General features: G+C 47.0%; 2 protein-coding genes across 2 annotated transcripts; one reads left to right on the forward strand and one right to left on the reverse strand.

Annotated features, from left to right (window-relative positions):
- The first annotated feature begins 1,325 nt into the window (after window positions 1-1,325).
- Window positions 1,326-84,376, forward strand: ACBD6 (acyl-CoA binding domain containing 6). Its single transcript, XM_032696157.1, is given in 10 exon segments — window positions 1,326-1,365; window positions 1,368-1,510; window positions 8,631-8,695; window positions 9,195-9,205; window positions 9,208-9,286; window positions 27,320-27,406; window positions 37,018-37,123; window positions 43,608-43,697; window positions 79,645-79,675; window positions 83,775-84,376. Coding segments are annotated over 10 exon segments (807 nt in total). The 3' UTR covers window positions 83,930-84,376.
- A 2,550-nt stretch (window positions 84,377-86,926) lies between these two features.
- On the reverse strand, window positions 86,927-99,745 carry LHX4 (LIM homeobox 4). Its single transcript, XM_032696572.1, has 6 exons — window positions 99,657-99,745; window positions 93,081-93,252; window positions 89,827-90,029; window positions 89,494-89,648; window positions 88,723-88,894; window positions 86,927-88,632 (listed from the first exon to the last, which is right to left on the reverse strand). Exons 1-6 carry the CDS (start codon window positions 99,730-99,732, stop codon window positions 88,235-88,237), a joined length of 1,176 nt encoding a protein of 391 aa, XP_032552463.1. The 5' UTR covers window positions 99,733-99,745; the 3' UTR covers window positions 86,927-88,234.
- Between the last annotated feature and the right edge of the window lie 2,464 nt (window positions 99,746-102,209).

Consider the following 102,209-nt stretch of genomic DNA (forward strand, 5'->3'; position numbering starts at 1 on the left):
GTGCCCCCAGCGGCCCCGGGAGGAGGAAGAGGAGGAAAAAGAGGAAGAGGAGGAGGAAAAGGAGGAGAAGGAGAAATGCTCTGCTCTGGTGAGACCCCACCTGAAATGCTGCGCCCAGCTCTGGTGTCCCCAAGATAAAAGGACATAGAACTGCTGGAGAGAGTCCAGAGAAGGGCCATGAAGTTGATAAGGACTGGAGCACCTTCCCTATGGAGACAGGCTGGGAGAGCTGGGGGTTCAGCCTGGAGAGAATTGCGTGGAAACCTCACAGCACCTTCCAGTGTCTGAAGCGGCTACAGGGAAGCTGGGGAGGGAATCTTCGTCAGGAACTGTAGCGATGGGACAAGGGGAATGAGTGCGAATGGAAAGAGGGGGAAATTAATTTAGATATTAGAAAGTTATTTACTGTGAAGGTAGTGAGACACTGGCACAGGTTGCCCAGGGAGGCTGTGGATGCCCCAACCCCGGCAGTGTTCAAAGCCGGGTTGGATAAAGCCTTGAGCAACCCGGTGTGGTGGGAGGTGTCCCTGCCCATGGAAGGGGGTTTTGGGACTAGATGAGCTTTAAGGTCCATTCCAACCCCTTACCATTCTGTGATTTTAGGATTTGGCTTGTACCGCCGTGGTGTGGCCAGCAGGACCAGGGCAGTGACTGTCCCTCTGTGCTGGGCACTACTGGGGTCGGGTTTGGGCTCCTCAATCGGGAAGACACGGAGATGCTGGAGTGGATCCAGAGAAGGGAACGGAGCTGGAGAAGGGTCTGGAGCACAAGTCCGATGAGAAGCGGCTGAGGGAGCTGGGGGGCTCAGCCTGGAGAAAAGGAGGCTCGGGGGCGACCTTCTCGCTCCCTGGAACTCCCTGACAGGAGGTTGTAGTGAACTGAGTATCAGCCTGTTCTCCCAGGTAACAAGCCACAGGATGAGAGGAAACAGCCTTAAGTTACGCCAGGGAGGTTTAGATTGGATATTAGGAAATTATTATTTTTTTTAAGGAAAGAGTTGTCAGTCATCGGAACAGGCTGCCCAGGGCAGCGGTGGAGTCAGCATCCCTGTAAGCGTTCAAAAACGCCTGGGGACACGGTTTAGTGGTGAACACGGTTGCGCCGCTGGCGAACGATTAGACTCGATGTTCTTAGAGATCTCTTCCAACCCAAGCGGTTCCGCGATCCTGTGATTGATGACATAGCCGCTCGCCGACACGCCGACCCGCTCCCGCCCCCGAACTCTGGGTGCGCGGGCGCGTGTTTCCCGCGGTCGGCGCGGCGGCGCGTACCGAGGCGGGCTGGGGGGCTATTTAGCGGGCGGACCGGCGCGGGCGCGGGCCGCCATGGCGTCGCCCCCGCTGTCGGCGGCGGGCGGGAGCGGCGGGCCGAGCACACTCGGGCTCCGGGCCCACCGCCGCCCGGCCGCGACCTGCCCGCGCTCTTCGAGCAGGCGGCAGAGCGGCTCCCCGCGCTGCTGCCCGCCGCCAGCAAGGAGCAGCTGCTCTACCTGTACGCCCGCTACAAGCAGGTGAGGCGGGACCGGCCCGCCCGCGGCATGAGCGGGGCTGCCGGGCTGCGGCGGGGGGCGAGGTCGGTGCGGGGCCCGCGGGGCTGGGCGTGGGGCTTTCTCGGGGCCACGGGGCTGCCGACCGAAAGGCGGCGGTGTCAAGGGGAAAGTTGTGTCCCGCGTCTCTTCCCCCCCGGTGCCGCCGGCTGCACGTGCGGTGGGAGGGCGATGGAGTCCGGTGGGACACAGCCCCGCGGGATTTAGGGGGAGTGGTTGGGAAGTGTCCTAGCGGGAAAGGACCTGCGGGTGCTGGTCGTGCCCCGGTGGCCCAGAAGGCCAAGGGCATCCCGGCCTATGTCAGCGATGGTGTGGCCACCAGGGCAGTGACTGCCTCCCTGTGCTGGGCGCTGGTGAGGTTGCACCTCGAATCCTGGCATCACCTTTGGGCTCCTCGATTCAGGAAGGACATTGAGGTGCTGCAGCAAGTCCAGAGAAGGGAACGGACCTGGGAGTGCATGTCCTGTGAGGAACAACCGAGGGAGTTGGGGGAGCTCAGCCTGGAGAAGAGGAGGCTCAGGGAGACCTTCTCATTCTCTACAACTCCCTGAGAGGAGACTGGAGCCAGGTGGGGGGGCTCTTCTTCCAGGTAACAAGTTACAGGACAAGAGAAAACGGCCTTCAGCTGTGCTGGGGAGGTTCAGGTTGGGCATTGGGGAGAATTTCATCACTGAAAGGGTGGTCAGGCATTGGAATGGGCTGCCCAGAGAGGTGGTGTAGTCCCCATCCCTAGAGGTGTTTAAGGAAAGACTGGACGTGGCATTCAGTGCCATGGTCTAGTTCCCAAGGTGGTGATAAGTCAAAGGTTGGACTCAAGGATCTCAGAGGTCTTTTCCAACCTAAATGATTCTTTAAATCCATCACCCTGGCTCTTGTTCCCAACCTCTCACCCTCGTGCAGTGTGGATGGCCCTAATGCTGTCCTTTGGACTTTAAGTGGTGCCAGGGGACATTCAGGTTGGATGTTAGGAAAAATTTCTGTATTGGAAGAGTGGTCAAGCACTGGAATGGGCTGCCCAGGGAAGCAGTGGAGTCACCATCCCTGGAAGTGTTAAAAAAATGAGTAGGCATTGCACTTCACCATACCATTTAGTGGGAATGGTGGTGTTTGGTCAAAGGCTTGACTTGATCTTGGAGGTCTTTTCCAACCTTTATGACATTGTATTGCCTTTGGCCTTTGGCAGACTCCATAGTGGGTTGAAGTCGGGTGTTGGTGTGGAGGATTTGGCCTTTGTCCTTGGTAGGGACATGTCACAGGTGGATTGACGGCCTGTCAGTGTGTCCCTGAGGCTTTGGGGAGAAACTTGACTGGTAAATCCCGCTGCCTCACCTGTGTTTTCCCATCTGCTGGGAGATGAGGTGCTGGGATGGGATGGAGAAGTGCAGAGTGCCCACCTCCCTATCAGAGACAGTGGGGACCTGCACTGGTGACCCAGGGTGGACACTGCAGCTTTGGGGCTCTGCTGTGACCACACAAAGAATATGCCTGGGAAGATCTGTCAGTGAAGGGCTTTAGAGAGGACTGGGAAACTGAACTGCTTGGTTCTGGTTGTAACCTTGAACAGGACTCCTTTACACGTTCAGTCTCTGTGAACTGAGGGAGCTGTAGGAGGCATCCTGTGGGAATATACACAATGTGACTCCTTCCTGCTCCCTCCGGAGGCGTTACATAAAACAAACAACAAACAAAGCACCGATTGCAAAGCACTGTAATAATCACTTAACTTGGAGAAAGAGAAAAACTGTACACATTGTTACACCTGGAAGATTAAAAAGTATAGGCTGGATGGGGATTGGAGCAACGTGGTCTAGTGGAAGGTGTCCCTGCCCATGGCAGGGGACTGGAACTGGATGATCTTTAAGGTTGCTTCCAACCCAAACCATCCTGTGATTCTGTGGCTCCAGTGTGTGGCAAGAGGTGCTGCTGCCTGGACCTGAGAACTGAATCCCACTCGTTTGGATTAATAGTCAAAGCTGAGAATGCACATCTTCCCCATATGTTCCTCCCATATGGATTACCTGTGTCCTACTACTGCCATGTCTAAGTGCTTTCATTTTTTAGGGCAATATTTAATTATCCTCTAAGCTGGCGGCTCCCAGGCTGTGGGTTGTGTACTAGTAATTATATTAAAAGCAGGCTGGTCATGTGAGGTTTTGTTTTCAGATTGTGCCAGTGCTTAAACAGGTCTCCAGGCTTCTCTTTCCCTTGTAAGAAAAGGAGGGTAGAGAAAAAATACTAGGAGAACTTTTAAGAATAATAAGACCGTGCCCAGGATGAGATGAAAAGAGTGGTTTTTTTCTCTTCTGTAATTTTTTTTGTCTCTATTTTCAGGAGGTTTGTTGTAAATAACCTCATCTTTTTTGCTCTGTTGCAAGTGCTTTGTGACTGTCCTGGGTGGAAATGGGAAGGGATTGTTTGTGCTTGTCCACAGACTCCAGAGGGTTTCCTGGTGTTAGACTGATAAGGTGTTCAGTGTTAAGAATTACTTAAATCAGAAGATATTTCACAATAGTTTCGATACTAGTCAGAAAAAAGCTGATAATTAACACTGTGTCAGCAGAGATTTCCAGTTGCCTTCCACTGAGGGGAGCAGGGCACTTCTGTGTCCATCTCCTCTGTCCCTGGCCAGGCAGGATGCAGCAGCAAGTGCCTTTGTGCTGCTTGGTTTCAGGCTGTGCTTGGCTCCTGGATTTCCATGCCTTTGGCTTCCCGGTCCAGAAAGGTGCCATGTCTGTTGGAGTGCCAGGAGCGTAGTGCTGGCACTGGGAGAAGTTTGCTAGCATAGCTACTGTAGGATTAAGCCCTGCTAACTTTTGAGTTTTGCAGCATTTTGTGCTTTAAATCAAAATGAGGGCGCTTAATGCAAGTTTTCTGTATTTAATTACAGCAGCCATATCAGGATGCATAATGAGCTGCTGATATATTGCCCCTGTGGACGGTGGAATTGCTGGCACACAAAAGGTGCTGACTCAGATCTGTCCACTGCCCTTGATTTGGCATCCTTGTCTTTCCTCAGTTTAGTGTTTTGTGACACTAAAGGCTTTGATTTAAGATACAGCACCGTCATAAAAGAGGTGACAGTAACAGCTGAGCTCTCTGTTAAAATACTGTATATTATTTATTTCAAACTGTTTGGGTATATAGGCATTTTCCTGCAGTTTTATTACCTTTTATTGGAGGCCATTTCAGGGTTTTATTACTTTTCTCTCTGATTTTGTTTATGTGTCAGAGACTTGAAAATAAGGGGATTGCTTAGTTGTCATCTCCAGTGAGGTTTTTAGAAGATGTTGCTGAGTTTACGACTCTGCCCCAGAACAGGAGGGAGAACAGATTAGTCTGTAGGGCTCTGAACTGGGACTGATTTTCTTTTTCTTCCTGTACTTTCTGTGTGTCTTTGGGCAAATCACTTGTCTGTGCCATGAGTCTGTAGTGGTGAAATGAAGGGAGGACTTTACTCTGGTGTTGAGGATATAAAAACCTGAGATTCAGAGGGTGCAGTAATGGAGACCAGTGTAGTGGTCGTGATTTGGAGAGGGAAAGGAATCCAGAACTTGCTGGAAGTGATCAGAGTGAGAAAACTGCCCTGCCAGGAGGAGGATGTACCAGTGCCTACATAAATGCTGAGAGGTGCTGGCAAGCTGCAAAGACAGTGCCACTGGCCAAATGGGGCTTACACTGGCTCCCAAGTGTAGGCTCAAGAATATAATCCCATTTTTGCATGGCTTCCTTCAAATATTGTGGAACATGATGCCCCAAACTTGCCCTGAACATGGGAATTTCTGCCTGCAGCTCCCTCTTGCACAGAACCGTGTGATGGCACTGACTCAGTTGTCACTCTCTGTCATCAGGACCCCTTACCTTCTGTGGTTGGTGTTTGCTTGTCCTTCCTTACACCCCATTTTTAGTCAGGGCTTTCCTGTGGGTTTGGGCAGGAATGGGCAGGAATTGCTGTCTTGCCAAAGAAATTCAGCTTATTTGGCTTGTGTACAGCTAGACCTTAGTGCTGCTGTCCACAGAGGTTCTGTTCCTGTTACTGCTCCGTAGGGAGGCTGCAGATATGATTCACCTTACTAGATTTACAACCAGGTAAGAATATTTGGCTGGGATTCCCTGCTGTATGAATATTTAGTTGAAAAATTAGCAAAGAGCCTTTTTACCACCACCAGGGAGGGGGAACCAGTCGTGGAGTAATGAGAATCTCAAGGTTTCTGGTAGTCTGGACCAGCAGCTGGAGTTGTATGGGGATGGTATACAGCACTAACACATCCCTGAGCATCTCTCTCACTCTGATTGTTGTGACCTTCAGCTCTCAGGTGAAGGCCTCATCCAAGGTTTCCAAATTTCCATTTTGGCCACAAATGGAGGTGACTGCAGACACTGCCCATTTGGGGCTGCCTGGGTCATCTTTGTACAACCCATGAGAGTAATGCCTGCAGAAAGAATACTAGGGAAGTTTTAAATGCATTTTGGCTGTCATATTCTTTTAATGCAGCTGATGAAATGAGCTGTGAATGAGGAGAGCTGAGCATCAAGTGACCAGTCAGCATCCCAGAGACCTTCAGTAATTATTTCGTGGGCACAGAATGAGAAACTCTCAACTTAAAATACTAATATGGGCTCTTGTCTTTCTGCTGGTTATGGAGAAAAACAGCTTTTGAGGGCCTCCAGGGAAGTAGCAGGAGGACAGAGTCCTCCACAAAATTATTCCAGTTTGTCATCATGACCTGTTTAGCTAAAAGTCCCCTTCCTCAGCTGTCAGTCTCAGGTCCCCTGATATGTTAAATTCCTGGTTGGTTTCTCATGCGTTGTGGAGTCTTGTGGCAAAAAGAGGGAAGCCAAAAATCTTTATTTTATTCTTTCCAACAAAACCACTCCAAGCCTTTTTAATACATCTTAAAATAGCAAACAGGGCAAAAGTGCACTTTTTTCCCCTCCTCTTCTTGATGGATGAAATTTAACTACTGTTCCTTGATTTGTATTACTATCGATGTTACTAACAGTCTTCCCTGACGCTGGAACAGCCTTTGAATGCCAAATCTCAGGAGAGGAAACTGCTGTCATGTTCTGATGATGGCAGTGGAAAATTAATATTAAAACAGATTTATTTTTTTTTATCCATCTTGGCCAATTTTTGCAGGTTGGCTGTTGAACTAAAGAATTGCCAAGCAGGCATTTTCCATATAGACAATGAATTTGCATTTTATTCCCCTGTTTGTTTTGCTCTTTTAAAACAAGTGGTCCAATCCACCTCTGAGCACAGAAGAAAACATTTAGACTACCTGAATTGTGACTGTTTTATAGGAGTTAACTGTTGCTAGCCTGTTCTGCTATTTCTCCATGAAATGCGATATGTTGTTTGAAGGGCCAGCTAAGATGTTCTAATTTGGATGAATTGCTCACTGGGAGACAGTCAGATGTACAGAAAATTAATTTCAGTTACAGTCACTCATATCCTGTAACACTTTAAATGAAAACATAGTGTAACTAATAAATATCTCTCAGCACGGGCATGCTCTCTTTAAAGCCTGATTAATGATTCCATCCTAGCATAAAATCCCCACCCTGTTAAGGCGAAGAATCATTAGTTGATTTAAGCACTTCACCTGCCTGAACACTTGAGCATATTTCATAAAATATTTGCTGAATGCAGTTTGGTTTTGCTTGGCTGACAAAATGTCCATCCAGCAGCCTTTACCCACCTCTGGGATGTACCTGTGTTCCCTCCCTGGGGTCCCCAGCTATGCTGGGCTTTCTTGGCACGGGGCTGTGCTCTGTCTTACAAGGGACTTGGGTGTGATAACTGTTGCATTTGGAGCCATAGTTGTGCTTTGCCTTCATCCATCATCCATGTGGGATATACAGCGCTTTCATTAAAAATTTTACAAAAAACCCCAACCAACAACAAAAAAAAACCCCAAACAAACAAACAAACCAGCAAAGGAACCAAGAACCAACCCATGTTTTGTGCAAATTCATTCCCTATCACAACGAAATTTTAATTTCAGGGAGATTCATTTGCCTCTGACAGCTGTGTGCAAGGGCATTTATTTTCTGTGAGGAAGTGGCACTGATAACAGGGAGATTTTGGTGAGTCCTGCCCCATGTTCCCTGGCTTTTCCAAGCAGGGACAGACACACATTCACTTACATGTTTTCCTGAGCTGACCTCAAGAAATATCTGTTACCCGAATCTCAGCTTGCTAATTGCTCTGTTCTTGAGGCAGTTGTCAGGGCAGGAACCTGGTTGTGCTTTGGAGCCCTGGGCAGGTGTATCCTCTGTCAGACCCCCTGTGATCCCCTTTGTGGGGAAGCTTACAGAGGACATGGGGCTGCTGGACTTCCCTGCAGCGACTCTATGGAAAACTTCTGGTTCCCACTGGCACCAAGTCCACTTTACACTGGCCATAACATTTTTTTCCATGTATCTATCCACCAGTTCTGTCTCGTTCCCTTGCTTCCTTGTGTTTCTTATTTCCCCCCACACATTTTAATTTCTGCCTTGTTTCTGACAGAACTGGTTCATCTCTGGCACTCAGGCCTTGACTTGTCTCTCACACAGTGCTTCCATGCATCCAGGTGCCTCGGAGCAAATTCAGAAGCTGCCTGGCATTCCTTTACTCTGAGTTTGTCCCCTTGCCTTCCAGAGGACTTTGAAAATAATTAAGCAGAGTCTGTTTACTTGAGCTTTGTGCAGAAGCAGGTGAATTTCAGCCTTAATGAATAATCATCTCTGTAGAAACCCTAATCAACAGAATTTTTCCTGATACTGGGGGGGGATGAGCATTTGGCAGGGTAATAAACATAACATTAGTGAGAAATCACTTGCTGGTTATCCCTGTTGGGTAATGCATGCAAAATAAATGAGCTGCATAACAGAATTGCTTCCCTTCCATCACACAAGGGAAACACAGGGATGCAAGGGTGCTAAAATGGGGGTAAGATGGGTTGAGTTGTGTCACTTGTTTCCCCCACAAAACCTTCTTCTGGCCTAATAACAAAATTATCCTGAAACATGAGAACCCAGAATTTTCCTTGAGCAAGTCCCCATTGCTTTGTTCTAACAGAAGAAAATTTTTTTTCTTTAGGTGAAACTTGGAACCTGTAACACCCCCAAGCCCAGCTTCTTTGATTTTGAGGGAAAGCAGAAATGGTAAGAGGAAGTCCTTGTAATTCCTAGCAATTTCTGGCTCTACTTTTGTTTATCAACTATCTGTTGAGGGATTATGGACCCAGAGGATGTCAACTAGGAGAGTCTGCCACTGAACTGGATTTAAAATCCTTTGTTTAACAGGCAAATGTTTGCTGCTGTGCCTGATGCAGATGTGAAATACAAGACTCCCCTGTTTTAACCTTGTTCAGCCAGAACGAGCCTGCACACAACAAAAATGTTGTGAAAATAGCTATGGCTTTGTGAACACAAACTGGTTCCAGCCTGGATCAGGATCCCTGAAAGATCCTTTCATAGCCAAGTGCTGCAGTGACAGTGGCCCATTCATGGCTTCAGAGAAAAGTTGACCATTCCAAACTGAGGGAAAGACAGCTTTGCATCCCCTGAGAAGAGTTAGACAAATCCGATCACTGATGACACTATGGAACACTCTGTGCTGCTTCTCTGAGGGAATCAACTGATGTTTTTCTGTCTCTCCTAGGGAGGCCTGGAAAGCCTGGGAGATACCAGCCCTCACCAAGCTATGCAGGAGTATGTTGCTGCAGTGAAGAAGCTCGACCCCAGTTGGAATCCCAGGTAGGAAACGTGAAAACGCCGCTCGGAAAACAAACCAGCGTTTGTCTTTGTAAAGCTGGCAATGGTTCAGCTTCACAGATTTTTTAATTGCTGCATGGCAAACTTCATTTGAGCAGATTAAAGTCTGAATTCACTTTAAAAAACTCTCCTTTTGTTACGACTGGAACATGAAAAACCATCTCTTTCATTCATAATGATCTTCATTGCGGCGAGCGCATGCACAGGGTTGGTTTGGGCTGTAGTGATCTAATTTATTTGCTCTTATTGGTTCATGCTGTATTTAGCATGTAAAGATACTTTTTATCCTTTTTTCATCTTTTCCCTTTTCAACTACTAGCTAAATGTTGATCAATAGAAAGCAATCTCCATGAAAGGACATGAACTGAATGATCAATTCTAAAATGTTCCTTTTTGTTCGATGCAGCAAATTACCAAATCTGATTATGATTAGGTACTCCAACATAACAAGGCCCTGTGTCTGTGTTATAGGGAGGCTGTGCTGTCATTTTAATTAATCTCTCTTTCATCTACCAGGTTATTACTTGATTAAATCCTTAAGGAGTATCTCCTGTTTATAGACTGACTTTTACACAATTTTAAAGAGGATTACTCTTTAGAAAAGTATTGCCTTTGGAAATAGAGATATTTCACTAATAGCAAAATGCTGAAGGCATGGTAATTTCTTTTCACGGTAGGAAATTGATTCTTTTTTTGGTCCTGTGCTTTGGAAGCAAAATCTGTGTGAGCACAAACTATGAATCAAGAATTTGATTCTCATTTGTCTTCTGATGCTGTTCTGGAGGCTTAAGAGTATTGTTTTTCCTTCACTAGTTCATGTTTTGTGCCATTGATACTGTTTTTTGCAGGAAAGAAATTGTCATTTAGAAAAAACCCTTTTAAATGCCCTTGGGGAAAATAGTTTTATAAGCTGTACAGTTAGCAAAAGCTTGCTGCTTGCTGTGTAAGTTCTTTTCTGATCTAAAATTCTCATACAAAGCTGAATAATTTGTAAAAATCTATGTACAATTCTGAATGAAGCAAGTACCAAATGAAACATACAAATATTAATAAAAAAATAGTAAAAAACCCAAAACAAACAAACAAAACAAACCAAACAAAACACTCAGTGCTTTCCTGAACAGATTCCTCAGCACAGTGACATGCTTAGCTTTGGTTATTCCCCGCACTTTCTTGCCTCAGAGAAATACTTATTGTCACAGGTGTGAGCCTCAGGTTACAGCTCTGTCAGCTAGAAAAAGTGGAATGTTAGTTTTGTGCAAAACAGTATTTAAAGAAGGCATGCAGCAAACAAAGAATGGTTAGCAGCAGTGCTCCTCCCTTATTCCCCTGAGGTGAGGAGGTCACCTTAGCAGAAAATGTAACTTAAAAGTTAGCATTACAGTACTGGTGGCAGCGCTTTCTTTACGTAAGTCACCTGTCCTTCCTACTACAACTTCCTTTTAATTCCACTTTTACAGGACCAAAATGCTGTCAGGAGTCCTCTCACTCTGTCTCATTGCTGCTCTGCTCTTGTTTTCTTTCCTTCCCCCACTAAATTCACGTTCTGGAGCCACGAGAGGGAGCTCTGTTCTTTAAAATGATGGAGGTGCATGTGTCAGGGGATGGAGATAAAATAGCTATTTTAGTCTTCAAATTTCAAATTGGATTTATAGAAAGATCTGTGGGTACATTACAAGGTGCTTCATCACTGTCATTTGTGTCCCCTTTATGTGCTCGTCTGCGGGGTGCCTTTGGATTTTTCTTACATTCAGTCGATCATGAATGAAATTACTCCCAGTATTTGGTTAAAAGCAGCATAAAAGTGCCTGGTACAAATTTGAAAAAGTTCATCTTTCAGATCGTTATGAATCATAAATAGTAATTACAGTACAAAGGTGTTGAATTTCTGATTGTGGAGCTTCATGAATTTTGCTGTTGTAAAGCTTCTCTCAATATTACCTACTTATTTTCTCTTCGACAGTTCATTCTCATCCATTAAAGTTGTTCTTTTGTGTTATCTCAAATCCTCCTCAGGCTCCTGTTTCATATATTTCCAACAGGGCTTTAATGTCCTTGATCCTTTAGTACTAAATATGCAAAGTTTTAAACTTAAACTTTTTTCCCCAGCACATTTGCTGCTGTTCTGGAGCTTTCAGGGCTTCGGTATTTTGTTAATAATAGAATGGAACTAAGTGCAGTATTTCTTATGCAGTCCAAATGGATCCACTTCTTCATTCCTTGTTCTTGATTCTCCATTGATTCATTCTTTCATATTGATCTTGCAGTTTCTATATTAATACATTTTCTGCAGCAGGCTGTAACTGCTATAATTTAGTATCTTGTTTTGGATGGTGGAAAAAAACCAAAGTAAAAGGATTCTGATGCAGCTGGAGTGACCCTGAATTTGTGTTCAGAAGCAATGAAACACCAGTAGCAGCCAAAATCTGATCTGTTGCTTCTACTGCCTGCATGGAGTCTGGAGTTAACTGCACTTTATTAGAAGACAACTGAATGTGAAGAGGCAACAGCACAGCAGTTCTCTGCTCTTTGAAGCTGGTATTTCATTTTTGACAGTGGAGGCACATCTGTTGGCTCATGTCTATGGCTATTTCCAATGTGTTTTAGTTCCTTCTTCACCCTGCAGGTTGTCTGATAGTCCTGCCAAGTCTCTTCTTTCAGAGCTTAGTCTAAAACCTGGAAAGAAATGGTCATACTGCATTTATTTTCAGCAATTTATTTGCAGGGAAATCTTTAAAGTAGCACGATAACTGAAAGGATTATTGAGGTGAGATCTGTTGCTTTGCATCCGTGAAGCCACAGGAATCTCCTTGCTGTGTTTGTCTTGAACCCAGAAGGTGTAGAACCAATATCTCAATTGGCTTTTTGGGATGCTTAGGCCCTCCTGTGTTGGCATAGTCCTTACTGTGTGTTGTTTTGTTCATTTTCCCAGGAACAACTGTTAGCAGGAGGCCGGGAACATTCTTTTCCATGCAGTCTCCTTTCTCCTCTTGATGCAGTCCTTCCTTCGTCATCTTCTACCTTTAGTACATCTTTTGTTTCTTGTTCTTGCTTGTGAGTCATTCCTTTCAGTCTGAAGTTCCAGGCAGTGGAAAGGTAATTGCTTGGACCAGCTCAGCTCTATTTGCATATTTCAGAGACATCACCTGTCCTTCAAGTCTATTCACTCTTCCTCCAGAGCAGAGAATAATTTATGAAGCCATTCTTTTGCATTCTCTAGCCTTAAACAGAAACGTTTCATGTCAACACCTCCCACTGGTTTGGGTCCTTTGGAAAGGAATATGTGTCCCAACAGATTCTGGTATGTTCACCTGTCATCTTCCTGCTTTACTGGCAGCAAGTGACACGTTGCTTTTGGTGGCTTTTGCTGCTGTGTGCGGGTTAGGTGATGACAGTCACCTGCCCTCCCTGCCAGGCACTGCGTGCCCATCCCTCTGACCCACCACAGTGGTGCTGTCCTGCAGCCATAGCAATGGGCTCAGGGGTTTTGGGAATATCACCTTCACAAGCTCATGTCTTCCATCTTCATGCAGTGACTGTGTTTTCGTGTACATCACTGTATAATCGGATACTTTAGTGCTAGTGGCTGTTATTTCCATTCCCTGACACGCTCCAAAATTCTAATCTCTGTCGTGTATTTCATATCACAAATCCCCACTGGCTTCAATCCAGATTTTTTAAACCTCAGGCAGCCATGGGAGAAGCAGAAGCAGGCCAGCACCTTTCCTCAGCAGCACCTGAACACATCCCTTCCACCGAAATCCCATCTCCAGGGCTATGGGAGGGAGGGGGTGTGACACGATACTGCAGTGGGGTGGTCGGGAGCTGCTATGATCCGTTCTTGTTGCATGGCACAGCTCGAACAATAAAATATATAATAAAAAAGCATCCAGATTTGCTCATCTGTTTTAGCCTTCCATTTGCTGATTGCAGTTTTGGCATCACTCGATTCTAAATAGTTCCTTTTCCTATTTCTTATACTGCGCATTTACCAGTTCCAATCTCAACAGCTTGTCACTACCAACTTCAGTGGCATCCTTTCCCAAACACTTAGAGGCCTCTTCTCCTATTTGCTTTGACTGCTGAAACTCGCAGGAGGACTTAATGATTTTCTATTTATATATTAAAATTCTAAAAAGTGCACTTTAACTTGTTTGACTTGACTTCACCAATAAAGCACTTAGCAAGATTCTGCTGCGTAACGAGGAAAGTTGGATATTAGGAATCTGAAGAGCAGAGACTTGTCTCGAAGGCCAAGTTGGAAGAGAGCTTGAGCTCATAGAACATAGACATTCACCAAACATCTTTTTAAGCTCTTAAAGGTATGAAATTCCGTTGCTGATGTTTGCAGGGGAGAAAGCTGCCTGTAGTTTTTTTTTTTTCAAGTACTATTCCATGCCTGTTTGGGTAGAGGATTTCATTTCTCTGTACTCTGGCCAGGTAATGAATGGGAGTAAAATCCCCCCATTGCTCTATTGGTGTGGGAGCACCGAGTTGTGCCAGGAGAGGACCCTTGGGGAATAGACAATATCATGAAAAAGAAAACAAACTTCAGAAGTGAATAAAATAGCAAATGCACTGTTGCTGCAGGCTTGGAGCAATCCAGTAAGCTGGAAAACCTGTGGGAATAAACAAATGGATTTGTCCAGTGGGTGTTTTTGCAGGAAGTACTGCAGGGTGCAATATTTGATAAGATGGTTGGCCAGGTACCCTGCACCCAGGGCTGGGCTCTGTCCCCCCTTTCTCCTGGTGAAATAATCTTTCTCTGTCACGTTTAAATGCAACAAGGAAGTTGAAACTAAAATGGGGAAAAGAGAATTTGCAATCTGAGGATACAGTGAAAAGCAGAATAAACAATTCCCAGATTGGCAGCACAGCTGAGTTATATGTCTGCTTTTGTTGGGGTTGCAACCATGGTGTTACTGAGATATTTAACAATTGATTTAAATTAATGAGCCTCTGTATTTAAGTAGGATCTCTAAAGTCAGTTCTTAGAATTTTCTGTCATGTAGATCTCCAAGGGAACTTAAAAATTTCTGTACTGACTCAAACCTGCATTTCCAATGCATTAAAACAGCATTTGGAAACCAATCCTCATTTTTCTTAAATTGGACTCATGTGCTCAGGTCCTGTCCTCTTCGTATCTGGAACAAGAATCTTTGATCTTTGGCAGCTTACAGGTTTTATGTGTCTGGTCACTCTTCTAGGAATTAGATTAGTGGCTGGTAAATCACACCTGTAGGTTTCAGCGTGGGTTTCTTGGTTAGTACTGCAGGCCGATGGAATTTCTTTGGAAATTAAGAAATGTGTTAGAAAAGCTATTGTCTGCAAACAAAATGAGTGCACCCATGGTGTTTTCCTGTTTTGGTCTGTCAGTCAAACAGATGTCTCCTGTGATAATCTGTCCCAGCAGCCACGGTTTGCTGTTGGGGAAGAGCAGCAGAGTGGTGTGGGCAGGATTACAAGGGGGATGGAAGAACAGGAAGGGAAAAGACCTGTTTGGGTCTCTCCCTGCTGTCACCAGCAGCAGTGTGCTCACATACCTGCTTCGTTTGGGTAAATATCTCAATTTATGGCTTTCTGGGCTGCGAGGTCAAAAACTGGAAAAACAGCGACTTTATTTCTTTGTAGTATAAAAGCAATTTAATTGCATCGTGTAAAGTGGGCACTAATCAAATTATGCTGTGCTCCTTAAAGCTTGCTGTCCTGTGCTGTGCTAATGCAGCACCCTGGGAAGAGGAGCAGTGCTGGCAAGGTCTTTGCTTTCTGGGTTGTACAGGGAACTCCTTGTGTGGCATTTCACCCTGAGGGAATTTCATGTTTGACTTTGTTGGGTTTTTTTAACCCAAATGTTAATAAACAAAATGTAGAAAAGAAACAGCACTGTTCACTATACATATTTTGACAGCTCTTATTTCAGCAAGTGGCCACATTGGAAGATACAAATCACTGAGATAATTCATAAACTCTAATCAGGCTCTTTCCCTTTTGAGGAAAAAAAAAACCCAACCAAAACCAACCAAATCATCAAGTCGGGGTTTTTTTGGTGTTTGTTTTTGTTGTTGTTGTTGTTTGGTTTGTTGTTGGTTTTGTTTGGTTTTTTTTTATACTTCTAACAGAAAATGAAGCACTAGAAATTGAGGAAAACCAGAAAACTGATCCACCCCAGGCTTCTGGCTTTAGGGCATGTAAGACTGTAATGTCCTCTGGGTTTAGCACTGGGATGTGTAATAGTTTCGAGGGTTTTTATGTCCTGAGAAGGGTTAGATCTCAACCCACAGAGGGATTCTTCTGCCCTGCTGCCTTTTGCCAGCTGTATGAGGGACAACCTCTAGCATGCAACTGGTTAGTGGAGGATGCAGCCTTCCTGTGGGAGGGAGTAATTTACTGTGCGTGGCTAAGAAAACCTTGTAGTTTCACCTCCCTCCTACCTGTGAGACTACAGGTGGAGTGACCTACCTTATTTTATCCAAGGTGGAAAATATTCAGTTTATTAACTGCACAAATTAGATCTTGAGTGCTTTGCTTTTCAAGCATGCCTTCAGAACCAATTCTTTTATTAACAAGGGGATGTTTTCTTGTTTCTGTTGCGTAAGAAGCTAAAATATCAAATCTGAACAGATATCAATTAAATTTTCCCGTTCTTCTGCAATAAAAGTGGGTAGTGTTCCATCCTTTGCTTCTCTGTACCTCCTCATGAGGAAAGTGTGCTGATGCTCTAAGTCTTTGATGTAGGTCCTACTCATAAACAAAGCTGTCCATAGGTGATTTGCTGCCCTTCTGTCCCTGTCTTTGCTCATGTAACTCCAGCAAGTAACATGTTCTAGCAAGTAAACTCACTTGCCAGGCACTGGGGTGTTGTGCTGGTGGAGCCATCAGCCACAGTGGGCTGGGATTTTTGCCTATGGACAAGCTTGATAAATCACAGGGCTTTTTCTCTCCTGCAGTTACATTTTACTGTAGAGCACAAAACAAAATGCCAGACGCAGGGTGAGATTTTCCATCATTTGGACTCGTGGCTCTGGAAAGCTGTGCAGAACTGAAGAAGTTAAAATGAACAAGCATCTCGTAGTAGAAACATAAACAGCTGGAATATGTGCCAGCCTCCCATCCCCTGGGAGCCTGTTGGATTGTTCTCTTTGATTTTACATCTCTGCAGAAATTTATGGTCTCGGCTCCTTTTATTTATGACACTGCGATCCTCGGTGAGGCGATTGATTGAAATGCAGGAGTGCCAAGCTGCAAGCCTGTGTTTTAGGGAGGATTAGAAAGCAAACCAGCAATGCAGTCATGTATTGCAAGCTGCACTGGAATCCTCTACAGAGGTTGCCCATGTTTCTGTGTCCCTAAACTTCTTCGAAGTAAAGAATTCTCATGACAAGGGTTCACACCTCTTTTCTTACCCTCCTTTAAGGTGCCTGTTCTGGCTGAAAAACATACTGTGTGTTAAATGTGCAATCTTACTAGCCCTACAAAGGGTAACTTCTGCTTGTAGAGATGTTAGCTCCTATTTTTCCAGCTCAGATCCAGCATTGCTGATGCACCATGTTGTGAGTGTGCTGTTGGAAGCATAATATGTTCTCTTGCAGCTGTTTGAATGTAACAGTAGTTGTTTCTGGAATTGCAAGCAAGAAATTGGGGGGCTCACCATTTTTTGGCTACCAGTATAGTGATTTTGGCTAAATATTTAAGCAAGGATGAATATTTTTCCTTTTGAATATGTCAGTGAATTAATTTTCATCATCTTGCGCTAATTAAAAAAGTATATATTGTACTATTTGGAATGCATTCAGAAAGAAAAAAGAATAATGAGAGGCATAGCTCAGCCTTGCTGAGTGTGCTGCTGCAGCACAGTGATGTGTGGCATCCCAGCATCACGATTCCTGGCTTACAGGGGGATGAAGACACTGCATGAAAGCCAGATACAGCAGGAGCAACTGAAAAAAGATCAAATAAATTTAAATGGATATATCAAACTATTGGCATTCAATGATGACAAGATGTAACAGAATGAGGCAAAGTACTGTGTGACTTTCTGTGCAGTAGGGATTTAGTTGCTTTTTTCTTTTCCCCTTAATCACGTACCAGAAGTGACAGGTTGTGCTGTGTGGCTGCAGTGCACAGGTAGCAGTCCCACAGCACTGGTTACTCTGTGATCCCACGGCTCTGGGATTGGAACCACAAGACACAGCTGAGCTCTGGGACCTTAAAACTTCACTTGAGTGAGTGCTTTCCTAGCTCAGAGCGCATCTCAATATCAGGGAAGGTGTAAGTTGCTGCTGATCCTCTGCTGAAGGTTATTGCTTCTGTGGCTGAGTTGACAGAATATGGTTAGAGATGCTGATAGTTCCAGGGAGAGTCCAAGATCTTGGCTTAAACTGAGAAGGCAAGGTTGGGTTTGTGTCAGACCACAAGCTGAAATGACTGAGATGCAACCAGAGGTGCCCTCTGTCATTTCTGCCTTGGGGTGGCAATTTCTGGCAAGGCAAGGAAGGGGTTCAAATGCCATGTGCAGTTTGCTTTTGCTGCAGATTTTATCAGCAGTGCTGCTGCTCCTCAGCAACAAAAACGTGTATAAGGAAAGTATTGAAAAGCTTGTTTTTATGAAGCAGCTGTGTGAGGCTGGAAGCAGGAAAGAGCAGTGTTGTGACAGGAGAAGTGATTCTACCAGCAATGAAAACTTTCCTGTGTAGGTGCATTTCTGTACTGAACTCCTCTGGCTAAAACAAATTGGTAAATGAGGCTTTTGATAGCGCTGGGCAGTGTGACAAAACTGGGGTCTGGGAAAGCTGCAGGGTGGGCTGGCAGAGGAGAGGTGTTGAACCAAGCAGGATGCTGCCATGGGCTGTAGGGACAGGGCAGGTGAGCAGGCAGTGGGGGGCAGAGAGCAGAGCAGGCTGAACCTCAGGCTGATGTAACAGGAGGAAAAATAAATAGCGACTTGCAAGGGAAGGTGGGGAGGACCAGGAGGGTAAGAGATGCTTTCTCTGCTCAGTCCTTAGCTGGAGTTGCAACTAGATGACCTTTAAGGTCCCTTCCAACCCAACCATTCTATGATGATTCCTGCTGGCCAAGCAGCAGACAGCCTTCCTGACATCTGTGACCCCAGTATTGTCCTGGAGTGCCCAGAAACATGGAAAAGCCTGATTCAGTGCACCCAAGTCCTGTTACTGGGGATAGCCCAGTGGGGTTGGGTGGAGCAGACACAATCTCCTCTGCTTGTGGCATATGGTGGGCATTCAGGAGGGGGGCTTGGACTTGCTCTGCAGCTTGCTTGGGAAATTGTGGTCTCCTCTCCTCAAACTCCTCTTTTGGCCAGCAACCCACCAGGCTGGGTTAGCAGCCTGACTGCCTTAAATGGGGGAAGGTGCAACTTCTAATAAAAGAATCTAATTTTTCAAAGTCATTGAAGCTGTTGCAGAACTCTCAACTTGATGTGTCAGAGGTTGTTAAAGAAATTCAGAAACTTGGGAAGAAATTGTAAGTTTATCTTACTGTGGAGTATGTAATGCCTTGATTTTTAGGTATGGAGCTGTAGACATTTTCTTGATGATATTCAGACACAGGAAGGGTCTGTGTACCCTGCTGCTTCACATAGTGATGTAAAGGCTGGTTTAAAAGAGAGAATGTGTTAAATAAAAACAGCACATGCTTTTGGTAAGGAGGGAATAGCTGCAATTGTTTTGTGTATAAGATAAGCTGTAGCATAATTAAGCTGTTTCTTTAGTGAAAATCCAGCTTTTTGTGTTGGAAAAAGGGTAAGTGGTTATGTTTAGCTTGCTCTTCACAGGAAGTATCAAGGAGGTATTGAATGTAATTACTGGAGATCAAGATTTTGTTTGGATGTTAACTAACACATCGGTTAATGTCTTGTAAATGTTATTTGTCTCTTGGAGTGGAAAAGGAGTTATCCCTTAAAAGAGCAGGATTGTTACTAGTTAGATTCTTGGGCACTCTTGTACCAAATTAGTCCTATTGGAAGGGAAGGTGGCACTCCTTAAGTGCCTCTGGAGCATCCTGTAAGTATTTTGAGCTGAACTAACCAACATAAAGGCACGTAAAGGCTCAGGCACAGCACTAAAGTTACCTGCAGATCCTGCTGCATCCTTCTGGCTGAGTCTGCCAAGGGTTACACCCTCGCTTCAGAAACCTTCTGTTCCTGCTGGGGTGCTCAGATCCTTCCCTTGCCCGAGTCTGTGGGGATGGGGACCAGCAAAAAGATCTCTTCATTTTTCCATTTCTCTGCCTGCAGAGCTCATAAATCCATCCTCTGCCTTCACAGCCAGATCTGTTGGAGGAAACAAATGTCCATGGCGCTGGTCAAGTTGCCAGTGGGGACATTGGCCACTGCGGCGCTGTCTGGCCCAGTGTCACTCCAGAAAGTAAAGGATGAATATGTCAACAGACAGGCTGGGAGTCCTTTATTTATCAAAAGTAGTTAGAGTTGCCTTCAGCTTTCAAGCTTCAGGGCACCTGTTTCATCCCAAGCTGTGTAGTCCTTCAGTATTTCCAGTTTGGCTCAGAATATGTTTCTTGCTCATACAAAGGTCTGTGTAAATCTATATAAATATCTGCATTAGATTGACAAAAAAAGCAGCAATTACAGTCCAGGCTGTGTTTGTACCTATAGCTTGGTCCCCTCAGCTTGGGCATTTGTGGATTTTCGTAGGGGTGATGATACAGAAACCAAAAGCTGTGGGAAGCCACTGCATTGGGTTTTTTGACTGAGCATATTATTTCCTTCTGTGCTAAAATGTATAGAGTGAGTGATGAAATCACAGCTGCTAGCAGCAAGCATAAAATTTGTGCAGAATTATGTTAAGCATTTTACATTTCTTTCCCTTCCCCTGACTGTCTTTACTACTAATTTCCAGCTATGATTATGGCGCAGTTATTAATTAAGTCGTTATAGTTAAATGAGTAATCTGCAAGGCTTTGCTTTAGATCACAGCTCTGTTTAACTATGGCATTAATTATAGTATGTTTGTTTTTATTTTTTTGAATAATCTGGAAAATATTTTCCCTGTCTTGGATTGTGTTTTTTAAGAGGAAATTCTATGGTGATACTTAGAAGAACCAGAAAACTATTTTTTTATTTTTTTTTTTTACGTAGCCGTGAATGGAATATTAACTAAACTCCTCCTGCAATATTGAAAACCAAAAAAAAAACCCCAACCCCGCGTTACTCTGCGGAGTGTTCTGCCTTTTTTTTTTTTTTTTTTTTTTTTTTTTTTTTTAATAGGGCAGTTTGCTCAGATGGTTCAGATCCTCAGTGGTCTCTTGAAAAGGCTCCAGGTGCTGAGTCATGTGCACGCTCCGGCCGAGCTGCTGCTGGGAGCCAAGGAGGATTGTTGAGAGAGGAATATTAAAATAGTCTGTTTATGACAGCCATTAATACGGCTGGTGCGGAGGGGATGGCAGCGGCTCCTGAAAGGTGGCTTTGCAGCAGAGCAAGAGGGAGGCTCAGCCAGGGGGGGATTCGTGTCTTATTTGGGTGTAACTGGCTTCCACGGAGCGGTGAGAAATGCTGAGCTCATATTTGAGTCAGGAAGGAAGGATTTTGTGAATTTAAACAATGTAAAACACTGCCTAATTTTACGAATGGTTAAAAATAGTAGCGTCACCACTGAAGGGTTAAGATTTACCTTCCCTCTCGCTGCAGGTAGTGTGAAGTTCAGCTGAGCTGTAAAGACAGAAGGATATAGGTGGAAAATACCTTTGGAAGAGAACATTGTTTGTCCTCATTTCACGCCTCATTAGCCGCGCTGCTGGAGGACCCTCCCGCATTGTTATGGGGTCAGGAGCCTCCTGCGCTGCTGGGGGAGAAGGGACATCTCCTCCCTGTCCAAGGGCTCTCATTTTCGGACCACCTGCGTTTGGGGTGGAGAGCACCCTCCTCCCCTTGGCTCTCCTGGCACTGGCCTTAACTAGTAAAGGAAAAGACGGCAGCAATTATGGCACACACAATTAACGAGCTTCTAATCTCCAGCCTTGTGTGTAATTGCTGCTGTCAAATACAATTAGTGTCTGCCCAAGTTCCATTCCCAGAGGGACGGGCCAGGCTGTGGCACAGAGGGAGAGGAGGGGGGCAAGTCTCTGAAACTTTAGGGTAGAGTTTACATTTTCTTGTTGCCTCCCTAATAATCCTCACTCCTCAAATAGAGAAATGTTAATCCAGAGCATTAAGGGGACATGGTGACCAGCGGAGAAAGCCTTAAGGTTTGCTCTTGGATTAGCTCTGAAGTATCTTCTCAAAAATTTCTCACCTGCAGCTTAATTACAATTCAACCAGCACTCGTCAGGGATTTACTGGTACCTTCCTGTGAGCCTGATGGGGTTCCAGGACATCACCTGTCCTGTTGTAACAACACACTGGAGTTGCTACACCTCCCAGGTGTAGTTTGAGGAGCTGGGACACGGGCCAGGGTTTCTCCTACCCGTGCCAAACAGATCCCTGTGAGCACTCAGCACTTGCAGCTCCTCCAGGCTCGATGGCTCAGGACCCTTGGTTGCACCCCAAAGCCCTGCAGCACCTTGTGAGGCCAAGATAGATTTTGGTGGCTTCTTTGGTGGCTGCTGGAGGCTGCCACGTTCCTGTCAAGGAGGCTGTTTCGCTGCTCTGCTGCTGTGTGTGCACCTTGCTGCAGCCTGGGATGGAGTAAGGAAGTGTGTCCCTGTCCCCAGTGTGGAGTGCTGCTCTGGGCAATGCAGGAAAGCCAGGGAACGTGCCAGGCTGACACCTGTGCTGGGGGAACAGGTGAGCTGGAGGGAGGTGAATTATGCAGAACAAATGCAGATTGGAATCTGCACTATGTGTTTGCTGCTGCGGAAACGCTTGGGAAGTTTCGACTGTAGTCATTTTGCTGGGAGTATTTCTTGTCCCCCATCCCATGGAGCCGGATACAGCTGCTACTCTGACTCAAGCTGCATCAGGCTCAGAGGAAGAGAAAAATAATACCATAAGTAGCACAAACTTCTCCTGTGCAGCGTGGTAGCTCAGCTGTGAGGTCCTGATAACACAGCTCTCGTTTAAGTTGTCTCTCTTTTCTGTTTCCAAGGTGCACAATGATGAAAAACCCAAGTCTTGACCGTTTTAAGGCACTAGCCAGGATAACTTTGGAGATAAGCAGTTGGATGAGATTAACCTTTTTTGCTGATGGCTTTCTCTTTTTTCTTAAATATGTATTTATGAGAAGTTATTTAAAGGGTTTGGGTATGGAGAAAAGCCAGAGTGAGATGTGAGGGAACTAGGGGGATGATAGATGTGCTATGCAACACAGCCACGTGCCTTGCCAAACAGCTATTGCTGTGTGTGCTGGGTGTCTAGGCGTGCAGAACCAGCCAGGCAGAGTTCCCCTTTTGCTCTGGGATAAAACTGGGATGCCCTACATTTAACCCATGCCTGGGATCTTCTGTTAACTCTTCTGTTAACTCCAAGTTATGGCATTTTATTTTTTTAAAAGCCATACTGAAACCTGTGCCATTCCTGCTGTTTTGTAGTACCTCTGTAGGATTTCTCTCTGCCTTTCCTTCTATGAGATTCAAGAGTCCCTTGTCCTACATATAAATATCTGTGTACCATTTGGTCCCAGCTAATCACTGATGGTAACTTTATTTGCATCCCTATGGTAAGTTCTGGCTCTTGAGTTTGAAGTGGGTCACTGGAAGGACCCATGAATGTGCCATCTTGTTAAATCTGTTGTAGCCTGGTTTGTGTAGATGGGAACAAAGCTTGGGCTTGGAGATGAAAAATAAAACTATCCTGTCTTTAGGGATGTAGCAAAAGACTGACCCACTAAGCCAACCCCCATCAGGAAACTACTGCTCCTTCTGTTAGATGATAATTTTCATCCCACTCCCCAAAAATGCAAAAGGAGAAATGGGTCATGTTGTGATCATGGGCAAGTTTTTAAGACCAAAATAGAAGGTGAACTCAAAACCCTACAAAGAAAGTGGTTTTGTCTAATTGTTTTGCATTTCCATAATGCTTAGTAGGATAAAACAGTCTTCTCTTTCTCTTTTATTTTTCAATCATGATTAGACTTTAATGTTGTTAAAGCTTATAAGTGAGTTTGAGGCACTGTCTTGTTGAAGAGAAGATGGAGCTGAAGTTTTCAGTGAGGCATTGGACAGGGTTTTTAATGTGTCTGTCATTATATGTTAACCTCTGAACTGGGACACGACGTCTGTTTTATGGCTGACAACAATTTAAAAATATACATCTTGACATGGTGGATAAAGGAAGAAGGGGGAGTGGAGAAGAAAAAAAGAATTAATGATGTTAGCAAATATTAGTCCCTGTATTTCCATTTTGCTCCGAAAGTGGTTGTCAGGCTTTGAGGCCGCCTGGAGCAGCATTGCCAGTGACAGGCAGCCGGGATGGGATTGTCCCTTGAATCGAGCCGGGCTTTTATTGACACACACGGTGCTCCGAGGCAGGGACGGGGACGCTCTGCTGCCTGTTCCGGGATGAGTGCGGCTTTTCTCCTGGCGTTCCTGGTGACATTTGAGAAGGATAGTTCTGGGCTTAGTGGAGTTCCCTGCGCTGATCCGTGAGCACATCGGGAGTCAGGGGAGTTGAAAGTGTCTCTGAATGAGTACAGATGCTGCATCCAGAGACACGGATCTGTCCGTGATTTATGCTGGCTCTGGTCAGCCAGACCCGCCCACCAAAGTTAACTGTCAGGAGTAACAGTGACTTTGACATCAGCCTTAATTGTACACGAACCACAAAGCATCAGCGGGCAAGAATTAGGGGAGGACGTGAGAAATTCCATGTACCATTCCATATACCTGTTTAAGGCATCTCTCACACTTCATCATCTCTTCCTGAATCTTTTATGTGCCCCTGCCTGTGCTTTGGCACGCAAGCGCAATTCTCCAAGGTTTCTTCATGTGCTGTCACAAATTCCTCTTTATTCCCACAATTTTTAAGTGGCAGTTCAAGAGCAACCCCCTCATGCTCATGGAACCCACAACAGTTTTACCTTTGCAACATCATTTCTCTTGCGTGGTCTAACTGTGGATAATACTGCTGTCTTCTCTGTCAGATTCAGCTTGGAAATTATGGGAGCCTGGGATCATGTTATTCCTTAACTATCATTAGTTACATGTGTATCTGCAGTGCTTCTGGACAGCACTGCCAGCAGTGAAAGAAATGGAGCTGGCTTAATTGAGAACCACATACTTAATTATTAGTGCCTTTTTAGCAGAGGAGAGAGGAAATTTGCAGTGTCAGTTTTTAATTTCATTGTGGTATGCAGGGTAATGTGACTTAAAACTCACCAGTCATTGTCTGTGTCTAGGTAGCATTGAGTTTATCCTCCCAGCCCTAAAAGTCTTTTTTTTTGCTGTAGAAGTGTCGGGAGATTTAAGAAGGAAAAGGGCATCTCTGTGTTACTGTTCTTTTCAGCCAGGGTGGGCAATGATTAAAAACAGGGGTTGCTGTCAGTACAGTGGCTGTGACGTGGTTTGGAAGGAGCAACTGCTGCTGTCCCACCTTTTGTGTCACTGAGTTTAGTTCATTGTGCTTGGGTGTTGCTGGGTAGCACAGATTTTGGAATGAGCTCTTGGATAGGCAGGTTGTCAAGGGCAGCTGGAAAGAAACAGGTTTTTATCCGTGTGGCAGCACAATTAACATTTCTGGGAAGAAGTGTTCCTCGTAGCCTGGGCAGATTCCCCTTGGGAAGCGCAGTGGGGATGAGTGGTGGAGCCACGATGGTTCATTCATGGCTTTGCAGAGTAGGGGCACACATTAAATCCTGGGAGAACAGCTGAATCTTTTCCTGGACATCCTTCATGAACTTGTTCTAGGTATCAAGCACCCTGATGGAATAAGCTTGGTTCAACATTCATAAATTGCATATTGAGTTACTTGTTTCTGTGTGAAAGAGATGAGATAAAAGCTACTTGGACAAAGTAACTTATATATGGATTAAAAGCCGAAGAAGTTTTTGCCTGAGCATTTTTGGTAAAGTCTTTATTGCTGAGTTTCCCGATGACCTTATGTGTGATTAATCTTTGGTAGAAATGCATTCGTTGTGCAAAGAAGGTGAACTTAATCCCAGAAACCCTTTTTTTTTTCCCCTAACAATTTCTCTAGAAAGATGAAATGTATTTTTTCAAATGTTTTTTTCTGACTCGGGGAAAAAAAACACAACCAAAAACCAGAGTAGGAAGAGGTAAAAGAATATAGATTAAAAAATTTTTGCAATTTCTGGTGCTGGTTGAATGCCCACCATCCCTCAGAATCAAACAGGGTAGTTGTGAGCATGGCATTACTGTATAGGAATAACTCTTGCATGCACTTGCAGATGATCTGAAATTAATTTCCTTTATAAGTGGTGTGGAAATAATTGATGGACAGTAAGGTTCTCTGCTAAATAATTTTTTAAGAGGGGCACTGCACTGTAAAGACTCTGAAGCCCTTTCTCTTCAGGAACTTCATGTCACCTTCTACTCTAAATTAGAAAAAGCCTGAATGCAATAGAATGGTTTTCAAAGCCAATTTCCTTTCCATTTTTTCTTCTAAACAAGTATGTCTGTGATATCTGCAAACCTAAAGCAGTAAACGGATTTAAAACAAAAGCAACCTAGGGAGCAGGAAGAAAGATATATAAGCATGGGGGTTTTGAAAACAAAACAAAACAAACAAACAAAAAAACCCCACCATATTTCTAGGTAGAATTCTGATGAGGCAATAACATTTTTTGGTGTAATCAAGTTGATTAGAGGGATGGAGCACCTCCCCTGTAAAGAGAGAACTGGGATTGTTCAGCCTGGACAAGAGAATGCTTCGGGGTGACCTAATTGCAGCCTTCCAATACCTGAAGGAAGCCTACAAGAGAGATGGAGAGAGACTATTCAAAAGAGCATGGAGTGACAGGACGAGGAGGAATGGCTTAAACTGACATGTTTAGATTAGGTATTAGATATTAGGAAGAAATTCTTTAATGTGAGGGTGGGGAGGCCCTGGCACAGGTTGCCCAGAGAAGCTGTGGCTGCCCCATCCCTGGAAGTGTCCAAGGCCAAGTTGGATGGGGCTCTGAGCAACCTGGGCTAGTGGAAGGTGTCCCTGCCTGTGGCAGGGGGTTGGAACACGGTCAGCTTTAAGGTCCTTTGCAACCCAAACCATTCCAGGATTCTGTGATTCTCTGATTCGATGTATTGCAGCTACAGAGAGGCTGCTAGAGGCTGCAGCTTTGCTCCTGATTTTATTCACCATAACTGTGACAGTCTCTCACCACAGAATGCCACAGACCTGTCCACTGACAACAGCAAGTTGCAATTAATGGGCTGGTTTTATAAGGAATGACTGTTGCAAACTGCAAACCAGTTTGGACTGCTTACCTGAAAACCAAAATACTAAATGTTGTAGAAGAGTTGGGGTTTCTGATGCCCTGCACCCCCTAATTGGGTCAGGCTTTCAGACAGCAGGCACTGAAAGTCTGGCATCAGTGTAAAGTCAGGCAATTGAAGAGCCCAAGCTGCAGGATGGTTTTTTGAAAAGGTAGGCCTGGGGCTCCGTATCGATCAATCATTATTCTAATTGTTCATTTCTATTATGGTGGGAATCATTCAGAATCCTAGAGTTCCTGGGAGTAAATCATTTGGAAATGCTGCCCATTATAAAATTTAATTTTAAATCTATATTAAATAGATTTATAAAGGCAAGCTTTGCAATCTAGTAACAGAACATTATGCTGCCTCACAGAGGCTCGGATTTGGGGTCCTAAGGGGCTGGGAATGCTGCAGAGGAAACGCTGTGGCTTGTGATGAGTGGGATGGTGAGGCTGCCAAGCCTCTGGGCCACCTTCACAGGAGCATCGATCCCATTTGCTGAGAGATCCATCCAGATGTTCCAGAGGGAGTGGAGTCACAGGGCACTGTCTGCTGTGAAATGAGGCTTCCGGAGGGCTGATCCCATCTCTGGGGCAGGGAAAAGGGTGGGAAGGGACAGAAAGTTGGGAATGGGGTGGGAGCCAGAATGCTGGACCAATCTTTCTTTTTCTTTCAGACAACAGAGAAGAGGGCAAAGGAAAGCAAAACTGTATTTGGAGGACCAGTCGTCAGCTCATTATATCAAGAAGAAACAATCAGGTGATTATCTATGCTGGAATTCAGTTGAAAACAGTATTTTTCTAATGTCATTTTGCTAAGCTTTTTTTTTTTAATATTGCACAAGTGTGGTGGCAACTACAACAGGATAATAAATGACAGGAAAGAACTTTTCAGGTCCATAATCATTTAAATCAATATCTGCTTGTATCATTGCCAGGTAGTAACCTTTCCCTAGCACAAGATGTGGGGGAAGGGCAAGGCTTCCCATTTTTCAGTTATATGGCTAAAAAAAGGTAATATTGGATATTTTTAATAGAAAGCTATTCAGACACTACCTTTTTCAAATAGTTATTTCTTTACCAATACATTCATTAGGGATTGTTCAGTGAAGGTTTTAGTGTTGGACAATGTTTGCCTTCAGGGAGAGTTTGTACCTTATATCAAATTAATTTTTTTTTTCTGACCTCTGCAGCTAGCAAAGCAGAAATGCATTTACTGAACTAGAGTGGCTGCTATTTAAAACTGTCAAGGTGCAAGTAGCAAGTGACATAACCTACTGAATAAGGACAACTGGATGTTTTTGGTTTGGTTTAGTTTTTTACTGTTCCAGTCAGAGAAGAATGAACTCTTGAGCAGTGTTTGCTGTCATGTTGCAGTCACCCATTTATGTGTATGTGACCCCATTTTTTACTGAATGTCTTGCATCATTTCAGTCCCAGGAAATTAAAAGTTAAACCCTGATTTCTCTGTACATAGCCTCCCAAGCTTGATGAGAACTTTCCCAAAGGGTTAAAACTCAACACAGCATTTCTTTGACTTGTTGTCACAAACTAGTCTTGAGCAGGTGGTTCCAAACCCTTTGCAAGGAGCTCAGGTAGGAATTGATACAGCTGTTGTAAGCAAATAGGGTGGCATTTTTGTGCTTGGCAGTAACACAGGTATTTCCCTCGGGATTGCAGTCCACTTTATAGTGAAGTGGAGCAGCTGGCCAGGAATAGCCTCCTTCCCTCACATGGGGAGCCAGCACATCTTTAACTTACCCCTGGACCTTGACCAGAGGTGGTCAGATGTGACCTTGGTTTAACACAGTGTTTGAGGAATGGCACTTCTGGCAGGCACAAGCTCTTTTTTCTTCCCTGCTCTGTCAGTGCAGGTCTCAGCCACCTCCTTGATCTCGTAGTTTGACCCTGTAGTTTAAATCCTGTTCCGGCTCTCCTTTTGGGAATGGAACATACCCCTACAGTGCTGTCAGTCTTGGCTATCCCAAATAGTACCTGTGTCCTTTCTTGGGTATGAAATGCAGCACTCTGGTTGGCTTGACCAGCCTAAATCTTGCCAAATATTTGGTTTTATTTCCATAAGAACATGACTGGTGCAGGACTTGAAGATAAGTACAGTTCCAAATACTCTTTTTTTCCAAACATGCCATGAGGAATATATGTGCTGTGTGTTTAGCAAAGCACAGCTGTGGTCCATACAAATGAGGCAGATGTTGTCTCTGACACAATGAAGCGTCCTGACTCTGCTGGCAGAGTGGAAACTCATGTGGTGCATTAACACAGCTTGGCTTGCAGGCATCCATGTCTTCCTTGCAAGATAGGAATGAGCAAGTGTCACCACCATCTCACCCACACAGAACTGTACAGCTTCAAATTTCTCAGTACTTCTGTCTACTGTTCATTCCCTTGCTGGAACAAGAAGTAAACATGTGGAAGTATAGGCACATCCCTGAAGTGATAATTATAATAAGAAAAGCATAACCCTAAACAAAATTGCCCTGATACCAAACCTGCAAGCAGATGAACCAAAGAAGAATGGCTCTAGACATTCAGCTTGGTGGCCAAATTTGTCTAGAGCATGAATTAGTTTGGTGGTTGTAGCACTCACCTGAGAAAGGTGACTTTTGTGAGCCTGTGAGTGGTTACTTACAAGAACATAAGGTTAGCATTCAGTAATACTTCATAAAACAGAATGTAGTCTTAGAAAACAAGGCATCTTCTGTGGAGGAAAAACATGCAGATGTTTAAAGAGAAATAAAACTGAATAGCTTGAGCCAGCATAAACTTTAACACTTTATTACAGGTGAGTCCCGTGCTGTAAGTTCAGTGTGTACATTTGTGCTGCCTCAAAACCTACTACCTGAGAAAAGAGACTTTGATGCAGATTGTTTATTGACTGGGTTTTCTGTGGTGGGTTGACTGAAGTTTTAAAACGAGCTTGCAAAAACTGGGATATAAATCAAACCACTTTAGTCTCTGTTTCGCGGGGCTGTTGATAGGATAAATATTTTCTTGTTACAGGATCATATTGAGGAAGATCAGAATAAGCAAAAAAACCCCTTTTTTGTGTACTAAAAAGTAAAACTTGAGTCCTCATCAGCCCTGAGCTCTGACAGACTTCTGAAAGCAATTTCTCAGCAGGCATTACTCTGCCAAACACAGCCTACCATATGCCCTTTAGGATTCTGCTGATGCAAAGGCAGGAAAAGGCTGCTAATTTATCTGGAGCATCGTCACAACCTCACCTTGCACCAGGAGATAGACAAGGATGCAAGTGCAGAGTTTTGCAGGTTCACCTAAGCAGGATCACTTGTTTTATTCTTGCCAGAAGCTTTTGAACAGTTCATCAAAAAGTTAACATCCTCCAAGCTGCTACTGCATAATAAATAGGAAGAGGCTTTTGTTTAAATAGAACAAACCACCAGTTTGCCATCAGCAGTAGTTACCAACAAAGCAGCAGTGGCATTGCTTTCAAACTGTGTGTCTAAAATTATGCATAAGTAGTGCTTACCTTCCTCTCGTGGAATGAAATGCTTGGATTTTAGGATGCAGAGCTATAAATGCTGGACAAAGTGGAGTTACCATATCCTGCCCGAAAGTGGATCAGCAGTAGGAGGAACTCAGTGCCAGGCCTGATTTTTACCTTATCACTAATTATCTCAAATGTTTCTGATTGAGAGCGAGATAGAAAAGTGGTCAGTCTGGCTCGCAGAAGTACATTGCACTGATTCCAAATAAATTCGAGAGCATCCATAGAAGCAGGTTACACCGATCTAATTAAATCAATTTAGAAAGAGATTCGGTTAAATCAGTGCAATTTGTGTGTTCATAGATCAATCCTCAAATCAGGAGAAGGTCTCTTGAGCTAATGAGGCGTAGCAGTTATTTACTTTGGGGTGCTGGGCACTGGTCATCAATTAGGAGTCATTAATAAACCCTGGCAATAAAGAACTCGAGTACCCCCAGTGAGTAATGGGGAGCAGTTGCAGGATGTATTAGCATAGTGCTCTGCCTCTGGGCTTCTCTGCAAATCACTTATCTCCCCTCGGGCATTACACAAAAACCCTGTGTGCTGGTGACTGATGATGGGACTTGGAGGTTCCCCTTGGAAGGAAAGATTTAGAAATTGTCTGTGATTTCAGGATGCGTATAGTGGTGGTTTGTTTCTTTCTTCTTTTTTTTTTTTTTTTTTCACTGCTACATAAAGCTTTATATCTCTTTTCTGGTGCTATTACCAGAACAAAGCCATTGTAGTGGAGCTCTTTCATGATCAAATTGCTATAATTAGAGTTTCACAAATGTAGGAAATGAGCAGGGAGCTGAGGTTGACTGATGTGTTACCAGTATAAATCTCATCCAAGACACAAACTGAAGGAGATGCCAAAAATACCATAGCCTTGGAAATTCAGCTTTGAAGTTATTTTTCAGTATTTTTTTTTTTTAAATACTGAAAGGGGAAGGAGAAGCAGTTTATAGGTGTTTTCAGCAAACTAAAGCTTTGACTTGGCAGGTGAAGAATGAGAAATAATTTTGCCAAATGTCTGTGTCTCTTTGCACTGCCACTGGAGGAGCCTTCCTGCACTCTGCCATGAGCTGCTTCCATGCAGTCTTGGCATGCTGGCATGGGAATGACATCTACCAGTCGGCAGAGAGGTCTTCCTGAGCTATGCTTTATTCTTCTGCCATCCAGAGGGGTGCTGAAGAAGCCCTTTTCTGGTAGAAACTTCCACCCTTCCCCCTAATGTTTGGGAGCAACCCCGGTCACGAGTGGGGCTCCGTTTAGGATCGGGACGCGGGGCGGGCACCCCTTGGGTTTGGGACCTGCCTGATGCCGTGTAATCTATCAGAATTGTATTAATCCCACTAACGCAGCCGCCATCTGGCCCCGCTGCCGGGCCGGCTCGCACGAGCCCCGGTGATGGATGGCCCTGGGAATTGATTAGTTGTTGTGCGAGACAAATGAACTGTTTTGGCAGAAAATACCAGAGGTCGCTGCATGTGGTCAGGCACAAAGGCTGCTGAATTTTAAAGAGCTGCTTCCAGCATCCATTGCAAGGATGGTGCTTCGGAACAGTTTTGAGACGAGCCCAGTGCTCCGGAGCACGGTTGGGGTTTTGTTGTCTCCCTCCGGGCTCGCTTTCGGGAACGCCAGCACTGGAAATAAGCACCAAGCTGCAGGGATGTGGGAGCCGGCATCCCTGCTGTGTTGGGAATTACGGGCTCGTGGTGGTATTGTGTGTGTGGGTGGCTGTGCCACAGATGTCTGCCGCTCGGGTAAATGCCGGGCTGTGCAATCCCTGTGGAAGAGCTTTCCCGGTTGTGCGGAGCCCGGGCGGCCTGGCGTGCTCAGCCGTGGCGCCTCACACAAAACACCTGCGGGTACAGGCAGCTGGGGTTTGGGTTTTTTTCAGGTCAGTGTTATTTAGAAATGGATGCTCTCCTGGTGACGTTCAGCAGGCAAATCTCTTGGCTTCAAGACGATTGCCAAGTTTATTGCTCCCTCCCTTTTTGTTGTCCCCGGAGCGGTGACCCTTGGGGCTTTTGCTTTGTTGTGCAAAGGGGGCCTGGGCTCAGGCCTACCGTCTCTCTGGGAGAGCTCATCCTTCAGTGGAGGCTCCTATTTGGGGTTTTCAGGGCCACCTCCTCTCCGGTGCTGCCGCTGATGTGCCGAAGTGTGCGTGGCGGGTGGGGAATTGGATGACACATGTCTCGCTATGTCCCGGCGGCTCTCGGAGGACGGCACACAAGTGTGCCGGCAAGTGGGCAACCCTTCCCTCGGGACGGCCTGCCGGCTCAAAATAAACTTGAGTTATGGATTTATTCAGCTTGTAAAACCTCAGCTGGCATAAATAATTGAGAAAGCAAAGGTTTGTCTGTGGTGCGTACCTCAGGGACCCGCTCCTGCCTTCCTCCCTCCCACCACCCTTTCTTATGAAAATGATCCCAGTTGCACTGATAGATAATAACAACACCAAGCAATTAAAAGCTATGGGTGGCTGGAGAGAGGAGAAAAGGTTCAGTTAATGAGCTTTTCCTCTTCCTGTGCCCAGGAGAGCCTCAGAAGTGACGAGGCGATTAAAGCGAAGAGATAATTATAGATTATGTGAAAATGGGTCCCTTGGGGGCCGAGGGCCTTGACATAAACAGTGAGTGTTGCGAGTGTCTCTGGGCTCCCCGCACGCGTCCTGCCCCGCTCCGCCACGCTCCTGCTCTCTCAGCAGCGCTGTGCCAACCAGACGGGCAAAGCCACCTGTTAACGGCGCTCCGTGGTGAGTCCACTGGGACACAGCTTGGACCAGCCCTGGGAAAAGGGGTGAGGACGCCCCAAGTAGAACCTGATCTCAGCCCTCTGCCCTGAGCTTTGCGCTGGAGGTAACCTGCGAGGGGGGAGGAAGGGCACGGGGCAAACCTGGAGGATGTTCTCTGCGCGAGGGTAAAATGTCTGCATGTCAAGTCTCTTCTGTGCCCTTTTCAGTGGCAGCCTTGGTGGCAAGGAGATTTATAACACTCCAGGTAAGAAGGAGGTGAAGCCTGATCAACCAGCACCAGATCTTTTCCATGAGCTGTTTAAAAACTGTTGGCTCGATACGTGTGTTTTGGACAACTTGTGAGGAAGGCTTGCGAAGCCTTTTAAGCTTGGGGAAAGATGGGCTTGGTGTAAGTTCTTCCACATCCTTTTATTCAAGGATGGAAAAAGCTGCCCATGTGTTACTTGCAGGCAACAGGTACACTTCAACTCATTGTTAAATCAGAATTAGCATCTCTTACTGGGGATGGGGGAGAGCAGGAGAAAACAACTTTGGGGGCTGAACATGTGTCGGCAAGGGAGAAGAGAAACCCTCTGACCATCCTCAGGAAATAGGTGTAAACACAGTAACTGCCTTTACTGACTGTCAAGTGGTCACTGACTTGAAGGCTCCTTTCTGGCTCAACAATCTGACACAGAAAGAAAATTGCATCCAAGTCTTCCTTTAGCTACAGGTTTTAAATAACTGTGCACATCTCCGTTAGGTTGAGTTTCGTGGTCTTTCCCATCCATTCAGATATAGTGAATACTCTGGTTTTTACATGAATTGAGATTTTTCTGAAAATACTGATGGAAATGCTATGGGTTCTTTCCCTCATAGCATTATCTGAGCAATGTTTTTGCACTGTCACTTACTTCTGTATTTCCGACGTGCTTCTGTCTGGTTTTATACTGTTTTAACCAGTTTCTGGGCCTTCCTGTCAACTCTTACCAGTTTTATGAGGAGTGCAAATTCCTGCTGGGAACAGGTCTGATAAAAACATTACATCCTTTTTGTTTTCTTGTAGCTACTACAGTGGAGGGATCATTAAGTGTGAGCACATGCACACATGTGAAATAAAGGGAGAGAAAAAACTGAGTTGCCAAGTTTTCAAGCTCTGTTTCTTATTTGTCCTGTATGGTTTTAAATGCAAAGTCAACAAATAACAGTAACTTGTCTTTATTCCATTCACACCATTCAAGGGGAATGTTTTTGCTAGTATTGATCCCTCCAAAAATCTGGTTTTAACTCCTCTGAGCCCTTTTCTCAGTGTCCCCTCCTGGTTTTGGCCTGTGTCTAGATCGCATGGTTTTAATTGTCTGGAGTGTAGCTTCATGTGACTGTTTTATTTGTAGGTAAAATGTCTTCATTGTGACTGTGTGGACTTCCCTCAAATGTATTCAGGAAAGGGCTTGTTTCTCTTTGTTAATATTTATAGAAAAGTTGGATATGATATATGTTTAATTTTTTGAAAGAGGGCATCAGGAGCAGGGGAGTGGTTTAAAGCTTGAGAAATAAATGTGGAGTAGAAGGACGAAATTTCCCGAAACCTTATCTTCAGGTGGGGAAATTGGTATTCTGGATTAATTCCATTGTGGAGACTTCTGAAAGAAAAGTGGTTTTTTGGAAGGGGGATATATAGAGCATTTGCAGAGTTGGTTATTCCAGAAAGCTAAATCATATCCAAATAGCTGTGTCAGGTCATTTTCCCCTTGCAGACAATAATATCCTTGGAAAAAGGCTGTAAAAGTCTGGAGGCTGTGGTGGAAAGATGGGCTGGATTTGGTACATCAGGGTTGCAGTGCCCTCTCTGCTGGCACAGGCCCTGCACACACTCCCCCTGGAGCACAGTCAGGTGCTTTATTGCTGCCAGGTACTTGCTGGTACCTCTGGTGCTGCCGTGTGAGGTCTGTCAGGGCTCTGCAGCTTGTGGGATGGAGGGTACGGCCCGAGCTCATGATTGTGACATGGAAAATCACCCAGGAATAACTGAGGACTGTTGTGGACTTCTCTAGCAAGGAGACACTGGGGTTTGCTTTGGTGTTATGGAAAAAAGAGTGATCTGCTATAAATGAGAGGCGTGTGGCTGTGCAGTGGGGAGCCAAGTTACTGTACAGCGTTGTCTGAAAAGCAGCTTCTCCCAAAAGGCTGCTGTCAGCAGCCAAGGGTGTGTTGGAGAGGTTGGACTGACAAGGTAGGACTGGAGGGACTTCCCAGCATATCAAATCAGCCCTTGTTAGTAGGGGCAGGCATGTCTCATGACCTCCATCATGAGTCTGTCAAGCTCCATCTCGAGCAGTACAAGCTTTTGCCTTTTCTAATCCCGCCATGAGGTTCTTTTTTCCCCGGAATTCAAGGTAATTAATTACATCTAAAGCATGCAGTGACCTGTTTCCCAGGAGCTTGTATGTAGTGAGTGGACAAGACTTCTACCAACAAATGAGTTCTTGACAGACTGGTTAAGAAACTGGGAGACTTCTGTAGTGTCCCTATGCCTGAACACAGAGTGTGAAATCTTGTGTGGCTCCCAGCTCTTCACTAGAAAGGTGCAGCTCAGTTGTCTGCAAGGAAAAATAGGGGTGATGTGCTAGAGAATAGTGCTACTAAGAGAGCAAGGTGAGAGGGAGGTCAGAGGAAGTGACTTCTTTGGAGAAAGCAGTGATCTGCTGCTGGAGATGAGTGTCAGCACTTTTCCCCACCTTTTTCTGGCACCAAGGAAGGAAGGTCTGAGGAATTAGATGCATAACAATCAAAGACAAAGTCAAAACCATGTCGTGGAGCTCTGCCTTCCCTGATGGGAGCAGGGGACATGGTCTTGGTGGCATTGGTATTTACTTTTTTTGGGGATTGCAGGTGAAAGAGCAACCCTTTTGTTTGTAATCCATTGCTCAGAAATACAAATATTATTTAGATTTTACTTTCCCTTCTCCTGACATTATTCAGCCTGTGAGGTTCAAGAGCAGTGCAGATGAATAGGAGGAGTGTTACCTTTTAGCACCAGTGCATCAGTTCTCAAACTGCACTGTTGGATTTCTCCTGCCCAAAAGGCCCACAGCAGAACGACCTTCTTACTGGGTCTGACCAGCTCCAGCAACCTCCCATTTTTACAAGTAGCTGAGGCTGTCAGTCTGAGTTCTGCTGAACATCCAGATGGTCTTAAGTTAAGGTGATTGAAAACTGGGGATGTCATGTGAGGCAGCGACTCTGTGTTTAACTCTCACGAAGCTGCCAAGTCCCTTAGCAACACTGATGGGTTCATCTGAACCACAGTTTTCATCTGGAAGCTAGCAAGAGAGGGGAATGTGTGGGCTTTTGGCTTATTTTGGTAAAACCAGTGACCTCTTTTCTTTATTCCCTGTTAGCAACACAGTGGGATCAGTGTATTTAAACTTAAAGGTATTATTCTTTTAAGAATCTGGGAAAGTTCTTAACTTCATTGGAGGTTCTGTTTGTTTTGGCTGGTGAGGAGGGAAGCTTTAAGTGTGTCTGAAGCCAGGGTATTGCTTTTATCTCTAGAAGAAGCTATAGGTGTGACTCAGGCTCTCGTGACACCACAATTGGATCTTCCTGCCTGCAAGCAGTCCTAAGTGAGCACCTGCTGGTGTTATGTCCAGGATCCAATGTGTAATCAGCCAGGGACAGATTGCTTTGCATGTGTCCTGCTTGTTCTGCTGTTTTGTCCAGGCCACTGTCCGAGATGGATGGGCATCAGGCAGGGCTTTTGTGGGACCCAGAGTGGCTCTTACAGGAAGAGCAGCTTTAACCCTTTCTCTTCTGTGGGATTGCAGTGATTTATACCAGAACTCAAACATGGATTTTTCTGGCTAACTTCATACATTTCTTGTGCCATTTCACAGGAGTAAGCTGACTTTTGTCTGGACATAATACTGCTAAAAACCTTTGTTTTTCTAGGAAGCAGGATCTTCTGTCTCCTAACTTGGGAGAAAAAAACCACGTTATTTTGCATGTGCCTGTTTCAGTCTGGTGACAGCATTGAAATGTCATTGAAATGAGCATGTGATGTGTATGTGGCCTTTGTGTTGTGCAGTAACAGGGTGCTTCTTTGCTTTTGTTTCCTGAATAGGGAAGAGGACAAGAACATTTTTGATTACTGCAGAGAAAACAACATTGACTATGTAACCAAAGCCATTCAATCAAAAAAAGTGGATGTGAACGTCACAGATGAGGAGGTATGGAGAAAAAGGAACCATTAATCTTTTAACTGTGTTGTGTATTAATTCAGTGCTACTTCTTTTTAAAATTCCCTAGTTGGGTTTGTTATAACAAAGTACTGTAACAGTTGGACAAACACTTGGTCATTCAGACAGGGATAATCTATTGGAAAACAGTTTTCCACTGGATTTCTAGTAGTGTGTGGATGTAGTAACTGTGATGCTTTAGCATATCAGACACTTATTTTCTATGTTATTTTCAGCAGCCACTTGCAGAATAAGATCTCCTGAATACTTCAGTTTTCTCACTTTGTATACTAAATATGATCAGAGTTAGGAAGTGACGGAAATGTGGGGGTTTTTTTGGCTGATGACCTCTGTTCAGGCTTGAAGTAGGATTTCTGTCATGCCACCAGCTTTTCATCATTCATGTGGAGGGCAAATGAGTGACACTGGCTTTCCAGCTTCACAAAAATAATGACATCATCAGGTCTTTCCTCATCAAACTCAAAACACCATTTCTCCACAGGGAGATACTACAGGTGTTGCCAGAAACTCCCAAGAAAAAGCTTGTCTAAAAGTGTGGATTGTCTTGATCTTTTTCTTGGTAAGAGCAACTGTCCCGGTGTGGACAGTTTCATGTTAATCCTTCAGGAACTGTGGCTGTACCAGGTTTGTCACCTTGGTTTCTGTGCTTGCACACTGCCACCTATCCCTGCTCCTGGTCCAGCCTGTGCACAGCTCTTTTTGCCCACTGCCTTCCAGCACGTTGTGTTGTGGTGAACAGATGAAGTGCTTAGACATTCATAGACTGAGACGCCACAAATTCAGTTGGGTTCTCCTGTAGCTCTAAGCAGATTTCTGCCCTCTGAGCCATGACAGCCCCGGCTGGGGCTCTGAATGCTGATGGCAGGGCCTTTTATTATTAATCAGGAATTCATGTGAATTAATTTTCAGAGGAGAGGAGGGAGGGTGTTCACGATCAGGGCTGGAATTTCACATCATAAATTCAATGAACTGAAACTGTCGTGTGCCACACAGTCCCTGCTACAGCACCGGTCCTGAGCTCCATCCCTCCTCCTGCTGATCACAGGCTACAGAGGGGAATGTCCAGGGCAGTCCCACAGAATACAGCTGCAGTCCTTTCATTAAAAAAGAGCTCATTTTTGGGATCAAACGCTTGCAATAAGTGTATAATAATGTCATGTTAACATTGCTTTGTTCCCACTGGCAAGGTGCTCTTTTGTGGTGAGCAGCGTTCAGAAGCTGGTACCTTCCTTGCTGTTCAAGCAACAAATGGGCTTGTTTTCAACCAAAGAAAGTTTGATTTTTAAAAACCAAAATATTTTGTGAAAGATAGCTGAAATAGCTAAACTATGTAAATGTTTTAAGCCAGATCTGAAAACTGCCAGGTGACACATCCTTCTTGGGAATTATCCATGAGTCCTGATGTAAGAGAAGTCCTATTTCTAATGGATAATCCTGTTGCTAATGGATACTAGCACATGACTATTGCAGAGTAGGGAATTGCTTCAGCAAAGGCAGGAGCCAAAAGCACCTGCCTACTGGTGAAGGGCTCGTGGGATGTGACACTAGTGCAGAATTCCTCCATATATGAAATTCTCACAGCTTCAACAGTTTTGGTTTACTCCAGCAAATGTGCAAATAGGGAAGTGACAACTTTTTTTTTGGCAAGTGCTGGCTTCTTTAGGCTAACCCTAACTGATCCAGAAAACCAAAAAATAGCATACCAGAAACAAAAATCTGAAAAGAATATTTATTTCCTGATATGTTAAGGAGCTGAAACCGTTACCAGTGTTGTTTGGTATCCAAACATGTTCTTCCCAATCTGGAGGGTAGCTTATTTTCTAATATCATGCAGGTTGATTGAAGTTTTAGAACCCCTTTTAGACTAGAGATATCCCAGACCGATCCTTTCGTAGAGTGAAGTGTGTGCAAGCATAATCTTGTCATTTTTATTAACTATTTTAGTGTTACTGTGTAAATACATCGTGCTGTATCTAAAAGCTGCCTCACCTGGCCTCTGAACATAACTCACGGTGTCAATCCTTTGATTTAAATACCTATAAATTTAAAATGACACAGGGATACATACGAAGAGTTAACTTGTAATGAAACAAAATCTACTGAAGCACCAAATAGGCTCGTGCTAAGCTGCAAAGACACTCGGCTCAGCCTTGCCTTGAACAATAAAGACCTGGCTGAGGTTGTAGGGTGTTTAGATTTTATTTTTATGTGATATGTTAGTATTGCATCTACTGGTACCCCCCCATTTTGTGCAAACCTGAAATAAGTCAGCGAAAGGAGAAAAGAAATCAAGAATTAAAATGTAAAGTGAGGGATGAGCCAACTGACTCGAAGCAAAAGGATTTCAGAAAGGGGTTTAGAGAGATGCACTTGGAAACTTCCAAAGCATCAGTGGTCTTCTCCCCACAAGACATAAAGCTCTTCATGTACAGCGTTCAGGCCAGCATACCTGCTAACAGTTCGGATATAATAAACTTCAATTCGGAATTAAACAAAGAATCTAATGACAGTAATCATGTACGAGCTTCCATTTACTGTGTCTAAATTGCCCAGAGTTCAACAGAATAGCTTGCACTCACTTATAAGTAGCACAGACTAAAGCAACCTGTTTCCCTTGCATATGTCAGCAGGACTAATGGCATAAGAAATGTCCTGTGGCTGTGAAGTCGCCCCAGGCACGTCCTGGGAGTGTGGCTCACTTGCTGCCTTGTGGAGAACAGTGTTTCTTCAACTTCTGACAAACCAGGAGCTGCTCAAAGGCAGAGAGGAATTGCTCGTGTAATTTGTGCCAAGGACTGTGGAGGTTGTAGCTAGATAACTTTTTTTTAATTGTTGGATAAATCCCAGTAAACAAACATGTTACCTGTGTGCAGTGTTTTAAGTCGTTGCCAAAACTTTAATGAGAGGCATCTGACAAGTTGCTCGCTTAGTCCCCAGTCCCCGTGCTTTTGAGACAGCAAGTGCCAAATTGGTGCCAGCTTGCCAAGGAAAGGACAGGGGAAAAAATGAATTTGAAGAAGGATCACATACTTCTGGATTTACAGGCTTGCCCCCATTAGAAAAACTTCACCAGACGTTTGAGAGCTCTGAAAGGGATTCACTTCCAAATCAGGTTTACCTGTATAATTGCAACAACAGCCCTTCCATTCACTGTTTCTGCTGTCACAGAGGGATGCAGTCATTCTATCTAGATAGATATCTATCTCTTCTTAATTACTGCTAATAAAACACTTGCCACAAGTTAGAGTGGCTCACTGCTATACAGCCATTACCGCTGCAAACATCGTGCCTAGAAGTATAGCTTAATACTGTAGCACATCCATTCGGTTTGGCTTTGTTCTCCCCTTTCTGTGCTCCGGCTAATTGATGTGAAAATCATTCCCATCCATTTGTCTGCCGAGACTCGGTATATCGGAGACAAATCCCTGTCCTGTGCTTTGTTTGTGAACACCCTGTGACTTGGAGCTGAGCAAAATTGATGTGCTGTTGGCTTGAGGAGCTGCTGCAGAAGCTGGCCAAGCTGGCAGCGGTTAGCCAGGCAAAGCACAGAAGATTTAAGAGGCAGGGTTAGTGCAGTGGGGCTATTTTTATGCTTTTTTTTTTTATTAAATACTTCAAAGGCTGGGGAAAATGCATCCTCTCAAGTAACTTCTGCAACAACTGTCGTGTTTGAATTGCAAGGAGGGAGTACCTTGGTGTTTGATTGTATCTAGTCGAGACCTCACTGCTGCAGTTCTTCCCTACGTGAAATTATTCGTGTTGCTCTGAATCTCTCACTGCTTAATGAAACAGCCGTGTGGGAATTGTTTTGGGAAAGCTCAATCTGTGGCTCTTAAGATTTCTGCCATGTTATTTAAACACACAAGCACATGTTATGTGCTGATCCAAAGCAGCAGCTGTGTGGACTAAAGAATTTTGCAGCATTCAGAGGTGATATCCATGCTATACAAAAGGCTGGACTGTAAATTCAGTTTAAGTTTGTCTTATCCCTAAGGCTTATTTTAAGGAAGACATGAGAAACAAATAGACTTTGTGGCTGTATAGCTGCCTAAGTACATTAGCTAGAACTGTTGATTGTTGTTAATTTGCCTGATGCTATGCAAACAGTAGTGAATATTATCTAGTTTTCATGGAATCATTAAGGTTGAAGAAGACCTCTAAGATCATAGAGTCCAACTGTTTTAAATACAAATGCTTTTTGTTACGCAGTAAGTAGGTTGAGATTCTTCTGCAGGTGTCTTGACTCCCACATCTCATGGTGTGCTCTTGCACAGGAGGTCTCCAAAGTCCCTTACACCCTGTGTCGAGGGCGTGGCTGCGAGGATGCAGACATTTCTTGGGTGGAACATGTCAGCTATTTAATAGTGCACAATTACAATGCAGAGCCATTTAAGGCACTAATTAGAAAATACTGTATCCATTTAGAATTGCAGAGAAAATATATAGGTAAGCAGAGTGTAATTACCCAAAGTGGAATTGGCCCAAGGCTTGAAATCCATACTCCTGCAAATAGCACAAGGAGATTTTTAATGACTGTAGATGATCAGGCTTCGGGTTTTTGTCTTGTTCAAAAGGCAGCATGTGCAGCAGAACCAACCTTCCAGTGTCATGGGCAAGACCAGCTACACAGTGCTGTGGTACCTCTGAGCTGTCAGAATTAACTGTTGGTTTTCCTTTGTTGGTCTCAGCCAAGTTCAGCACCAATAAAATGAGATTCTGCTTGTCCAGAGACCAAAGCAAACCAACATATAATAGCCACTAATCTGTAATGTTAATTTTGATTAAAAATATAGAAATGCCTTTATTATATCATGTAATTGCACAGTAATGACACTTGTGTAATAACTGTATGTGTAATTATGGTATTATTCCTCTACACATATATAAAGAAACTGAAATCATCTGTTGAAGTATTTATTGCTATTATGCCTGTTGCAGATCGTGCTTCTTTCTTTCGACATAAACATCTGTAGCACGAAAAATGTTGGTATTTGTCCAACTGAAATCCTAAGTCTTAAGTAATTACCAGTCCAGAGATGAGTTAAGGATGCTAAACATGAATTAAGGATCTTTCCATGTTTACCAGTTGTTTTAAATTGTACTCTTTCCCCCTTGTAGACTGCAATAGTGGCATTGAGTGCAAGAACATTAATCATTAAATGGGCCATGGATGTCATCAGTGCTTCCATAGAAAGTCACTGTCAGAAAATTCATTGTAATTCAAGGTTAATTAGCGTAACATTAAAATTATGTGTTACAAAAATTAATTACTTACTGGGTCAAAACGTGTGCATTTCCTGACTCAAAATCATGTTCTACCTCTGCTGCCCTGCCCAAGAACATCCAGCAGATGCAGCGTGAGCTTTGATCACAGGTGTCTTCTGCCCCTCCTGCTTTCTGGCACCGTGGTCAGGAAATTTGGCTCACAGTCCCCATTAGCAGATAAATGAGTTGCTCACCTTGTTCCTCACTGCTCTGTCAAGAGATTTATAACCAGGCGTGGGCTAATTTAACTGATTTCATCTGTGAGGGTCTGTGACTGTTTTCTGTGGCCTACTGGAAAACACGGGTCAGTCTGATGGTGTCACAGCTTGTGGGGTGTGATTCCTGGTTATCTGCAGGGTGATTTCCAAGTTTTCCCCTGCAAACCAGGAGAGCCTAATAGGAACAGTAAGTATGATTTACCATGTGTGTGTAGTAAACAAAGAAGAAAATCTATCTCAGACTACTTTGATCTCCCTTTCTCAGGGATCCTAAGCTTCTTCCCATATCTTTAGCAGGCAGGGTGATCTGTACTTCCATTGTATCCCTTCCCATGGTGGCAGACAACTGTAGAAAGCAGATGGGAAGAAAACTGCAAAGGTCTGGGAGGGGGCAGAGGCATGGATGCAATAACCCCCATGTTGTTGCATATGTTGCAGAGCTGAGAGGGGACAATTGTGGGTGATGCCTGCCCAGACGCCCAGTTTTAATCTTCTCTTGCAGCAAAGACAGGACCTGTGGGTTAAGTGCTTTGGACCTGCCAGAGGAATGAGCTTTTGGGAACTTGGCATCCAGGTGACTTAGGCAGCATTGAAAATCCTATCCTTATTGTGTAAGTCGTTGCTCCCAGAAAAGTCAGAGGTGCCAAAATCCCAAATCTGTACAGGAAAAAAAATCATGTCATGGCTCCTGTGTTTCATGCTTTCCTGCTTTTCCCCTCTAAGTTTTTTGCTGGCTTGTGGGCTTAGTGCTAAATTAATGAAAAATTGAACTGTGTGTCACTTTTCACTTTTCTAGCATTATTTTTAAGTTCAAATCACAAGGAATAATAAGCTGCATACTAATATTATTTTTTTTACTTTTTCTTTTAACTCTGTGTTAATTTGGTTATCGGTGCTCAATACTTATTAGCAAGACTGATTCTCCGTGGGGTTTTTTTGCCTGGCTTTAATTCTTCTCCTGGATGTTGCAGGGCCGGGCTCTGCTCCACTGGGCATGTGACAGAGGACACAAGGAGCTGGTTTCAGCACTGTTACAGCACTCTGCTGACGTCAACATCCAGGTAAGAAAGGAATACAAAGTTGAATTTGATCCATGTGTTACAGAGCCTCCTGACCAAATGTTTTGCATGAAACTGAATTCTTCCAAAACTCCATAGCAAGTTTTCTCAGGGTACTTATCACAGAAAAGCTGCTCAGCTCTGGTGAGACCCCACGTGCGGTGCTGCCTCCAGCTCTGGGTCCAGTTGGAGCCAGTCCAGGGGAGGCCACCAAGATGATCACAGGGATGGAGCACCTCTGCTATGAGGAAAGGCTGAGTGTTGGGATTGCTCAGCCTGGAGTAGAGAAGGCTTTGGAGTGACCTAATTGGAGCCTCCCAGTACCTGAAGGGAGCCTGCAAGGAAGGTGGAGAGAGACTATTTACAAGAGCCTGGAGTGACAGGACAAGGGGGAATGACTTCACACTGACAGAAAGTAGGGTTAGATTAGATATCAGGAAAAAATTCCTCCCTGTGAGGGTGGTGAGGCCCTGGCCCAGGTTGCCAGAGAAGCTGTGGCTGCCCCATCCCTGGAAGTGTTCAAGACCAAGTTGGACAGGGCTTGGAGCAACCTGGGCTAATGGAAGGTGTTCCTGCTCATGGCAGGGGTGTTGGAACAAGATGATCTTTAATGTCCTTTCCAACCCAAACTATTTTATGATTCTATTATCAGAACATCCAAAAAGGTAGCCTGGGAAAAATACAGAATTTTTAACCACCATAGTTTTCCCCCACACGTCTGAGCTTAGCTAGCAGCAGTTTTAGGGTCCCTGAATAGCCCAGGTTTTGTCCTACACTGGTTCAGCAACTGCTTTGCAAGTGGTTCCTTCCAGCCAGCCAGCTTGGGTCTGTCTATACCCATGAGTCAGTGCTCCCAGTTTTGTCAACTTGGTGCAATTAAGGGCTGACTTGTGTAGATTTGGTTGTGTTCAGAAATAATTATCTAATGTATTTCTGTGAAATTATGATTGACTGCTCTTTACCTGCGTGGCTCTTATTGGCTCTGCTCTCCTGCCCACAAATAGCAGTGTTGGTACTTAGACTCACATGAAACTGTTGTAAAAAAAGGTCTGGTTTGCCCTTTCCTGGGCAGAATTGGTGCTGGGATGGTATGAGGAAGGACAGCTCTGTGGCAGCTGGTGACAAACATATGTTCATGCTTAGATCTCCGGGGTTTCGGTTTTAATGGATTTTACAGGAGTTTTTCCTTACATAGAAGAGGGGCAGTGAAGCCAGTACGAAGGGGGGCTTTGCATACCCTGTCCATCACCCTTCAGTCAGATCTCGTGAGCGATGTGTTGGATACATACAGGAACAGCTTTGCACTGAAACTGCAGAGAAGTTGGATCAACCTGTTCCCTCACCCTGGCATCCTGGAGATGGTTTTGGGCTCTGTCTGAAACATCTCTTCTCTTTGACACCTGTCTCGTTCCTTTGGAGGTAAAGTCTGACTCTTAGAAGAAAAGACAGAAGGGAGAATCATCATAATTTTTTCCCCCGAACATTCATTTTTCTCTTAAATTCTTCTCTTTTTTCTTTTTGATGCATTGCACATGTTCTAACCAGATTATTTTTGGCCAGTAACAAAAGGTTAATAATAGCCATAAAAAGAAAATCAATCTTTGATATTTTTTTCCCCCATCGAGGTAATAAAGGAGAACTTTTTTTAAAGGTCTCTGTTTGCAAGTGGGTGTGTTCCCAGAGAAAGCAGACACGTTTTTATTCTCAACCATATATAAATTGCAATAACATTTCAAGACTTTGTGACTTAATGTTTATTTCTTTTTTTTATTATTATTATTTTTATTTTAACCTTTACCCTGTAAGAATTCCCATCCAAAGCAAGAGCAGGAGGAATTTTAAGATCAACCAGAAGAAAAAGGGTGAGGGAGAAACTCTGGCTTCCTAACAGGCCATAAACACTGCAGTACCTGCTGTTACACATTACCAAATCAGTTAATGTGTAGGCTGTAAAGAACAGTGGGTTAAGTGTGAGGGAATCTCTGGTGACTCGAATCTATTATTTCAGAGCAATGCACTCTCAGCAGAGGTTCCCTTCACACCTCTGTCCCAGCAATGTCCACAATTCCCATCCACCCCTCCAGGTCTTTGGGTGTTCTTCTGTCTTGTTCAGTTTTGCAGCAGCACCTATGTGCAGGCAGCGTAAGAGATCAAGAATAAATTAGGGATTAGGAGGGTTATGAGCAGGTAGCGAAGGAGAGAAATGTTATAGACCAATTTTTTTTTTAATTGCCTGTGTTTTAGTATGCTTCTAAAAAGTTAGTCAAACAGCGTGACAGATTTATGCTCTCTTCCATTACCTTTTTAATAAATGTTCTTCCATCTTGGCTCTCTTGGAGTGTGCTAAAGGATTTAGCTGCCCTAAGCAAACAATGACAGTAGTGCTCTGATAGGTGACCTGGAGCAAGTCAGACCAGTTCACTGTGCCTGTAGATTTGCCTTAATACCTTTTTGCTGCCTTATTTTAGTTACCTTTGTGTTATCTATTGTCAAAGTACTGCAGTCTCTGGATCAAGAGGGTCTGCAAGTGTCAACTTATTACTCTTTACTGATAAACAGACAGGTTGGGAGCAGGAGGAGAGGTCTCCTCATTCCTGCTCATTCCTGTAGTGTGCTCAAAACCACTTTAATTCTGGAAATAACCCCACGGCCCAAGACTGCAGTGGTCCAGCCCCTGTGCTTTTTGTTTTTCAGCAGTGCTGCTGCAGTTCCCAAAGGGTGATTCACTAATGTCACTGAAAAGCTGCAGCCATTGAATTCTCTGGTTGTTCATAATTAGCTCTAATAGCACGTTTGAAAAGAGGTGGTAAAGCGATTGCCATGGGCGAGGGGATACAGAAAGGCAACAGGCTGCTCTGCTTTGTTGAAAAGGGGCATTTGTGTAATTGAATTACCTAAATCTTCAGAGCCAGAGGCCGTGTCAAAGTGGGTGGTGGGATGGTATTTTGGAGCCGAGTCTGAGAACAGCCTTCTTCCACTGGAAATGTTTGCCTTAAATGGAATATGTTCATAACGTAACAGTTATGAAGGAGCTCAGCAACGTGATTATAATTTTCATTTCTAGCTTTAAAACACACGAAGAGGCAAGTTTTCCTTGCAGAGGATGAGCAAAATTGGAACATCTTTTTCCCCTAAAGAGAGAGTTTTTCCTTGCAGTGTTTTCTCTGGCCTTGGGAAGGAGACTTTCTGGGATCAAGGGAGGCACTGAATGCGAGCTGTGCAGAGCTGCACCCCAGCAGGTGTGCCATGGCATCCTCAGCATTCCCTGTGCCTGGAGCAGCAAGCTGGCCTGGTCAGAGTCTTTATTTTATACCATCATGGAATGGTTTGGGTTGCAAGAGACCTTAAAGATCATCTGTTTGTCCTCAGTTTTCTCTGGTGCTGCAGTGGGAGTGCAGAGGAGACAGCAGAAGTCTCTTGGGTGTGAGGTGCTGCTCAACCAGCTTCAGAGAAACTCCTTTTGTGTGTTTGGGGGGACATTTAAGCACAGTGTGCTGCTTCAATGCTCTTAGGTGGAAAGGTCCTCTTGGGGCAGGGTCTGGACACCTCTTCCTGCAACAGCAAGGCAGGTAAGGGGGCTCAAAAAGTAGAGTTCTGTGCCCTGGTGCCAAGGCCCCACGTGATTGCTCATCCTACTCAGGGTATAGGGGGTGGGTGTGTGTGTATATATATATATATATATATATATATATATATATATCTACTGCAGGTATACAAATTGCTAGTACAGGTCTAAGAAAGATGAAGAACATCACGATACAATAATTGTCCAATGAGAGAGAGAAGGACAAATAGCATCTCCCACTTGTAATGTCAAAACAGTAGACCACAGACTCTCATCCTGGACTTGCTGTGGCTGCACTTTGTTCCATTTGTGGGCTCTCCTTACTCCAAAATAGTAATGCATGTGTTCAAGGCGTGCCTTTGGGAATGCACAGGAAACTCTCCTGGAGTGGTTGCCCCAGCTGAGCTTGCTTTGATAAAGCTTTTCAAGCCTATCTGGCCATGCAAGCAAGTCTTAAATACTGTTCATTGTCAGTGGAACTGTACCACTTGACACACAGGATAATTAAGGGCTGTGTACATATCTATGTGCTAGAGCAGCTGAGTCAAAATCGTATCTAAATATTTTATGATTTTTAAACTGCATCATTGTGCAGTTATCAATGTTATGGTAATAATTTTCTATGCTTTCAGTTTTTTTCTGAAAGGGAGAAAAAGGCTATAACTGATGTTGAGTTTTTATTTGCTGACTTTTCACTTTCCTCGTAAAGGTGCAAAGCACTGCACTGAGACTTTAAACCTCTTGCCAGCAAGTTCCCAGTGGTCATCCATGGACCCTCAGAGGTTTGAGAGGGAAACTTGAGACCAAAGCTGAAAATCATCAGGTTAGGAAATCTCTTGCTAGTGTATGTGGATTTTATTTTTTATTCATACATATACAGCAGTAATTTTGGTGAAAAGCATCTAGTGTCTGTGCTGTCTGCAGAGAGCATTGGTGGATTTTTGGTGACAGTGTTGGATTTTTGTCTTGTACCAGTTCATGCAAAACTACCCAGTCATATTTATTGACTGAAGTGATGCTTGTCAACATGATATTTTGAGTTAGATGGATTTTTTCCTTTGTTGTTGTTGTTGTTGTTTTCTAAAAGACAAAAAAAAGCAGAAGGAGCGTGGTTGTCTCCCCAGGTTGTCTTTTTTTCCCATTTCCCTGCCACACACGTCTAGGAAGACAGCAGCTTCCCTCTTCTGTTTGCAGCTAAGACACTGTTGAGTCAGAGGGCTCCTGGAGACAGGAACATGTAGCAGCCATCCCTTGTAATACCTTCACTCACGTCCTCATTGGGGATAAAAAAAAAGAAAAAACCTTTTCAAATGAAGACAATACAAACATAATAAGTGGCAGGGAAGGTTCATCTCCCTCATGACTCAATCCCTCTCAAACAACATTATTATTGACTGGCCTATTGGTTGCCAAAAAGGAAAATCAATTGTACCAGAAGTAGTTGCTGGGCCACAGATCACGGTACTAACCCGGCGGAGACAGGTTGATTTTTATCAACTATCCAAAGACTAATTTCCACCATTAGCTAGAAATGAAGTAGAAATTATGGATATGTCGAAGATTGCTAAGATTGGTGTTCTGTTGGTTTTGTTTTATTTGTGTGTTTTTACTGTTTTCCTGCCTGACTCTTAAAGGGATTGCATCTGAATAGGATGAAAAAGAGCAAGGAATAGTCAGGCTTGCCTGCCTGTTTTTTGTTCTTTTCAGCCTTGTTCATTTGGATTTCACAGTAAAAATACAAACTGCTTCAGTCTTTGCACTGGGAGTTGGGTTTTGGAGGCATTGCATAGACATTTAAAAATTATGCTGCTCTCAGTAAATGTGTGTCCCTTCCCTGCCTCCTGCACTGAATATGCATCATGCCCTCATGCTTCTGTGTGTCTGTAGGGAGATGAGGAATTTGATGTGGGCATGTCCACTGTTCTGACCGAGGACCAAAGGCCACAGGCTGTATCTACACATCTTTGCCCCTCCCCAGTGACGTGGGAGTGTGTCCATGCAGCCCACCACCCTTGCTGCGAGCTGGTGGGTGCAAACACCTTGGGGGTAGGATGCCAGCTGCCAAAGGTCTCTGCTGTTGGGACCATTCTCTGAGTCTCAACCTGGCTGAGATTAAATAGGAAAATGTCTGAGCCTTTTGCCCTTGCATTTAGTGTCCCTAGTATCAGTTTCCCCCTAAATATACTAAAAGCCTGGCTCAGAAAGCCAGGAGGGACCCAGTCCTGTGTCTGATATTGCTGCAGAGGGTTTGACTCTTCAGCAAGCAAAGGATATCGCAGGTGCTGCTGAACTGACCACTGTGTGCTAGGGAGGTACTGTGGCAAATGGATGAAAACACTAAACAAAGATGAAAAGCAAAGCAATAAGAGCAGATTTATTAACCACAGTAGTGTCCTTCTTCCCTTAACCATCCCTTGTCCTGATCCCTGTCTCCATGTTTCCGTGTCAGCTTTGTCAAGCAGATCTCCAAAGACTCTGCAGGCTGTACCCCTTCAGTCTTGACACTGTTGCCAATGGGTGTGAAAGCCATTAGCCAAAAGAAAGGAGAGATCTGCTTAGTGACAGAGGGTAGCATTCTACATTAAAGCATTGACATGGTGCCAGTCACACAGTTATTACAAGTGGCACAGCTCCATGTCTCTCCTGCGGGTCTCTCTGTGGAATGTAGATTGGCAGCAGGTTGAATGTTAAATGGTCACCACTCAGCAGATGCTGATTTTACCTACTGGGAGAAAAGTCCCTTTCAGCAGAAACATTTGGAAAATATTTTCAGCTCTAAATATATGCCGGGAAAGGCAGAGATTTATCCCTGGTTTGCTCCTCAGCTTCTGAAGACACCTTAAGCCTCGTCAACACAAACTGTAGGTTGTACAGATGTTCCCTTCAGCTTGTGCAGGCTGGGCTTTTTTGCATTGTTTCTTCCAATCTTCCAGCTTGATGTGTCCAGTCTTTGTTTCTTCTGCTCCCTGTAGACATATGAATCACTGCTTCGTGGCTGGTGCAGCAGAGCAGTTGGCACCCTTGCTCAGGCAGCACACGTTCAGTGTTGCCTGCAAAGCAGGCTTACCAGCCAGGAATGCTGCTGCAGGCTCCTGTGTTGTGCAAAACCAGGGCTGGAAAAGTGAAATCCAAGAGCTGGTCCTGAAAAACTTAGCAGTGGTCTTTGCTGCTTTACCCTCAAAATCCAAAGCTGCTTTCAGGGTAATGAAAATGCAGGGTTTAAAGGCAGGACTGAGGACAGCAGCATGTTTTAGTGGCTTACTGTGGGACTGTGTGGCTTGTGGGCATCACCTTGTACCGAGGGCTGTGCTGTGCAGAGGAAGGCACATCCCATGGCCAGTGCTGGTGCAGGAATGCAGTCTGGCAGAAGGCACATAGTTTTAGCTCAGAGAGCATGAACCACCCTCTGCATCAGGGGGCCTTGTGCCTGATTCCATTCCTGAGCAGCACAGCTCTTCTGTGGTACAATCTCTGCTAATGCTCAGAGTAGACAGAAGCCAGCAGCAGCAGTAGTGAGCTTTGGGGTCAGTGCAGGTGGCACCATGGTGCTCTTGTGTGTTCTGCTTCAGAGGAGAAACTCCCTGTTGTCTTCATATGTCCTTGCAGAGGCAGGAAAGAGCCTTACCTTGAATGCCTCCCTGCGAGGGCAGGGGATGATCCCAATGCCCCTTGGTCTCGGGGTCATCTTTGAAATAAGCACGTGTTAAAACACCTGTAATTCCTAAAGTCATTGTTGGAAATGCTTTAATCCCTCATTAAGGTGTTTGGTTAACTGCGCAAACAGGATACCACTGGCAACCAAGCTGGTTCTTCAGGTGAGCACATCACCCTAGGAATGGTCTCTAATCACCCTAGGAATGCTCTCTAGCCTTGCTTCATTTCCTATGGCCTTGATGTCACCTCTCCCTGCCAGAGGAACCACCTCTGCCAATCAGCTCCTTTTCATTCAGGAGAGAAGGTTCCTAGAACATCATCTTTTTAGTTCAGCCCCTTGGAAAAACTTTCCCTGTTTTGAAGAGGTTAAATTCTGCTGCTCATCTTCTCCCTGAGGATGTTTCAATTTGAGAAATCTTGACTTTGCTTTCCAAATGGAATTTCGTATTCATCTGTTGTCAGCAATTGTCTCTTCCAGTTTCCTCTAAAAAAAACTAAACAAACCTCCCTACACAACAAAAACCTACAAAAACCCAGTTCCAGTTGCATCACTGGGGCATCTGGAATTTACAGTCTTTGGTGTAAAGTACTTTTTTTTAGTTTTCCTAAGATTTTTCTAATGATTTAGATGTTGGGGCAGTAACTCTTTATACTTACTTTCGTTAGATTTTGAGTAAGATTTTTAATGATTGTAGCTGTCTCTTGGTTCCATGGATCGTAAGCGACAGAATGGCATTGAAAATGCAAAGCTGATTTAGGATGCTTCTGTCTCTCAGCTTGTACATGTTAATTCAGCATCCATGAGAACAGTGTCAGTACACAAGACTTCCTAGCTTGGCATCGTGTCTCCAGTGGCAGGGAAGAGTGAATGCTTAGGAGACAGAGTAAGGTAAGGATACAGTGATAATTTCATATATTTTCCCAGAGTCTGTGGCTTGGAGGCTTCCCGAACCATTGGTATTATCTTTGCGCTCCTGGATTTTATTTTGATACATTTCTCTCATCCTTCTTTGGATTCCCAACCTTTTATGCCAGTGGGAGTTGTGTAGTTTAACTGTGCATTTGCTTCGCACTTGCCACAATCTTTCCACATGAGAGCCCATCGTTCTTGTGTAATGAGAAATAGTAATTGTTCCCCCAGTTACCTCTTCTGTCCTGCTTTTGACTTTATGGGTCTCCTTCATTCCCCTTGATCACTTCTTTTTCAGACTGAGGAGTTTCATCTATTTAATCCTACCCCATTTGGGAGCTGCTCAGTAACTTTACTCCTTGTCAATTCTTTGAGTCATTCCCAGTTCTTCCTTATTTCCATTCAGATGAAGGGAGCAGCACTTCTCCCAGTGCCCAAGCTGTAAGTGCAATATGAGCTTTAATGAAGCAATATAATGATGTTTTCTTATTTCCTCTTCTTTTTTCCCTCCCAAATGTCTCCTTGTTGTTTTACCTTTTATTAACTACCACTGAGTATTGTGCTGGTGTTAAAGAGCTGTCTGTAGTAACTCATAATCTGTTTCCACAGAGGGAATAGCTAGTTCAGAGCCCATTGCTCTGGATTTAGACTGAAGATTGTTTTTTCACGTGTGCATTACTTGGTGTTTATCAGCACTGAATTTCACCTGCAGGTTTTTCACCCTGTCACCCTGAGATCCTTTTGCAGCATCTTACAGCCAGGTTCTGGTTTAACACACTTGGATGCTTCACACTCAGCCTGCTTCCCCCGTTCACTTGTGTGGTTGAACAACCCAAGCCGTTGCAACAGGTCCCTCAAAGGCTCCAGTGATCACCAATAATTGTGCAAGCTGGTGGTTTATTCCTGTTCAATCTCTACTTTTGTGATCAGTTCTCAAGAAGAGCAAAGACCTTCCCTCTTGTTCTGACAGCATCATTTAATAGCCTTTGGTGAGATGGAGTGTCCAAAGGCTTTTGGAGTTCCATGTGGACAGACATCCCCATAGCAGAAGTCTTGGTGGTGCTTGCCTGCTTCAGGAAGCAAAGGCTGGTACCATCCTCCCTCTGCTTGTCACAGAAAAACTACTGAGTTGCTCCCTTTTGCAACAAAACAAGTAAATTCTATCCTTGAGTAACCTTCTAGTTTATCTAACAGACCAATGAACTGTCCCAACTTAGAGTTTTAAGTTGAAATGGGTCTTCCACCCTCTTTCAACAAGGCTCAGCTTTGCTGGAATAAAGATTTCTTACAAAACAGAGGCCTGAACTTACACAAAAGTGCGTTGAAGTTGTCTGTGGTGTTTGTTCTCAGGTTAGGAGTCGGCTATCTGCAAGCTGGGTACCACTGTTGGAGGCACTGGTAAACTTGCATCATCCAAATCCGTTTCTGCTGTTCCAGCCAATTAAACATTAAAATGAGCATGAGAAATAAGTGTTCCTTTATGGGTCAGTAGCTCTGTAGTATGGCTGTGACATGGCTGGCCGAGACAATCCATTTCATACAGGCCTGGGCAACCTGACATCTTTGGGTATGTAATTGCTTTGGTAGGGAAAGAGAAGCAATAAGGATAATGTAGCCATCAGGCCCTGACTCACTAGTTCGGAAACTTCCCCTTGCCAATCAAATTCCTTTGGTATTCAACCCGTCTTAGGCTCGTTCCAAAGGCATTATTGTGATGTCAGAAAATGTCCTGATGGATATATGCATTTTCTCCAGTGTGAGATGTTACCTTCTGGAAGACACTTGGTTTTGTCCACCAGCCAATAAACTATCTGTACAGAGAACCCTCAGTGCACTCTTTATGGCAACAGACAGGCTTGTCTTGTCCCTCTCCCTCCCCCCCCCTCCCCTATTAAATATATTTTTTTTTCTCAGCACTATTAGATTATTAAATGCTTAATGACTATTGCATTCCTGCTAACTATACTTTTGATGAGCTGCAGTAATAAAACTTTGTAACAGCAAAGCATGTGTCTGGTTCCTTTATAGGAAGGGCACATTTGGGGAGCTGAAGTAATGGGGGATAAAACTCAATTAATGAATAGAAATAAAAAGAAGTAAATGAAGTAATCAAACTCAGAGAAATTAGTATTGGCAGGCCCTGAATGATGCTCTTGGATGAACAATCTTTCAAAATCCTTCCTTGTATGCTGCTGCTGTCTCTTTATTTATTATTAAAATAACATGATCCATGAGGCTCTCGGGGTGACTCCCAGCCTAGCTAATTCTAATTAATCCAGTCAGGGAGAGCAGCAGGGTAAGTGGAGCAGTCTATCGGATTGAAATTCATAACTTAATTGAGGTCAAAGTCCCGGGTTGGGAGAACAAAAGTCTTTCGCTGGGACCAGGCAGATCAATAGCAATAAATATCTGGCTTGGATGCAAGTAGCTTATAGTGACGGATTATCTGACACTGGCCAGAGGTCTTGGTCTTGTTCAGGGCAAAGTCCTATGGCATCTACAGTGTAGGGTGACTTTCGCCAGTGTTCCCTCCAAAACCCTGAAGAACCCTTAAAGAGTTCATAGGAGCCACCGGAGAGGGATGCCCATAAAGAAGTCCATGTGAGTCATGCTGAAATTTGGATTTGGTTTCTCAAGGTGTGGGTGTCTCATCACTAGCACAAGGGCAAGTGTCACATTAGTGCTGATGGAGGCTGGAAGAAGTTACTCAGGCTTACAGGAACTTGGAGGTAAATCACATCTTGTCCAGAGAAAGACCTTTAGGACCGGGGGAAGCTGAGCAGTGGAATGATGGGCTTTATGCCAAGTCTGTATTTATAGTGTGTTTACATAAGAGGAGAGAGGAAGGTTGGAAGAGGGAAGTGTAAATAATCATTAAGGTAGGTTTGTAGTGTGAGAGAAACCAGCAGAGGCAGATGTAGTGTTGCCTGTTCTTCAGAAAAGCAGCCACTGGCTCTGCTCTGACCTCCAAAATGTTGTGTTCAAAGGGATTTGCATGTGCTAATGATGGCTGGTTTCCCAAGCACTGCATGGCTTTGGGTGTTGACTGCAACACTGATCCTTTAACTCCTAAGCCAGGGAAGAAGCGTGAGGTGCTGGCCTGGGATCTGTGGCCTTGCACTGTGCACACAACCTTTGCTGGGAGTGGGCACTGAAATATTCATCAGTACCAGCAACTGAAGAAGCTTCTCTGAACTTTTAAATAAGCAGGTACTTCAGCTGGAGTTCAGTATTAAAATGCAATCTTCACCCAGCCTGTTATTAATGCAATGTTTATGCAGATTTGACTGTTCTGCTCATATCCTCTTTGCAGAGGACAAATACTGCTGTGGTCAGCATTCGATACATCCCTGATGGATGTTGTTCTGCCAATGCACTTCAACACAGCTTGGAAGAGAGATGGAAACCGCAGCTTGGACACAGCCAGTGACTTAGTTTGACATACCTGCTCCTCCCATTAACAGTGCATAAGTCTAAAGTATCTGTTCATGTCCAGCTTGCCAGAATTGTTTAAAAGATCTCTTCAGCTCCACAGTTTAGATTAGAGGTGTAGGGCAAATGCCTTGGCTGGTCGGGTGTCAGGTTTTAACGTCTAGGTTTCTGTTGCACTGTTGGTGCACTCCTGCTTCATTCCTGCCCAGCCCAGACAAGAGCAAAACAGTTCCTGAGGCTGTTAAACAGTGCAAACAAAACTGCATAGGCAGCTGTCATCAGGGGAAGAGTGGGGTTGAGTGATTTATTTTGTTATATATAAAAACTAGCAGAAAAATCCGAGTGCTGAACAATTCACCACTTAACACTGAGATGTTTGTGAGCAACACATGTCCTGAATGTACAGAACTTTGAGATGGGTATTTTCCTTTAGCTTGAGTTACGGCTCTGCTAAGATTTAGGAGAAAAATAAATTAAAATAAGAATGTTACCATTTTTTCCTCTTCACAGAGCCACACCTGTGTTGCAGACCTGCTGTTTGAAATTTTCAGAACCAGCAACTGGTACCTTTAAAGTGCTTTGGCTAAACTTTGGACTCCTCCCACCTGGGAGTGGTAGTGTAGCCATAAAATTAAGTGGTAGCTTAGTTTTATTTATTAGTGAGAGAATTTGCTTTTTTTTTTTTTCAGCTGAGAGGAGTAAGAGAATCTGTCCATTCAAAGCTGGGTTACCACAGTTATATATGTTATTAAAAAACATAGCAGTAGATGCCCAGATCTGTAGAGTCCGTGTGGATTCAGTGAGGAAATTCTCCTTATAGCTCTTTTCAGAGTCAAGTTCAGGTTTCTATCTGTCCAGTTTTGCTAGAGAATCCTGGTGTGACCTTGAACAAGTCACTTGATTTCTTTCTGCCGTGGTTTCCCATTTGGGAAATGGTGGGGCAAATAATCGTTTTTTATCTCATGGATATAACAAGATTATAAAAATATGGTACTTTTAAGAACCTCGGAAAATTGATGAAATGAAATTAAACAGATCTTGCAGTCCAGATAAAATGAGATGAAACAAGCATGAAACTATTAGTGAAAGAAATGTTTCTTTATCTTCTACAAATAAAAATGCAAAGTGATTAAGTGGGTCTTTTCTAGCTATTAGCAATAGCAGCTCTAGCCAGCTGACTTCTGCCACCCTTGTAAATTAATTTGCAGGGTACAGTCCTGAATTTAGTATGCTCACAATAAATACCCCTAAAAATGTTGTCACCTTCTCTGATGCACGATATTACTGCCACCATAGTACTGCAATTACTTGCCCTGCAGATAAAAAGTGGCTGCTCTAAAGGAGATGCTCTAACATGATGGTTTGCAAATTTCTTTTAATTGATTTTTTTCCCCCCCTGTGATATTTCCTTGCTTTACTGTACATCCAGCAGTATTTTTGTGAGGCGAGGAAAGGAATGGGAATAGCATTAAAGGTTATTCTTATCCAGGACTGGTCTGGAGGTCTTGACATGTGTTTGGCCTCAGCCAGTGGCCATGTTACATCTGTGCAGAACATTTCAATTTACTTTTTCTCCTATTGTTTGGTTTTTTTTTTAACCCAGTTTTAATCACGTTCAGACTGCACAGATGAAATCTGAGTCAGAAACCAGGTCTGCCAAAGCTGCCTGGTTCCCTCCTCTGTGATGCCCTATTCCTGCTGCTATTGTCAGGACATTTTCAAGCAGTGCTCACAGATTACATGTTAATTTGGCTTCTGAGGTGGTATGAAATTGAGCATTACACTTTGAATTCCAGTGGTCAGACTCTGAAGAGATTTGTAAAGTTACGGCTCAGCAATTGCAAATGATCGATTTTTCACAGCTTAATGACCAACTGCTTGTTTTTGGAATGGTGGGAAGTGATCACATACCCCCTTACCTCCAGTGCTGATTGCAGAGTAAAAGAGGTTAATTTAAAGCATGAAGGCTGTTTCGATCTGGATGTTTCACAGCAGCAGGAAAACTCAGAGCTGTGGTGACTTTAAATCATTCATTTCACTTCTCAGGTGGAAAAGTTAAGTGTGGACGTGGTTGGTTTGCACTCTTCAGCTTGATACAAAACAACTTGCTAAGCCCAGTCACTTGGGATAAACCACGTGTAAAGATCATAAATGTGTACTGAGTTGAAGATGGAAGATTATCTAAATTAGTCATTTAGACCTGGTTTAAATCATTGGGTTTGTTGGGGTGTTTTGCCTGTCAGCTCAAGGGTTCCTCTTGTGCCTGTGTAAGTCCAGGCATCAAGCAAGAAAAAAGACCACCCCTGTCCCAAAGAGAGCATCTTGGCATCAGATGCAGTACAACAGGTAGTGCAAATGGAAAAGCTGAGTGAATGGAAGTAAGAGAATAAAACAGAGATCAGCAGAAAAATGGTATTCTTGGCTCCTGGCTTTCCCAGGTGATGCCAGCCAGCAGTGACACGGAGGGTCATGGCAGAAGGAGTCTTACTGAGGATTTAAAGGATGATAAGGTGTCATTACTGAGGACTTCTGACGAAGGATAAACACGTGAATTCCCCACTCAAGTCAATGGGACTTTTATTGGCATTTATCTTAGGGCTGAGTGTGTTCCTTGCTGTGATCAGTTAAAAAGAACTCTACAAGTGCTGCATTTTATCAAGTCCATTGGGAGAAAAAAGTCAGTTATGGGGAAGAGATTGGAGACTTTTCATAGAGAAAAAAAAGAAAATTGCTTCATTTGCATAGGAATGTACACAGTTGTACCCCATGCAGAAAATGTTTCCTCCAGGGATAGGGTGGTTTAAAAACACAGTCATCCAGCTGCAGAATTGGTTCTGATTCAAGCAGACACTGGCACAGCATTTTTGGATGGATGATGCTTTCAAACCTTGTGCCCAGCTACTGAAAACACCTGGTACACTGCTGGTCTCCAGGATTTCATCTTCCACTTAAACATTGGAGTTTGCTCTTTCTGAACAGAGAATATCTGAGCAATATTCCCTAACTGGAGAAGTGTTCCTCTAGATTTGCCAGCCACAAACCATCTTGTGGCTGCTTGTTGGCTTCTACGGTGGCATCCTGCATCGTCAAATAGCATATAAACATCCAGCTTGGTGCTTTTCTGTCCTCATTTGGTCTTTGAGACACTTGGTTTGTAGCTGGTGCTAAACTCCAGCGGGTCAGCTGTGTGTCCTGGGAATCTGAAGATGCAGCAAGCCACAGATGGTCCGAGAGATCAGAAATATAAGATTATGTCGGGGGTCTCTGGTGTGCTTTTAGCAACACTCCTCATTTCCCAAATACAAGCAGATTAGTGGTTCCTTTATCGTGTTGGCTTTCAGTGTGTTAGGCAGGAAAGGTTGCTGCAGCTCTGGAGAAGGAAGAAGGCAGGAAAAAAAGGAAGGTTTTGCCATCTTTTGTAGGCTAAATAAATTCTCTTGAAGATGGGAGTTCTAGTTATTGTTGCTGCCACCAACTTTACATCCTACTCTAAGCCTAGGAAGTTATATTTAAGATGCAGTGTCTTGGCCAGGTGTGGTTTTTCCAGCTGTCTTCCTTTTTGCTTCTTCCCTTTTTAAAGTACTCATCCAGTTTTCCCCCTCCGTTTCTCTCATGTGTCCTTCATAGCTACTGGGCAGCTACAGGTCTACAAAATGTTGGGTGTCCTCTCTTTGAGGAAAAAGAGAGAAATGCAGTATATTAGCACTGAGGGTTCTGTTCTGCTGCAAAAAAAAAAAATCCTGAGCAGTGCTTTAGCATGAGATTCAGAAGGTTTCAAAGAGACATCAGTTAAACCTGCCTGCTCAGTGAGAGCCAACAAGTGGATCTTTCAGATGTCTGAGTGTTCCCTGGGGGTTCACATTATTAATATCTGCCTTATGACAAGGTGGCTGTGCTGATGCCAGGCTTTTTTTCCCAGCCGGCATGATTAATTTTTCCTTCCTTTCTTAATATCTCCGAGCCAGATGCTTCTAAATGTCCTCACAGGGGTGTATTGCTGTTCTTTAGCTGTTCCTCCTTCCCCCCACCACCCCTTTCCAACTAATTCATATAATGGCTCTGGGGATGGCGTTTTGTAGCGTCACAAAAAGCAAAACTTTGAAAGCCTCCTGAGGTGACGGACTTGACACGTGCAGATCTGGCCTCCCGACGTTCCTGGTGGGTTTGAAAGCTTCCTGCCAGGTAGCCTGTCAATAACATTCCCCAGTTCAGAGTGGTGCTTATTTGCTTAGCACTTTACAGATTGTATCCATGCAGAACTGCTGAAATGCAAGTATTCCTGGTGGGCAGAATGACAGCGGGGTGTTGCACTGACGTGTCTGGAGAAAGGAAGTCTTGGCTGAGGAAAAGGAGGAGCACTCGTGTTATTTATGGAAAGTGCTGTGCATCTTCAAGCACTGATTTATTTTAAAGGCTTCCAAACATCGTGATACTAAAAAGGTCTTTGTTCTGCAGAGAGAAATTAATTCTCCTTGTTCCACAGTGCAGCTGCACAGGTTTGAGTGGCACCAGCTCGGGGAGAGAAGAGCTTAGCAAGCTCTACAGCAAACAGCTTGTTCCTCAGATGTTCCTACAGCCAAATCTATCCATTGGTTCCCTCCAGATAACAGATTTGTGGGTCTTCTGTACTTATCCATGGCTGTTCTCAGCCGTTAGTGCACTCACCTGCATCTCAGGGGATTTTTCCTAGAGGAAGCAAAACCCAGAAGGAGAATAGTTATGGTAAATAAATTAGGATTTAGTTGCTTATTTTTGTATGTGTTAATATTGTCTGTGTGAGGTAAATCACTGGAATTAATGATGAAAGTCTTAATTTAAGAAGCCTGGAAAATAGTGTTTCTTAATTTCTTACAGGGCAGGCTAAAATCTCCTCAGATCTTTGAAGTTCTGCTATATTTTTTTGCAATTTAACAGTGAGAAAAGGTGTGATATAAAGCAATGGATTTGCCAGTGCAAACAGAGCTGTAATTACGGGAATCAAGTCTTTACTTTCAGTCTCTTTTTTTTGTGGCAAGGTGATACTAAGAATATCCTAAGAAAAAAGCAGGAGTACTCATACAGCTTTCCTTTCCATAACAGACAGCTGGCCACTTAGCCATGTATCAAGCAGCCTGAGACAGCCCTTTGGCCCACAGCAGCGTGGGAATTAAGTTAAAATTAACCTGAGTTTGGAAAACAAGTAGCACCACTTTATTTGTCCATTTAATTGAATTATATGACGCTGTGTAAGTAAGCTGACCCACAGACGTAAATTGCTCCACCCTTCCCATTTCCCTCCTTAATTCTTTCATGCTAATGGAGCTGATGGGGATGTTGACTGCACAGATAGAGAGAGAGAGGGAAAGAGGCTGGAAATAAAAGAGACTGTTCCAGCCTCATGCAAACCTTCCCCTTCAGTGAAATGCTCTGAGTGTCACAGCTGCAGTAACTGTGCTGTGATCTTTGTTGCCATTAAGCTGATTATATCCACTGGAGGATTCATCCAACTAATCCCACGATGCTGCAACCGGTTGCTTTATATTTAAACACTATTTTTATTTTCTTTCTAAGAAGTAAAAGTCAGTTCACTGGACTCTCAAAATGGATCAGGCTGTTACAGGGACCCACTGGTTTATGTTTGGTTAATGCAGGAAAATAGGACATATTAATGGGCTCTGTGCATTAACGGATGTGCTCAGTTTGAGAGAGGTCTGGGCACACATTAGGACTCAGAAGAGTCTGGTGTCATTTTGGGTGGGTGTACTGGGAAGGTGCTGTGTATTGCTGTACCTTTGGCACCGCATCATTTTGTGGTTTGCCTGGGTGGCCAGACCATATAGGCAGCAGCTCTGCATCTAAGAGTGACTCTAATGAGGGAGATTCTGACAGGTTGGATTGATTTAATTGATTTAATAATCAATTTAAATCTAGTTCTTGGTTATTTTTCTAAGGAAAGGTTGATTATCATTGGTTAGTAGTCATTAAAATATGTTCATTTGTAGCTAAATATAGCCTTTATAGTAAATTTAGTTCTTCATTTGCTAATCAGATACACAATGTCTGTCCGTGTTTGCTTAATTATGTAGTTTAATCCAGTCTATTCACATTCTTAATTTTTACATTTGAATCAGGCTGGAAAACAGCAAATGAAACGTTTCTTCTCTGATAGACTATTAGCTGTTTTGTTTTGTCTTGTGCCCAGGTACATATGAATGGAATTAGAATTTAAAAGATTTCTACAAGGAAATTTTCAAACGCTTCTTAAAAATAAATTAAAATCACATCATACATATGATGGGTTTGGTTTTGAAGAGAAAAACTGAATAGAATTTTCTTTGTATTTATGAATAACATACTACTTAAAGGAGATGATGGCACGTTCAAGTAGTCAACTTTCCTCCTCAAGTTTTGTTAACAAAATCAAGTATTTTAGGAGTAAAATGAAGGAGCAACTGGAGAAAGACAGTGGCCTGACATAGGCTTTAATTCTGTCATTAAGTATTCAGTGTTTGATAAAGTTTTATCCTCTTTTTTCATGCTGTCTGTTGTCTGCCCTGAGACTTTGGGCTGGACTTTGGCTGCCTAAGCAGCACACTTCCCATGTTCCAGGCCAACTGAGAGTGGAAAGAACATGCCGTGCATTCAGCAACATAAATTATAGAGAAGTGTGCCTAAAGCCTTGCCATGACTTTCCTGCAGGATTCTCCTAATTTCTTGTCTTCTAAAAGCTACTCCTTCAGATTTAGTGGGTATTTATCACTCAGACACTTTACCTTTTTACAGCTCTCCCACGCTACAGGCGCGGCTGTTGTGTACAAAAGCATATGATCATTCTTTCCATTTTCTCAGGATTTTAGTAGATCTGTTGTTTCATACTTAATTTGTATCCATTAGTAGTCCAAAGCTGGTCTAATAGCTCAAAAGAACAGTTATAGAGTGACTTACCTGCTCAGTAGGTTTGACTTGATTTAGAAAGTAGGTATCAGGTGTGTGCTGCTTGAAGACATGTATCGTTTTTCACTGAACTGTAGGTATTTTATGGAATTGTATTCTGTTGGGCTATCACTTGGGGTGCCCTAACTTTGGATATATTAGGGAAGTACTTTTTATTTTAGCAGAGAAAAAAAGGCATTGAATTTCACCCTTCCCAGGCCATGATTATAACCAGCATTCTTTGGTTTCATAGGAGCTTCCAAAAAAAGAATTGCTTCACAATTCCAAGTACAACTTCTTGTATAAACTTCAGGGTCCCCTTAGAACTTGTGGAACAAATTATAGTAATTCCTTTTAGATTTTTGTATTCAACACATAATTGTCTCATTGACCAAGACTTGTAAAGCTGCCTGAGAGTGGTCTTTAGCAGAAGTGGAAGAAATCTGAGGATAACCATCCAGAAGGCAGGTGCCAGCCCAGTCACAGTGGGTCTCCATAGCAGCTGGGAGAGTTTCAGTTCTCAGCTTATGGTTTTCAACTTGTTTCCTTTCCATATTACTAAATTAAGGCAAGAATCTCACTAAATGTAGGCTTAGGTGAAGACAGATCTTACAAGAGGGAAGAAAAATTGTGGAAAAGGACGGCATGTCCTGATAGTCACAGCACAGCACTGGGAGCTCAGCATCCTGAAACTAATCCTGGCCATGGGCTGTGCTCCTCATTTGACCTTGAGCAAGTCAGACAGTGGGGGTTTTTTTGTGTGTCTCAGTTTCTGTAACTAACATGGGAATACTATGTGCATATATCCCTGGGTCTTGCCTAGATTAATAAATCAATATTTGTAAAGTAAGGCTTGATAAATGCTAACTGTGTTAACACGTGTACTTCGGCCTTGCACAGAACTTTGGGAATGTGCCTGCATTTCTGCTCTGTGAGTGGATAAGGTATGTGGGGGCTCTGGGCTGGGGTGGTCAGCAGTGAGAGAGACAGGTTTGGGTCATTTTCTTCCTCCCAAGGGACTGCCTGTAGCACATATCTGCGAGAAGGTCTTGAATACAACTTTTCCACTTAACATGCTCCCCCATCACCCACAGTCAGCAATGAGATTAAATTCTGTGCGACTGCAGAGGACGTTGCATGATTAAAATCCTCTTTTAGAAATTAATATGTACCGTCGCTCCGCAGTACTGTGCCTCCTCCTGGAGAAGGGTATTGTCTCCTGAGCACTCAAGGTGTGAAAAGCCACCCAGGGAAGATGTCTATCTTTGAATTTTATGCTGTTGCACAGTTGCTCTGATGGCAGCTACGACTGCATAAAAATCACAGGGACTTCTCCCTTCACAGGGTCACGGGATGTGGGGCGAGTTTTGCAGAACAATTAATGGAATATGAAAAGGAGTGTGGGAACTACGAGTCCTGGTTACAGGACTTCAAGTTCTGTAGGAAAGGTTTGTCTCAGAAAAGGTTTTGTGAGGGAGAAGGATGGTCAAAGTCAATATTCACCCCTTCTCCTTAGGAAACGTCTCTCATAATGGGGTGTTCTGGAGAAGAAAAGCAAACAAAACTTTGTCCTCAGATATTGCCCAGCTCTTCCTTACCTTGCTGCCTGTATCAGCCCAGAGAAATACAGTAATCAGTGCATTTGTAGATGCAAATTGAGCCTTCATCAGGCATCAGACATTGATGCAACCCACAGAAGGGCTTTATACTTGCCTAAGCTTAGCAAATTATGTATGCAGGGCTGCTGCATTTGGTACAAACTGAAGCTCTTGCGCCGTCATTTTCATTCTGCTTTAGATCCTGGGAGGCTTTGTGGCATGACCAGGAGGTGCAGTAAGGTGATTTATCCTGGATGGAATGATGGCTTTCAGGAGGAGCTCTTCAGGAAGCAGCATAGTTGAATATCCATGTTTAGCATGGCTAGGAGGCTTCCTTTTGCTTTGAGGGGGGGCTGCAGCACAAGTGGCTGACTTTGCTGAGAGATCTCCCTTTCCACTCACATCCTTGGTGGCTGCAGAACAAAACAGCCAATGTTAGCCCATCCCACAGGTGTTCCCTGTTAAATAGACACCTAAATGTGATTCCTGTCAATTTAAAGCAGGCAGATGCTCTGGATCCCTGCTTCAGGCTTCATTGGTAAGTGCAAGTATATTTGCTGGTGTCTATTATCCACCAAATGACAAAGTGCTGATGTTACCAGCTCAGCCCATGGGGCTGGTGTTCCCTGAGTTCTCCTACACCTGCAGGGACACTCCAGTGGACAGGGGTTTGCCCTACCAGGCTCTGTGTTTCCTTCATTAAAGCTTTCCTATCCCAGCCCTTGCCAGCTGGGATAGAAAGGGAGAATAGCAACTGTACCTTTTTTATAGCAATTCATATTTTGGTTTAGATCTGACTTGATGGAGACTGGAGGATGTTCTCAGGTTTGTTCAGGGCTCCTTCAGCTGCAAGAGATTGTTTTAGGTCACTGTTAATAGATGGAAATCAGTGTGGAGGACGTTGGTCTATTCCTCTTTATCGTTCTTTTATGGTACATAAAGAAAACTTTGAGATTATTTGTTTGTTTAAAAAGGAAGGGGGAGAATTCATCTTGTTTAAAGACAGAAGTTGTTTTTACCTCTGAGTTTTTTCTAGCATATATTTAGGAATTCATAAAAATATGTATTTGAGATGGAAGAAATCTCATTTGGTGGGATGATCTTTCATTTGAGAGTGTGTAAAACTGGCTTTACTTGCAGTTACTTTTTGCCTGGCATTTGAGTTTAAAATGCTGTTGTTAGAGCACTCTTCCCCATTGCCTTCAGACAGCACTTCCACTCCTGTTGCCAAGGCTTTCAAAGAAGATTTCCTGTGAAATTAGGTTTTACCAGGTTAGACTTTTTCTAACTTCAAAAAAAAAAAAGAGATAGGAGAAGTCTTTAAAAAACATAAAGTTTGCAAATGTTTTTCTTCCTTCTGTCAGTAATAGTGAGCTTTTTAAATATTGATCTTTTTTCTGGACTGTTTTCCCTGCCAGCCTCCCATTGTGTTTGATTCCTCTTCCTCTGAAGTACTTACTCCCTGTTTGTATCTGATAGGATCTTGGGAATCAGATGCAATTTGGGCATTGTACCTGGTGGCTTTAAGGCACCTGTGTGTTTTTAGACTGTTCTTTTTTGTGTACAGACAGTGAAGTTGTTCTCAGGACGTGCACTTGGTGCACAGGAGCTGCTTTCATCCCATCATTCAGTCCCTCTTGCCTTAACTCCTGCTCTCCTGACCTGCCCGAGCCTGGCTCACATGCACAGCCCAGCTCCAGCTGAAATTCCCGTCCTGTAGTTGGAGGCACAGGGAAAAGTACCTCGGCTGGAAGGCACATGACATGTTCCCCCTTTTACAGGTAGGGAAACTGAGGCAAACGGGGCTTGTCCATTCTCTTTGGCAGAGCTCCTTCTCCTCACACTGTGCTTTCCCTGGCTCCCTAGGGAAGATGGGCCAGAGCTAAGACTCTGAACACTTTTGCTGCAGGGACTGGATTATGTGGGAGGCTGGATTTGTGCTTGCTGCTTCATGTTCTGAGTGTGCATTTCTGCTAAAGCCTTTCCCTGGCTGCTGGCTGGCTCCTGGCTTCCAAGAGCTCAGCCCCATTTTTCCTTCAGAAAACAGAGGATCCAGGGGAATTTATAAGAGCACTAACTCAAAGCAGACACGTGGTATCCAAAATTGAATCTGGCTTTCCACGGCTTTTAGCTGAAGGGTTGATTTGGGTCAAAATTAATGCAAACACTTGCGTAGACCATTTAACGTTTAGTTTATGGACCTGTTAAGGCAGCAGGATAATCCCTTTAGATTACCCATGTAATTCCTAGTGAATATTTATTTTAAAGTGACTTCAGTGCCCTTAGTCATTAGCGAAGGTTAGTAATGCCTCTCACAGCTGCCAGGCTCGGTGCTACAGCGTTTGTCAATGGGAGGGTTTCTCCTTTTGTTCCCCTCCCTTTTTTTTTTTTTTTGGTTTGTTTGTTTTTTAACATTTCTCCAGCTCTTGCCGGCTTAATCCCACGAGCTCACCTCAAATCGCAGGGAAGCACCCGAGCTGCCTTTGCCAGTGTTGACTTCCACTTGGGTGAGGCTAAGGAGGGTGCCTAATCCGGGGCTTTTCTCCTGCTGTCTGCCGAGGGTGTTGGGTACACAGCCTGCGTGGGCTGTGGGGGGAGGATGGAATATTCTGCGGGTTCAAGGACACGCTCCCGCTTTAATGTGCGCAGACATGCTCCCGCTCGCTCTCTGATTGGCAAGGTTAACTCGGAGAGGCTGCAGCTTTTTAAACTGATTTGATTAGACCCACTACTTTATCCCATTCCCTCCCCCACCACTTGGCCCACCACCTCCTGATCCTTTTAACACAGCCCTTGGTCCAATAACCAGCCGGTCTGATTTATTTTTTTTTTTTTCACCCCCTTTTTCCAATTTTCGTGCTGAATTTTGACATTTTGTAAAATAGATTATGCAGCCCTACAGGGAAGATCAGGAGGCAGTATCTTAGTCTCAGGGCTGGGTTTTATTGTGAGTGGTTGAGAGGCTGGGATGTGCCTCCTCTTCCTCACTCTCCTCGGCTCTGCACCTTTCCCAGCTCTCGGTGCACGTGTGTGAATTCAGGGACATAGGGTTTAAGGCTTGGACACTCCTTGCCCTCCAATTCCTCTTTTCTCTGCAAAACCAGGGCTGGGGAGAATTACATGCTCAGCCCAAATTAACATGGCATCCCAGGTCCTCTTCTGCTGTGGTATGACGTGTTCACTGTCTTCAAAAATAAACGTGGACAGTGTGGATGGAAAACTCCCATGTCCTGTAGGAGCAAAATAATGATGTATTTCAGTAGCAAGCATTACTAGTTGGGATTACTTTGGGAGATCAGATCACCCATAGCTTCCAAGCTGGCTGACGAGTGGGATGGGCTCTGAGGGGCCATGAGAAGCTGTTTTGGCACTAATGCCCTCAGCCCTTGGTACAGCAAGGGTGGAGTGGGCACCAGCCCAGCCTTCCAAGGGTCTGTGACCCTGTTGCCATCTTTAGCTGTTGTGCTTTAGCACGTTGTGTGCTGCCAGTTTGCAGTCCTGGGCTCTGCCTCTGGGACGCAGCTTATGTTTGTCATATTAAATATCTCAGAGGAATTTGGAGCCTTGTGCACATAGGCACCTCTTGCCAAGTCTCTCTAGTCCTTCTGTAAATAAGTAAATAAATCACGGGTTCTCCCAAACCCAGAGAGCCCCAGTTTGCAGAACAAAACCACTGGAGAGTGACCAGCACTGCTGAATTTTTGGGAGTCCCAGACTGGTCCAGGGGAGGCTGCATCTCATCTCATTATCACTTACTTATTTGTTCACCAGACCTGATCTAAAATGGTGTGGGCTAGTTGGGCAGCTCGGTGCTGGCAGGGTCAAAATCCAGCGACCAGGACCGACCCTGTGGAATCACCCTGGTGAAAGAGCACAGAATATAGACAATCCCCTACACACAATGTATTAAACCTTGACATGCTGCATTACTTAAGAGGTCTCGGGGAAAATTAAAACCCTTTTGACTGGGTTTTGCAATGCAGGGAAAATTTTAGTGACGTTTAAAAGGTTTCTCTTGTGTTCCTCTAATGGGATAAATAAAAAAAGGCTTGTTTTAGGCCAGCAAATGGGGGGACAATCCAATTTCCCTGATTCCATCAAGACACTCTTAAAGCATTAGCTTGTGCAGTTTTAAAAAAACCCACAACAGACTGACCCCTCTGCCTGATGGCTTTGAAAAGTGTCCTGATGTGGAGGTATTTATCCTACACCACATGCTTCATCGAGGCACTCCAGCAGCACTCTGAAATATACTCCTTTGTTATTAAACTATTTAGGAGGACAGCATGCACAGGAGGAAACTCAAACACCAGTTTATTATGTACTGCAGCCATCCACACTGGGGCTGTGCTCAGAGACTAATGTGTGATGACATGCTCTTTGAATTCAGTGCTTGGAAGGGGAAAAGGATGTCATTAACATTTCTGATCAGAGACTGAAACCTAAGTGTGCCCTTAACTTTCTGGTTTTAAGCGTAGTTTTGCCTCAATATAAATAAAGATTCCCCTGTGGAATATTATACTTGCAGTTTGTTTCCATCAGTCAGAAAGATTAATGTATCAACACTTACTCCAGAGGGGGCTCTGGGGATTGATAATGGGAGATACGAAGCCTTTCACCTCGAGGTCACTGGTTCAGCTCTGCCCCACGTCAGCCACCACCACCAGTACCTGCCATCTGCTCCTCCCTGGTGTGGAATGGGCTGGGCCCAGTTCTGGGCCCAGCTGGTCCCAGGAGGCTCCCTGGGCTGCTTTAGTAGGAAATGGGATGGACCTGCTCATCTCAGCCCCAGATGTGACGGCAGCCCCAGCCCTGGGCTCAGACCGTGCACCACCAGGGAACTTGACCTTCTGCCACGCTTGTACAGCCCATGAATGGTGAACCTGTTATCCCTGCCCTGTGCAGAATAACTCACTCAAAGAGTAGGACATCCCTGAACATAAATCTGTCTGTTATAAAGTTGGCTGCGGTTTTCCCTGGTTGCCTCCAGCTCCTGCTGAATTTCATTAGGAACACCTCTATTATACAGCACAAGGAGGGAGCAAGTGCTGCCTCTAGACTTTGAAAGAGCCCTTTAAAGTGAAGATCAATTTTGCATCTCACTAAATAAGTAATGACAGACCAAACTGCAAGTACTTAGTTCAGCTGTATTTTAATAGCACTGTGGCTCCATCGAGAAATTCCAGTTACTGATGTAGTTTGATGTCCTGAGGCAGTTTTCTCCAGACATTTTTCCTTTTTTTTCTTCAGTATTGGCACTTCATTAATAGCTGTTTGGAAAGCTGACTGTCTGTGAATAAGCAGCACCAATAAACCTTTTCCCTCACTATTTATTTCTCCTTTCTTCCATCGGGAAACAGCCCCGATGATCATAGACTGAGTTTTCAGAGTCTGACGTGTAGTTGTACATGGTGGTGGATGAGCAAATGAAAGAGCAGCTTCATGCCTTATAAAATAACAAATGGTAAATCAGCTACTAATACAATTCACAGAGGCTGCTAAAAGGCTGCTGAATGTCACAAAAACAGCAACCCTTTGAGGTGATGAGACAGGAGCTTCTTAAGTCAGCACGTGCAGTCAGCTTCTCCCTGGCAGTGGTCCACTTCAGGGCAGGATCCAGGCTCTGCTGCCTTCCCCCTCTGGCAGACAGCTGTGAGTGTGCAAACGTCCTCTCTAATTCCAGATTAGCCAGAAAGAGGAGTCCTCATCCTTAAGAAACAGTGCTTGGGAAGGAAAGGCTGTCTAGAGGCTACAGGGCACAGCACTATCCTGAGGTGCTTTGAGTTGTCTGAACAAGGTTCCTGGCACTGAGTTTGTCTGAAGGAGAATTAAAAAAAAAAAAGTGCCTTTCAAGCTGAGGGCTGTGGCCACTGGAAGTCAGCTCCCCTGCTAGCCCAGGCTTCCCCAAGCTTGGCTTAATAAAATCCAGATCTCATTTAATGAGTTCAGAGGATGGTTCAGACCATCCCAACATGGAAAGTGCTGGTTTTTCACAGCAAGCCAAGGAAGGTTTATGGGACCAAAACAAGAGTCTCTGGAGTGTATCCTCACTGACTTAAAGGAGAAAAGGCTCCCTAGGCCATTAGCAGCACCTCTGCTCCTCTTGCAGCACATTGTGGCTCTGCTTTTATTGCAACTGTACCTGTCACCATCACGATACCACAACATCCCTGACAGTGCTCCAGCGCTGCCATGGGATTCTTGGGCATTTCAGCTGACCTTGCTTTTGCCCAGATCAGGGGAATCAAACTCATGGGTTCAGATGGGCACTGCTTTAGCCCACACAGGGGTGGTTTCCCTCCTTTGTTTTGGATTTCTTCCTCTCTAATGGTCACTCAGTTGTTGGCCTTAAATGGCAGTTTATACAAAGAGGATGCCCTGAAATGGAGAGTGGCAGCACTGAGGCCATTGAAGATGACAATTAAAAGTGCGACATCTCCTTGGCCACCCAGGGCTGTGGGTTCAAGCCTGCAGAGGAAAAGAGGTTACTTCCAAAGCCCTGAATCCCTTTAAATAAATATCAGCCAGCATTTGCCTGCCGTCAGCAAGGACTGAGGTGAACCTCAGTGGCAGCAACGCTCTCGGCTCCCGCTGTCTCCCGTCCAGCCTGCTAAATTTAGCAGCCTAATCAAGCTTCCTTCCCTCTCTTTAATCGTGTGGAGCAAGTGGCATGTTGACTTGCTGGTTGGCGCTGGATCCCATCCTGCTCTCGGCGTTCCAGCCCTCGGCAGTGCCCGGGGCAGCCATATGTGGGGGAGCAGCACGACTGATGGGCCACCTCGGCAGCGCTTCCTCCTAATCCCTCTGCTCCCACCCACACGTGCTGTCCTGATATCCGACAGCCGGTCCCACGCGGGCACGGGGCCAGCAGTGACTTTACAGGCTTTGTGGCAGAGATTATTTAAAGGAGATTAACCCTTCTAAACCCCTTAGATTTTAATTATTTCTGTATGTATTTATAAAACCTGCAGTCTGCTAGTTCCAGGGCACAACTGCCCCAGTCCCCATCCTTAACCTGGATTCGTGAGTATACAGCGCAGCCATGTTACGGGGCAGGGGCTGGGCTGGACAGGGCTCACTGGACTTATTTATTTGTTGCCATTCTGGAGCAATTCACATCTGGGATGAAAATGAAACATTGTGGTTTCAAATTGTAAAAACAGCTAATAATTTGGATGACTTTCAAATACTAACAGGGCATTAATTGAATTGTTTGAGTCAATGCAATGTCTCTCACTGATTATTTTGGTTAGGGTAGCTCTGTGAACACGAAGGACTATGTACGTCTCTGAAGACAGGGCTCTCTGTAGGGCTGATACACTGGAAGCCAGGAGAGGGAAGGCCTGTTTCTTTCATTCAGTCTCCTAGCAAGATTTTTATATGTATAATGATGCTGTGAAATCACGAAGTCTGGAAAACTGTCTTGGCTAGCAGGTACTGGAGGGGGGAAAGAAGGGAGGGGAAAAAAGGGTGTGCACCTCTGTCCTCTCATATTTTCTCTCCTGTTAGTTGTGTTAGTCAGTGCTGGGCTAATTAGGTTGTTGGAGTAAAGGAGTGACAGAGGGAATGTTTCCACTCTGCATGCAAGCTGTAAAATCTAAATACAAGTGGAAATATCTTATTTCTGTTTCACAGTGCAACCTGGCTTATCTCAGGTGATGCGCACCTTAGATCTTTAAAAGTGTAGAGAATCATAGACTCCTAGGAGGGGATTGGAAGGGACCTTAAAGATATCTCATTCTAGCCCCCTGCCACAGGCATGGACACCTCCCACTAGATCAGGTTGCTCCAAGCCCTGTCCAACCTGGTCTTGAACTCTAGGGATGGGGCAGCCACATCTTCTCTTGGCAACCTGTGTCAGTGCCTCACAGTAATACCCTCACATATCTGACTGTTCTGTAAATGCAAGCATAAAAAGGTGGCTGTTAGAAGGAAACAAACCCCACAGCATTATGGACGTCAGTGATCTGAGAAAAAAAGAGGTCATTTTGAATGCATTTCTTAAAATCGGATGAATTTTATTTATTCTTGTCTCCCAAGCAAGGAAATAAATGCAGACAGTGCCAAGGAGTCCATAAATAATTTTTTTTTCTTGGAGAATCTCTTTAATATGCACACTGTCCTCCTTCTGTAGTAGTGAACATTTGACCAGTAGCAATTAATTTCTTATCACAGTCTTTCTATGAGGTAAGAAAACATTAGTGTCTCCATTAGGAGGTGGAGAACAGGAGCTCTCCCAGAGCAAATGATGTGCCCAGCTTCATTCCTCTGCCCCAGGGCTTGCCAAGAGCTGCTGGAGGGAGAGGGCATTGCAGGGATGCCTCTCCTGCAACCTGGCTGGGTGCTCCTCTCCAGGCAGATCCATCCTCCTGATCAAATGATAGACTCGGAAAACGTTCAATATCTGTATATTTCAGGATAAATGTCGCTAAGGTAATGAATTTTCAGCAGCTTACTGTGAAGCATACAGTATTTCCTTTAATGGCAGATGGGAAAAGGGAGAAGGAAAAATAATAAAAGTCCCTGGTATAAATCTTTTCTGTGTAGAAGGGATGAAAAGAGGGTTTCTTACTGAACCGACCTTACAGAAAATAGCGTGTGATCCCATAGCATGTAGATTATTAGGCAAAGTGTCCCAAAGGTTAATATATCTTTTCTCATTAAAATGGGTAGGATCTCCAGCTGAAAGTGCTGGACCCGTGTGTCCAGCCCTGGGGAGGGGGAGTGGGAAAGCAAAGGGTTAAATTTCGAGGCTGTAGAAGCAGATTGTGTTTTCCTTCTATGATGTGGGCTGACAAGACATCAGTATTCTATTCATCTGTTGGGAATTAGGCTGTTAATCCAATCAATGACTCTTGAGCTAGCTGCAGCCTGCCTCCCCACTGGGGAACAATCGGATCAGACGGGAGATTGTTTAAGAGCACAGAGCGGTCCCGGTGTCAGGTGGAATTTCCAAGCGTTCCCTAGTGAATTGGGGATGGGAAAGCTGTCTCAGCCCATTTATCCTGCCCCTTAAATAACCAGGTATCTGCCTCAGCCACGCTAAAGTGATAAAGCAGTACAGGAGCGACTAACTTTTACACGAGGAGGGGGCAGGGAAGCACCAGGATAGGAGAGATTTTGGGATCTTGCCCTTTGGAATAACATCCTCTTCACAGCCTGGGATCACGTTTGCGTGGTTTGTCGGAGTCTGGCTCAGCCACAGCGCCGTGACACTTGTTACAGCTTTAGGCATTGACTTTTCCAAACACATTTTTGATCCCCGCAGCTTCCTGGCAGCTTTTCTATTGCACCAACACGCTTGTTTGATGACCAGCAAGATGCCTGGTGCTGGAAGTAACAGGCAGCAGCAAATATTCTTTGGATAACCTATAAATATGTCCAAGCACACAGCTGTGCACAGAGTGCCGGCTGCAAAACAGGATGAAAATACTCAACAGCAGAACAGCCCTGAGAGTTTCGGTGCTGCTGCGTGAGCCGCTGTGTAGGTTCAGAAATCGGTTTGTTCTGCAATTAAAGACAGCCATGTCTGCATTGGGATATTGAGAGCCTGTATCTGTGCCAGCAGCACTACATGCTGATCATAGTAGATGTGATAAATCCCACTGAAATTGCACTTGGAAATTTAGGTACGGCACCAGTTAGAAACTAGGGCGATGAGGGATTAGCGTAACCCTGGCACACTGAACTCCTCAGGCTGGGGGCGTTTGGGTGCATTAGCAGATGCAGACTCCAGGAGGGAGCCAGTGGTGCTTCCTGGGCATCCTGTTCTCTCTGAGCTTTCTTAGAGCTGCTTTTAACTCCAAATTAGTGCTCCTAAATGAACCACGAGTATGAGCTCTGGCAGCAAATACGAATAGGGAGGTCCCCAGACAGAAAGATCCCCAGCTCATAGGCTTGGCTTTAAAGGGCTTCAACATCCCTCTTCCCTTGATCATAATTTTGAATCAAACAAAAGCTAATGCAATTTTCCTTGCCTTTCAGTAGCAGATTGTGCTGTAAGGGTTCATGCCATTAGAAATGTAATAATTGCTTCTCTATGCAGATCTAATTTATCTGTGAGGCACTTAGAAGATAGGCCAAATGATAGCCTGGCAGTAGCCTCTGGAGAATGGCCCAAGAGGTGATGATAAAAATCTGTCTAGCACCTTCCATCCTCGGGGATATCTGCCCAGCACAGTGCAGGAAAAGGTCTGAATGGTAGGAAGGGGGCAGAGGAGAGAGCTGAGAGCTCTTGGGGAGGGGCAGCTCAGTAAGAGAGGGGTCCCTGCCAAACCTACCCACTTGCAGGGGGAGGTGGAAGTTAACTGAGGAACCAAACCTTGAAGATACCCAAGCCTTGCACTTGCCAGCCTGGGCTATTTGCAATCTCCAAATAACAGCTGTTCATGACCAGTGCATGGATTTTGGTTTTTCTTCTGCCAGAAGTATTGTATGTCCCATCCTTGGGGAGTGCCTGAGCTGCCTTCAGGCTGGGACCAAGGGTGCACCTGGTGATGTCGCACAACAGCCTATGCCAACATTAACAGCCATAACCTTACAAGCACTTCACAAACACCAGCCAACTAATTATCCCCATATGGACCACCTACTTAAAACACCTGGTGAAGGTGAGCAGTCACAAATATATTTTGCTGTAGCAAAACCAAAAGTAGGGAGAAAACATAAAGATCTGCTTTATTTTTCTGGGGTCAGAGCTATTTGGGATCCTAGACTTTGGCACAAAGCTGTTGGATGGTCTTGTTTATCAAATTGCACTGATGCTGGCATTGCTTTAAGGCTCAGGAGGCAACTAAAAGCAAAAGTCTATGTGTATGTGGGTGCACACTGGCCTAAGATAGGGATTTTAAAGGAACAGGATCACATGTCAAACTAAACCATCGCTTTTCTATGCCAGCATTTGCCACTCCTCTATCTGCTTCACTTGGGCAAGCATTTATTTGACATGTATCAATGTGCATGTACAAACCCAGTCTGCTGCATTCAAAAGCAATGTGAAAATTAATATAAAGGCTGGGTTAAGGCTACCTACTGAATTGTTTGATGGAGTTCAGACTGGTTGTTTTAACCCCCATTGCCTGGTTTTACGTATTTGTGGGTATTAACATGTGAATTCTGGTGTGCTTTTAGCTGTAGCCTCACCCTCAGTCTTGTTGGAGATAAAATTTCTGAGAGAGAATAAGAAGATGATGAGGTTAAAGTAAATTGTTGGGAAGTTGAAGTCTAAAGTGGAAATAAATGAGAAATAAAACCCTTTTTAAAAGTGGAGGGAAGTATTTTCTTGCTATTTTTCATCTCCCTGGCTTGAGTGAGTGTGTGTCGTGAGGCTGCAGAGATTTATATTACAGCTCCTAAGCACCAGTGCTTGTTCAGAGGCTGTATTATTCTGGCCCTTTTTATTCACTCACCTTCTAAAGATGTAGTGTAAATATTTATCTTCCCTCTGGCCCATCCGTGCTGCCCAGGACCCAGCGCTGTTAAACACTCTTATCACCGCATCGTTCTTATCTCCTGCGATCCCTGCCAACATTCGGCACCTGTCAATGGGAACGAGTGTGCACCTTGAAAGTTACCACAAATGAACAGAAAAAGAGGTGACATGGGGGGGAAAATACCTTAAAATGAAAAGCACAAGTGCTATCCCTCAAAGGGAAAGGACAGTGTAGATGTTTTCTGCTGTGCTTTTCACGGTGCACTCACGGTGTCTGTGCTTGGGGATGTGATTGAAGGCACTGAGTTGAGGCCTGTGTGGAGCAGCACTGGAGTCCCCTACAGACTCTCGTGCTGGTGTGGAGGCTGTCCAGTTCATTATCACCTTCATCACTGGTCAGGCTGGACCAAAGCTCACCCAGGTAACCATCATGGACTTGTTCTTCCTCTTTCTCTACTAAGTGCTAAGTAAAACAGGTGAGATGCAGAAGAGGCGGTGTCTCCCTTAGGGCTACCCTCCCTCTCACAGAGATTTCTGCACACAGCTTGTAATGAGTCAGGTCTGGACAATCAGTGTTTATAGCACACTGTTTAAAACTGTCCTGTGAAGCCACAGCCAAACACTGGACAGTCAAGGTCTACTTGCAACGGCAAGAAACAGCAGCTATGTTTTATAGAGTGTACAGCATCTCAGCAGGGCTCAGCTGAGCCGTTTTCCGTGTCTCTGCCCTTCAGTCCAGAACTTGTGTTAGGTTAAGCAGGGAACAGAAATTCCCAAGGAATGAACATGGGACGGCAACACCGATATAATCCTATCACTTATGAGACAAAACTGACGTGCAGTAGCCATAGTACCACTTAGCGGATAAGACAGTTGGTCCATCTGCGCTCGGTCCATCTTCTCTCATTTCTCTTGCTTAAATTTCTCAGGAGCAGCACAAAATCCTGTTATCCAATAAGTTATCCACTGGTAGTTGGATTTTCATTGAGTGACATCTGTCGCAGACCATTGGATGTAGGAGGTACTGCTGATTTTGTAGCATCTTTTGTTTGGATGGGTTTGGTAGACACGGACATTCGGGGTTTGGTTTTGAAGTATTTGGAAGTGCTCTCATCTCCCTCAAAGCTGTGCAGCTTGGCTGTCATCCTGCCATGGCCAGGTGTGCCAGGAACTTGTAAAAGGCATCCAGGATGGCACCCGACATTAGGAGGCAAGGGGAAAGCTTGGAATCAGATCTGTTATTGGTCAGTAACATTCATGTGGGGGACTGAGCACTCTTACACTTCAGTGTGTAATGGTCTTTCTTTCCTTTCTGATTGTTTTCTGTCTGCCTGTGTGGGTATCTGCCATTTCCAGGAGCTCCTCCTTTCTATAGATGGAGCATTGCTAAAAGGGCCTCTGGGACGGGCACCTATCAGGGCCTTGCAAGCCTTTACAGAATGTGTATTACTGATTTGAGCCTGGCTTTTCCCACCTTTTGTGTTGAAGTTCACTGAATTAGAGCAGGTTTCCTCCTTTTTAACCTGTCACAGTGACACATCCCAGCTAACACGTGATGATGAAAGGGCATTTCTCAGAGGCATCCTGGCACAGAGCAGAGCTTGGCATTGTACGTTGGCCCTGGAGCTGCTCATCCCTTCTTCTGCACTCCCCAACATCAGCTCCCCTACTCAACACCTTCTCTTTGGTCCATCTGCTGAAACTATCCATCTGATCACAATCAGCATCTCTGTTCCTTGATCGCTGTCGGCATCTCTGCATTCCTCCCGGCTGTGGAGGATACGCTCCAGGTGCCCTGCTCCTGACTGGTGCCAGCAGGGTGAGGCTGCACCAGGTTGTCCCTGTCCACTCACTGGGATCACTCATCCCAACAGAGGCACATCCTGGGAGAAGAACACACTGCACCTCCCTAGGATGCTCTCTAGGAACCGCTGCTTTCTGTCGCATGTCAGGAAATATCCCTTGCATCAAGGCCATCTTAATTCATCTTCTGCGCACTGTGTTTCATTGCAAAACAAGCATTTCCAGCTTCTCGTGGGCAATATTCATCTCACATAATTCCCACAATGGGAGCTGTAATCCTCACTTTCACAGCCAGTCTTTGATTAGTCTCCAGGTGTGACCGTTTTGCTCTGAAGGCTCAGCGTTGCCGTACCTGGAGCAGCCGGGCACGTCGGGCTGCGATTAGCCACGGTGCTCCAAAAAGCCAAATCAAAGAGGGATTGAGATCAGCAGCTTCCCGAGGGCATTTCAAGGCCTTTAGTGAGTGACCACGCTAAAGCTTTTTCCATTTACCTGGATTAAAATTTGTCACAGAGGAAATACAAGCAAATAGCACAGCATCTGAGGAGTGTAACAAATAGCATTTGGCCAACCCGAACGCTCAAAGTTGGGGGGGGGGGGGGAAATCCACAGCGTAAATAAAGTGCAAACCATGTTTGCATAACATTGGATTAATAGTTCTTTTTAAAAACCGCACTGGGATTAAAGACACGCATCTCCTATACCAGGACTCGTGCTCCCTCCTTAGCCCAACAGATGCCAGGAAGTACATCTAAGAGAAATAAAAAGCCTCGTTAGATCCAGCCGGCTGCTGAAGCAGCAGTGCTTTCCACAGGCCTTTGGAAGAGGAACAAATGGCTGTAGTATTCCTGGAGCAGTCCTGTGTGTTTTATAGGGAATTCTGCAGCAAAGTGTTCCCGTGGAAAAGGGATTTCTACTGCACAGCTCCAGTCCCATTCACCTGTGGGTTTTGTCGGCTGCAGTTTCGAAGGCGGTGATGCGGAGGGGAGGTGGCTTCCCGTCCCCCAGCCCACATATCTGACATCCTGCCTTTCCAATAACTCATCTGGAGTGCTGCTGCCTCTTCTTCCCCAGCCCTGCTCCGTATTTTGCTGAAGTCAGTGCCGGCCCTGTCACTCCCCCGAGCAGGCACGTGCTTAAGGAGCGCTCAGGGGCTCTGGCTCAGATCAGTTACCTTATTAATGTGGAATAATCAATGGATGCCGTCCTTGATTCCTTCAGTTCTTTGGCTTGAGGTATCTCTAATGACGCCCATTTGCATTATGTCCTCACAGTTTGGGTAGAAAGAGGCTCCTGAAATGAGGAGTCTTCAAACACTGGTGTGAGTTCACTGACGTGAGTGGGACATAGTGGCACATTCCTTTACTTGGAAAAAACATGAAATGGATATTGAGGCAGCAAACGCCTGTTACATCTGGCTTTCCTCTTTTGTCTCTGTTGCTGTGGTTGTTGTGTTGGTGCAATGTCCCAGAGCAAAGGGTGGCATCTCCCACCCTGAAACACAGATGATTCCTAGTTTTTCAGCTCAGCAGGGTTAATATCAAACAGAATAGCAGGTGGGAAACCAGAAGTCTCCAGCTACGGGTGAGATTTCTACCTGTTTTCCTGTTCTCCTTTTCCCTTTCGCCTACTCCAGAATCCACAACAGACACCAGAATTTGCACCTTAATCCCAAAGATGATGGTAATTAAAAACTTAAGTCTCCATAGACAGATGCAAATAAATTAAGGAGGCAAAGAACTGAATTAGAGGCTAATCCTGATGGGATAGTGAAAGCAAAGTGGCCAGTAATTCTTTCCTTCTGTTATTTCACCTGTTCTGGTGGCAGGAGGAGGCTGTGGCAGTGTGAGGTGCCTGGGTGTGCACTGCTGGGTGTGCCACATGTGCTCTCTCCAGCAGAGCCTGGGGAGGGACACAGGAGCCTGGGAAGGGGACACACTTCCCAAAGCACTGCAGCTGGTGCAATGGTGTATGTGTTAAGCTGGAAGGGGGGCTGTGTGCCAACACCTGCAAATCATGTGGTTTGCTTTACCCTTGTGCTGCAGGTGTTTCACAAGCATGAGTTCGGCAACCTGCTCATCCCTGAGCGCTGTACCCTTCCCTCACCCAACAGAACTTACCTGGGCTTTGGGTAGATGTAAATTCTGAAGAGCAGGAACCTAAGATTTATTCAGTTGGGGAAAAACTGGATTTTATTTTCCTTCTGTGTGATCCTTTGTGCTGAAGAGTGCAGCACAGTGTCCCGGTGCTTTACCCTTCTCTCAGGTAGGCCAAGGCTGGGCTTGCACTGAAACATCTTGCACTAAAGCATCAGGATTAGTGAGAATCCCAGAGTAAGGCCATAGGACTGAAATCCTTCATTTTTATGGGATTGAAGTGATAACACTATGAACTGCATTATACTCAAGTCATGACGTGATCCACGCACTCTTACAGGTGGATAGATATTGATTATCTGTCAATATGGAGTGATGGGTGGATGATGATTCAAATCCCAACTGTCAGGTAGCTGAATGTCCTGGCCTTTTTATCTAGTCAATTAAAACATTGCTGTGATTCAGCTTATTTATTTAAAACTGTGATTTACTTGTGTCCCCACGACATTGCCTATACCTCTAAAATCAAGTCTCTCTCTCTTTTTTCAGGATGGGGAAGGCCAGACTGCACTCCATTATGGTAAGCTGCCTCTCATCTTCGTTGTCCTCTCTAACAGGATGGATTTGCAGCTGGAGTAAATGCTCAATGCACAGAAAGCAAATTTCAGGAGAAAAATGAGCAGGGAAGCTGGATTTGATTACCTCCACCATCAAATCCAGCATGGTAGGAGTAGGAGCCGTGGGAGAAGCAGCAAGGAAGACTGCTGTCTTCCCTTCCTTCTCCTCTGCAAATGTCACCTTAAAGCCTTCCTTTGCCCCCAGTTAATGATGCAGAGTTTTCCTTTACACCTATGTGTCTCTAAGATGTGGTTGTGCCACCTCCAGACCCAGGAGTGGCTCTGATTAGGGAATGCCAAACCCCTGGGCCTTCAGGGAGGGTCTGTATCAGTTTTAACAGGTTACACAGGTGAGGGGAAGGGGATGACCAAGGTGGCCTCCACCTCTACGTGTCCTGGTGACAAACCTGTTTGATTGCAGCTGAGAGAGCAGCAGCTTCTCTACTACAAAAATCAGCAGGGGGAAGTCACAGTTCGCGTCCCTCCTGCAGTTACAGGCTAATTAGATACATGATTTTATAGGAGTCTTTAATTGAAAGATTGTCCTATCTCCAAATGAGAGGAGTAGAGACTGAAGTGATGCATGCGGTGCTGATGTGTGGGGGAATATGAAAAAAGTATTGATTTAATCTGGATCATAATTTTTTCCCAAAATTAAGACATAGCCAGTTATTATTTTGTACTCTCTCTTGATGCCTGTCACTGTAATTAAGAGCATACTTGTCATTCTGAAGTGTTTGTGTCTTTCTCTCTCTCCCTGATCTCTCCACAAGGACATTAACAGGATGGCAAAATTGCTTTGCAGAGCATCAGTCCAAAGCACAGCATTTGGATCTGGAGCTAAACTCCCAGATTCCAGGGCCCCTGAACCGAGACTGTAATTACAATAATGTGTGATTTCTCCTCATGTCATCTTTCCTGTAGGATACTCTATTTTTCAAAATCCTATCATTGTGACTGGAGCAGTGAATCTGTTGCTTAGCACAGCGTTGTCCACAGATTGACAACACTTAAAATGCCACATTGCCTCCTTCTCTGCCTAATCCATTCCACGTTTTGGGCTTTCTCTCTCCTGGGAAGATGCTTTCCCTGCTCCCAACTCCAGGACTGACATCTGCCTATGGAGGAGTACACATTACAGTAGGTACATTACATTACTGTAGGTCTTGCACAAGCATAGCACATATATAACTTACCCATGAGAATCTGATTCAAGCAAGGCCAGTATATGAAAAAAAGGAGTGGATGCATCACCTGAGTGTAAATTCTGTGGAGGTGGATCACTCTGGCTGGTGACTGAGGCAGCCTGTTTAACAATCAAACAAACATAACTGATTTAATGAACGTTATTTCAGAAACAGTTTCTCTGATCCACCCTGACAGCTCAGATATTTCAATAGTGGCAGTTTACCATGGTTTTCTTCCCAAATGCTTCGAGTGTTAAAATTTTTTCCTCCCCCTTCCCACCTCTCTTCCCTGTATATTGTCTTAGGGAGGCCTTTTTGGCACACAGGTCCATTGTGTCCATGGGTGCCCAGCTATTCCTGGTGACCATCACTGCACCCAGGCTGTCCTCATTCCCTTACTTACTGACCTGATCATAAGTCCCCCCGATCTTGGAAACAGCTTGTTAAATGAGGGACTGGTTTGAATTCAAGTGCCTGTTGGCCTGAACGGAGCTCACTGAAAACCCCCCAATACCATTTTGGTCAGCACTTCACAACCAAGCTGTTAATTGCAGAGGAGAGGCGTGAGAGCTCCTATGAAAACTGTCTCTGAGCTGAGCAGTGCCTTCACAAGGCCTTCCCTTTTGCTGGAGGCTGTTCAGGGAAGGGTTAAATCCCATCAGCAAGGCCAGCGAGGCAGGCACTGCTTTTAGGGTGTCTGCATCCCTTTTTATGAGGCGGCGTGGCCTGACAGCTGTCCTTGTGGTGACAGCTCTCCTGATTACAGCCGGTGTCAAACTGCATCCTGCTGCGGGTTATAAATCCTGCCTCCTTCCGATGGGCGCCGACCCCGGGTTTAATCGGAGGTTAAGTGGAGGCCATCCGGCAGCGCGGTCCGGAGGCACCGGATCACCGGTGGGACCCACTGCCGGGCCCGCTCTGCCCCGGGCTGGTCACTCTGACCATGGTCTCCCTGCTGAAGGGCCCGTTAGCCTTCGGCTCCTCTCCATCCATCCATCCACTCACCCACTGGGAATACTGAAATCATTGCTGCTGCCTCTCCCAGAGGAAATCAAGGCTTCTCCGAGCCGTGGTGGCCACGTGGCCACGGAGTGGGCAGGCTCTGTATCCTCATGGGCGCTCCGGCTTCCCTGCAAAGCACCATCTGTTCGGCTCTGTCTGCGCTGTGGCAGGGCAGTGGGAGGGGATGCTGGAGGGAAAATAAATAATAAAAAAAAAAAAAAAAAAAAAGAATTCATCATCTCAACCCTGAGGATTAATGGAGTCGGGAGGCGAACTGCGCTGAATGGAAATTCATCTTCACCCGTGCCAGTGTCAGGGCTGCCGCTCCGGCCCCTGACAGATCGAGGGTCCCAGGATGCCATAAATCCAGCAGCTGTGCTCATCCCCTGGGATGTCCCCAGCCCGCTCAAGGACATGAGCTGTGCCCAATGGTGGCACCAGACGAGAAAGTTGCATTTCCCTGTGTGGACACCCAGCTCCCCATCACCAGAACCTGCCACCACAGCTCCCTTGGCATCTCTGGAAGTCTGCTTTCTGCAAAGGGGTGTGCCCTCTGGCTCTTCAGCTCAGCCTCACCCACACCCCCCACCTGCTTCCTCATCAACCCCTTCCCCCTTTTTTCCTCCTTGTTTTATCTTCAGTATAAACTCCAATTGCGCATTGACTTTATTTTAATGAGACATTGCTGGATCAGTAGAGAATTGCAGAGTAATGCAAAAGACTCTCTAGTTACTAAAAGAGTCAGTCGGTTGCATTATAAAAGCACCCAAAATACAATTAAAACCAATTGCTAACAATGCAAGAGGAAAGGTACCACCTTCACAGCCTCATAAGACAGTTTTGGCTTCTCTAGGATCTGCTTTGCATGGCCTTAAGGGAAAATCCAGGGTCTGGAACTTCTGCTGATATCAACCAAGTCCATCTCTTAAGTGTTAAAAGAGTTTTCCTGATTTTCTTGGTTCTTTTATTTTTTTTAGCATCCTTAGGTAGGATTGTTACATCCTGGGGACAGAGAGGAGCTCAGGTCAAACTTGATTCTATCTTGGCAGAGAAAATCAGGGATTTAGAAACAGTTCCTAGTGGAGGTGCAAGTGTGTGTACCATTACCAGCTGTCCGGGGGCACAGACACAGCCCCTTGGAGCTGGTGCTCAGGGAGGGGATGACCAGCAGCTAAAAACCATCTGAAGTTTCTGCAAGGAGAAATGATGGATGAAAGCCAGGAGCAAGGCAGTACTGATGATGTCCTGCCTGGAATGTGCTGCCTGTGGAGCCCTGGGAGGTTCGGGAGGCAGGTGAGGGGCGAGGACTTACAGGGATGTTATACATGAATAGATACATTAGATATAGCTATAGGTATAGATACAGATAAATGCATTATAAATTGTTGGTACAAAAGCAGGCAGGGTGTGCTTTCCCGGGTAGCACTTTGGGGCTCTCTGCAGTGCTGCACCAGCACTCTGGGGCCCTTCCCAGGGTCAGTCTCCATTCCTGGATGTGAAGGAGCCAACTGTGCCCAGGCTCCCTCTGTGTCCCAGGTGATGCCGTGCAAACCCCTGGGCTCCCGGCAGCTCCGTGTCTGGGCTGTGGGCTCTGGGGTGCTGGTTGCACCAATAACACCTCCCCTGGACTTCTGGCTTTGCTCTCACTCTGTCTTTTCTCCTTCCTTTGCACTATTAAATCCAAAGTAATACATTGTGTACTGAACACTGCCCCGAAAAATGATCTGCTGCGCCGGGCCAGGTGCTGAGACGGCGTTTCCTGCCTCCGGCACACGCATGGGAAGTCGCCAGCTACAGCCACCGCTCCAGCAACGCCCATCACCGCCTCCTCGGGGCAGGATCCCCAGACTAACCCTTCCCTCTCTCCCTCCAGCTGCCACCTGCGAGTTTTTGGACATCGTGGAGCTGTTGCTGCGGTCGGGAGCAGACCCCGGGCTGCGGGACCAGGAGGGCTGCCTGCCGGAGGAGGTGACAGACTCCAAAGCCATCACTTCGGCTCTGCAGCAGCACGTCACCGGCGAGCCCTGACCCTGCCGAGGGACAGAGATGCTCTGCAATAACACCCCTTCCCCCCCTCCCCGCTGCCCTCCCCAGTCCCCTCGGGTGTTCAAGGGGACCTTTTAGAGCACAGGGTCTGGCTGGGCTCTCCAGCACGAGGGCCAAGCACACACCCTGGGCAGGATGGGATCAGAGTTCTGCATGCTCTGACATTTATCAGTATTTGAGGGGGGAGGGAGTGGGGAGAGGGCCTGGAGAAGGCCCCAGGAATTATTTTAATGTATCAAACACAAGTACTGCATTGGCTGTCTCACTGGAGCAGCCTGGGCTGACTGGTCGGCTCCTACATGGGGAGAGTAGGGCTGCTGGGCCGGGTGAGGGATGTTCATCTCTCCCTTTCAGGTTGAACTTTGGTTTATTTTTTTTTCCCCCTGGGTCCAAACGAAATATTATAAATAAAAGCACAGTGTCGGGATGGAGTGTTTGGTTTTTTTGATTTTTTTTTCTCAGGGAGTGACTTGATTCCTTGGGAGCAATAAGGATTGGAGGTAGCTCAGTGCTGCCACAGCTCTGCTCAAGTTCTTGTCCTGTGGAGAGAGGCCTGCAAAGACAGGAGGGTCATACAAGTGTCTGTCTGTCCCTCTGTTTCTCACATAACACGTTGCTAACCAACCCTTCCAAGCTGACAGGACTTTTACCACATCACACAACCACTTTGTTGAATAAAATGGCTTTAAACCCTCACCTCCATAATCAGCTCCAGGTCCTCCTGCCATGTGCCAGTCCCTGGAGTGGCTCATTCAGAGCTGAGGTTTGGTAAGAGCTGGGCACAGAGATAAACCTGCACCCACCTTGTCACCCCTGTGGGCCTCTCGGGTACTTCATGGTCTTCTCAGCTGGCCAAATATCCAGAAAGTGGGAAAAATGTGCCTCATGGCAATGCCTGAGTGCTGGAGTGAGGTGGGATGGTTATGGGGCTTCCTCCTTCCTCATCAGGGTCCCGACTGGGCTGTGCTGGTGAGTCACAGGAGCTGCCAGGGCTGGGTTTGTGCTTTGGGATAGGTGGGAGGGAGGCTGCTGCCTTGGGTGAGTGTGTGGCAAGAGGAGACCATGCCTTCCCTGTGGGACATTGCTGTGAGTTTGCTTTTCCCCAGACAAGATTTAACAGCCTTGAGGGGAAGCATAGGAGATCTCCGTTGCTGTGACAGGAAGCCACTTACCATCAAGTCCTTTCTGCAGCACATCCAGCCTCAGGAATAGAAATGGGAATGTTCCCTTCACTGAGGACTGGCTAGGCAGGAGGCACGAGGGTTTTGGCCCCTCACAGTGTCTTTGGCTCCTGCCAGCACTGACAAAGTCACTGCTCTGGCTCCAGCACCACCACTGCACCACACACGGCACGGGCCAGGCTCCATGGTGGGGAAAATGGCTTGGAGAGTTATTTTCCATTAATATTAAGCCAGGGCCTACAATGGCTTCTGCTCCCCTTCCCCCTGCCCAGGGCACCCCCAGGCTGGCAGTGCCCAGGCTCATCACAGCCCGTAGCTTTTGCATCCGGGTAGCAAAGACCCAACCGCAGTACTGGGGTCACACTGGCTCTGTGATGGTGGCATCAAGGCTGGGGACAAACGAGGCCACTGCTGTGCAGTGCCATAATGCACAGCCACTGCCTGGCTTGATGGACACGCTGGGTAGTAAAAAAGCTCTTGTTAAAGCCGGGATGGAAAGCAGCAGCCACGGTGCTGGTGCTTTCAGAGAGCACATTTGGGGCCCGAGCGCTCAGCCCTGGAGATGTTTATAGCACTTTAGGTCTGTTTGTGAGGTTGGAGCCTTTCCAAAAAAAAAAAAAAAAAAAAAAAGAAAGCAGGGGTGGGGGGGAGGAGAGAAAGACATATATTATTGTTTATAATCTGCTTTATTCAGCCAAACCTTTCCCCAGCAGCCTTGCGGATTGCTGTTTAAATCCCTTGGTGCCTTTAACTACCGATACAGAAAGTGGTTAATGTGCATTCACCCTAAGCTTGGCATCTACTCCAGGAAATCACTTTAATTGAGAAGCATTAAATGTTAAAATGATTAAAATATATAAAGCCAACACACCGGTGCCCCCACGGAGGGGCTTGGAACCCCCCCCATCCCGCCTGGCACGGCTCTTCCATCTCACCTGTGCTGGGCACCCACTGCCACTGCTGCAGGTGGCAGGAAAGCTGTGGCACCTCGGGGTGCCGTGTGGCACTGATGGAGGCGCCCACCCCAAACCCACCCACCTCTCTAAAAAGCCAGGGCACCATGACCAATGTCACCTGTTCCGTACAGGAATGCCAGCTTCCCAGACAGGCTGCCAGCGATCCCGATCCCAAACAGCCAGGGGTGCCAGAGCAGGCAGTGCTGATGGTGACCACGGCCCTCCCACTGAGGAAGAAAATCCCAAAGACAGCAGCTGCTAAAGAGCATCCCGAGTTTATTTGCCATCGCTTTCCCTCGCAGCGGAGGGGGTGACTGTACACATCTCATGCCAATGCACCGGAGGCAGGGAACAAAAGCAACGCCCTGGGCCCGAATTCAGGGGCGCTGGGCAGGATCGTTTCTCCCCAAGACGTGGCAATAAATAAGGTTTTATTCTTTTAAAATTTTTTTTTATTATTATTTTTGTTGGGTTTTTGTTTTTGTGGGTTTTTTTCCTTTTTTTTTTTCCCCCCCCAGGAAACAAGACTCTCACTTTCTGGAACTGTACAAAATTTACACAGCGAGGGGAGGAGGAGACATTTGGCCTTGTCGAAGGGGGATGGAGAGCAGCGGGCACGGCTCTCCCCTGTCCCCCTCCCCACCAGTGCCAGCAAGGCTGGGGGCTTGGCACGAAGCAGCATCCAAGGATGGGGAGGGGGGAGGCACGTGGATGCAGCTGGGGCAGCTCCTGCAGCACCAATGCACCCAGCTGGGGGGCCAAGGAGGGACAGGGACAGACCAGTGATGTGCTTTCTTGTGTGGCTTTTTTTTTTTTTCATTTTTATTCTTTTTTCCCCTTTGCTTTCAGAGCTCCCAATGCCCCTGGCAGCAGCCAGCTGAAGGGATCCACCCCCAGCCCTCCCTGATGGATGGCAGTCTGGGATCATCAGCATCACCCCAGAGCCAGAGGGGATGGCAGGGACCCGGAGGCTGGGGCATCCCTGTGGGGTTGGGACAGAGCTGGGCACCCCGGGCAGAGAGTGTGGAGCTGGATTTTATCCATGGAGCTGAATGTCTGAGGGTAGGGGATGCGGACTGTGCTGGGGGAGACAGGCACATGGGTTTTGAGCGAGGGGCTGGTGCTGGGTGGGCCTGGCCAGGAGCAGACCCCATGGGGCTTGCAGGATGTGCCAAAGCCACCTGAATCCTCCCTGGATGCCTGCACCCACCCTTGGTGCCATCAGCCCCACGGCACCAAAGGACATCGGTGGCCTATACCAGGGACATCTCACACCCCAATCCCCTCCACTCCCCACCATGCAGCTGCTTCTGCAGCTGACAAAATACTCTTTTTCCCCCTTTGGGGGGAATTTTTTGCAATACCCTCAGAGCAAACATTGCCCACCTCTCCCACCCATCCTTCCAGCAGCTGCTTTCCAGGTGCCAGCTCCAAGCATCCCTGCTGGCTCCACCCCAGCCCAGCTTGGCCAGTGGGCATCCCGAGCCAGAGGCATTGTTTTTCAATTCCTCCCCATCGCGTGACCATGGTGAAACCGCAGTGATGCTCCATAAACACTCCTGTGTGCCCGGGGATAAATCATGGCCCCGCGGCCACGAGCAGGCAGGATCTTCCCCGGCAGCATCGCTCCGGGCAGCGGGACAGTGGCCTCGCTCGGACACGTCCCCGGCAAAATAAACCCTTCTACAATATAGATTTCTCATTCTGCTGAGGCTCCGGGCAGCGCCGAGTTGCATTTCAACTCCGTATATCGAAAAATAACTCTTGAAAATAGCAGCGGTGCTCGGCCGGGGGGTGCGGGAACTGCGGGGCTGGCGCGGGTGCCGGGACGGACTCTGCCATCCCTGATTGTCCTTCTTTTCCCTCCCGCTGTCCCACACCACGGCCGTGCCCCAGCCCTGCGCCGGGTCCTCGCCGTGCATCCCGTGCGCCGACACCTCTCTTGTGCTTACACCCGAAGGCATCCGTGCCCCTCGCCCCGAGCACAGACGCCCCTACCCACCGCCAGTGCTGCCCGCCCCTCCCTGCAGCCCTCCGGGGCCAATTCCCATGGGAAATCCTGGAAAGGTCAACCGCCGGCGGGTGCCCTCAGTGCTGCGCTTGCGGGCTGGGGGGGGAGCGAGGGGGCCGGGGCGGGGGGCGAGCAGCGCTTAGAAAGGGGGGTGATCCATGTCGTCCAGCCAGGAGGCCGGGCTGGTGGGAAAGTCTGGGTACCCGACGCTGCTGCCCGTGGAGATGTCGGAGGTGGGGCCCCCCCCGGCCATGGCCCGCAGCGTCTGACTCACCCCCTGCGCCCCGTGGGCCACCAGCCCCAGGCTGCCGTCCATGGCGTAGTCCAGCCCGTTCAGCAAGGGCGGGTGGGACGGCAGGGAGGAGATGGACGACGGCGACTGGGGGAGGCCGTAGGGACTCCCGTCCCGCAAGTCCTGGTACGACTGTCCCGTCCCCTCCATGGAGAAGCCGCCGTTCAGCAACTGTCCGCCCGCCACGTCCCCCACGGTGCCGTAAACCCTGTTGTTGTGGCCCAGCTCGGAGAGGATCTGGTCTTCTGCCGGGGAGAGGAGGGACAGCAGAGGAGGGGGGTCAGCGCAGGGGGCGGCCCCGCGGCCCCCCGGCCCCTCGCGGGCGCCCCGCTCACCGCGGAAGCTGAGCTCGCTGTCGCTGACACCGCAGTCCTCGGCCGAGCTCTCCTTCTCCAGCTTCCCACCCCCGCGGCTCCGCTTCACGCTCTTGTAGAACTGCCCCCAGCGGTGCCGCCCCGCGTCCTTCTTCAGCCGCTTCTCCTTGGCCCGGCGGTTCTGGAACCACACCTGGGGCGGGAAATGGGGACATCGATGGCACCGCGGCACCCTGGGCGCTCCTGCGTGCCGGCGTTCCTGCACCCAACACCCATGGAACCGCTACATCCCAGCATGCCAGCACCTCTGCTACCCAACACACTCCAACCCCACACGCTAGCACCCCTGCAATCCAGCACTCCTGCACCCCAGCATGCCAACTGTGTGGGGGGGACATGGATGCAGCACCAATGCGCCCGGTTTGGAGGGCAAGGAAGGAAAACAAGGAGGGACACACTCATGCAACCCAGCACCCCTAAACCCCAGCACCCCTAAACCCCTGCAACCCTGCATGCCAGCATCCCTAAACCCCTAAACCCCTGCAACCCTGCATGCCAGCACCCCTAAACCCCTGCAACCCTGCATGCCTGCACCCCCGCACCCCATCTCCCACACCTCCATGCAATCCAGGACCCCAACATCCCTGCAGCCCAGCTCCCGAGCAGCCATGCCACCCCAATACCTCTGCCACCCCTGCATCCCCTGAAATGCAGCACCCAGACACCCCAGAGGGACCCCAGTGTCACCCTTCTCCGGGGGCAGGGTGGAGAGGGGCACCCCCACGGCCTCACCTGCACCACCCTCATGTCAAGCCCCGTCTCGGAGGAGAGCTGCTCCCGCACGTGCCGGGCGGGCTTGGGGGAGTTTTTGTAGGCATTTTTCAGCGTTTCCAGCTGCTTGGCTGTGATGGTGGTCCGGGGCCGCTTCGCGCCCGCCTCGGAGTCATCTGCAAGGGAAGCAGGCGGTGCCGTCTCTGAACTGCCAGCCCACGGCGTTGGGAATATCTCCCCAGAACCAGCCGTCCCGGAGCCTGCAGGGACACTTTCCCACAGGCTCACCAGTGCTACGAGCCATGGCCGGCCCTCGGTGTGCTGTGCCCCCCGCAGCCCCTGAGGGGTGCCTACCGTTCTGCTTGGCAGTCTCGTAGTCCTCCTTGCAGACCAGCCGCCCGTCCTCCATCAGGTAGAACTCATCCCCCGTGGCCAGCTGCCGGCTGCAGATGATGCAGGCGAAGCAGTGGAGGTGGTACACGAAGTCCTGGGCCTTGCGGACCACCTGGGTGGGGGGGATGCCCTGCTGGCACGCCGTGCATTTGGTCCCGAAACGCCTGCAGGGAGAAACGGGTGACCCTGAGCCCCCCGGCGAGGTGAGCTTTGCTGGGCAGAGATGGGACTGGGACCAGCAGACAGGGCAGAGTTTAAACCAGCAATCAACCTTATTATGCATGACACTTCACACGGCGGGGGTTTATCTTCCTCAGAGTGAGAGACCGGCCTAATGGAGCTGAGGAAGGTTTGATTTTAATGGTTCTTTTAACTAATGCTTATAGGCTGCCTGATTTTCCCCTGCAAGGACAGTACATATTTCATCGACATTAATACCAAATAAATTAATTACGCCACCCCGCTGGCAAGATGAATCCCAGATTAATGCAGAATGATGGGGCTCTTACACCATAACGAGGGCCTGGCAGGGGCATTGGGTGGGCTGCTGTGGGGCAGGTGTTGGAATGAGCAAAGCCACCAGCTCGGCCGCAAGGAATGTGCAAGGAGTGTGAAACAGCATGAAAGGGGTGTGCAGGAATGGGACAAGGAGTGTGGAAGGCACATGCAATGGGTGCGTGAGGAGTGTGCTAGGAATGTGAAAAAGCATGCAAGGAACACATGGAACGGTGCAGGAAGTGTGGAAGGAGCGTCCAAGGAGTGAATTCCCTGAATTAACAGCATGAGGGTGACACACGCCGACACACGCCATTAGGTGGTGGTAGCACAGGAGAAAGTCAAAAGTAAGTGGACATTCCACTGGTGTTTTCAGCAACAGATGCTGTGGGATTGAGATGGGGCAGATGTCCACCTCCCATTGGCACCACAAGGGCTCTGCAGGGTCTCCCCTGCTCCCTGCAGTGCCCCTAAACCCCCCATCAGCAGGACATCAGGACCCCATGGAGTCACTCTGGCATTGCAGCAGCAGCCCAGGTGAGAAAGCTATTGGAATAATCTGTCCTCTACGCCTTAAATGCTCCATCTGCTTTGAAGGTGCAGCCCAGGAACACCCAAGCCTTTTGGCCCCAAGGCTGCAGGGGCAGGCAGTGGCATTCAGGGGAGCCCGGGGGGTGCAGCCATCCCAAGCACTTCTCACTGTCCCCTCAGGGCTGAACATCCCCTGACAGTGCAAAATCACCCTCAAGCCCCATGGCTACCCACGCTCTCATGCCCTGTGGAAAGCCAGGACACAGCCACCAAGGCTGGGGCCTTGAGACAGTCCCAAAGTCACACAGGTGTCACCCAGGGACGGGTGGCAGGCACTGGGCATGAGTGGTGCCAGCACTGTTCCAGGGTGTTGGAAGCAGAAGGTGAGGAGGAAAACCCTGGTTTGCCTAATTTTCTGGATTTGTATCCTAAAGGGAGAGTGCCTGGACATCTGCTGGGGAGACCTCAGCTGGGAGGGAAGGTGTGGGAGGGAGGGAGGGCAGGAAGGAGGGAGGAAGAGATGGGAGAGGGATGGATAGGAGATGGACAGAGAGAGGGAGGGATGAAGGGAGGGTTGGAATGGAGGATAAAGGGATAGACGAAGGGATGGAGGGAGGGACGGATGGAGGATAAATGGAAGGATGAAGGGAGGGTTGGAATGGAGGATAAAGGGATGGACGAAGGGATGGAGGGAGTCATGAAGGGATGGTGTGAATGGAGGGAAGGAGGGAGGCGGGCATGTACACAGGGAGGGGTAGGACAGACAGACGATGCTTTTCTGCTCCAAAGGCTGAGCTGGTGCCCGCTCTGCAGCCTCCATCTTCCCTCTGCCCATTCACCCCCTCTCACAGAACACTATAAAAGCCATTTTAACACCTTCTCCAGCATCCCGGGGGGAATTTCACACCGCCTGGGAATGGCCGGTCCCAGCACAGAGACACCCATGGCTGGGGACCACGAGCTGCGATTCAGGCGAGGGAAAAAAAAAAAAGATAAAAATCAAAAATCAATCTGATCTTTTCTGAAGCAGCTCCCACCTTTCCAACTGCCTCTGAAGTTGAGCCGAAATCCTCACGTCCTCCACAAGTTCCCTACCCCGAAATCAATGAGCGGTGAAGGAAAGGTGAGGCAAGTGCCCGGGCGAGCGCCGAGCTGCTATTGATTGGCACCAAATAATCCAGGCAGGACCTCATCTGAGAAAGTCACTGATCTTTCAACTCCAATTAACATTGATTACCCGCACCTTTTGGGCGACTATTTAAATGACTTGGAGATTAATAGGCTGGAAAATATCAGAAGTGAAGTGTTATTACCCAGGCTGGAGCGGCTGCTTTGACCGTCGCTGGGAAGGAGAAATTCAAGCTGCATCTTTGGTCCTGATGGATGAGGAGGAGATGTGGGGGATGTGGGAGGCCTGAGAGCCCGGGGATGGGCAGGCAGGTAAAGTGCTGTCTGGGGAGTAATTGTAATGGCCATCGGTTGGTTTAGCTGGCTGGTGCTGAGGGGTGACAGGTGACCCTCTGCCATCCCTTGGGAAAAACTCCCAAATGTCACCGGCAGCCAGGGACCAGAGCATCTCCACTGAGAAGTCCATTTTTAATGGAGAACAGGTTGTCCTGTCTCATGGGAGCAGGGAAACGCCAAGGCTGGGGCACTGCACAGCTCCGAGGCAGCTGCCAACGCAATCAAATGAGGTTTTCACACTAATGGGAGCAAAAAAATAAAAGGATAAAAGAAAAAAAAAAAAAAGGAACAAAAGAAGAGGTAAAAGGTGAAGGGAAAGAAACGGCATCAGCAAATCGCGGCGAGGCGAGTGAAGGACTTGAAAGGAACAGGCAGTGTTATCGCTGCCTTGTGCGGGTTTCTCCTGCCCTCTAGCTCCGAGCGGAGCCGGGGCCGCTGCCGAACCGCCGCAGGTTGTCATCCCGAGGGGCTGAACACCCGCACAGGGGAGGCACAGGAGCATCAGGGAGATTTGGGGCTTTCAGATGGCTAAATCCCAACAACCTGCATCCAGCTTGCGGCAGCTGTAAAGCACCAACATTCCCTTCATTTTCACAACAAAACCAGCAACGACAAAAGGCGTAGGAAGATTTTGGCGAAATTATGCTCAAAAATAGGTTGTGTGTTTGCTTCTCAGGCGGGGAGACGACGCTTTCGGGGGGGCTGTGCCCCCGAGGGGTACTCACTTGAAGAAATCCTCCTTGCAGTAGACGCTGCCGGCCCGGGAGAAGCAGCGGTCGGCCAGCTGCATCTGGCAGTCGGCACACTTGAGGCAGGAGCTGTGCCAGTGCCGGTCCAGGACCTTGAGGATGAACTTGTCCAGGATGTGCTGGTTGCAGCCGGCGCACTGGGGGATCTCTGGGCAGGGGGGGAGAGGGATGGAGAGAAGAGCAGCGTCAGCCCCCGCAGCCCCGTCGGCCCCGCGGGGCCCCCACCCGGCTGGCAAAGCCCCGCCTGGGCACATGCCAGGGCTTTGTGGGGTGAGGAGGTGTCCCAGTACATCTGCCTTTGCCGACCTTTGCCAAAACCCTCTGGGATAGCAAAGCCCACGGTCCCACCGGCTCCTCTGGACACAGACACACACACGTGATGCTTTTCCTTTCTGCACCCCGTTTTTCCAGACCACGTCCTGCTCCCTGACACCTGTTTCCCTGCCTGCCTCTCGCTCCCTCTGGAACGGCATCCCACAACCCCCAAACAGGAACGCAGCCTGTTGGTCCCCATGGGACCAACTGTGGGGTCCCAGCTGTGACCCGGGGTTGCAGGGCACCTCCACCTCACCGCCAAAGGCTTTGTCAACACGGACAAAAGACTCTTCCCCTCCGCTCCCCCTGCATCCCGAGGACCACGAGCCACCCGTGCTGGCCATGCTGGCCCCTCTCCCTGCAGTGCCAGGGCACCACATGCCTTCGCATCCTCCATGGTCCAACATCCCTCTGGACTCCGGTTTTCCTGTGATGGGGACAGCCTGCTTTCTCCCATCCAGCCAGGGTGTTACAGATTCCTGTCGCTGGAAACGGCTGGAAAACGTGGGCTAAAGCAAGGCCAAGCTGGAGCAGAGCTAGCCGGGGGTGTCAGGTCCAGTCCCATCCAGCCCTCCCCACGTCCAGCCCCTCACACTGTGGGAGTGTGAGAAGGAAGGCTCACAGAAGGCAGGCTTTTCTTATGGCAAGATGTATTTCTGGCCATCCAGATTCCTACACAACGTTTGCCTATAGATACACAGCTTCCAAAGATCTGGAGAGCTGGATATTTCTCTTTCTCTCTGCCCGTAGCTTGGAATAAATGGGAGGTACAGCAAGAGTCTGCAGGAGCAGATTTCCCGGTAAAAGCCAGGCACATAAAGCTCACCCACGCACATGAAAGCAGATGGATTTTGGGGGAAAATCCACCACCATGCCCAGAGCTGGAGAGTAAGAGCAGGAGAGATGGTTTGTACAAGGGCTGCTCCCTCCCCAGCCTGAAGGTGCTGGCAGAAAATTACGATGGGGAAAAGGGGGTGTTTTTTTTGGAATTATGCTGCTCCAAAGGCTGAGGAGGCTTAGGAGGGGCTGGGTTGTCCCCAGCCGGAGTAGCACAGCCAGGCTGCAAAGGACAAGGGATGGGAATGGCAGAAGAACGTGTCCCTGTGCTGCCCAAGGCATGGGGGAGGCGATGTGGAGGGAGAGGGGTCTACCTCTCTGGCCTGGGTGCTACCGGGAGGTGAAAAGGGTAAACAGGAAGAATAAAAAAGGAAAAAGGGAAAAGATTAAAAAAGGAGAAAATATTTTTTAAAAAGGAAAAGAATTTTAAAAGGGAAAAGGTTTTAAAAAAAGGAAAAAATTGTGGAAAAGGAAAAAAGATAAAAAAAGGAACGAGATTTAAAAAAAAAGAAGAGTATAAAAAGGAAATAGATTTTAAAAAGAAAAATATTTTAAAAGGAAAAGGATTAAAAAAGGAAAAATATTTAAAAAGGAAAAATATTTTAAAAAGGAGAAAGATAAAAGGGAAAAATATTTAAAAAGGGGAAAAATTTGCAAAAAGGAAGAAGATAAAAAAAGGAAAGGGAAGGAAAAAGAAAGAAAGGAAATGGGAAAAAAGAAAACAATAAAGGAGAAACGAAAAAGCGTGAGAGAAGAGAGAAAATGAATTAAACTGGACAAGGGAGAAAAAGAGAATAAAGGAAAAGGGAGAAAAGGAGGAAAAGGGGAAGGGGAAAAGGAAGAAAAGGGGAAGGGGAAAAGGAAGAAAAGGGGAAGGGGAAAAGGAAAGAAAGAGGGAAGAAGAAGAAAAAAAGAGGAAGGAAATAAAGAAAGGGGGAAATAGGAAAGAAGGTGGGAAGAGGAAAGAAGGGGGAAAGGAGAAAAACAGCACAGAAAATAATCATATTGTTACAGCCTCAAGTAACATTATTTCAAAATCCTTTGGGGTACTGACACGTACCTCACGTGAAGGCAGCTTATTTCATTCCCCACGTTAGACAGTTACAATCCCAGCGCCCTTCAGACCGTAGTTATTGCTGGCATTTAAGCCCCTGTCGCATTAACAACAGCAGAATAAATTCAAAAAGCAAAATTTCTACAGCTTGCATAGGTCCCTGTTTTCCTTCTCGCTTTGAGAACACCTGGATGCCTCACTCCCCTCTCTCCACCCCCGCGGCTGCAGGTGGGCACCAACCACATTTTCCACACCGGATTTGTTAAACCTGTTCGAGAGAGATGCAAAAGCCGCTGGCACCGGCGATGGCACCAGCTCAGCATCAGCCCGAGGAAATCCTTCTCGGTTATTTCACAAACGCCAGCGCACCTTTAGGAAACGTTTTATATATAAATGACTGTTTATATAACACGTGCCTGTATTTATATGCACACATCCTACATGTATATATACACACACTCACAACTAACAAGCAGCTTTCTCCTCCCTAGGAGCAGCAACACAGCTCCATTTCAACAGGCAAACAACTGCAGCCCACAACGCAACATCTCCCTTCGAATTTCCAGAGAAAACTACTTTTTTTTTTTTTCTCCAAGAAGCGACCGATTTTCCTTCCAACCTCGCTGCAGAAGTACAGCACCAACCCCATGCACTGTGTGTGCAATGATGTCTGTGCGTGCACACAGAAGTGCAGAGCTCGCACCCAGTTGGCTGCTTCCCCCTGTGCATAATAATAACAATAATAATAATAATAATAATAATAATAATAATAATGGGGGAGCTGCCAGGGGAACCAGAAGATGTCCCAATCAGCCCACTGGTTTGCAGGGAGAAAACATCTCAAATTCAAGCCCCGCGACCTGCTTTGTGCTCTGCAAGGGACGCGGCTGCCTCCCTGCCTCGCATTTGTTGCGCTCGTTTCCACTAAATTATTTGGTAGAATAGGAATAAAGTTAGTGGAAATAATTGATACAACAGGAATAACGCCCTCCCTTGCTGTCTTTGCCCACCAGCAAACCCGGGCTGGCTCCGTGCGCAGGGTGGTTTGATCGATGCTCCGGGGGCGGGGGGGGGACACAGCCGCGGGGTCCCCTCCTCTCCACCCCGGGACCACCCCAGGGATGCAGCAGCCTCAATACAAACCGCTCCCCGGGGCATGGGGGGTAAGTTTGGGAGTCACGCCCCTCCCCGGGGTGATGTGCCTCCCTGCCTCCCGCCGGCGGCTGCCCGGACGGGGATTTGGCCGTATCCCATTAAGACCCGTGGGCAGATCCGCACTCCCCCGCCTCCCCACGCAGCCTCCCACGCCCGGGGGCCCGAGCGACGGCCTGGCAGGGGCCCCACGCCCCCGCCGCCACCGTGATTTATTAGCGGCGGGTCCAACCTCCAGCCCTGTTTCTCCCCGACGGGAAAAAAATTAAAGAAATAACGATGGAAACGAAACAAACGCGCCGGTGGCCTCAGTAATCCCTCAGACCGCAAAAACCCCTCTGAAACCGAGCGGGGGGGGGGGATGTGGGGGCAGCGGCGGGGGGGATGCCCTTCCCGGCGCGCCCCCAGCCCGGCCCTGCCGGGCACCGCGGTGCCGAACCAGCCCCTGTTTTTGGGTTGCGTTTTGGTCTTTTAAGGGGAAGGGATGGTCACCCGCGGATGCTGCAGAAAGGGTTCCCGGGAATGCGGGTGGAAAACCGGAGCACAAAGGCGGACCCATTTACACCCCACACCCCCCCCCGGTACCGGAGCCTGCACCGAACCCAAAGAAAGCAACACATTGGGGATTCCTTAAAAAGTCTTTCTGCGGGGAGGAATCATCATTCCTTCGCATGCAAAAACCCTCCAATTCATTTCTCTGCTGCGGGCAAACGACTTTCCCAGCGGCGATTAATCACTCCCCTCCCTCCAGCCCCTTGGCCAGAGCCTGCCGGCACCCGGGCACCGTTCCCACAGGCTTTGGCACAAGTTTTGACTTCGGTGAGATTTGCAAAACAATATTCATAAATAATATTTGGAATTTTATTTTTAACAACCCCGTCTGCAAGGCTGAGCTAGGTCTGTCGGGGGCGGGGGAGGAGGGGCTCAGCTCCCCCAAATCCTGCAGAAGAGGGTGATGTAAAGAGGATGCTGTAGGACACAGTCTCTGCTAAATAAGGTGGTTAAACTGAGAAGAAAATCTGCTATTTAATAGCGATTAGAAATTAAAATGTCACGGATTTTCCTCGCACGTACGATGAAATACCGAGGGGCTGCTGGGGGCTGGGAGGAGACCCCGGCTCCCCCTTGGGAAGGGGTCCCCTGCCCAGGCGCAATTCCCTTTGGCCCAGAGGGGACTGTGTACTGTGTAACTGGGGCAGGATCAGGCCCCAAAGCTGTCACGACATGAAAGCAGGTGGCTGGGAGCTGGCAGCGGCCGCGGGGATCGGGCTGGGGCAGCGGGAGAACCACAGAACGATGGAAACTTTTATAGCAGCCCACCCTCCTCTATTTTACTTCTGCGGCTGTTTTTTGCACTTAAATAAACAATGATAATAGTAATAATAGCAATAATAGAAATAATAGCAATAGTGATAGTAGTAGTAGTAATAATAATAATAATATCTCGTTGGATTCTTTCCTGCTAATTGCTGACATCCATCAGGCGGTACAGGGATGACAATGTCACGGGCAGGGGAGTTTGGTGGACCCCAGAAGGGCCAAACCAGGACCTGTGCTGGGGCGATGCTGCTCCAGAGTGATTTAGGCACCTCATTTCTCACTAAATCGGGGGGGGGGGCCGAGGCCGTAGAAGTGACCTTGCCGCTGGGAACAGGTCGGGATGCGGCCGTGGGACAGACCCTGGCTGTCCCCGTCCCTGTCCCTGCACCGGCTCCGGCTCTATGCTCCTGACCGGGATTTTTCTTCCTCTCTGCTGCGGTGAATTACGGCTAAACGGGCCCACCTGCCCCCCTGCCGGAGCCCAACAACGGGACCGAAACGGGGGATAACGGGGACAGGCCTCCCCCAGCAGGATGGAGACCGGCCGCCAGCAGCCTCAGGCAGGGGCACCGGCCTCGCTCCCCGCCAAACACTCACGGAAAACGAATTACAGCAGCCCGGGGGGGGGGCGGGCGGGGGCCGGTGCAGGGCTCGGAACAGCGAGGGAGGCTCTGGGGGGCAACGGCGAGAGGTGGGGGGGGGAACCCGTCCCGGAGCGGGCAGGCGACAGGGTGCGCACCCCCCCGTTACCCAGCGTGTCCCCCGAAAGGCGGCCGGACCCCGGCCGGGCTCTCCTGGGGCTCAGGCCCCTTTCTACCCACGCCGCTTCCCGAGCTCTCCCCCCTCGCCTGGGCTCCCTCCCCTAAACTTTTCCGGTGCCGCTCTGGAGGGGCCGAGCCTCGCCCGACTGCCACCGGCGGGGTCCCCCCGTTCCGGGCCCGTAGGGACGGCCTGGGTCTCGGGAACCGTTTGGAAACGAGGAGAAAATAAAACAAAATAAAATAATAATAATAATACCCGCGGAGGCCACCTCTGCTCGCCTGCGCACCGGCCACGGCCGCCCCCCGCCATCCATAGGGGGTATCCATAGGGATGTGTGTGCCCATAGGCTCCCCCCGCGCGGGGCTCGGCGCTATAGGGAAGGGGGGGCCGACGGCCTCTATGGCTCACACCCGGCTGCCGGCGCGTCCTGCTCGGGTCCATCCACCTGTGGGGTCCATCTGCCCTGTGCGCGCACACACACACACACACACACACACACACACACACACACACACACGTATCCTATTTGCACCCCCACGAACGCGCTACCTGTAGCTGCTTTTTGGACAGACACGGACACGGCGGCACCGCTCCACGGCGCCCGGCCGGGCTCGCCATCCCGGCATAACCCGCACGCACACCCGCGGGTCCCTTCCCACCGCCGCCGTTCGCTGCCTTGTCGCGATAAACGATACAAGCGGGGTGTCGTGCGCTGCGGGCCGGGGGTGCGCGGGGGCGGGAGGGGATCGGGGCCACGCACACACATAGACAGACACACACACAGACACACACACAGACACACACACAGACACACACGCACTTGTACACGCACAGCCGGAGCCGCGGCCGCACCGTCCTCCCCATCGGGGCCGGGCCCGCATTCCCCCGGGGCGCCGCTCTCCCTCCCGCGCGCTCCAAATTTTTACGTCCGTTAACGGTGCTACACACTGGGAAAAACAAACGGGAAGGGCAGAGCCGGGAGCGACCGGGAGCGGAGGCACCTGCACACCCGCAGGGCGCTGCCCCGCCGGCCCCTGCCCGCCCGGCCCCGCCGGCCCGGGGCCGCCCTTGCGGCACGGAGCGAAGGAAGGAGAAGAGAAAATGGTCCTTACGTTGCACCGGCACACCGAGGATCTCGGGAAGCCCCTTGACAGCCCCTTCGGCAGCGAGCGCGGAGCTTTGCATCATTTTATTGGCCCGGGGGGCGGCGGAGGGGAGCGAAGAGGGGCGGGAGAGCGGCGGGCCGGGCCGGCGGAGCCCGGCGGCGGGAGGTGGCGTGTCCCGGTGCCGTGTCCCGGTGTCCCGGTGCCGTGTCCCGGTGCCGGTGCCGCCTCCCATTCATTCCCCTGCGGGGAGCGCGCGTGACGTCACCGCCCGCAGGGGGGCGGGGGCGGGACGGGCCGCCCGCGGCCAATCAGCGCCCGCTCCGCGCCGGAGGGGGCGGGGTCTGGTGGTGAGGAGGCGTGGCTTGCCCACGGGGGCGGGGCCTGCGGGGAAGGGGCGGGGTCTCGAGGTGCCCCGGGGCCGGGCCGGCCTCCAGCGGCTGTCGCGACACAGCGCTGTCGCGACATGGTCCTGGCCGGTGCCAGGGAGCTCTGTCCGGCCGAGTCTCTGCTGGGAGAGTGAAGAGCCAAAGGCCGTGATCTCTGCTCTCCGGGCTCAAGGACCTTCTCACACTCCATGGAAGGTGTTGGCAATCCCCACTTTGGGCATACAGCCCCAGCCCTGTCCCTCCTGCTGCTGGGAATGGGGTCGTAGTCAAGGGGGCACCTTTTCTTGCTCCAGCAGACACTGGCACATCGCCATCCCGTTGCTACCACGCCAAAACCAGTTACTGCCCGGTGACTGGTACCTCCTAATATCAGTTATTGTCCAGTGGCTGGTAACTCCCATGGCAAGCTCTGCTTCCGCATGGCGCTGTAACACTCACCCGGAGCCCTTCCCAATCGTGGCTCCCTCAGGGACACACTCGGGTATGGAAAGAGCCAGCCCAAGTCCACAGCATGCCCAGTCTGACAGCCCAGCTGGCAGTGGTGACACAAGGGTGGTGATGCCAAAGCCGCGGGGCAAAGGGATCGGCGTGGCTATGGCTCCCAGGAGGACCCCCACGGGACTTTGCCCAAGGAAAACCCTGTGCCACCAGAGGGACAGCAGTGTGGCGGTGCCTGGTGGCAAAGGGCTGAGCAAGGAAGTTCAGTGAAATGCAGATGAAGTTAAGTCAGAGAGTGGGTGCCTCGAGCATCACCTTTCCTGGCGCTCATTGTGTCACCGGCTCGGGGACAACGGTGCCAAACAGCCCCGATGTGCTGGGACACCCTACTCTGCCTGGCCGAGGGGTGCTTAGAGCGCTGGGCAGGGTGGAACCCCCGAGGTAACACACGTGGCAGTGCCGGGAGGGGTGTGGGAGGATGCTCACCCAGCCATCCTCAGCACGTGTGCCCTTTCCATGCCTTCATTTCCACTTTGAAATGCGAATTAGGAAAAGGCTTTTCCCGCCTGAAAAAAACCTGAACCACCCCGTCAGGAAATGTGCGTGTGGGACAAGCCAGCAGCTCGGGAAAAATTGGTTAAAAATAAAAGTAATAGAACCTAAAAAAATGTATTAAGCCTGAGGGTTCCTTAAGAAAAAAAAAATAAGTTTTTCTATGAGCTGCTGAGTTTTGACCCCCAAATCTTCATTTTTACAAGCAATACCCTGTCAGGCTCATCTCACGCCTCTGGGCAGAGACTGGCGCACACTCATTGCAGGAGATGGCTCACCCCGCACTCCACAGAGCCCCAAAATCGACTTCCCACGGCGGGGGAGATGAACCTCATCCTCTCCCATCCGATTCCCTCCCCTTCTCCCCTAAACCAAGCTCCGGCTCTTAAGTGCATTAAGCACAAGCAGCCCCCGCCGCCCCCGGCCACCTGCGCTCCGCAGCCCCTCGGGACAGGGGTCACCGTCCCCCCCAGTCCCCAGCCAGCCGGAGTGTGGCTCTCAGCAGGCAGAAAGGCGGGTCCCTAGGGCAGATTTACGGGAGAAGTTTAGCCGGATGTGCGGACAGACGGACAGACGGACATTGCCCCATCGCCTCCCTGTCCCGCTGCTTTGCATTTCCAACCTATTTCCCTAATTATTCCACCGCTGCTGGGAGTCATCTCAGTCCCCCAGCTCTCCGGCACGCCCTGATTTATCTCTCAGCCGGGATAACAGCTCCCCCCCACCCCCTTCTCCTCGGGGAATTCAATTTTCATTCATTTTTCTGCTTTGCCAGATTGATCCAGCCCCCTCTGCCCCGCTCGGGATCACTCATGGCAGCGATGAGTGGGCACAGGGAGTCGCACAGCGCCGAACCCTCACCTGGGGGGAGCATCGTGCTGCAGGGGGGGCTCCCACCACTAAAAAAATACCCCACCAGCATCTTCCCCCTGCTTGCTCACGGCTCACCACATCTTCCCAGCAGAGCCTTCATCCCTCTCCTCTCCTTGTAGTACTGCTTTGTTCCCCTCCGTCCTTCCTGCTGTCCATCTGTTCTTCATGTCGGTGGGGTTTTTTTTTTTTTTGGTCTCTTTGGGTGTTTTCTAGGTCACTTCTGGGCTTTTTTGGTCTCTTTTGGGTTTGCTTTCCCCAGCACACAGTTATCTCAGCACATGAGGAGGAGGGGATTGTGGAGATGGGCACG

Source organism: Chiroxiphia lanceolata, chromosome 9 (genome assembly GCF_009829145.1).
Source record: "Chiroxiphia lanceolata isolate bChiLan1 chromosome 9, bChiLan1.pri, whole genome shotgun sequence".
Lineage (NCBI taxonomy): Eukaryota > Metazoa > Chordata > Aves > Passeriformes > Pipridae > Chiroxiphia > Chiroxiphia lanceolata.

Bases quoted from the DNA above. Each gene is read 5' to 3' on its own strand.
- LHX4 (XM_032696572.1), bottom strand. From the start codon at position 99,732: ATGATGCAAAGCTCCGCGCTCGCTGCCGAAGGGGCTGTCAAGGGGCTT. The intron at 93,253-99,656 runs GTAAGGACCATT...CCCCCTGCCCAG, and splicing joins CCTCGGTGTGCCGGTGCAAC to AGATCCCCCAGTGCGCCGGC. The intron at 88,895-89,493 runs GTGAGGCCGTGG...TTCCCGCCCCAG, and splicing joins TTGACATGAGGGTGGTGCAG to GTGTGGTTCCAGAACCGCCG.